The 105,703-nt window shown below is 42.4% G+C and overlaps 2 protein-coding genes and 1 pseudogene across 9 annotated transcripts; 1 reads left to right on the top strand and 2 right to left on the bottom strand.

Annotated features, from left to right (window-relative positions):
• Nucleotides 1-6,151: 6,151 nt before the first annotated feature.
• On the bottom strand, nt 6,152-41,830 carry LOC122551371 (transmembrane protein 237-like). 2 transcript variants are annotated; one of them, XM_043693135.2, is made up of 13 exons: nt 41,779-41,830; nt 38,008-38,039; nt 35,371-35,384; nt 34,186-34,239; nt 31,002-31,121; nt 30,271-30,370; nt 28,822-28,973; nt 24,225-24,348; nt 22,706-22,897; nt 18,953-19,026; nt 17,491-17,587; nt 16,066-16,187; nt 6,152-8,838 (listed from the first exon to the last, which is right to left on the bottom strand). In XM_043693135.2, the coding sequence occupies exons 1-13, from the start codon at nt 41,797-41,799 to the stop codon at nt 8,771-8,773; spliced, it is 1,170 nt and encodes a 389-aa protein (XP_043549070.1). In that variant the 5' UTR covers nt 41,800-41,830; the 3' UTR covers nt 6,152-8,770. The 2 variants fall into 2 exon arrangements, with proteins under 2 accessions (XP_043549070.1, XP_043549074.1); XM_043693139.2 differs by lacking the exons at nt 35,371-35,384; nt 38,008-38,039; nt 41,779-41,830 and adding an exon at nt 35,104-35,313.
• Nucleotides 41,798-105,127, top strand: LOC148149570 (tripartite motif-containing protein 3-like; annotated as a pseudogene). The gene is made up of 4 exons (XR_015757740.1): nt 41,798-41,866; nt 41,962-42,010; nt 100,040-101,352; nt 102,710-105,127. The product of XR_015757740.1 is annotated as a tripartite motif-containing protein 3-like (transcript).
• LOC122551370 (MAGUK p55 scaffold protein 4b) lies at nt 45,036-87,441 on the bottom strand. 6 transcript variants are annotated; one of them, XM_043693134.2, is made up of 21 exons: nt 87,355-87,441; nt 84,885-85,006; nt 83,680-83,757; nt 82,391-82,471; nt 73,801-73,932; nt 70,723-70,804; nt 68,832-68,917; nt 67,419-67,493; nt 65,895-66,091; nt 64,604-64,668; nt 63,686-63,703; nt 63,549-63,587; nt 62,014-62,034; nt 60,479-60,493; nt 59,181-59,222; nt 57,580-57,750; nt 56,569-56,649; nt 54,949-55,042; nt 51,619-51,727; nt 46,163-46,297; nt 45,036-45,527 (listed from the first exon to the last, which is right to left on the bottom strand). In XM_043693134.2, the coding sequence occupies exons 2-21, from the start codon at nt 84,936-84,938 to the stop codon at nt 45,336-45,338; spliced, it is 1,767 nt and encodes a 588-aa protein (XP_043549069.2). In that variant the 5' UTR covers nt 84,939-85,006; nt 87,355-87,441; the 3' UTR covers nt 45,036-45,335. The 6 variants fall into 6 exon arrangements, with proteins under 6 accessions (XP_043549069.2, XP_087844918.1, XP_087844919.1 ...); XM_087988792.1 differs by lacking the exon at nt 60,479-60,493; XM_087988793.1 differs by lacking the exon at nt 62,014-62,034.
• Nucleotides 105,128-105,703: the final 576 nt, after the last annotated feature.

Here is a 105,703-nt window from a genome sequence, read left to right as displayed (position 1 = left end):
AATCCCAATTCCAATCCCGGCCCTGTCCCAATCCAAATCTTAATCCTGGCTCAGATCCAATCCCAGTCCCAATCCCAATCCCAGCTCTGCCCCAATCCCAATCTGGCCATGTCCCGAAACATGGGTCTTTCAGTCCCAATCCTGGATCTCTTAGTGTCCCAATCCTAGGTTTGTCCATATTTCAATTCTAGGGTCTCAGCCCCAATCCTGAATCTGTCCATGACCTAGTCACAATCCCAGTCCTGGATCTGTCCCTGTTTCCCAATCTTAGGCTGTCAGTGTTCCAGCCTATCAGTGAAAATTGGTGAATTATCACAGATCGTGTTTTTTTTAGATTACATTTTTAGATTTTTTTTAAGATTACATTACAGTGTGGAAACAGGCCCGTTGGCCCAACAAGTCCACACCGACCCGCCGAAGTGCAACCCACCCATACCCCTACATTTTACCTCTATACCTAACACCTAACACTGCGGGCAATTTAGCATGGCCAATTCACCTGACCTGCACATCTTTGGACTCTGGGAGGAAACCGGAGCACCCGGAGGAAACCCACGCAGACACGGGGAGAACGTGCAAACTCCACACAGTCAGTCGCCTGAGGCAGGAATTGAACCCAGGTCTCTGGCGCTGTGAGGCAGCAGTGCTAACCACTGTGCCACCGTGCCGCCTGTTTTTGACAGGCAAAATGAATGGCCAGGAGGAAGAGAATGTCATTACAGGAGGGATGAGCAAATGAAGAGAAGAAATTCTCTGAAGCCATAGGATAGGGTGAAAGCTCTTCTTTTTGTCTCCATGAATTCCATTATCTTGAAGCATCTGTCCTTGGTGTATGTTTTAATTCAAGCTAAAAGCTTTACCTTTATCTTTAAGACCATTTATGGCAATCATCTCCAGCTTTAATTTGTCCTTATTCCAATAGATTTTCTTGTCAGATTCATATTGAGTAATATATTTCTCATTTTGCATCTAGGAATGCATCCTTCCACCTCACTGTCCTGGAAAATTAGGTATAGTATTTGATATTCATCCCCTTAATCACAGTCTCTCATTCAATCATATAGATTATGGTTAATACGTGTCTCAATTCTGTTGTGGTCCATGTCCCATGACCCAACAAATTGTTAATAGGTACTGAGGATTCCAATTAATGTGTTCCAGTGTCCCCTTATCCATTGGAAAAGTAATTCTTGATTTCACTCTTGATGGTTTAGTTCTGATTTTAAAATTGCTCATGATATGCCAGTGTGATTATAACAGTATGCATTTTGTTTTCATCGCCTGACAAAGGAACAGCACTCCGAAAGTTTGTGATTTCAAATAAACGTGTTACACTATAACCTGATATTGTACGACTTCTGACTTCATCCACCCCAGCCCAACACAGGCACCCCCACGTCACGGTTTTTTGAATATTGTTGTTTTTAAAATATGATCCTAAGTAAGGTATTTTGATGTTGTTTACTCTGTGTTTCTTGCCAGATCATTATAAAGAATGTGAGAAATGGACTTTTGGATAATAATGATTGGACGTAGTGAGCATGGATTTGTGAATGGGAAATTAGTTGAAACTTTATTGCTGGAACAGCACAGCAGGTCAGGCAGCATCCAGGGAACAGGAGATTCGACGTTTCGGGCACAGGCCCTTCTTCAGGAATGAGCAGAGAGTGTTCAGCAGGAGAAGATAAAAGGTAGGGAGGAGGGACTTGGAGGAGGGGCGTTGGAAATGTGATAGGTGGAAAGAGGTCAAGGTGAGGGTGATAGGTCGGAGTAGGATGGAAGCGGAGAGGTCAAGAAGAAGACTGCAGGTCAGGAAGGCGGTGCCGGGCTAGAGGGATTCGGCTGAGACAAGGTGGGGGGAGGGGGGATGAAGAAACTGGTGAAGTCCAAGTACATCCCCTGTGGTTGGAGGGTTCCCAGTCGGAAGATAAGACGCTCCTCCTCCGACCGTCGCGTTGTTGTGGTTTGGCGGTGGATGAGTCCAATGACCTGCATATCCTCGGTGGAGTGGGAGGGGGAGTTGAAATGCTGTGCTACAGGGTGGTTGGGTTGGTTCGTCCGGGTGGCCCAGAGGTGCTCTCTGAATCGCTCCACAAGTAGGCGGCCTGTCTCCCCAATATAGAGGAGGCCACACCGGCTGCAGCGGATGCAGTAGATGATGTGGGTGGAGGTGCAGGTGAATCTGTGGCGGATATGGAAGTTTCCTTTGGGGCCTTGGAGAGAAGTGAGGGGGGAGGTGTGGGCGCAAGTGTTGCACCTCCTGCGGTTGCAAGGGAAGGTGCCGGGAGTGGAGGTTGGGTCGGTGGGGGGTGTGGATCTGACAAGGGAGTCGCGGAGGGAGTGGTCTCTACGGAAAGCTGATAGGGGAGGGGAGGGAAATATATCCTTGGTGCTGGGGTCTGTTTGGAGGTGGCGGAAGTGACGGCGGATGATGCGCTGTACATGGAGATTGGTGGGGTGGTAGGTGAGGACCAGTGGGGTTCTGTCCTGGTGGCGGTTGGAGGGGCGGGGCTCAAGGGCGGAGGAGCGGGAAGTGGAGGAGATGCGGTGGAGGGCACCGTCGACCACGTCGGGGGGGAAATTGCGGTCCTTGAAGAAGGAGGCCATCTGTGTTGTACGTATTTTGAACTGGTCCTCCTGGGAGCAGATGCGGCGGAGACGAAGGAATTGGGAGAATGGGATGGCGTTTTTACAGGGGGCAGGATGGGAGGAGGTGTAGTCCAGGTAGCTGTGGGAGTCGGTTGGTTTGTAGTAGATGTCCGTGTTGATTCGGTCGCCTGAGATAGAAACAGAAAGGTCTAGGAAGGGGAGGGAGGAGTCCGAGACTGTCCAGGTGAATTTGAGGTCGGGGTGGAAGGTGTTAGTGTAGTGGATGAACTGTTCAACCTCCTCGTGGGAGCACGAGGTAGCGCCGATACAGTCATCAATGTAGCGAAGGAAAAGATGGGGGGGTGGGGCCAGTGTAGTTGCGGAAGATGGATTGTTCCACATACCCTACGAAGAGGCAGGCATAGCCGGGGCCCATGCGGGTGCCCATGGCTACTCCTTTTGTTTGGAGAAAGTGGGAGGATTGGAAAGAAAAGTTGTTCAGGGTGAGGACCAGTTCGGTCAGTCGAAGGAGGGTGTCGGTGGAAGGGTACTGGGTGGTACGGCGGGAAAGGAAGAAGCGGAGTGCTTTGAGTCCTTCGTGATGGGGGATGGAGGTGTACAGGGACTGGATGTCCATGGTGAAGATGAGGCGTTGGGGACCGGGGAAGCGGAAATCCTGGAGGAGGTGGAGGGCGTGGGTGGTGTCACGAACGTAGGTGGGGAGTTCTTGGACTAATGGGGACAGGACCGTGTCGAGGTATGCCGAGATGAGTTCAGTTGGGCAGGAGCAGGCTGAGACGATGGGTCGTCCGGGGCAGTCAGGTTTGTGGATTTTGGGCAGGAGGTAGAAACGGGCAGTGCTGGGTTGTGGGACTATGAGGTTGGAGGCGGTGGATGAGAGGTCCCCTGAGGTGATGAGGTTATGGATGGTCTGGGAGATGATGGTTTGGTGGTGGGGGGTGGGGTCATGGTCAAGGGGACAGTAGGAGGAGGTATCTGCGAGCTGGCGTTTGGCCTCAGCGGTGTAAAGGTCAGTGCGCCAAACTACTACTGCGCCTCCCTTGTCAGCTGGTTTGATGGTGAGGTTGGGGTTGGAACGGAGGGAGTGGAGGGCTGCGCGTTCCGAGGGTGAGAGGTTGGAGTGGGTGGGAGGGGTGTGGGAGTTCAGGTAGCGGTTAATATCGCGGCGGCAGTTTGCTATGAAGAGGTCGAGGGCAGGTAGGAGGCCAGCACGGGGTGAATGGGAAATTATTCTTGACAAGTCTATAAGTGGGAGTGTAACTAAGAGATTTGATGAGAGGGAGTTGGTGAACAGAGTGTAGTTGGATTCTCATATGGTTTTTGATGTAGTCCCCCACAGAAAGTTAGTCAGCAGAATTAAAAGCCATGGTTAGGAGGTAATATACTGACATGGATTAAGGATCAGCTCACAGGCAGAAAACAAACAGTAGGAATAAAACAGTCATTCTTGCATTGTGACTGATGTGGTACTACATAGATCTATCCTTGAGTCCCACTGTACACAATATATTTCATTGATTTGGAGTTGCGAACCTAATACAATATTTCCAAGTTTGGATATAACACAAAGCTAAGTGGGAATATGTGCTGTGGATAAGATACAAAGTGTATTCAAGAGGATTTGGACAAACTTAGCAAATGGGCAAGAACATAGGTGATGGAACATAATATGGAAACATAATACTCCATGGAGTAGAAAGAAGATATGCAGAATATTTCTTGAATGTTAAGAGTTTTAAAAATGTAGATATTCAATAAAGGGACCTGGGTGTCCTCCTCAATAAGTCAACGAAGACTAAATGTGCAGTTGCAGCAGAGAATTTGGAGGACTATTGCTAGCCTTTATCTCAAGAGGAATTTAGTAAAGGAGCAGAGTCTTGCTTCAGTTGTAAAGAATCTTGGCTAGACTGCACCTGGAGTAATATGCAGAGTTATGGTTCCCTTTCCTTGGGAAAGATATTATTCCCATGGAGAGAATACAACAAAAGTTTGCTAGACTTGTTCATGGGATGGAGAAACTGACCTACGAAGGGAAATTCATGCAACTGGGCCAGTATTCTCTTGCATTTCAAAGAGAATACAGATATAATGGCAATTGTTAAGAGGTATTTTGACACATATATGGATGTGGGTCAAGAGTGTGGTGCTGGAAAAGCACAGCTGGTCAGGCAGCATCCAAGGAGCAGGAGAATCATGCATAATCCTTCTCCTCGGATGCTGCCTGACCTGCTGTGCTTTTCCAGCACCACACTCTCGACTCTGATCTCCAGCATCTGCAGTCCTCACTTTCTCCTAGATATATGAATATATAGGGAATAGAGGGATATGGATTCCATAGAGTCAAAAGATTGAAACCTACAATATACTTAAATAAGCAGGGTAGATGCATGTAAGATGCTTCATCTACTAGGGAGTCTCAAACCAGGGGATACCATTACAAAATAAAGGGGAAGCCGCTTACGACTGTGATAAGAGTTGTTTTTACTCAGCAGGTTGAAAACCTTTGGAATTCTCTATTCCAGAGAGCTGTGGAAGCTTAAATCATTGGATTTTTAAAAAATTACTCGTGGGCAACACATTTATTGTCCACCTTTTATAGAGACTGACAGATTTGTAAATATAAATCGCATAAGGGGATATGGAGATAGTGTGGAGAAAAAGGTCTGAAGTAGATTTCAACCATGACCATTTTGAATGGCAGAGCAGGCTCAATAGGTTGACTGACCTACTCCTGCTTCTATGTTCCTATGAGTTGCTATCAATCCACAGACAATAAATAACTCAGAGACAACAGTACCATCATTGGTTTCAGGGTTGCAGTATGGTCAGCATTACAGATATGTTGCCCAGCTAGCAATCCAGAGACATGAGTTCACATCATACCAAAGAAAATGAGAACTTAAATTAATTGAATAAAACTAGGAATATGAAATGTTAATTTCATTAATGGTGACCTGGTGTGATTGTTGTTTAAAAATAAAGTTCTTGATCACCACTTTCTCCTCCAGAGCAATTAGGCTTGGGCAAAAAATATTGGTCTTGCCAGAGGATCATACATCTTATAAATAAATTGGTCAGACCACATTTTGAATATTGTGTTCAGTTTTGGGCTCCTTATTTAGAGAAGGATGCTAAAACCCTTGAGGGAGAGTTAAGTATCTGTAATATGCTGCCAAAGGAGGTGGTAGAAGATACAATCGCAATGTTTAAGAATCATCCTGACAGATTTATGAATCATCAAGAATAGAGGAATATGAATTGCATATGTGTCAGCACAGCTTTGGCGGGCCAAAGGGCCTGTTCTTGTGCTGCACTTTACTGGTCTTTGACCCCTTACAGATAACACGTGACCTTTGGTATCAAGATCAGAAACTGCAGGCTCAGTTGCCAGCCATGCAGGTGCAGAATGGTCTCAGGCACAGTGCAGAGGTGACCGATGGCCATAGAGCTGAACCCGGTCAAGAATTCTCTTGCTCTGGACAAAAAGGGAGAAATTTGGGGAAATGGTTTTTGTGGAGTGAAGAAATCACAAGGACTAACATTTTGATTCAAATGCTTTATTTTATCATGATTAAAAAGCTTATATTTCAAACAAAAAATTGAGATAAGAACTTGTATTTTTAATCTCAAAATTACAGAATTTTACACCAATAAAGCACTTTTGAAGTTACTGTTGTAGTGTAAGAAACACAGCAGCCAGATCGTGCACAGCAAGATTCCAGAACAGAAATGACATAAATTACCTATTTGATTTATAGATTTCAGTTGTTGAATAAAGTTTTGGCTGAGACACTGAATAGTACCGAATGAATGTTCACCTACCATACAGCAGTATTAGCATACCAGTTTCTCTTGTGGAACTTGAATCTAAGATCTTCTGATTAATAAGATCTGAGCTGTGGCTTAGGCCTGTAGATCATCTTTTCAATTCTTCCTACAAATCCACGATCTCACCAAAAATAACTCAAGGAGACAGGTTCTGATTCCACATTTGGGACTCAAACGCACTCTGGCTCACAAAGAAAGATGTAACCCAATGCATTCCAAGACCTCTCTATAAACAATTAGAAACTCTAAAGCAAACTATGTACTAACTATGGCTCTAGTTTGCCAGATCACTTAGTTGTATTTTGTCTTTATATTATTTATTGTTTTATTTCATGCAATAACTTCGTGATGAGTAAATCCTAAATCAGAACGTCAAGCTTTGTTGGTAATAGTAACCTGAATGAATAGCGACATAAGGTTTCATGGCAAGAGTGAATATTGATGCTATAAAAGGAGAATCCATCTCCGGAGTCATTTTGGATAAACATTCCTTTCATTTAAGAGACAATTCACGTTCATCAAGTGAATGAGGCTCACAGGTTGTACGTGTCCTGAAACTCTGACTGATTCTGCTGGACTTCCCCTGTAAGGGATATGCTGCACAGCAACCTTATACTTCTCTACCCTATTCAGAAATCTTAAGTTCGAACTACCACAGCTGCTTGGCTTAACTTTATACAGCTCCCTGGTAGTTTTGATAATTACTCTGTGACTAGCTGCCAACAGTTTCACTTTTGGAGGTACATATTGAAGATGGCAGTTTTACTGCTTCTGTTTTCCACTTGATTACTAAAACACAAGTTAAGCAGGCCACTTAAACTGTCACTGAGCACTGGGCTCTGCACCTCCTGACAACTTTGCTGGGGAACATGAAAAGACTTTTCCATTTGTGAAAGCTTAAATAGAATTAAGCTCCTTCTACACTATTCTAACAAATACTCTCAGGAAGGTACAGTGCAGAGTTAGTGCAAATCTCCCTGCATACTGTCCCATCAAACATCCTGAGGGCAGGTACAGATGGATATTGATATTGAGTAAAGCTTTTTGACCACTGTTCCATCAAGTATTCCCAGGGCAGGTACAACAAAATTTTGTGTCTCCATCTCAGTCTCAGAACTGCAGCTCTTAGTACATCAATGTGTTTTATTTTTAAACTGTTTTCCACACGAGGCATCTGATAACTTTGCTAAGATGGCAAAGTTGATTTAAGGAAATGCCCACATTCCACACATGAAAGAAAAGAAAAAAAGTGTGCTGATTTAGGGTTGTGAATCAGTGCTTAGCATTCAAAACAACTCTGCTGAAACTGGCAAAGCAAACTTCAGTTCCCTCGATCAGAGCAGTGTCTGAACGTGGGCGTCAGTTACAAATGACTGTATACAACGCTACTTGACACCCAATCTAATATTATAGTAAATAAGGATGTATAAGTTGACCCAGTAGAAGATTAGGACTTTCTTTTAATCAGCCCCAAATAAAAATTGATTTTGCATACACTCGGTGTATAAAATGACCCCTTTCCATACTTTTGGCGATATGTTGTAGATTAGATTAGACTACAGTGTGGAAACAGGCCCTTTGGCCCAACAAGTCCACACCGACCCGCCGAAGTGCAACCCACCCATACCCCTACATTTACCCCTTACCTAACACTACGGACAATTTAGCATGGCCAATTTACCTGGCCTGCACATCTTTGGACTGTGGGAGGAAACCACAGCACCCGGAGGAAACCCACGCAGACACGGGGAGAATGTGCAAACTCCAAACAGTCAGTCGCCTGAGGCGGGAACTGAACCCGGGTCTCTAGCACTGTGAGGCAGCAGTGCTAACCACTGTGCCACCGTGCCGCCCACTTGTCTTAGTAGTCAGCCTCAATTTTTACTCCACAAGAGAATGTTTATTCTTACTGGTATCTTACATCTGGGTGCAAGAGATTGAGCAGGCGATTCAGGCTTTTGTTGCAAAGATGCACAAAAATTTAAGACACACCTACACAAAAGAGTCACAGCAAACACAGATGGAGGCCACCCACTGTAGCATACTCAACATATATGTTGATCCAATTTTCAGAAGGAACTTTTCGTAGCTTCAAAGGTCGACTGACATCCACTGGACTATTCATACTGGAACATAAATGTGTGATGTGGACACCCTTTCAACTTCTATCCAACAGAGATGAAAATTGACTTCGGACGAAAGCATAAGCATGGACATCTGCACCATACAATCTTCATCACACAAAACCAAACAAAAAGGAATTTAAAGTCCCTTGTAGCCAGACCATTCTGATGTAATGCTCCACGCACCTTCAGTATTAAAGGCTCATATTTTATGCTTGAGCTTTAATTTTCTCATCAGGTGCACCAATGTCATTCATGTGTGATGCAAACTCTGATTCTACAAAGAAAAATGAAAATTTTAGTGAGACTCCAATTCAGTAGTAAATACTCAGTCCATGAAGATGGCTAACACCCAGATAATAACATGACATCCTGGCTATATTTTCACCAATTCATTAACTATAGCAAAAATTGGATAGATATTATACATAACTTTATATTACAGCATTCTTGCGGTACACTTTTATGAAACTCCAGTAATTCAAGATAATGTGATTTCAAGAATTGATTTTAGTTGACCTTATTCTCCAAAGAGATTTGATGAGTAACCAGATGAAAGCAATATACAAACCCTAAATAGATTACCTATGCTTCTGTCAAGCATATCCATCGAATTGTCGCAAAAGCTGACTGGTTCACTATGTCAGGTTTACATCACAGAAACAGGCAACACGGATCAATGTCAACATTTGTGCCTTATCCCACTTCATCTAATCCTTTCTGCCTCATGTGTTTATCTAGCTTCCCTTAAATGCATTTATTATACTGCCTTTTGAGGTTTCATACACTCATTCTCTCTAAATGAAGACATTCCTCCTGAATTCCTTTTTGGATTTATTAATGACTATTTTGTGTTTGACCTAGTTTAAAACTTCTTCACAAGTGGAAACAATTACTCTATAGCTATCCTAACAAGGCCTTTTTCAATATTACAAAATCTCCCAAACCTTTACTTTTTTAGAGAATAAGCCTCCGCTTGTTCAGCCTTTCCACCTTTCTCAATACATATATCTTCTCAGTTCTAGTACAATCATTGTGAATTATTTTTGCACCATTTCCAGTGCCTCAGTAAACTTTTCATAATATGGAGACCAGACAGAGAGGAGTAATCCAAGTAATCCTAATGGCCTACGGTTCAATACAAGTTTAATATAAAAGCTCTGTGTTTCAATATGAACCTCTTAATATGAACCCCAGTTCTTAGTTTGCTTTTATTAAATGGCTTTATTAGCCTACATCACAAGCGTGCATATGTAGCCCTTAATTGTACTCTTTATCTATCCAATTAATAGAGATATACTGATTTAGTCTCTTAGTTAATAGCCTTTAAGGCAGGATACCTGCTTTTTTTTTCCTGGTGTGGCATATGTGTGATCCAGTGCCTTGCCAATGTAATTGACTCTTAATTATCTTGTACCTAGCAAACTATTAAGTAATATCAAACTGCTTCACTTGCAGAAGTTAAAGAGCAAGTCCACCTTCCTTTATCAAGTTCATTTGCTCTGGGTAACTTAGAAGGATGGCGAACGGCCACATTGCAAGCACAAAAGAGAGTAAACTATGGACAGGAACTGGGAAAAATATAGTTGTGCAATATCTTCACAGTTGAGTGGATCATCACTGACCGTCTCAGTTAACACATGCTTCCCATGAGTTTTTAACAAGGCTTGTCATGCATTATCGAGCAAAAAATATTGTTTGCAACAGGGAGGACAAAAGTAACGAATGTGGTGAGGAGATCACAACCATGCTGCCTACAACTAATGTCATAAAATGTCCCAAAGTGCTTCACAGGAGTGTAATCAGATACTGACAATGTCAAGATTAGAGTGGTGCTGGAAAAGCACAGCAGGTGCTCCTGGATGCTGCCTGGCCTGCTGCGCTTTTCCAGCACCACTCTAATCTTGACTCCGATCTCCTGCTGCAGTACTCACTTTCGCCTAGATACTGACAATGACTTAAGAAATGAATCATTAGGCAATTGGCAAAAAGCTTGATCAAAAACCATAAATCTTAAAGCAGGGGAGAGAGGGGCAAATCGTCAGAGAAGAAATTCCAGAGCTTACAATCTAGACATTAAAACTACATCTGCAATAGTGGGTAAAAAAGTCAAAGCTGCACAAAAGGCACGAAAATTGGAGGAATGTCAAATTCTCAGTTTTATGCGGAAGGATGTTACAGCGACAGGGAGGGGAGAGACTATGGACCACTGTGAACACATAACACGATTTTAAATTTGAAACATTGTTGGTCTGGGAGCCAACCTATGTCAGAAAACACAGGGGTGACAAATGGACAGGATATGGTGTATGCTAAAATATGTGAAGCAGTGATTTGGGAAAGGTCAAATTTATAGAGGATGGAAAATGGGAAGCATTGGAATAACTGAATCTGAAGTTCACAAATGATGGACATAGGTTGCAGTTGCAACAGACTAATGCAGAAGCAGAAGTGGGCAATATTAGTGCTTACAATTGGCAGTCTCAGTGGTAGGAATTAAGAGAAATAGGAGCAGGAATAAACCATAATGATCCCTTGAGCCTGCTCCACCATTCAATATAATCTTGGATGATCTTCTATCTCGAAATTTTCCAGGAATTCCTCCTAACCCTTGTTTCCAAGAAACTGGCTGTCTGTCACAACCTTGAATGTACTCAATGAAGGAACACCACAAACAGCTGGGGTAGAGAATTCCAGAGATGCAAAGCCCTCAGAGTGAAGAAATTTGTCAAGTCAGTTCCTAGGAGTGATGATAACCGGCAACCTGTTCTGGACTTTCCATGTAGATACAACGGTCAAGGGGGCACAACAATGCCTCTTCTTCCCCAGGCGGCTAAGGAAATTTAGGATGTCCATAAGGATCCTCACCAACTCTGACAGGTGCATCATAGAAAGCATACTGTCCTGGTGCATAACAGACTTGTACAGCAACCACTCTGCCCTGCTATTATTAGACAGATGAATGGATTCTCTAACTTCAAAGAATATTGATCTTGCCACGCACACATGCTGTGCAGTGCAACCTGTATAGAACATAGAAAAGTACAGCACAGTACAGCCCTTTGGCCCATGATGTTGTGCTGAGGATTATTCCTAATCTAAAATAAGATAACCTAACCTACGCAACCCCTTAATTCACTGCTATCCATGTGCATGTCCTGCAGTCGCTTAAATGTCCCGAATGACTGCTTCCACTACCACCCATTGGCAACACATACCATGCATTCACAACATTCTGCATAAAGAACCTACCTCGGACGTCTCCTGTATACCTTCCTCCTAATATTTTAAAACTATGACCCCTCGTACCAGTCAATCCTGCCTTGGGATAAAGTCTCTGACTATTGACTCTATCCATGTCTCTCATTATCTTGTATGCCTCGATCAGGTCACCTCTCTTCGAGCTTAGTCAACCTCTCTTCATAAGACAAGCTCTCCAGTCCAGGCAGCATCCTGTTAAACCTTTTTTGCAACCTCTCCAAAGCCTCCGTATCTTTCCTATAATAGGGTGACCAGAACTGGACACAATATTCCAAGTGTGGCCTCACCAGGGACTTGTAGAGCTGCAGCAAAACCTCAGTTCTTAAACTCGATCCCCCTTTTAATAAAAGCCAAAACACTATATGCTTTCTTAAAACCCTATCCACTTGGGTGGCAACTTTGAGGGATCTATGCACTTGAACACCAAGATCCTTCTGTTCCTCCACACTGCCAAGAATCCTGTATTTAATCCTATATTCAGCATTCAAGTTTGACCTTCCAAAATGTATCACTTCACATTTATCCAGGTTGAACTCCATCTGTCATTTCTCAGCCCAGCTCTGCATCCTGTCTATGTCACGCTGCAGCCTACAATAGGCCTCTATACTATCAACGTCACCTCCTACCTTTGTGTCTGTGGCAAATTTATGAAACCATCCCTCAACCTCCTCATCCAAAGTCATTTATAAAAACTACAAAGAGCACAGGCCCAAGAACAGAGCCCTGCGGAACACTACTCACCACTGACCTCCAGGCAGAATATATTTCTTCTGTCAGCCAACCAATTCTGAATCCAGATAGCCAAATTTCCCTGTACCCCATATCTCCTGACTTTATGAACAAGCCTACCATTGGGAACCTTGTCAAATGCCTTGCTGAAGTCCATATACACCACATCCACTGCTCGCCATGTCTCATCACCTCCTCAAAGAACTCAATAAGATTTGTGATGCATGACCTGCCCCTCACAAAGCCATGGTGACTGCCTTTAATCAGAGATACTATCCCTCAGAATTCTTTTTAAAACCTTGCTGAGCACAGATGTAAGACTGACTGGTCTTTAATTGCCAGGGAGTCCCCTATGACCCTTCTTGAAAAGATGAACAACATTCACCTCCCTCCAATCCTCGGTACGACTCCCATGTAGAGTGAGAAAGCAAAGATCTTCACCAGTGGCTTAGCAACCTCCTTTCTCGCTTTTCAGAGCGAGATAAATCTGGCCTGGCCCTGGGGACTTATCAATCTTAATGTTTGCCAAAATTTCCAGCACATCAACCTCATCAATCTTGATCTGTTTAAGCCTGTATCCCAGCTCCTCAAAGTTCTTGTTCACAACACTGTCCCTTTCCTTAGGTGAAAACCAAAGCAAAGTACTTTTTAGGGCTTCCCCAATCTGCTCAGATTCCACGCACAAGTTCCCTACGCTATCCTTGACCAGACTTACTTTCTCCCTGATCATTCTCTTATTCCTCACGTATGAGTAAAATGTCTTTGGATTCTCCCTCATCCTTCCTGCCAAACCTTTTTCATGCCGCCTCCTGGCTCCCCTCAGCCCATTTCTGAGCTCCTTTCTAGCAAGCCTGTAATCCTCTAAAGCTGTGCTAGATCCTTGCTTCCTCCACCTTACGTAAGCTGCTTTCTTCCTTTTGACGAGAAACTCCTCCTGTTCTCGTCATCCAAAGCTCCTTAATCTTAACCCTTCTTGCCTATCTCACAGGAACAAATTTATGCATCACTTACGACAGCCGCTCCTTAAAACAGCCTCCATATGTCTGTTGTGCCCTTTCTGTGGAACAAACGGCTACCAATCTGTACTTCCCAACTCCTGTCTAATGGCGTCATTATTTCCTTTTCCCCAATTAAATATCTTCCCTTGGTAACTGCTCCTTTCCCTCTCCAAGGCTATGGTAAATGTGAGGCGGTTGTGGTCACTGTCACCAAAGTGTTCTCCTACCACGTGATCTGACACCTGTCCTGACTCATTGCTGAGCACCAAATCCAAAATGGCCTCTCCCCTCGTATGCCCCACTCTGTCCAAGTTTTTTGTCACCCTATGATCTGTATGTACTTGTTAACTATGATCCGAGTGTACTGCTCACAAACAAAGCTTTTCACTGAGGTACATGTGACAGTAAATCAAATCAATCAAATGATTGACTCCTTATCCTGCGTCCCTGCATTCTAAGTTCCCCAGTTAATGGAAAAATATATTCTGAAAATAATAAAGATTTTGACGTGATAGCGAGATTCAGAGTTCAGAGCACTTGACATTACACCACTGTAGTCCATACTAACATTTCCATTTCCAGCACCATAACTGCCCAATCCATAATTCTAGTAGATTTTCATCAAAGCAAACTAACTATCACCCAAACCAGACTTGTAGCTTTTTGAACTCATTAACTTGTGTCTTCTTTTAACCAGAACACTGCCCATGACATCACCAAGCACTGACAGAAGATATGGGATGTGAAGCTCAGTTGCACACAGATAGGATCAACATCCACAGACAATCCTTAATCTGCTGACAGTGAACCTTCCCACAGCATCACTTAACATGCTATACTTCTAATGCTCTATGATCCTTTGGCACAGTGTACCACAAACAACATAATGAGCACAGAGGAAATAAGCAACTCCAGCTGAACACACATTCACTGGTAACAGGGGAACACAACACACAGACAGAAAACATGTACAAGTGCTAAGACAGGTTTTATCTTTACAGAATTGTCAATTGTTATAGCACAGGAGGTGACCATTTGGCCCATTGCATCAGTACCAGTTTTCTGAGTGAAAACTGACAAATACTTCACCACCTTTTCCCTGCAACCAACATACATTTGTCTGTTTCAGATAACATTCAATTCTGTCTTGAATGCCTCAAATGAACATGCTTCCACCACACACTCAGGGAGCATATTCCTGATCCTAATCACTCATTGGGTGAACGAGTTTCTCTTCATGTTGCCATTGCTTCTTCTGCTAATTAGTGTCAGAGTGTCATGCAGCCCGGAAATGGACCCTTTGTTCCAACCAGTCCATAGCAAACTTAATCCCAAACTAAACTAGTCTCACCTGCCTGTTCCTGGCCCATTTCCCTCCAAATCTTTCCTGTTCACGTACTTATCTAAGTCTTCTAAAATGTTGTAACTGTGCCCGCATCCACTTCCTGAGGAAGTTTATTCCTCACATGAATCACCCTCTGTTAAAAAAAAAATCTGCCCTTCATGTCTTTTTAAATCTCTCTCCTCTTACCTTAAAAATATGCCCCCTAGTCTTGAAATCCCCTATGCGAAAGAAAAGACATCTACCATTAAACTTATCAATACCCCTCACGATTTTCTAAGCCTCTATAAGATCACACCTCAACCTCCTATGCTGCAGTGAGAAAAGTCCCTATCCATTCACAATGCTGTGATAATGTCCAGACCTTTGCGTCAGAAGGTCTGGGTTAAAGTGCCACCTACCGCATTCACATCATAAGTTAACAGGTTAATTAAAATGACGTCAAGGAGCCAGTGTTAGACTGAGGTGTACAAAGTTAAGAATCAGACAACACCAGGTTATAGTCCAACAGGTTTATTTGAAAGCACTAGCTTTCGGAGTGCTGCTCCTTCATCAGGTGGTTTGCTATAAATTCTGAGTCTTATAGACCACAACCACCTGATGAATGAGCAGCGCTCCACAAGCTAGTGCTTCCAAATAAACCTGTTGGACTATTACCTGGTATTGTGTGATTTTTAACTAGGTTAATTAAAGATATTTACAGAATGTAGGCTTGCATTTCACTAAAACGTATCATGCACTATGTCAGATATATCCTTGTAATATATAGCATGTCCATCCATATCCATAGATAAGTAACAGCATTGAGGAAAAGTGAAATTGGATTCTTTTGTGAATTGGTGTCTGTTAAGCCTGTCATTGGGCGTCTGCTGGCTCAGTGATAACTAGCCTTTTTCTCTTTTCATGTAGCATGGAAGTAGTTCCAGTGTATTGCTTTTCTTCTATATTTCCCAACTCACAACTTTCCCATACTTAGTGGTGTCCTACTTTTCCTTTGAAATAGGAATGGATACCTCCCTCCATTGTACATCCTTTTCTCCCCCCACTACACCAAAAGGCTTTCAAACCTTTACTACTCAAAACAGTAAGTGCTGATTCATACCCAGTTCCTCTTCCCTTTTATCCTGTTCACAACTGGGGTGATCATCATTAATCATAATCTTTGCTCATGTACCTTCAGTATAGTCAAGCGTAGGATGATATGACAGGAAGATCCAGGCCAGTCCAACCAAGATGCTCACTACAAGGTTCACTACAACCCAAGGGTGCAGAATCTGAAACTCTGATCCAGAAGGCCTGAAGAGAGAGAGGCAATGACTCATTTAATAACAGGTCCTATACAACAAAATGCTTAGTGCAAACTTTGCAACATACTACTGAGATGGGACATTGAATTTCACTACAAATCTAATATGCAGAAGGTCGCTACTGTCAGCTCAGTAACCAAGTGATTCTGATCCAATACTAACAACCTAGAGCTTAAGACTTCACCCAGCTTGCAGAGGTGTGATTTGCAAAATTTGAGTGTTACCACCAAAATAAAAAAGCTGTTGATTGTTGCAAATACTCAGAAGAAACTGCCACCTCTATCTAGCCTTGTCGATTAGTGAAACCAGTACCTCGTTACATAGTTGATTCTTAAATATTCTTTGGGCAACAAGCACAGATTATAGAGTCATTATATCATCAGTTGGTGGGGAATCCAATTTTATGCTTTAAAGATTAACCAAAGAAATAGGAGTGGAGGTCTGCTCCTGAGGTGGAGTGAAGTCAATGTTGCAAAGTGCTGACAACCAATTACACATAATAAGCATGGGAAACTAAAAAAAAAACTTACAGAAAATAATCAAGACTAATTATGATGTCTACATTATTCAATAACGGTTCTACACATGATCATCTTAGCTGTAATGCAACCTCACCACTTTTGGAACTAAAAACATTCTGTTTGAGGCCTAATTCTGAACTAACAACTGGTTCTCATTTTCTTCTTTAACTCTCTCCTGAAGATGCCAACAAAGGCAACACCCATAGCGAAGTACCCCTTTCATCAAAGCACACACGATGTACGTTGGTAGATTGCTAAGACTGGATCAAAACACAGACTGGACAGGTCATGAACGATTAAAAAAGAAACCTGCTAATAAACTCTTCAACATTTCTGTGGCTTTGCCTAAGTCAGGATGTGCTGGTTCACGATTTGACCTGGGCAGCATCCTGACAGAGCACAGGAAATGATTTTAGAGGCTGAGACTTCAGTGAATTACCAACCAGCCTTCATTCAATCATTTCTCTTGTCTACCACAAACTGACATTTCAACACTGTCACCTCCATATAAACATATGCCTGTATTTAAAAAAGGACTCTGAGGTGAGATGGATACAGAATAACCCCCTCACTAAAACACTTCTGCTCCTCTTTCTAAGTGCCCGAGTACAGCATATAATAAGGAATTCTCTGATGGGGCTCACACTAATTACTGATTTACGCAGTGCTGTTACAGACTGAAAAGCCATTAGCATTTGTGGTAAATTAATCTGTGCTTTATCATTCCATTAGTGCTCTGTTGGAACAGAACATGTACAAACTACAACTTACCAAAGAGTGAAATTGGATTCTTTTGTGAATCGGTGTCTGTTAAGCCTGTCACTGGGCATCTGCTGGCTCAGTGATAATACCAGAGCTATGAAGTACACTGCACAAACAAAAAAAAACTGTATAAACACAACAAAACTGTTCATCATTACAGATGCCTTATAACTTTAAAAAAAGGGAAAGAAAGACAATTTCCAGTCTGTCCTTGGTTAGCTGGCCTCCATTAGTGTACAATAGAGTCACACAGGCATAAATGACACTGAGGAAGATATTTAGCCCACCGAGTCTATGCCAGTTTTCCAGTCAGACCCATTCCCCATTCTGTCCCTAACTAACTCTGCTCACATTGTGCTATTTATATCCAGTGAGGAGCTGTGCTGTGACACCATCTCAAGGTTGCTCCAGCCTTATACAAGAATTACCATAAACATGACAAAATATTCTTCCCTACATATCCCCGGAGAGGGGACAGGGGCAGATGGGATGGAGGGTGGGGAAGAGAGAAGGTGCGGCGGGTTGCGGGGTTGGATGGGAAGTGGGGCAGTGTTGAATGGGTTTAAGTGGCGGGCGGGGTGGGGTAAGGGGGGCAATGTTGGATGGGAGCAGTGTCCGACCGGTTTGGGGGGCGGTGTTGGATGAGAGTGCAGGTGGACGGGGCCAGCATTGGACAGGTTTGGGGCATGGGTGGGGGGGGGGGGGGGTGATATTGGACTGGGGTGGTATTGGACAAGGGTGGAGGCGGGTGGTACTGGACAAGGGTTGGGGTGGATGCGGGGGGAGGGCGGTGTTGGACAGAGTTGGGAGGGCGGGTGTGCGTGGTGTGCTACTACCTAGTCTCCTGAATGGGGAACAGACTTCACAAAAAAACTCCAAGCCCCAGAGGAAATCAATTAACTGAATAATCAATTATCTGAAAGTCTCATTCGAATAATAGGAGATTCCTCCGTATTAGCTTTCGGAGCGCTGATCCTTCATCAGGACGCTATGGAGCAGGACCAAAAGACACAGAATTTAAAGCAAAAGATTAGTGCCATGCAACTGAAATGATATATCAGATATATTAAATAAACCTGTTGGACTATTACCTGATATTGTGTGATTTTTAACTTTGTCCACACAAGCCAGGTACCAGAGGAAACCAGCAACTCTTAAAAATTAGATACAAATACACTAGCACAACCAAAAGTACCATTTTGGTTTTAGTCTCCCATTGGAAATTGTATTACTCAAGCTTCTCTGTTTTGTAGGATTAGCATCCTTCAACTTGAAAGTTAACAATAAAATACTAATTGTAAACATTTGCATATCTATACAAAGTGAGATCATGACAAACAACAGATCAGTGACATTCACAGGCAATGGATCAGTGATACAATGATACGAACAGGAACAAAACATGCAAAAATATAAATATGGGTAAGCAAGAAAGTTTTTTTTTAAGATGGAGAGCAATGCAAGTACTTACAGACAGAGGCCAATGCAGCAGGATCCAGCGTCACAATTCTACGCACTGCCATTGCTGCATCAGCTAAATTAACCCTGGAGAGAACAGAACAATGAGAAAAAAGGTTTAATGTTGATGAATGAATTGCGAACTTGTGTCTAATGCTTTTGACAGTTTAAAATATCTGAAATTAAGCTGTTTTATGTTAAGTGAGGAAGAACTGCTTCATTGTGGTAGGAGGATGTTCTGCCTCATTGGAATTTACCCACTTTTGCTCAGGGAGAAGGAGTAGTAATATGGTGGTAGTGGTCAGGGGAGTGGGGTGTAAATATGCAGGCAAGAACTTTAAGTTTGGGATCAGAGATGGTCACATACAGTCCAGAGTAGAGAATCTGTTTTTCAGAAGTTACTTTGACAGTAATAGTCATCCTGCTGAGGTACTGATGGATTTGCTGATCCAAGTAAGTAGGTAGCATCATTAATCAATCAACCATATTTTGACAGCTTGATTGATTATTTTCCCTTCTGATAATCATTAGGTCCTCTCAACCCTTGTATAGGTTTTTAGGTTCTACCTGTCATTTGTCTACCCATTCTGCTAATCTAATATGGGCTATAATAACTGTTCTCAATTTTATTTTCAATCCATTGGACTAGTGAAGACTGAAACATCCTACAGGTACGATATTTCAAACTTGGTACTCTCAGGACTGAGCCTGAAACCAATATATGTTTATTTTCAGACTTTGGGGTAGGCAGTACAAGCGGTGGACAGTATTGATCAAGCTGGGTTGGGTGAGGTCAAGTGGCAGTTTGAGCACAGAATAGGGTGCAAGTAACCAATCTATAGGAACACCTTGCCAATGCAGGACCAAACTACATTGTCCAGGTAAACTTAAATAATACATATACTTTTTAAGAATTAGAATTGACACATGAAAGCCTTTATTCCTGATGAAGGGCTTTTGCCCGAAACGTCGATTTCGAAGCTCCTTGGATGCTGCCTGAACTGCTGTGCTCTTCCAGCACCACTAATCCAGAATCTGGTTTCCAGCATCTGCAGTCATTGTTTTTACCACATGAAAGATTATGACAACATCTGGATTTTGGATACTACCAGTTTTGGGGTAGCTGGATCGGAGGGACCCTAGCTGTATACGAGGGGTCTGGGAGAGAAGAAACTGCACAAGGATGGTAGGCAGGTTAGAGAGAGCAAAAGCGTGTGTAATGGTGAGTAGTGTTGTACCCAATGATGGACAGGATCCTGCTTCCAGGTCAGGTATAGATGACAGATTGGCTGGCATTAAGTAGACTTGCAACTGTCTGATGGTGTATGGATCCTTTAGTCACAGGGACTCATATGTTTTACCGTTCAATGGCTGCACGAACCATGATGCTTTTTCCTGAAAACCACTAGTTGTTGAAAAGTGTGGTGCTGGAAAAGCGCAGCAGGCCAGGCAGCATCCGAGAGGGAGAAGAATCGATGTTTCAGGCATAAGGCTGGTGTGCCAAGCGGGCTGAGATAAAAGATGGAGGGGTTGGGGGGAATTTAGGGGAGGGGCGCTGGGAATACGATAGGTGGAAGGAGGTGAGGGTGATAGGCTGGAGAGGGGGTGGGCACGGAGAGGTCGGGAAGAAGATTGCAGGTCAAGAGGGCGGTGCTGAATCCGGCGGTTGGGACGGAGATAAGGTGGGGGGAGGGGAAATGAGGAAGCTGGAGAAATCTACATTCATCCCGTGGTTGGAGGGATCCTAAGCGGAAGACGAGGCGCTCTTCATCCAGGCGTCGTGTGGCCAGGGTCTGGCAATGGAGGAGGCCAAGGATCTGCATGTCCTTGGCGGAGTGGGAGGGGGAGTTAAAGTGTTCAGCCATGGGGCAGTTGTGTTGGTTGATTGGTACGGGTGTCCCAGAGGCGTTCCCTGAAACGTTCCGCAAGTAGGCGGCCTGTCTCCCCAATGTAGAGGAGATCCACAGCATCTGCAGTCCTCACTTTCTCCTGAAAACTGCTAACCACACTTCACGAAAACATTTTACACAAACATAAATAAAACTTAACAACGTATTTATCTTTTTAAATTGATTTGAGAGGTGTGGGCATCACTGGCTGGCCAGCATTTATTGCCCATCCCTAGTTTCCCCTCGAAAGGGTGCTGGTGAGCTGCCTTCTTTAACAGCTGCAGTCCACTTGCTGTAGGTTGGCCCACAATGTCCTTAGGGTGAGAATTCCAAGATTTCAAACTAGCAACAGTGAAGGAAGAGTGAAGGTAATTGCAGGTGGTGGTGTTCCCACGTATCCTCTGGCCTTGTCCTTATAGATGGAAGTGGTCATGAGTTTGGAAGGTGATGTCTAAGGATCTTTAGAGAAATTCCGCAATGGATCTTATAGATTGTACACACTGCTGCTACTGAGCATCGGTGGAGGGCGTCGATGCTTGTGAATGTGGTGCCAATCATGCAGGCTGCTACGTTCTGGATGGTCATGCTTCTTTAGTGTTTTTGGAGCTCCAACCATCAGGTAAGTGGGGAGTATTCCAAAACACCCCTGACTCATGCCTTGTAGATGGTGGACAGGATTTGGAGGATTCAGGAGATGAGTTACTTGTTGCAGAATTCCTAGTTTCTGGCTTGCTCTTGTAGCCACTATATTTATGGGGCATGTTCAATTTTTGATCAGTGGCACCCCACAGGATGTTGATAATGGGGGATTCAGTTGAATGTCAAGGGGTGATGGTTAAGCTAATCTTAATTTTCTTGAGCTCTCAGTCCTAAACCGAAAATTAGAAAAATAATAGAAAAATAGAAATAGTGTCAACACCACCAAAAACACCAGTAAGATCTGGCATACTGATCTGAGAAATGGCAGTGGGTCCAGGTCAGCAGACAGGCAGAAGCAGATCTGTGCCACTTGTTGCAAGGTGGTCTGAAACTTGGCAACTTACAGGTGGCCTGAAAGTCGGTTTCATCTCCTTGCAAACTGTCCAGACCATAAAACGGGTGCCACCGTGTAACAACCACCTTAAGCAACATCACCTACACTGGAAATCTGTCACTTCCTGCAGACTCACACTTGCTCCATGGGTTTCTTTGTACCTAAGTCATTGCCAACTTCTTTTTTGATCAAACCTGCCACTGTTAAAGTTTAGATACCTACTGAGTTTTCCAAAAGTATCAATATGTTTTAATGCTTTTATTCCAAGATTTCCCTTTAATTGGTTACTTTTATATGGTACCAGTTTGGTTGTTACTAGCATTGCACTTCTGGCTTTCAAACTTCCGAATGAAGTGATCCATAAACTCTTCTTGGGAACCAGCATCTATTTATCTTACAGCGCTTCTGTAGGAGTTACTCCCAATATAAGGAGAAATAATTAAACATGTCATCACCGTGTGGGAGGAATCACAGACACAAAGCTCTTGTTGAGTGACCACAAACCAGTGGTCACTCAACAGGGAATCACAAACACCAAGTGGGTGAATCACAAATTGAGACCCCCAACTGGGGGAATCATAGGTAAATCCAAACTCACATTTTGCAATGCACATTCTGCAGTCATCAAGATGCCTGTCATAAAGACAATGGAGGAAATGTGCTCTTGCAAAAAAATTTAGCAAAACTCTCTCAAAACTGAACCACTCAAGGAAATGTTAACTGATGTATAATCAGTGAGTGAATTGCACATTGGAAGCCGAACCATGTAGTTGGGTACATATTTTGAGGGATATTTGGGAGCCCAGATGGCTGAAAAATATCTATCCTTCCCTCACCTTCTTACCTGTCAAATGCAGAGACAGTGCTGATGGCAAGCAGCATGTACAGGAGACACTGTCCTGGGTAGACCAACATGCTGTATTGTTGCAGTAGATTTGGGAGTTCAGAGAAATTGTTACCTGACAGTGCATAAACTACAATGATATTCCACACCATGTATCCAGACAGAAACCCTTGTGAGAAAAGCCCAATTATCCTGAGGAGAGAGGAAATAAAGTGCATTATATACCCAGTGTGACATCCATACATTTTGAAGAAAAATTTTAGAAGTAAATCAGAAACAAGAAGATCCAACGGATGCAGCCATTGTGCTCCAGGCAAATTGTGTGTTCCTTCTGATCAGGATCTTGGGATCAACATTATCTCCAGTCAATGGATCTGACATGTGGCCACAGCACAAAAACTGTACCCAACTAGCAAATGCCTGCAGTAGGAATTAAAAGGGGAATCCTTAGACTGATGGGAACATGGTAAAGGGATCCCTAATCTCTATTACGATGTACCTGCCATCCAAATGTTTATGAAGCAGTGTAGAGAGAGCTTTACTTTACAATGCAACCCATGACACTCTTTTGAAAAAAAGACTAAGTGAGTGTGCAAAATTGTGGCAGATCGATTCAATGTGAGGAAATGAGAGGTCATTCATTTGGACCAAAGATAGATAGAACAGAGTTTTTCTTTACTAAATGTTGAGAAGCTCAGAAGCAGGGAAGTGTAAAGAGCAGAGAGAGTTACAGTCCAAAATTTCAAAATCTCAAAATTAACAGACAGATTCAAATAGTAATTTTAAAGATTAATACAATGCTGGCCTTCACATCAATTGGTCTGTAATACAAAGTGAGAAAATTACGTTTCACCAGTACAGAGCTCTGGCTTGACTACATCAGTTGTAACGTCTCAGTTTTGTTGGGAAAGATCTATTAGCTTTAGAAGGGGTGCAGCCATATTCTGAACGAATCACGAAGCCATTATTTGAAAACAAAAAGGCCAGTTCTAGCCATTTATCAGATTGTTTATAAGAGTTAACTTGCAAATTGGACAGCATGTTTCCTATGTGACTACACTTCAAGAGTGGCAGTATAACATTTTCAGAAACTGGAATGTTCCAAAGAAGAGTCATTGGACTGGAAATGTTAATGGTTTCTCTCTTCACAGAGCAAGCTGCCAGGCATGCTCAGTTTTTGCATTACTTTCCTTGTTTTATTTCAGATCTGCAGCATCTACAGTATTTTGTTTTTACATTTTTATATAAAGGCAAGTCTTTTTTTAAAATGTGGTAATGTGAACAGATAGTCTAATACCCAAGAACAATTAGCAACAAGGATTTGCTATTCATTTTCTGCACACATTATCTTTGCCTTAGTAGGCTTTTGATAAGTGCTCTGAAAGAATTGGACAACTGAACTCCTAATTACTTAAGCTAATAAATAATTACCTAAAACAGTCTCAAGTGGAAAGAGTTTAAATGACAACTCTCATTTCCTGGTACAATCCGCACTGTTGCCATCACAGGTTTCCCTTACCTAAATCCACGGTGTACCTGTAAAGAGACATCTCTGGTTGTCAAGGTGGGCTTGACCTCCATGTACACATCAACCTGCTCAGCAGATTTCTGTATCTCCAACCTGTCTGTGGCCTGAAATCGACCTGTGGAAGCAATGTACAACATTTTAAAATAAGATAGCATAGCCGTTCACAACTTCAGTGGAGAACGGCTGATAGCTAAGTTTGGTACCCATAGGGAGGGCCTCAACCGGGACCTTGGTTCATGTCACATTACAGGTGATCACCATTGCACTACACACACAGATATTCCTACACACACGGGCACAGGTACACACAGGCGCACACACACCCTCCCACATGCACCCCCTCACAGACTTAAGACACTCTGCACTCACTACACACACAACCCCCACCCCAGACAGATACACACACACACAGACAGACAAAGACCCACATGCACACATATTTTGTGGGGTGAATTTGTACTTGCAGAGTGACATTGTACTTTGCTCAAAAACTGCTTGCATTCATGTAGAACTCTGAGCTCAAAAACTGCATGAAGTTATATAAAACTCTGATTCTCATCTAAAAAGTGAGATAAATCTAAACATCATGGCATAGACAGAGAACACAGGGGGCCAACACCTTCAACATATTGTCTAGCTATCACCATTATTAACAGCTAACCCGAGAATGCAACTTTAAAAAAAAGGTTTTGTGATTTACACATGAAAGAAGTGAAACTATCACTGTATTCTAACAGATGAAAGGCTTAACAGACAATCAGTTTTTCAATGTATAATTTCAGTTACATCACACAGAATTTATAGCAAAAATTTAGTGTTACGATCGAGCCCTCCACTATCACCTGATGAAGGAGTGTCGCTCCAAAAGCTAGTGTGCTTCCAATTAAACCTGTTGGACTATAACCTGGTGTTGTGTGATTTTTAACTCAGTGAAGAACTGTCAGGTCAAATCCAGTATTTGTTTCTGATCCCCAATTTCCTTTGAACAGAGTGACTTACCAGGCCACTTCGGAGAGCAATTTGAGAATCAACTACATTATTGTTGGTCTGGCGTCACATGTTGGTCAGACCAGATAGGGATTTGCTGACACATTTTCTTTCCTAAAGGACATTAAGGAACCAGTAGATTTTTATGACAAACAATGATAGTTCTGTGCCACTATAATTGAGACTGGCTTTATATTCCAAATTTTAAGAATTGAATTTAAATATCACAATCTCCAGTTGGATTTGAATCCACGTCATAGGGCATTTGCTTTAGCCTCTAGTCAGTGAAATTACAACTATGCTATCATCTCCTCTTTCTTAGGAGAGAAGAGAGAAGTGAAAAATTTATCCATTCCCACGAATGCCTGCATATCTTTGCACAGAAGCTATCAGTGCCAGATTACCCGATGACCCTTGGAAATACAAGTGAGAGGAGTTAATAATAGTTGATTGCAATTGCATAACGCCTTTAACATCCACTTTATCACAAGTATATCAATTCTAGAAATACAGAAACACTAATTCAGTTCAAAATCGATACTCACATAAACAAATTCAGATTAATTAAGGAAAACCAACATAGATTTAAGGGACAATTATGTTTAACGAACTTGGAGTTTTTTTTTTAAAAAGAAATAATACAGTGAGTTGATCAGAACCACACTGTTGATGTGGTGTACACAGACTTCCAAAAAGTAATTGATACAGTGCCATACAACAGACTTGTGAGCAAAATTAGAGTTAAAGGAAATAATGGGAGAGCAACAATATTGCAACAAACACATTGAGTCAGAAGGTCGCAGCGTAATCGAACTCGGTGAAGGTTTGTATGGAGCTTCCCAAGGGCCAGTGTTGGGACCCTTGCTTTTCCTAATATGTTCAGTGATCTAGACCTTGGCATAAAGGGCACAATTTCAAGATTTGCAGATGATACAAAAATTGGAAACATTATAAATAGCGAGGGAGATAGTGTTGAACTTTATAAGAATGTAAACAAGTTAATGGAGTGAGTGGATTGGTAGCAGATGAAGTTGAATGCAAAGAAATGCACCATCTGATAATGTGGTGGAGACAGGTTCAATTGAGGCAAACAAGAATTAGATGGTTATTTGAAAAGGAACAGCATGTAAGGTTATGGGGAGAAGGCAGGAGCATGACACTAAGTAGCCGGTACAGGCACAATGAGCCGAATAACCTCCTTCCACACTGTAACAAATCTGAAGTTCTACTTCTGAGCCAAAAATGATCAGGACACACGACCAAAGGTTTGGTAAAACTGCTAGGTTTTAAATAACACATTAAATGAGAAGAAAGATGGAGACACTTAAGAAGTAAATTCCAGAGTCTAGACAACTGAAGGCACGAAGGGGACCAATGGGGACACGAAGGAGACCAGAAATGTGTAAGAGACTGGAGGAATAAAGAAAACTGGAGAAGGTTAGAACTTCAGATAAGCCAAGAAGAGATTTAAACACAAGGATGGGATTAAACTTTCTCCCCTCAATAAGGAAACCTATGCCTCATTAGGGTAGCTTGCGGACATGAAGCCCATTATTCCTTGAGTCATAAACATTTTTAAAAAATGATCAACATACCAAAGTCCCCAACGTATCTGTCTGATAGACTCAGGTTAACAAGAAACACAGGCCAGGTTTTTATACTTAAGATTTATTACAAATAAATAGATTCAACCACAGGTAAAAAGGTGAACTGTTCACATATCATTACTAGTTAAAACTCAAATCCTCACCATCTTCTAAAAACTCTCCATATACAGACAAATACATTTGTGTTATGATAGAGCAATAATAATAAAAATACTGGGGAAACAGTTCAATAGTACAGCCTATAGGGTTTTTCTTTAGTTTCCCAATTCCTTCAATTCTTTGATTTTTCTTTCAGGTTATTTCACTTCACAGGAGGCATAGAGTAATTGGTTTATGTATGATAAGTCTCTGACATATTGGTTAAAAGCAACAGCTCACAGCAGCTGGTAGGGGAAAACAACTGGCTTTCTTTAGCTCTTGTTATTTTCGTCGGAGACTGACACACCACCGCCTTTCCCAGACGTCAGAGGGCTTTTCATTGTATTGTTTGCACCCAGGTTCAACTAAATAGAAACCAATCAGATAGTTGTTGTCAGGTTGATGACCTTTGGCATCCACAATTGGTCACAAGTGCTCAAATTAGAGCTACTTGATGCTGAATGAATCTTACTTTGTATGTGCCTCAGAGCCGTGGTAACTATTTACAACTTACCCTCACTGCTTGCAAAGTAACAGTGTAAATATGGCCCACAATGAGTTTCAGCAACATACTTTCTAAGTCCTTTACTGTAAAACAATCCTTTTCACCAATTCAGTTCACAATCAAAAATAAAGTTAAATAAAAAGATGCAGTTTTTACAATTTTGCTGCCTAATCTCTCTCCACAAGGCTACTGGTCTCCTGATTGCCCTTCTTTGGATCAGTTTTTTCCAACAATAATATTATTGCTTTGATTCCGCAGTGGAATTGTTGCCAAGTGTTGTAGTTCTTTGTTTCTGCTTCTACAGTCTTTTTCACATGATTGTTGTGAATAACAGGAATTACAAAGGGGAGGACAAATGAACACAAAGGCTCAGAAAGTCAAAAAACAATTAAAGTGAAGATAAATTTTTTCTCTGGGGTCAGGGAGTCTAGAACTAGAGGGCATAGGTTTAGGGCAAGAGGAGAAAGATATAAAAGAGACCTACGGGGCAACTTTTTCACACAGAGGGTGGTATGTGTATGGAATGAGCTGCCAGAGGAAGTGGTGGAGACTGGTACAATTGAAAAATTTAAGAGGCATTTGGATGGGTGTATAAATAGGAAGAGTCTGGAGGGATATGGGCCGGGTGCTGGTAGGTGGGACTAGATTGGGTTGGGATATCTGGTCGGCATGGACAGGTTGGACTGAAAGGTCTGTTTCCATGCTGTACATCTCTATGACTCTGACTATAAATTATGAAATTAAGTTTAGTATTTCCTAACATTATCAAGGAATACAAAGAGGAACAGCAAATTATCAAAACTACAAATTTATGCCTAACAGGAAACATAGATGATGAGTCTTGCTTCTTTTATAAAAGAGATTTTGGGATTATCTTGACTTGAGGTTTTTTTTAAAGTAAGAGTTTGAGAGAGCAAACACATGGAAAATGGTTCCACTTTTCAGTAAGACCAAAAATAGCTGTCAGAAATAGTCACTAAATAATCCAATAGGATGTTTAGAAGAGTCCTCTTTATCAGTGACTGACAAGAACAAGAATAAGGAGTGGGTGAAGTGAAGAGCACAAATGCTTTCAAGAAAACAGTACATGTGAAGAGAAAGGAATGGAAGGACCTGCTTGATGGGGTTAGGTGAAGGAGGGTCGCAAGGGTTCACCTGGAGTGTCAATACTGGCATGTATCAGTTGAGCCAAATGGTGCGTTCCTATGTTTGAATACAATAAATTCCCAATCCTTCTTACAGACTTGCTTCACACAGCATTTATGGTTTCTTAAACTCTCCCAACATCTATATGGCTAACTGCCTCCTTGAATACCAATAGTACCCATCTAGAACCAGTACAATTACTTACGGCTTCGTTCCAGAAAGACTTTGTCCACAGGCTGGCTGGAACCAGCTGATATAGCAAAAATAGGACCTTGGGGCCGGGGAACCTGCCCCTCACCGATAATGTCCTCTTCTTCCACTTCAAGTTCATTGCTGTAGCCAGCAGGCCGTGTTCTCCTGGTTGTTAATTTAATAAAGTGGTGTTAGAATTATTTTTTGAATACTGTTGAATGAAGGAAATAAGAGAGGGAAGATCACTCAATGAAAGGTTGCTAATCACTCATGAGGATAACTAAACTGGTCAACAAGGAGCTGAGCAATACCAATCTTGGGCATCGTCTCCACCATGCTCATCGCCACAACTTCAAGGGCAATTTTGGATGAGATTCTCCACCTCCCTAAATTCCAGTGCATTGCTCAAATTATTATCCAATTTCTGATTAAAAATCTTGATTAAACCTGCCTTCCTCACACTGCCAGTCAGCTTTCAGATCCCAATCACTTGCTGTGTGAAAAGGTTTCTCTTCATGTCCCTATTGCTTCACATAGAGTCAGAGACGTACAGCAGGGAAACAGACTCTTTGGTCCAACCTGTCTATGCCGACCAGATATCCCAACCCATTCAAATCCCACCTGCCAGCACTTGGCCCATATTCCTCCAAACCTTTCCATTCATACACCCATCCAAATGCCTCTTAAATGTTGCAATTGTACCAGCCTCCACCACTTCCTCTGGCAGCTCATTCCATACATGTACCACCCTCTGTGTGAAAACGTTGCCCCTTAGGTCTCTTTTATATCTTTCCCCTCTCACCCTAAACCTATGCCCTCTAGTTCTGGACTCCCCGACCCCAGGGAAAGGACTTTGTCTATTTACCCTCTCCATGCCCCTCATAATTTTGTAAACCTTTATAAGGTCACCCCTCAGCCTCTGACACTCCAGGGAAAACGGCCCCAGCCTGTTCAGCCTCTCCCTATAGCTTAAATCCTCCAACCCTGACAACATCCTTGTAAATCATTTCTGAACACTTTCAAGTTTCACAACATCTTTCCGATGTTAACTCTGTGTTCTTTTGTTCTTGAATCTTCCACCATTTTCTCCTCATCTAATCTGTCTGGATCCCTCAAGAGTTTGACTATCCCAAAGAAATTTCCACTCTTTTTCTCCAAGGAAAGCAGACCCAACTTATCCAATGAGTCTACATAACCAAAATTCTTTATCAGGGAAATGGAACCATTCTCATGACTCTTTTCTGCACCCTCTCCAATGCCTTCACATTTTTTTTTGAAAGCCTGGCATCCAGAATTGCAGACAATACTCCAGCTGAGACTGCAGGACTGTTTTGTATAAGTTTAGCATAACTTCCCTTCTCTTGTTTTCTATACCCTTCATAATTGGCAGAGGACACTTGATAAGAACAAAAAGGACAGACCCAAGACCTAAAACAGGACAGTTATTGTTAATAACACGCACTTGGTTCTCTTCTTGATTTTCCGAGAAACTTCATCATCCGGTCCAGTGTAGAAATTGCACACATCAGAAGCATTCTGCTGGGTGAAGGAGGTTTCCAATTCTATAACAAAGAATAAACGTTTATAAATAGACAGGAGCCTCATTTTCTTTTCAGAGCTTTAATCTGAAACATCCCCAACCTGAAAAGAACAAGTGGAAAAATATGCTGGCTGGTGCAACACCCATAAACACACCATGGTTGCGGGTTCATAATAGTCATCAGAACCGTACATGGCACAGGTGTGTGGGGATATGTGTATGGAATGGAAATGAGTGAGAATGTAGCAACAGGCATGGAAACCCACACCTGGCACATAGATGTGTAAGAACCAACACCTGATAAAACTGCAAAAGACAGAAAAAAAATGACAATTCTGCACTTTTTCACCATATTCTTGAACCACCCAACACATCTTCTGACCTCATCCTCTAATCCATTTCAACTCAGCTTCACACAATATCCCACAAATCAGCCCACCTACATTTATGCTTATAACAGAATCTACTTTTAGCAGGGGGAAAATTCCAGCAAGTTGCAGTTGATTGATACCCACTTAACTGAAACATGCACTTAACTGGGCAGTGGTGGGCTGACCTCCAAGAATAGCGTTGCAATTATTTCAATGCAAACTAAAATCTGCACCTCAAATACATCCACATTCCACAGGTCAGAGGAGCTTGACTGTACTCACCAGTTTCTGCTGATAGTTTTTTTTTCTTCTTTTTCTTCTTTGGAGCAGTATCCTGAAGGTCTGGGGTAAGGGGTTCTATACTTTCAGAATGGCGTCGCCCAGTTGAAGTCACCAATGTGTCTGAGGGACAAAGTGACAGACAAGTGTCAAAGAAGACAACACTATTTTACAATCCAATGACTCTGTCACTATATTGGGAGGTTTGTACCCAAGGTGACATTTGGGAAATTGCAGACAAGGTTGTGGTCTCTAATGAATTAGCAACTTTTAGCTGTGATGGCACGGAGGGCTGACAACTGTCCTCAGCTTCAAGCAAGTCAAATCAGCCAGGGCCTTGGTCCTGTGAACAGGATTGAGCTAATTTTTCTGTAACTGTATACCCATAAGCTCGCTGGTTGACAACAGGTGGGAGGATAAGAGACATGTTGGTGCCCAAGGACAGGAAGATTTCAAGACAAAAATACCAGTAAATGCAGGTAATCATCAATACACTCAATCCTATTAGGTCTACAACATTCAGTGAACATTCTGTAGAGCTACAATAGTGTATGACAACACCACAGTAGTTCAAATTGAGCTCTTCATCTGTTACCTATCAAATGTTACATGTTCTTCTGTTGCTTGTAATAGGCAGGCTTTGTTCAACTAGCCTGCACTTGCAAAACTCAAAAGAAAACGTCTACTGTTAGACTTCATTCTTCGATTGAGCATCAATTGTTGAACAATTCTGAGTTAATAGCTACACTAGCATTTATTTTGAGATATTTAGTCAAGCGTGTAACCTGGCTTATTTAGGCTTGCTAGAAGTGATATATATTTTCATATGGAAAGATTCATTATCTGCAAACAAAAGAAATATGCTCAAGCATTGCACTTCCTTTGGTACCATTAGAATAGGGAGTCCATAGCTCTCCGTGGCAACACCATAGCAAATCAGAGGCTTGCCAACCAATCAGCATATTTTTTCTCCAATTGTATAAATTGTTGTGACTGTTTGAAATTTGGCATTCTGCATTTGTCCTGATGAGTGCAAGACAAGATTCTTCAGCAATGCGTTCCTCTTTTCAGAATAATTTAAAGATGATTTAAAACTAAAACCTTTAAATTATCAACATAGAACAGGTATCAAGCTTGGAGGCCTGCTGCTCTATACAGCTTTATGCCACATCACGCATTGCATTGACTGACTGAAATCCTGAGAAATCTATATGTAGGTTATTGCAGAATCAGCACTTGGATCAAATTATTCAATGTAAAACTTAGAGAACAAGTAGTTATACTTAACTAGCATGTAATTTGTAAACATTTGCACTTCAAATAGTATCTGCGCCCAAATGGAGTCACTCTCCATTTTGATCAGGAGACCCAACTATTCCAGGCAGGAGTAGGTGCTGATTACACAAGTGCTGACAACAACATTTGTAGCTGTATTAATTAAAAATAACATAACAATAATTTTAAAAAGGTCTTAACTAAACATCAAGATTGAAATAGTACCATGGGGCATTAAAATAAATGATGAGGATAAGAAGGGATTGATCACACTCATGAGTGTATTCCAGAGCCCGCCTTATACTAACAATATGTCACCAAGAACATATAAGCAAATCAATGAAAGAAGTAAACAACGCAGACTGAATCATGGGATATTTCAATGACTCCAACTTAGTTGGACAGCATGGTGAAAGGGGAAAACACAACAGAGCTTATACAGTTGTCACGGACCAGGCCAGACCCTCTCAAAACATTTCAACAAAGTAGCCCGGACCCATCAAAGATGTTGTGACACTTGAAAGTGTTCAGAAAAGATGTACAAGGATGTTGCCAGGGTTGGAGGATTTAAGCTATAGGGAAAGGCTGAACAGACTGGAGCTGTTTTCCCTGGAGCATTGAAGGCTGAGGGGTGACCTTATAGAGGTTTACAAAATTATGAGGGGCATGTATAGGGTAAATAGGCAAAGTCTTTTCCCTGGAGTCGGGGAGTCCAGAACTAGAGGGCATAGGTTTAGGACGAGAGGGGAAAGATATAAAAAGAAACCTAAGGGGCAACTTTTTCACACAGAGGGTGGTACATGTATGGAATGAGTTGCCAGAGGAAGTGGTGGAGGCTGGTACAATTGCAACATTTAAGAGGCATTTGGATGGGTATATGAATAGGAAGAGTTTGGAGGGATATGGTCCAGGTGCTGGCAGGTGGGACTAGATTGGGTTGGGATATCTGGTCAGCATAGATGGGTTGGACCAAAGAGTCTGTTTCCGTGCTGTACATCTCTATAACTCTAACTTTGCTAGTTGTTTTAAGCAGATGTAAGTGGATATTCCTTGAGTGATGCAGCTAGCCCAACTACTTAATTTTAAACAAAACAGAAATTATTTGCAAGATACCAGATGAAACACAAATAAAAGAGAACAGAATACAGAATAACGTAACCTATCCAAAAATCCAACAGACTACCCCAACTTAATGATGCTTTTCCAACTACTTGCAACAATCCCCATAAACACCTCTTTGCAAAAAATGGAAAAATCCAACACAGGTTTGTACAGAAGAAACAGATGACAGAGAGAGGGAGGATCAGCATGGATCTACTTCTTTGAATCCAGCAGCTACACAACTGACTGCTTGCTAACACCAAACCAAATCTAAGCTTGGGAGAAATGCTAAGCTGGGAGAACTGGTCACTGCCATTCATTATACAAGTGTTTTTTAAAAACAACTTGAAAGCCTTATTCCCGAGGCAGTATCTGTTATCTATAATCAAATTGCCCCTAAAACCCTTCAAACCTAGACCGACTGAGTCTGTGTTTATGACCCCCTGTAAAAAAAAAACAAGGACAACACAACCTTGTTAAAGGAGCAGCATCGTTACAGTGTATACATAACTTGTTTCTTATCCAGGATGTGTAAAAAGCCAACAAGCTGGAAATCAATACTGATATACTAATGGGAAATTAATCTGAGCAGACAAGAAAACAAAGTTGAAGGAAACATCTAGACAACAGTGATCACAATAGGATGAAGTTCAAAGTAATGATTAAGAGAGACAGAGAGAGAGAAGTAAGAGATTGAAGACGACAAATAATGAAAGGATGCAGTTGAAATGAATTAAAAACTAGAAAACCAGTAACGTTTGCATCCATCACCAGTTGGACCAGACACTGATGCAATTTTGATGCAACTTACCTACTCCGTTGCTCGCACTGGATTTTTTCTTTCTAGTTTTGTTTATAGATACATCTGTGATAGAGGTAACACAGCAATTAAACAGCCAGTTACTAGTCACCAATATTTACATCTCCACCAATTTAAACACAAGGAAAAACATGCAATTTTCACAAGAAAAAATATTGACATTAGAATAAAGTTCTCCCTGTATACCATCACAGCATATTGGATACTTTAAAGAAATATTTTCTTAAATTTAAACTATTAAACAGCATTCAATTATACTGGCTCATAGCAGATTGTGTTCAGTGAAATACAAATACTTTTGAGCAGAAATTTAGGACAGAAAATTAGTTATGACTAATTGCACTCCAAATAGAAATTTTAGCCTTCTCATATTTTTGTTGGCTGATTCATTGCATCCTTCTTGCAAGGGAATCTCTAACTGGGGTACAGGTTCAAATACATTACTCAATTTCTCAAAAGTTCACACTTAAACTATGATAGTGTGTCAGTAAAAATTCAGCTGTCTGGCAGGAATGCTTGAGACAAAATGAAGCTAGTGAACATGTGATGGTTATCTGATAATTAAGAGATAATTGGATGAGGGGGGTTTCTTGTGGCACACTGGTAGTGTCCCTCCCTCTGAGCCAGAAGACCTGAATTAAAGTCTCACCTGCTCCAGAGGTGTGTGATAACATCTCTGAATAGGTTGATTAAAATCAGCAGACGAGAACTTGACTGGATGTATTTATATAGAGGAAACATGTAATCAGTAGTGTTGGAGTTGGCAGTGGGTGAATCAGAATAAAAATCTGACTAGAAAAGTACATGCTGGACTCATCCACTATTTTAAATGAACAAATTTAACAAAATTAGTGTCAACAACCCTGAATGAGCATTGTAACTAAAATAGAAATTGCAAAGCAAACTTACTAAATTCAAATTTAAATATCATTCTGCAGGGTAATGATGCCTCTCAGTCTGGTCCCTGTCCAAACAGCATTCAATATCTGGTGATTATTGTATGCAATTCTGTTCTTAGCTGGAGCACATTATCTACAACTTTCTGCAAAAATAGCTGGACAGCAAACAGATGCAGCAACTCCTTCGCCCACCAGCAATTAAATAACAAGAACTGTCAATACAATAACAAGTCATCATGGATATCTGTGGGAAGATTAATTGAAATTAAAGGCCTACCTTTAGCTTTGCTGCTTCAGGCGCATTATCCAAGAAAAAGAAAATAAACAAGCTAAGTATACAGATATATTTTAAAACATTGACTAACAGAAAAAAATCCCAACAAGGGACCTCCTTTATCAGAGAACAACCCAAAGCATAGGCGTTCTGTCACTATTCCTCAATCACTCAATCTCTTGTCCTTTCAGGCACTCGTCTAATTTCTTCTTGGCCCTCCAGTTCAATGTTCCTCCCCATGTGCCATTTTCTATAAGTGGATTAGGCACTGAGCAAACAGGTTCTTATGATTTTCCTCTTACCCCTCAGTTAATCATTTTCTAACCTTTCCCCTGGGACTTGAATTCTTAACAAATGGGAACAACTGCACTCTATCAACTTTCTCAATTTCCTTCACAATCTTAAAAACATGGAACATCTCAAAACGCCTCCTTTTGCGAAGGGAACACATTCAACTTCCCTGAGTTTAAATTCTGGAAAAAAATTGATCCCTGGAATTGTCTTTGCGTCCTCCTTTGAAAGAGGATAATCTCTTATTGCAGTGGATACGACACATGCGTCCAAATAGGGCCAAGACAGCAACTTTCAGAGCAACAACATTAAACTCCTTGCATTTGAACTATCTGCTAATGGAACCCATAGCCTTTTCTTTCTTCTGCAGCTAATAGGATGGTCAAACATAATTTCCATTTATCCACAAAAGGAGGCGCAGTCATTATGCTGGAGTTACAAATCTGTCATCAACAACAGCAAAACATTTTCCATTGTTGGTTAGAGTATGGATTCCTGTCTTCTTCATGAGATCTCTGCCTGGATGCAAATCCAACCGACAGCACAAGAACTGCAACACAGATAGGCTAAGGAGGCAGGTTCCAATTCTGCCTCAGTCAAAACAAGGATTAACCCCCATGCTGTTGGCACCAATCAGATCCATCTATCTTTTCCAACGTGCACTTTTACACATATGTTGCAGTTGGGAGTTATGGATAATCACTGTCGAAACTCAATTTCTTTCCATTACATGGCTTACAAGAAATATCACACACCTGTCATGGCAACTGTCAGAAGTATAAACGGATTGATACTCAACCTATTTGACCACGTTATGGAATTACCTTCTTTAGTTGTCAAGTCCTAGAGTATGATTTGAGCCTACAGCTTTTGGCCCAATGTTGCCCACTGCACCACAAGCCTTCTATGGTTGTTGCATATTGAAATTTTAACTTCCTTCCACCTTTCTCTTCTTCAATCCTGAAGACTCACATTTTTATTGTGCTAGTGTTGTCTTGCCCAAGTGGTAGTACAAGCTGATGGCACAGTCAACTGTCAACCCTTACATAGCATCCAGCTGGGATTAACGAATGGACAGTGAGAAGCAGGAATCATGCTTGATTTCTCTGCTGCCATGAAAATTAGACAAAACTACTTTAATAACACCCTCCTGTTGCACAGATGGCATTGCTTCAAGTGATCCTGCACCTACTAGAAACTGAGGTTGTGATCTTATAGGTCGGTCCACATAATTATTTCTAAAACGTATTTAAGAGATCTGGATTTTGCTGGCTGGGTATGGACAACTCTCATTGCCCTTAAGTATGGTTATCTGTCTTATTGAAACACTACAACCCATGGGGTTTAGATGCTGTTGCACAGTACTTATGAGTGTTAAGTTTCAGGATTTTTATCCAGTGACACTGAAGGAATGGCAATATATTTCCAGTTCAGGATGGTGACTCACTTGGAGGGGACTTACAGATGATGGTGCTTCCATAGATTTGCTACCTTTCTCTTGAAGTCTACACAAGGAAGCCAATTTCCCACACACATTGAGGTCAATTATCACAAAAACTTTATTAGTTTTATCCCAGTGCTTTTCATCTCTAATTGATTATAATAATGGCTCCCCCTTATCAAATTTCACCACTAGCATAAAAAATACTCAAATCAAATTGCAGGAAAGAAATAATCTACTCAATTATCTTTTAGCAAAGCAAAAAGATACCCAATCACATTGTAGGAAAAAAACACATTCAGTCGAATTTCAAATCACAGAACTGAACGTCCAACACATAACTCAATACCCAGCCTGCTACCCACCTACCTAACATAGCTCACTGCCCACTTGCCCAACACCTAGGCATTTGCCATCAAACCAACACCTGGCCCACTCCTCAGCTAACTAACATACAGCTGGCTTCCCATCTGTGCAATACACAGCATATTCCTAACCTACTTCACTATACACCGAACCAACACTAATTCAGTTCTCATGTCCCAGTACCCAGCATGTAGCAAAACCATCCAATAGTTCAGCTATTTCAACCCAGGACCACTACTTAATAGCCCTAATACGAGTCCTAACAATGCAATACAGTCCCCAATCTCACAGCCTAGCCAACTGACCACCAACCCAATGCCACCAACCATTCCAACAACCCAGGACCAGTGCTTGACATCATACTCAATGACCCAGCATTCTGTCTCACTACCCATCCTCCACTCAAATTAGCCATCGACCACAGATCTATAATTTTCCAAATGTTTACTCATCACATTGTTTGTTACCCTCTGGTGGCAGAGGACAGTAACACACAACTATGTCTTCTGACTCATGTGCAGCACCAGTTTTAGCAGTCTTACCTTGGCACAGGTGGAAGTGTACGTGGTGGGCGCTGAAAGAAAACCACAAAGTCATCAGTATCAAGGATGACACTCTTAGACAGCATGCATACCACTCTCAGTTCCTGATTCAATCAACCATCTGGAGTCTGTTGGGGACATTCTGTCACAGTTCCTTACACAATCATTATGAAACCCAGAGGCCACAATCCAATCTGATATTGTAAAGGATGTTCTTTTCTAGATGTAACACTAAACTGAAGCTCTATCTGCCCTCAGGAGAGCATAAATGATCCAATGCAACTATTTGAATAAGGGATCCCCTCATTGTTATGACCAAAATTTATTATTGAATCAACAGCTCCATAAACAGTTTCTCTGATCATATATTGCGTGTGTGTAAAGTGGACATTACCAATGTGCTTGAAAATGATAGTAGGTATCTAAAACACTTTGAGGGCCTCTGTATAAAAGGAAAGGAACTATATAAACAAAAATTTAATTTCTTCAAAATTGGTTTGATAAAAGAAAACTGCTGATAAATTGGGCTTTTAGAGTGAAAGTCAAGTCAAGTAAATACTGGATGGATTTAGGAGGTATTTACACAGGAATAGCTGGTGTTGTACAATCACCGATTTGTCTCCTCTGTACACAGAGATATTCTTGCACCTGCTAATACTGAATGTGTTATACAGAGATCATCTTTACCCGGCAATACAATGACTGACTTGTAATAATTCCCTCTTAGTGATGAGGCCACTAGCCAAATAATCCCACTAACTAGTGGTTATTGGGAACAAACAATTCCTCAGACCAGCGACTATACAATCCCTCTAACCAATTATCACAAAATGATTTTGGTTCCAGCAATGTGCTGGCAACTGTTAGTTATTCCTAATGCAAGGTTAGAGTTCTTCACACTGAACTCTAAGTTCTGCTGTAAATCTCTCACGCCAGCACTCAAAATAAAAACAGAAAAAAAAATTAAATCCACACAAACCCTGTCAGCACTTGAATAAAGGTTAGTACTTCCAGTGGGATTCAGTATGACAAATGTTAACCTGATTCCCTTTTCCAGACCAAACTTAAATTCTAGCTTCTCACCACTTGCTTCTTCTTCATGGTGGCTGCGCTCCTTGAGCCTCAGTAAATGGGTCAGCAGCAACCTTACTTCAAACTAATCCTACTTTAAATCCACCTTCAGAAAGTGGATTAGCTGATAGACCATCCACATGACAGCTGTGACAGAGGGATTTGGAAATCTTGTCACCAAATTTAAAACACAATATGTTGAATATTCTTCCTCTTTGGGCTGACAATATAGAAATGACCATTCACTGTCAGTGAAATGATATTTTTGAAGAGAGTGAGGGATTGGAGATTGCTTAACAACCATTCTCATGCCAAATAGAATCACACGAAGGTCTTCATGACACCAAATTGACCTGATTAATAAAATCAATTCTTAATTGATTCTGGTCAAATTCCACAAATGATGGAGCTATCAGCCTCATCTGACATGTTGAAAATGTTGGGCTGCTTTCCTGGTAACTCAAATAAAGACCAAAACATTGCTAGTTCAAACCCCAGGTGCGAACATTAGTCATGGTGTATGTACGGAATGTGTTGCCAGGGGAACTGGTGGAGGCTGGGACAATTACAACATTTAAAAGGCATCTGGATGAGTATATGAATAGAGGGATATGGGCTAAGCATTGGCAAATGAGACTAGATTGGGTTGGATGTCTGGTCGGCATGGACGGGTTGAACCGAAGGATCTGTTTCCGTGCTGTACATCTCTATGACCCTCTCTCTGTCAGGACAGCAATTGCTTACATTTGAGCTCTGAACCCATATCTCGGGATGAACTCAATGGCTTGGGAAGGCAGCAGGGGAATCAGCCAAGTTCCCCCCGTCTCATAGTCAGGTTTGGGATTGGGATGTTCAGGACAGACAGTTGGGGCCCAACAGGTGATGCAGGGCCACAGAATGGCAAAGCGACCAGTGCCCAAGGAAGTGAAAATGAGGAAGAAACAACTCCTTCAGGAAGCAAGTGGAGACAATTCAAGAATTCAAAATTAGTTTGGCTGATGTGAGGCAGAGTAAGATTGTCACAAAAGCACAAAATTTGCACATGAAATCCACGAGTTCAAATTCTCAGCACTCCAAAAGATGTTGTTTCTTCGACATTTTTCCATTTTCACTTGCAACTGGGATTTCATTGGCCCAGATAATCGTTGATGCAACTTGGACAGGCGTTGTATGTCATGATCATGCATAACACCCAATGTTGTTGACTCCGTGGAAACTACCCCAGAAAATTGAACTTTTCAATAGCCAATTCCCTTGGATCTGAAACTCTCAGAGTCCAATAACTGAGATTTCAATAAAGACCAAAAGAACTGCAGATGCTGTAAATCAAACAAAAGCAGAAATTGCTGGAAAAGCAATGGAGGAAAGTACAAACTGAGTATCAAGCTGACTGTAATTTGCAATCCTCGGAATAGGTGGGCAATATATCTTTCCCACCATTCATGTTAAGGTGACCGGTTCATCATCACATTTCTCTTGCAAAATAAATTTTAACTTCTGCTTTATCAATCCTCTTACATGAATCTTCCTGAAACAAATTATTAAATGCAGGTAATCTTGCCTTTTCTCTGTTTTCTTTTTAAAGCATGTGGATATTCTCCACTGGGATCAGGCATTATAATTTCCAGAGTTTAATTGTTCACAGAATTAAGAGAAAGTGAGGACTGCAGATGCTGGAGATCAGAGTTCGACCTCTCTATATTCCTTCCCACCTATCTGCTCCACCCTACCTTCTGACCTATCACTATCATCTCTGCTCCACCTACCTATCACCTTCTCAACTATCTAACCACCAGCCCCACCCCTATCCTCCCATTTATCTCTCAGGCTCCTTTCCCCCACGCCACATTCCAGATGAAGGGTTTATGCCCCAAATGTCAATTCTCCTGCTCCTTGGATGCTGCCTGACCTGCTGCGCTTTTCCAGCAACACATTTTTCAGCTGATTTACAGCATCTGCAGTCCTCACTTTCTCCTAGTTGTGTTTTTCCAACACCACACTTTTTGACTCTTATTCTGCAAAGTGCAGAAAGAAACCATTTGGTCCACTGACTCTTTGAATAAACATCATTCCCTTATGTCAATCTGCTGCTTTTTGACCATACCCCTGCACACTATTACTATCAAATAATCATCCAATGCCCATTTGAAGGTCTCAACTGAATCTGCCACCAACACATTTCCAGGTGATGTATTCCATACCCTAACTACTCACTGCATGAAACGGTTTCTTTTTTGCTCACATCATTTAAATCTATGCTCTCTCTTTCATGTTCCTTTTACAAGCTTCTCCCTATCTACTCTATCCTGCCCGCTCATACTTTTGAAAATCTTCATTGAATCTCCTCTCAGGCCTCTTCTTTCCATGGAGAACAGTCCCAACTGCTTCAATCTATCCTCAAAATAAAGTTTCTCATTTCTGCAACCATTCTTATAAATCAATTCTGCACTTTCCCCATTACGTACTTAGCATTTCTCCAGTTTTATGCAACGACACTGACACCCGTTTAGCAAGAGTCCATTAGGATGGGGTCAGTCCCAGGGTACTGAGGCCAACAGCCACCACACCCAGCCCCTCGATAAGTAGCTGTTACTCAGAGGGGGATCTGCAGGTCCGGAATGGAGCCCCAGACGACACGGGGTAGGGTGCACACCTCCTCCTTCTACCCCCACCAACCCCCAAGTAGGACGAGGTACTCACCGCCTCCCATCGTTTGTCCATGCCGCTTACCCGTTGCTGTGGCAGCCACGGCACTTGGGGGTCAGCGCTTGCAGACATCCAGTTCCGGGTAACTGCGCCGCCTGTCAATCAGTGGCGGTAGGTGGGATCAGAACCGCTGATTGGTGCAGACATCGTCAATCAATGTCAAGAGGCGGGCCTTAGCTGTGGTCAGGTCCTGCCAAATCTGTCAGCAATGGACTATTTATTGGAGGTAATGTACTGTAGTCTCGAGGATGCTGTACTAAAAAAACTGGGAATAATGTACTGCACTCTCTAGGGATTATATATTGTGATTTCTGAGCAAAATGTATTGTGATTTCGAGGGATAATATTTTATGATTTCTGGGGGCAACATAATGTAATGAATGGGATAATTTACTGAAGTAATCCTACTGTAATCCTGAGGAGAAAGTGAGGTCTGCAGATGCTGGAGATCAGAGCTGAAAATGTGTTGCTGGAAAAGCGCAGCAGGTCAGGCAGCATCCAGGGAACAGGAGAATCGACGTTTCGGGCATAAGCCCTTCTTCAGGGCTGTAATCCTGAGACTAACAAACTATAATCTGCTGTAATATAATCTCTGGGGGTAATGTACTGTAACATTTGAGATAATAATCTGTAATCTTGCAGTAAAGTCTCGTAAACTTTGTGGGCATATTACTGTTTTGAATGGGGTAATACACTGCAATATCTCGGGTTATACAGTGTAATGATTGCAGTGTATTGTGAACTTTGTGCGTAATTTACTGTAAACTGAAAAGATAATTTACTGACTGGGGATAATGTACTGTTATCTCTGGGGACGCATTCACTGTAATTAGTGGGAGATAACAAATGGGGAAGCATCAAGCAATCTCAGGATCTGTGTTTGACGTATCATTCAGGAAATGCCGCCCGACCCACTGCCTAGTGCCATTTGATAACTACCAGATGAAAGAACAAACATATATATTGATTTCCAATAGCCTTTATGGCTGCATCTATCACAGTGAAACACAATGTCATCTGAGAATGGCTGAACACTCTGCATTATGTGTCTGGCTGGTGAGTGACTATGATGTGCAGCACTGTGTAATATGCTAATGGTATAAATCTGAGAAAGACATTCATCAGTGCTGGTAATGGGTTGTACTTATTCACTATTACAGGCAATGCAGTATTCATTTCTCTTTATTGGGACGTGTACACGGTTGGCATGGTCACATTTGCTACCCATCCCTAATTTGCCCCAGGAGCATGTGATAAACCTCTTTAAGATAATAGTGCTCTGATGATGGAGTAGGGCAAGAAAATCCAGGATGTTGACACTGCGGAGGTGAGGGATCACTTTCCAAGTTGGGGTTGTGTGACTTGAAGGTGATGGTATCATAGAGTCATGAAGGTGTACAGCACGTAAAAAGACCCTTGAGTCCAACTCATCCATGCTGACCAGACATCCCATAACAATCTAGTCCCACCTGCCAGCAAGCAGCCCATATCCCTCCAAACCCTTCCAACTCATATACCCATCCAAATTCCTTTTAAATGTTGTAATTGTACCAGCCTCCACTGTTTCCTCTGGCAGCTCATTCCATACACATACCACCCTCTGTGTGAAAAAGTTGCCCCTTAGGTCCCTTTTATATCTTTCCCCTCTCACCCTAAACCTATGCCCTCTAGTTCTGGACCTCTCCCCCCAACCCAAGGAAAAGACTTTGTCTAATTATCCTATCCATGTCATCATGATTTTATACACCTCTTTAAGATTACCCCTCAGCCTCCAACACTCCAGGGAAAACAGCTCCAACCTATTCAACCTTTCCCTATAACTCAAATCCTCCAACCCTTATAAATCTTTTCTGAACCCTTTCAAGTTTCACATCATTGTTCTGATAGGAAGGAGACCAGAATTGTATACAATATTCCAAAAGTGGCCTAACCAATGTCCTGGACAGCCACCACATGACCTCCCAACACCTGTACTCAGTACTCTGACCAATAAAGGAAAGCATACCAAACGCCTTCTTCACTATCCTATCTATCTGCGACTGTACTTCCAAGGAGCTATGAACCTGCACTCCAAGGTCTCTTTGTTCAGCAACACTCCCTAGGACTTTTCCATTAAGTGTATAAGTCCTTCTAAGATTTGCATTCCCAAAATCAGCAATTTGCATTTGTCTAAATTATCTCCATCTGCCACTCCTCAGTCCATTGGCCCATCTGAGGTAACCTTCTTCGCTGTCCACTACACCTCCAATTTTGGTGTTATCTGCAAACTTACTAACTATATCTCTTATGCTCACATCCAAATCATTTATATAAATAACAAAAATTTGTGGACCCAGCACCGATTCTTGTGGCACTCCACTGGTCACAGGCCTCCAGTCTGAAAAACAATCCTCCACTACCACCCTCAGTCTTTTACCTTTGAGCCAGTTCTGTATCCAAATGGCTAGTCGTCCCTATATCCCATGCGATCTAACCTTGTTAACCAGTGTCCCATGGGGAACTTTGTTGAACACCTTACTGTAGTCCATATATATCACGTCTACCACTTTGCCCTCATCAATCCTCTTTGTCACTTTTTCAAACAACTCAATTAAGTTTGTGAGACGTGTTTTCCCATGCACAAAGCCATGTTAACTATCCCTAATCAGTCCTTGCCTTTCCAAATACATGTACATCCTATCCCTCAGGAATCCCTCTAATAACTAGCTCACCACTGACTTCAGGCTCACCGGTCTATAGTTCCCTGACTTTCCTTACCACCTTTCTTAAATAGTGGCACCACGTTAGCCAACCTCCAGTCTTCTGGCACCTCTACTGTGACTATCGATAATACAAATATCTCAGCAAGGAGCTCAGCAATCACTTCCCTAGCTTCCCACAGAGTCCTCAGTGATATTGGAATAAGTCAATTGTTTCAGTGATGGAAGTTGCAGGGGAGCTGCAGTAATCTTTTCAAATTATTGTGTTGTCTCCTGTAGATTAGATTCTGTCTAAGCTGGCGACTGAGGGATTGGATGTTGTGCTTGGGGTACTGAGAAAACAAATTGCTCAGTCCCATAGGTTGTTATGGTTTTATTGTTTTAAATCACTTATGATCGTGGTGCAGCAAGACTCTGCAACTCCAGAAGAGGAAAGAACTGAGAAAAGCATTAACATCAAAATGAGGAAGGTTATAAGAAGTCAAGAAAAGGAGGGAAGAATAATGATCATAGAGCCCTAGCTCATCATTAAGTAAAGCAGACAACCAATATGACTTTATTATTTATCATGCAACATTTATTTGGTATCTAACTCTCACCAGAGAATTTGCACTATTATATATAGCTCACTGTGTAAGAGGGTACTACATTAAAATTTCAAAGTTTTGTGTTGATCTGTATTATTTTACTTACCAATGGAAAGGCTCTCAGCTCTCAAAAATTTCAATCTCATGCCCAAGGCAGATATAGCACAGGGTTAGATGCAGATTAAATTTTCCTTGACACTGTCCTATCAAATATCCATATGGCAGTTACCATCTATTTTACACCTGACACTTAATGGAGAAGGAATTATGCATTCATGTCTGAATTGAGCCAAGCTGCTGGTACCCAGTATGGTTCAGACTGAGCTTGCTTGACAGCACAAAGTAGCTGCGTGTGGGTGTCTGGGAGCTCATCATTCACAATCACACAGTCAAACAGGTGTCCAAAATAGTCCAGCATCTTCTCAGATACATCATCCATCTCTTGTAAGTCTTCTTCCTATGAGTCAAAAATATATGTTTGAAATAAATGTTTTATATGGAGAGAGGCCATGCTGTGATACAGGAGTCAGGGGAGTGATAGAAGGAATGACAGTGATTCAGAGAAAGAGCGCAAGAAAGAGAGATATTTACAGGGAGCAATACAGATACAAGGAGTGAGAAAGTTAGGAAGGTAGAGAGATCCAAATACAGAGAGGGGATGAGAGAGAGACAGACAGACAGACAGACAATGTGATCAAGGAACAAGTGACTAATACAATGGAAGAGATAGTGGCACTGATATTTATAGGAAGACAATGTTGAGTGATGTTTTTGGTTTGTATGCGGAGAACCTGAAAGAATGGATATCCTGCAGGTCCTGCTGAATTTAATGGCAGATCACAGAGCCGTAGAGATATATAGCACAGAAACAGAGCCCTCATATTTCTAGTTTCTATTTCCTGGTCATACAGAATTTGACGCTGGTCGGCCTTGGGCATCAGTTTGATGACCCGATTCAAAGTACCAGTGACTGTGGCTAGATGTCCAGAAATAAGTTCTGTATTGGAATGTTGGTGTCAAAATCTTCCCCTAATGGCTAAGTGCCAATAATTTGGAATGGCAACAAAAAAGGTTATTAAAATGCAAACCCACCTTGAAAGATCTGTTTACATAATAATCAGTGATGATACGGCTTTTTGCTCGTGTTTGTTGCAAGCGCCTGATGCTTGGAGGTTTGATGAATATAATGAAGGGTTTTAACTCCTTTGTTCGTGCCTCTGGAATTCTCTGTAAAGGAGAAAGTCAAAGCACTTAGCAATGTAGTCATGAATCAAAGAGGAACCTTATCTTGTTTAGCAAACTACACACCAATTTACCCAGCCCATCATCCCATTTGTGTTATACATAGAAATTCATGTTAAGTCTTTGCATTGTAAAGCACCACCATCACCTCTAACATTACACAGCACTTGTTCAACCTATATAGACTCATAAAGCACAGAAATAGGCATCTAGCCAGTGCCTGTTCTGAATTCTTTCATTCAGTCATTTCCAATCCTGTTGCTGTTTTCCTACAGCCCTGCATTTTCTTTTCTTTTTGACTAGTTATCCATCTCCCTTTTGGAAGTTATGATTGAATTTGCTTCCACCTTTTGCTGGCGCTGTATTCCAATTCAAGAATTTGCTACAGAAAGAAAATCTCCTCTTATCCTGACATATTATTTGTTTTTTTCAGTAATCTTAACTTATGAGATGCATCTCAAGTAGTCCACTTACTTTTCAACAGTACTGCTTGCATTTTTCCAACAGCTGTAACATAGTAAACTATGTTTCACAGCAGCCTGAAGAGCAGGCACCAAATCGGCAGTGGTGGAAGAGATAAGGAAAATTACAGGAGACCTAGCAAAAGAGCCAGGTATCTCTGAGGCTTTAGGAAGAGGTGAGAGACATGGTGAAGTGGAGAAACTTAGGAGGAACATTCCAGAATGTGGGTTCAAGACTGAAGAAGACTCTGAAACTGTAATGCAGTCGTAAGAAGGATACAAATCCAATCAAAACAATGGAGAAGACATTTTGGAACACAAAGCCATAAGAAAGAATGAGGAGCTGATCAGTGATTTCTAAAGGACATTGGACTAGCTCTCAAGGAAAAGAATGTGCAGGGCTATAACGATAGAGCGGGGAATGGCAGAAGGTTATATGTCAGAGAACAGCTAATAAATCATATGGTATCCTCAGTATTTGAGGGTTTATTAATCAGGGCATGGAGTACAAAAGAAGGAATTTATTTGAACTTATATAAAGCACTAGTTCAGCCTTAGCTGGAGTATTATATCTGCTTCTGGACACCGTGCTTTAAGAAGGATGATAGGCTTTGGAGAGAATGAAAAGGAGAAAGTGAGGTCTGCAGATGCTGGAGATCAAAGTTGAAACTTTATTGCTGGAACAGCACAGCAGGTCAGGCAGCATCCAGGGAACAGGAGATTCGACGTTTCGGGCACAGGCCCTTCTTCAGGAATGAGCAGAGAGTGTTCAGCAGGAGAAGATAAAAGGTAGGGAGGAGGGACTTGGAGGAGGGGAGTTGGAAATGTGATAGGTGGAAAGAGGTCAAGGTGAGGGTGATAGGTCGGAGTAGGGTGGAGGCGGAGAGGTCAAGAAGAAGACTGCAGGTCAGGAAGGCGGTGCCGGGCTGGAAGGATCCGGCTGAGACAAGGTGGGGGGAGGGGGGATGAAGAAACTGGTGAAGTCCAAGTTCATCCCCTGCGGTTGGAGGGTTCCCAGTCGGAAGATAAGACGCTCCTCCTCCGACCGTCCGGTTGTTGTGGTTTGGCGGTGGATGAGTCCAATGACCTGCATATCCTCGGTGGAGTGGGAGGGGGAGTTGAAATGCTGTGCCACAGGTTGGTTGGGTTGGTTCGTCCGGGTGGCCCAGAGGTGCTCCCTGAATCGCTCCGCAAGTAGGCGGCCTGTCTCCCCAATATAGAGGAGGCCACACCGGCTGCAGCGGATGCAGTAGATGATGTGGGTGGAGGTGCAGGTGAATCTGTGGCGGATATGGAAGTTTCCCTTGGGGCCTTGGAGAGAAGTGAGGGGGGAGGTGTGGGCGCAAGTGTTGCACCTCCTGCGGTTGCAAGGGAAGGTGCCGGGAGTGGTGGTTGGGTCGGTGGGGGGTGTGGATCTGACAAGGGAGTCGCGGAGGGAGTGGTCTCTACGGAAAGCTGATAGGGGAGGGGAGGGAAATATATCCTTGGTGCTGGGGTCTATTTGGAGGTGGCGGAAGTGACGGCGGATGATGCGCTGTACATGGAGATTGGTGGGGTGGTAGGTGAGGACCAGTGGGGTTCTGTCCTGGTGGCGGTTGGAGGGGCGGGGCTCAAGGGCGGAGGAGCGGGAAGTGGAGGAGATGCGGTGGAGGGCACCGTCGACCACGTCGGGGGGGAAATTGCGGTCCTTGAAGAAGGAGGCCATCTGTGTTGTACGTATTTTGAACTGGTCCTCCTGGGAGCAGATGCGGCGGAGACGAAGGAATTGGGAGAATGGGATGGCGTTTTTACAGGGGGCAGGATGGGAGGAGGTGTAGTCCAGGTAGCTGTGGGAGTCGGTAGGTTTGAGAATGAAAAGGGCAAAGGATGTAGAGATTTTAATGGGAGCCTGATAGGATCTCTCGAGTCTTGCCAGAGTTAACTTGTCGATGAGTGGCATTTGTGGGCGGCACGATAGCACAATCTAATCTAATGACTTTTTGTGAAACTGCACAGAAGTGGTCCAAGATATTGGTGAAGTCTTGGAATGGTAAAGTGGGATGTTGTCATCAATAGAATGAAAGTTGGCAAATGCTTTGGCAGGAACAAAGGAATGAGATAGTGCAGGCACATCTGAGGTGACCATGCAGTGTGTCAAGAAAATCCATTCAGTCTTGTTGAAAAGAGATACATATTGGCAAAAAATTTTTGTTTTGTTCTCATCAAGCAAATCCAAGAATGCCAAATATCAAACAGTCACAACAATTTGTACCTGAGAGAAAGGTTGCCAATTAGTTGGCCGGACAACTCAATTGTGGAATGGTATGAGTGAGACCAGATATGTAGGATGGTAAGGGAAGATTAAGTGGGTGAGGCACCAGAGCACCAGAAGAAGTGGAGAAAGAGGCAAATAATAGTCAAAAGCACCCAGCAGTTTTTGCACTGAACCATCATGTCAGTCGAATGCAACAAAAATAAAAATTGCTGGGAAAACTCAGCAGGTCTGGCAGCATCATGGAGCGAAAGCAGCATTAGTGTTTCAGGTCCAGTGACCGTTCGTCAGAACTGTTTTTGTTTCTGATTTTCAGTTTGTGCAGTTGTTTCTTTGTTTTCTCCATTTCAGGCGTTGTCTGATTTACATGTTGATCCTTGGATTTAGGACTGTAAAAGTGGAAATTAAAGTAGGGGAAGAGTGAATGTGGAGCAACTTTGAGGAGATGAGGAGTGAAACTGAAAGGATTGTTGAGCAGGACAGTGATGACTATGGACTTGTGATAGGTGGGAAGGACAGTCTGGAACAAGTTGAATGAGAGGGAGTAGATTTATTCCTGAGTGAAGCAGATTCAGACAAGCAGAGATTGAGTGAGGACAGGATTCCAGAGAAAATGGAAGAGCTCAGTGAAGGGAACTTGGGTGGAGCTTGACCGCATAGCGGATGAGGAGCTGACTAAGTGAGAAAAGGAGAAGAGCATTTCAGTGCCAAGAAGGTTTGGAGTGTGACAGATAATAAATTTGAAGGACGGTGGCAGATAGTCCTCACATATGGTGTCAGGAGATCATTAGTAACATGGATAGCAAGTTGGCTGCAAAAAGTAGGAAACAAAGATCAGGGTTAGGATGAGAGGGGTTTACCACAAGATCAGAGATGAGACTGTTTTTGTTCACCATTTCCATAAACAATTTGGAATCAGGAATCAGAAGCACAATTGCTAAACTTGTAAACAATACGAAGCATTGGACAACAGTTAACAAAAATGTAGGAACAAAAATGTACTGCAATATAACATACGGATAAAGATGCAGAGTGAACACATTATTGGCAAATGAATTAAAAATTAAAGAAACAAAAGACTCACATTTCTATGGCATGTTTCACAAGATAAGGATGGCTGAAGTAGCAAAAGAATCAATAACGTACGCTGAAAAGTGATGGTACATTTTGGTAGGAAGCATTACGAGGTCATAACGTTTTGGAGTATGGGAGCATAACATTAAAAATAGCAGTAATAATAAATGACAAAAGCACTGGCATTCAATTTTTGAGGGATAACATTGAAAAATAGATAAAATGGTTAACTTGGAGCAGTGTGAATATTTTTGGTGTCTGTGCTATAAAAACGATGCAGAGACAATGGACAAGGTATTAAAAAGATTTACTGAAATGAAACTAGCACTGTGAGGTGATAACTATGAGGAAAGTCTGGACCTTTTCTTTTATGAAAATAAAATTGAAAGGTGACTTGAAAGAGGTCTGTAGCTTTATGAAAGGATTAGATACAGCAGCTATAGAAAAGAGATTTTCACTTCCCAACCAGATTCCATGCAGGGTAATGAGAGAAAAAAACATTTTCACGAAGCAATTTGTTAAACTATGGCATGCACTGCCCAGAAATGCGATGTAGGCAGATTCAATTGAGGCACTTAAAAGGGCATTGGATTTTGTTTTTTGGAAAGTATTGATGCATAGGAATATGGAGAAAGGGCAGGAAATGGGCACTAGATAATGTAACAGGTGAAAGCCCAAGGGGCTGAATAGCCTCCTTCTGCACTGTAATAATTCTATGATCTACTAGGGATCATTAATATAAGACAGTTTCCAATAAATCTAATATAGGAAGTCAGGAGAGTAACAAATGTAGAATTTGCTACCACAGAGAGTAATTGAGGCAAGTAGCATAGATTCATTTAATATAGATAAGCAGGTGAGAGAGAAAGGAACAAAACAACATATTCATAGAGTCAAAAACCTTATGGCACAGAAGTAGGGCATTTGGCTCATTATGCTTGTAATGACTCTTTGAAAAATTAATTGTGCTTAGTCTCCCTCCCCATCTTTTGTCCATAACCTTAGAAATTCATCATCCTCAAGTGTTTGTTTGACTTCCCCTTAAAGTTATTTTTATAATCAGCTCCTACCACCTGTTCCAGAAGAGTCCCAGATCTTGACAACACTGAGTGAGGTTGATGGAGTTAGATAGTGATGAATGGGAGGAGGTCCATGTGGAGAATAAAGTTGGGCCAAATGACTTGTTTTTGTGCTGTGAACACAATACAGTATTATATGATGGTAAGCTTTTCAATGTAGATGCCAACTAAAGGGTAAGGTGATAGATTGAAGTGAGACCCAATGTTAGAAAATAAAGCCACCCCTCTAAGTAAAGGAAGGATGTGTGGAATGTGAATTTGGCAGTAATTATAGCCATTCCATTAAACTGTGCTGTGAAGTATCCATGATTTCCAATCTAGTGCTTCACAGAGTGGGCTTCTATTGCCAAGGTTTGACCTTAACAATATTAATTGATCAAGATGACCATTGCAGAACAGTCCAGTTGTTCTTTACCCTTCAATGTGTACATGAACACTTACTTGTGGCTCCAGGTCAATGACACAAATTAACCCCAAGTCCAGAATAAAGCGCACAGCCTCCCTGCTCGTGCCATATAGATGCCCTTTGTACTGTCCATACTCCAGGAACCTGAAGTGAGAAGAAGACCCTTCACAAACAGAATGATATTAGTTTCAACTTTCAATCGTATGTCACAGTCAATGTCTACCTGGCAGAATGGAGGAGATCAGAGGCTCTTCACTTTCATAACATCTTGGTTGTACAGTTTCTATAATCCTGTCTTCACTCTTTATTGTCCTAAATGAACTATTGAACCCCATAAGTATACTACATGAACTGTTATGTCAAAACTCTCCCCATTGATACATTAAATCTCCCATTGAAACTCGACATTTAATACATTATCTTTCCAACAGAAGCCTGTAACTCTGGTATATTAACTCCATGAACTCAAATTAGGAAATTGGCCTTTCCCTGTTCCTTTCAGCCCCTTAAGCCTGTTCTGGAATTTAATATAATTCTCCCTCCATTTGTCTATGTTGGTTCCATAATTGCTATATATCTTTGGCCATCAAAAATCTATCCATCTTAGATTTTAAGTTGAAAATTGAGTTGGTATGTACTGCTTCTTAGGGACTGTATTCCATGTTTCAACCACTGTATGTTTCATGACTTTATTCCTGATCTTAAAGTTATGTTCCTTTGTCCTAGACTCTTTCACCATCAGAAATTGTTTGTCCTTATCTAATCAATAGATTCCTTTCAAAATTCTAAAAACCTGAGACAACTTAGGGACATGTAATCTCTCATCATTATCTAATCCTTGGAACCTTGATAATATTTGGGTGAATCTATGCTAGTCTTTTTTTACAGATAATACATCCTTTCCAAGTTGTGATCCCAAGAACTATGCAGTTTTCCAGATGTAAACAAGTCAGGGCTTTGTAGCTGCAGCTAAACTTCCTTCTCTTTATATTCAAGCCCTCTAGCTACAAAACTGGAAGGAAGGGTGAACTGTGAAGAGGATACAGAGATGCTTCAGTATGATTTGGACAAGTTGAGTGGGCGGGCAAATGTGTGACAGATGAAGTATAATGTGGATTAGTGTGAGGTTATCCAATTTGGTTGCAAAAGCAGGAAGGCAGATTGTTACGTGAATGGTGATAGATTGGGAAAGGGCGAGGTGCAATGATACCCGTACACCAGTTGTTGAAAGTAAGCATGCAGTCACAGCACATGGTGAAGAAGACAAATGGTATGTTGGTCTTCAGAATGAGATGATTTGAGTACAAGAGCAGGGATATCTTGCTGTAATTGTACAGGGCCTTGGTGAGCCCACACCTGGAATATTGTACATAGTTTTGGTCTCCTTATCTGAGGAAGGATGTTCTGGCTACAGAGGCCATGCAACAAAGGTTGACCAGACTGATTCCTGGGATGACAGACTGAGGTATGCAGAGAGACTGGATTGGTTAGGACTATATTCATTGGAGTTTATAAGAATGAAGAGGACCTCATAGAAACCCATCACATTCTAACAGGACAAGGCAGGGATGTTCCCAATGACTATGGAGTCCAGAACCAGGGAGTCACATTTTAAGATACAGGGTAGGCTATTTAGGACTGAGATGAGAAGAAATTTCTTCACCCCGAGAGTGGTGAGGCTGTGGAATTATCTGTCACAGAAAATAGTTCATGCCAAAACATTGAATATTTTCAAAAAGGAGATAGGTATCGTTATTAGGGCTAATGGGAGCAAAGGATATGGGGAGAAAGTGGGACCAGGAAACTGAGTTGGTTGATCAGATGTGATCATATTGAATGGTGGGGTTAAGTTCAAAGGACTGAATGGTCTATTCCTGCTATTACTTTCTATGTCTCTAGGTAAATAGGCTAAAATTTCATAAACCTTTTTGATTTCTTTTTGTACTAAATCACTACATTTAATCATCTGAGCATTCGAACCCTTAATACTTCCTTGAACTTGCACATTTACAAGCTTTTCACCATTTAAAAAATACCTCAGCCCCTTTATTTTTTGATCTACTTGGGGTGACTTCTCATATACTTGCATCAAAATTCATCTGCCACACTGCTGTCCATTAATTTAATCTATTTATTTATAATTTATGCTCCTTTCTACATTGCTTAATATGCTACTAATCTTTGTATGGTCAGTTAATCTAGATTTACATGTGTATATATATATATATATATATATATATAAACATTTTAAAACACTCATGGATATAGTGAATACTTGAGATCCCAAAATAGGCCCTGTTGGAACACTTCCAGTTATATTTGAGTGCATATCCATTACATCTCTTTTCTGTCCTAAATGTCTAACTATTCATCTAGCCAAGTTAATAATTTGTCTTCAATTTTGTACACTGTAGTTCAATCAAATTTGTTTGATATGACCAGCCCTTTTACAAATCCATGTTGACTCTCTGTAATAAACTCAAAATTCTCTCTAAGTTCTCTGTCACTGTGTCATTAATTATAGATTCAAACAAGTTTCCCGCAACAGATGTTAGACTAAAAGGTCTGTAATTTCCTGACTTTGCTTCCTCATATTTCTTAAATAACAAGCTATCTTTATAATTTTACAATAGAGAAGCGATCATTCCTGCATTAAGCAAACTTTAGAGATATGACCAAAGCATTTGCAATTTCCTCAGAAACCTCTTTAAACCCTCAGGTGAAAAGCATTCGATCCAGAACTTTATCATGATGCTCCCCATGTGGTGAAACTACAGAATTATCTAGTCTTTGGCAGACTACTGTTCAGACCCATGTGTTGCTGTAACATATGTATTCCGACACAATGTTACCCACAACAGCTAGAATCTTGGTAGTAGTTGCCTTACTGTACTACCCCTTCTTTTAAAATCTGAGGCTGCTTATTGGTGGTGGGGAGTTTGGTGGGGTGCTGTTTGAAACTCATCCTTCTGTGACTGAGTCAAACCATTTCCCTCCCACCCCTATCAGCATAACTGAAGAGTGATCACTGCATCCACTTCATCTGCTTTCTCCCCACTCCCAAACTTATGTTTAGATGAAGTTTCTGCTGCTCTGTTATTCATATCAACTTCCAGACAGGTGGATGAGCTGAGACTCCCATTGTTATTGATGCTCTGTGACCACTAGACTGCATGAGAACACACCCTGAAGGCGATGTTGCTCCATTTGCAACAGACAGCTTAGAAAGAGTTTCCAGTAGCAGTGTCATTGCAATGGATTTCATATTATTCCAGTGCCTTGTTACCCAATGGGACTGTTGTTTCAGCTAACATAGTCCCCATCAACCATTAGCCATTTTTGATATCAACCCAGTGGGTCCTCACCTGTGACTCAATGCCATGGCTTCAAATGTTTCTTTGGAAACAAAGTAATATTCCCGTCCATCTTCCTCATAGCTGTTTGGTGGCCGAGTGGTATCTGCAAGGGCAAGAGGGAGGAGAACCAGGCTGAACCAAAGGAGGGTTGAAGTTATACACGTTGAACGTGGTTTGGTAAATGCAGAATGTACCATGAGGAATCTAGCTTAGACACTCGTCCTCCGGCTTCCACTCAAACTCATCCTTCATCTGAACCTGGAGTACTGTGGACCATTTTGTTCTCCTTATCTAAAGCAGGATATATATTTGCCTTTGAAAATAATTGCCTCAGTTAATTCCTGGTATGAGAGGAGTGTCCTTTGAGAAGATATAGAGCAGAATGGGCTAATATTCTCTGGAATGTAGAAGAATGGGAAGTGATCTCATTGAAAAGTGTCAAACTTTGAGATGGTTTTAGGGGGTCAATGCTGAGAGACTGTTTCTATCTGACTGGAATGTTGAGAATAGGGATCATTGTCTCAGGTTGACCATTTCGGACTGAGATGAGAAGACATTTCTTCATCCAGAAGATCATGAGTCTTTAGACTTCTCTACCCTTAATCCTGTAGATTGAATGAATATATTCCAACCTGAGATTGTTCAACTTTTGGGAACTAAGAGAATCAAGGGGAGGGTATGGAAATGATTTCATGTAGATGATCAGCCATGATCTTACAAATACCTGAGCAACTGGACGAGCTGACTGACCAATCACCCCCTCGATAAGATAATAGATAAAATCTGAGATAGTCAACAAGCCTGGATCAGAGACAGGAGTCATTTAGGAATGTCTATAGAATCACAGGAGACTAGGAATCCTGATGGCTGTGTTAAATGGCTGAATGGCTGGCAGGAAAACAACAAATTAGCTAATCCATATTAAAAAGTGAGTAACCAATTAAGACTGTTAAGCAGGTAATTAAGAGACATTTAGCTTTAAATGTGCCTGTTATAGACTCTTGTGGTGCAGATGTGGTGACCCTACCTCTCAGCTATAAGGCCCAGCTCCAGAGGTGTGTCTTGAATACGTTGCCATGATGTGGAGGAACCAGTGTTAAAAATCACACAACACCAGGTTATAGTCCAACAGATTTATTTGGAAGTACTAGATTTCAGAGCACTGCTCCTTCATCAGCTACCTGACATATTAAATACAGAGGCAGCAGCTTGTGAAAGGACTAAAATTAGTCCGATGGAGATCACACAGACCCCAGTTGGATTAATGAGTCATGGGACTGCAGGGCCAAGAGGGTGAAACCGGGGTAAAGAGGCGTCAGTATCGGAGAGGCGGAGCAGCTTGCCGCTGTTAACTAATAGGAAGGGCCGTCGCCACCTTTTGTCCTAATTGATCAGACACCTTGTGTTCACAGTGGACTAGCCACTCCTGATCTACCGCACTCAGCAGAATCCAGGTCACCTAAGTGAATTCCTTGTACCTATGTTTCTGAAAACAGAGTCTCAAGAGCCTGCACAACAGATGGTGGTCTGTCTCTCCCATTAAAGGATCTCACGGTTTGCTGCCAATCAGATAGTTGTGTGCAAACTCATTGATGCTGTGGGTGATGCTACGCAGATATCTAGACTTACGTGGTACAGGACTTTGGAAGAGATGTGGATCCGACTCAATCAACCTTCTTCTCAGTTCATTCACTCCCACTCCTGAGGGACCTAATGTGTCAGGAAAATAAGAAAACCAAATTTGCCTCTGGTATCGATGTGCCCAATTATCACAAGACATTTCCCATTCAGAAAGTGTTCAAATTCCAACTAGTCATCATAATGTTAGTGGTGGGGTGTGGGTCACCAAAGCTCTGAAAAACAACTGTCTCCCTTGTTGTCCTGCTCAGTGGGGCTACCCTGACTTGTTTCAACTCTGTCCTATTGAATTGTAGCCGTAGCAACTCTTGCATTGGAGTAAGGTTTCACATTATACATTGTCAGCAGCATCACTCCACCACTTTTCTCCAGCACATCACTGCCTCTCCACTGTTTGTGAGTCACAATCTCCTCCACTTAAATATCAGGAAGCAGAAAATTGTCATCAGACCCCACATCTGCTTCAGGAAGTGCACCCCGGCTACTGCCTCAGACTGAATCAGACTGTTCACTACCTCAACATCACAGTCAATTTGGAGCTGAGCCTGTGATCCCATAACATCTCCATTAGAATGACCACTGACCTCACTGTAACGTTGCCCATCTCCACGCTTGCTTCAGTCCCATAACTACTGAAACCCTCATCCATTTCTTTGTCTTCTCCAGATTTGACTATTGCAACTCTCCTGGCACGTTTCCTGTGGGATTTCAGCTCAACTAAAACTCTGCTGCCTGTGTCCTAACTGACATTGTGTATCATCGACCATATATTTTTGTCCTGAGGGTCCGTGATTGTGGGACAGTGTTGTCCCCTGTGGGACAGGGGGTCTACCCCTAGTGCCCTGCTGGAGAACTGCACCCTACACACACACACACACTGTGCAGTGTCAGGGTGTCACCTGGTGTCAGTGAGGAAATAGCTACCCTTCAGCCACATGAGGTTGTGGACCATCCACCTGAGATGGTTTAATCTGCTTCTAAACTGGATGATTAGTTACTCACCCACCAGGACAATCAACCTGTGTCGGTCAGTGGGGCTGCGTTGGTATCTCATAACCTCCTCATATGGTGACACTGTGCTGGTATAACAACTGCTCGGACAGCGAGTGGAGCTCCGTAACTGACTGCTCTTCGATTTCCTGCGGCACAGTCGCATGCTCCTTCTGAATCCCGCTGTAAGGGAGGGACAACAGTGTTAATTGGCAGGGATGAGTCAAACTGAAAGTTATGAAAGATACCAAAGAAATGCAAGTTCAGTCTATTTGTCTTTAATGATAACTGCAGGTCATGGGTGAGTTCCAAACATATATTTCCCCCACTGCCTTTCCCCCTTCACACATCCTGGCAAAGAAATGACAACTAGCTGCTTCATTTCCCCAAACAGTTTGGCAGATCAAAATCACGATGGATCCAGGCAAAGCAGACGGGGAGAAATTGTTCCAGCTTGTAAAAGGAGGGCACAGATTTCAAGTGTTTTGCAGAAGAAGCAAATGCAAGACGAGAGAAAACCTTTCTTAAACAGCAAATAGTTGGAGTCTGGAATGCACTACCCGCAAGTGTGATGGAGACAGGTTGAATTGAGATATTCAAGAGGGCATAAGATGATTACTCTGGTGCGGCCGCACTTGGAGTATTGCATGCAGTTCTGGTCATTGCATTATAGGAAGGATGTGGAAGCTTTGGAAAGAGGTCAGAGGAGATTTACTAGGATGTTGCCTGGTATGGAGGGAGTGTCTTATGAGGAAAGACTGAGGTACTTGAGGCTGTTTTCATTAGAAGGAAGAAGGTTGAGAGGTGACTTAATTGACACATATAAGATAATCAGAGGGTTAGATAAGTTGGACAGTGAGACCCTTTTTCCTCGGATGATGATGGCAAGCACAAGGGGACATGGCTTTAAATTGAGAGGTGATAGATATAGGACAGATGTCAGAAGTAGTTTCTTTACTCAGAGTAGTAGGGGCGTGGAACACACTGCCCTCAACAGTAGTAGACTCCCAACTTTAAGGGCATTTAAATTGTCATTGGATAGGCATATGGACTAGAATGGAATAGTTTATGTTTGATGGGCTTCAGATAGATTTCATAGGTCGGCGCAACACCGAGGGCTGAAGAGCCTATACTGCGCTGGAATGTTCTATGTTCTACGATTACTTAAATAGAAACAATATTGAAGGTTATGGTAAAAAGGCAGGAGATGAGTAATGAGTCAAAATGATCAGAGAGCTGGAGCAGACATGACAGGCTGAATGGCCTCCATCTGCACCATAACATTTCTGTGATTCTGAGAGATGGGAATTTTGGAAGAGATTAGAAAATGATCTAATTTCACTGACCAATATATTAGAGGGACTAAATTCCATCTTTCCATGACAGTATTTGGGTGGGGGGAGGAGGGTTTGTGGAATCTTCCCACATTTTCCTAACAGTGTTTGGTTACTGATGTTGAACAGGTACATTTTGGTGCCAGAGTTAGTGGTCAGGGTGAATATCTGATCCATCTGCCAAGGAGAGCAACAGAAAGGCAGAACTGAGGTACAGGAGGTAGAATGGGAAACAAACATAAAGCAGCTGCAGAGAAGAGTGAGCAAGTTATAACTCACGAATGTACAGTCCTTGGTTATATCCATTGAATTCAGCATCTTCTGTACACCAGGGAGATATCACCAGGAAAGAGAGCACAGAACAAGGCAGATGTTAAATCACATCTTAATTCTCACACATTAGATGGCAAATTATGTACACTAGAACCTAAGTTATAGCAGTTAGATCTTGGTAACTCAGCCAGTACTGGCGTTACCAGGAGTTTTTGGATGAGTTGCTCCTATGTTAATACTTACGCATTCCTCTAAAAAAAGCCAAAGATTTTATTCTTAGCCAATTCCCCAAACCTACTCCAGACTGGTCAGTGAGCACAAGCAGAGCTGAGACTAATCCTTGTGTTTCTTTTGTCTTTATTCCCTTTTGACTATTTCAGTACTTTGCTGGCTGGACACCTTGCTTCCACTCTCCATCAATTTAAAGTCATCTAATCCACTGCATCTGTATCCTAATTCACATTAAGCCCCATTCTGTTAATGTGGCTCAGTGAACTACATTGGCTTCTTGTTCAGCAACAAATCAATTATAAAATTTTCTTCTTTGTTTTCAAATTCCTCTCTGACCGAGCTCCTCTCTCCCTCTGTAATCCTCTCCAGCCTAATTGTCCCAGGTATCTAAGCTTCTCTTATTCTGGCTTCTTGCACGTCCCCAATTTTAATAGTTCTATCATTGGCAATTGGACCTTAAGCCATCAAAACTCTGAGCTTTGAAACTCCCCTTCCAAACTTTTCTATCTAACTTGCCTTTTTTACAATCTTTCTTTAAACCTATCCTCTTTGACAGATCTTTTGGTTATGTGCTTGATTATCTCTTTAAGCACTAAGTGTCAAATTTCTTTTGGTAATACAACTGTGAAATGTCTCAAAGTTTTACTGTGTTAAAGGTGCAAGGTAAATTCAAATTTTTGTTTTTTTGGAGATAGTAGGGGGTGATCATAAGCAAAATCCTAGCCCATTCCCAAACAAGGGCAACTGAGCTTGGTTTAAGGGATAGACAAACATTGCTTTACTCTGGCTCAGAAGATCATGAATTTAAATCTCACTAACAGACATAGACAGATGCCAACAGTGTGGGTTCAATTCCTGTACCAGCTGAGGTTACCAATGAAGGCCCCAACTTCTGAACCTCACCCGTTCCCTGAGGTGTGGTGACCCTCAGCACAAACTGATCACCTGTTGTCTATCGCTAAAGAGAGAGTAGCCCTATGGGATTATAGTGACTTTACATTACTGTTTTGGTGAGTATTGGCCAGCAATGACTGTGATTCTAATCAGGATACACTTATGATCTGCAGACTTACCTTCTCTCAGCTCCTCTTTAGAAAGCAAACAAGAGGAAAGAATTTTGTAAAATAATACATTAAGTACAGATATCTCTTCTGGTTTCTTGCCACCAATCAACTGCAATTTGTAACTAAAATTAGTCCTCAGCTTTCAACGGCCCAACCAACAGCCAAACTGCAACTAAAATTAGTCCTCAGCATTAACAGTGGCCCCATGATTTTAATAACACATTTATTGATAGCAGCAACATGTGAAAAAAACGTCCAATTTAGTTTGGTCACCACAAAAATAAGTTAGATATCCTCCTGTTTGCACAAAATTCATTTCTGTAGCAGTTGTTATATCACCATTTCTGATGGAATCTTGCAATTGAAATATTTACATGGGCGAGTCATTGTGCAAGCATTTAATCACAGAAAGATCATATGCAAGCTTTTCACTGTCACAGTTTCACTGTTGTGATCACAAGCTGAATCATTCAAAACATTTCAGGGGAATTTGGAATATCTGTGGAGATAAAAGTCAGGCCATTCCAACAATGAAGGACTGATCCATAATGCATGTTTTACACTATATTACAAGTCGATCATAGTCTTCTACAGCCATCCCCTGAGCTATCTGGATACTGTTGGTTGCAGCTTTACATGTAGTAAACAACATTCTGTTCCACTGGCTCCACTTTTACATTCCTTCACTGAGAGAAAAAAAATTCTCCCCTCAGATACAATCAGTGTGGCCTGGAATTCTTTAGACAGGGCAGGAGGTAATATATTTTGTACAACCTTTTACAAATGCTGTCACTTTCCTCTTTCCTCTCTCCACTTTACACTCTCTCTCTTCCATTTCCTGACAATCTTACAGCCTGCCATACAGAAGGAGGTTTAATTCTCTCCAGGCTGACCCTCAGCTGCAGAAGTTCTCCTGTAAATCACTTTTTGAAAAGCTCCTTGAGATTGCAGGCTCTAATTTGAAGTGTTTCCACCTGCATAGATTGGCACTTATTCCAGGTACTTCTCCTAATTCACTGCCAGTTTTCCTTGGTGCATTGAGAGGTCTAATTCGGGTATATAGGGACTCTTAAGCCACTCCAGCAGCTATGCACTGTAGGAGAGCTGCTGCATCAATTGGAAGTGGTAATAAAGCATTACATAGTATGTACAGCACAAAAGCAAGCCATTCAATCCAATCAGCCAATGTTGGCATTTACTTTCCACACACACCTCCTGCCATCATCAACGTTTTGACCTCAACTGTAGAACCGTATCATTGCTTACTGGTGGGATCTTGAACGCATAACACAGATCAGGGAGATCTCATGTTTACCAAGATTTCTGTTAAAGATTTCATGATCTGTGCCAATAGCCTAGGAGATCCATGAAGAGGAGTGAAAGGATGGAGTGGAGAGAGAAGAGGGGAGCCTGCTACGATCCCTGGTCCCAATCTCCTACCCCAAATATGAACCACGTTGGGGAATGCTGATCATTTGAGATGTTTGCAGTTCATATAGGAACCATTGCTAGCATTGTACATTAAATACACAAGGTTCTATTACCTGATTCAAAGATTTCTTCATCTGTGGAGATAGGAAAGAAAACCTCAGCACAACATTTTGGAAATGCAGATATTAAGGGTGATGTCCAGCTAGGTGCTGCCAACAAGATGACTGACCTCAGAAACTTGGAAGTTTATATTTCTCCAGGGCAGTCATCTCTGGGTAATGCAATGCTGAAAATCATCCTTAAAAAAGACCACGCAAATCACACCTTCCCATGATTGGTTGGTAACTCTTAACTGTTAATCATTCAATAATTGATTCACAGCCTGACACCTCCCCCGCACCTGCTCCCCCCACCCACCCACCCACCCCTCCAAGGTAAACTGGCACATTGGATCCAAAATTGGCCGACAGTCAGGAAGCCAGAGGGATGCTTCTGTGACTGGAAGTCTGTTTCCTTGGGGTTTCACGTGGTTCAGTGCTGGTGTCCTTGCTGTTTGTACATTAATGGTTTGTAGGGAATATGATCAAGAAGTTCACAGTTGACACAAAAATTGGAAGGGCAATAAATAGTGAGGAATAGTTGTAAACAGCAGAAGGATATAAATGGACTGGTCAGATGGACAGAACAGTGGCAAATGGAATTCAAACCACAAAAATGTGAGGTGATGTGAGGGCTAACAAAGCAAGGAATTACACTATGAATAATAGGACCCTAGAAAGTTCTTAAGATTAGAGGGCCCTTGGTGTGCATAGTCACAGATCTTTAAAGTTAGCAGAACTTGTATATAAGGTAGTTAACAAGGCAGGTGGGATATTTGCCTTTATTAGACAAGGCATAGAGGTTTATTAGAGCAAGAGGTTATGCAGGAACTGTATAAAGTGCTGCTTAGGCCACAAAAGAAGTTCTGCATGCAATACTGGTCACCACAATATAGGGAGGATATGATTGCACGAGAGAGAAGTTTTACCAGGATGCTGCCTGGCTGGAGGGTTTGAGGAAAGATTGGATAGAATGGAGTTGTTTTACTTGGAACAGGAAGGTTGAGAGGGAACTTGATAGATGTGTATAAGATTATGACGGACATAGATAGGGTCGTTAAAAAAGCACTTCTTTCAACAGGAGAAAGGACAGTAACCGTAGTGGTAATGTCACTGAACCAGTAATTTGAAAACTCAGGAGACTGCTTTGGGGTCACAGGCTCAAATTCCACCTCATCAGCTGTTGGGATGTAAATCTGGCAAATGATTTTTTCATATGCGATTAGTCTTGTTGATGGTGACTATGTAACTTACATTAATTGTTGTAAAAACCCAGCCCCAGCTGATTCACTTATGTGCTTTATGGAGGAGAACCTGCAGACTCTATCTGTGACTCCAGATCCACAGCAATGTGGTTGATTCTTAACTACCCTCTGCAATCACCTGGCAATTCATTTAGTTCAAGGGCAACGAATGCTGGCCATGCCAGTGTTGCTCACATCAGTATTTAGAAAAAATAAAGAGAAAAAATCCCCATATTATCCCCATGTTCCTCAACCCCACGCTCTCTCCATAATATCCCTCAACCCACTGAATGACAATTTTATTACCTGTTTCAACAAGCTTCTCAGCAATTGTCATGTCCTCTTCTGTAAACCACACAAATGAGACATAAGTGAGGTGTGAGCTTCAGGGAGTGAAATGTAATGAGCATGTAGCAGTTCAATGTGTGGTTGAACATATTCACCTTCTTCCACAGGGCTCACTGTATCAATCCCACAGCAGCAGAAAGTTAAACAGATCACATTCAGTGCTCAAGAACTTACAGACAGTTAAAAGCGACAAGGCACAGAGTCAATCTCTAGCCTAAGCATCTTTAGAGGAAATGGAGATACTATAGACCCACTCCTTTTAAAGGACTTAAAGCACTGAAAGGAAAGATATGGTCCATGTGAGGTCTGTGGAGGGATCAAATCATTTAAAATCAGGAAAGTCAGAGCAGGAAACAAAATATTAGAGCAGGTACAATAAGAATGTGCAGCAGAAAGCAGCGCCCAGAGAAAGGATCAGAGTTGTAACATCCCCACACAGACTGTAAAATCACCTTATAGACTGTAACATCCCCACATGGATGGTACTGACAGTTAAACCCTTGTTCAGACAATCATACTGTCGTACTGACAGTAACATTCCCATTTTGACTTAGGATCCCCACACTAATCATAAAACCATTTGCTGATTGTAACATCCTCACACTAATGCTAACATCTCCACACTGACTGCAAAATCCCCACAATGATTGCAGCATACACACACAGACAAAAAGAAGCCCACATTGACTATTTCAACCCCATAATGACTGTTATAAAACCATACTGATCGAAATAACCCCACACTGACAGTCACAACCCCATACTGACTGAGGCAATCTTACACTAACTGTTCCAACCCCATACAGAGCGAAACAGACCCACATTGATTGAAAAACCTCACACTGATTGAAACAATTCCATACTGACTGAAACAGTCAGACATTGACAGAAAAATTCCCAGTGACTGAAACAACCTCTCACTGATTGAAACAATTCCAAACTGACTGTAATAACCCCACACTGACCTAATCATCCCCACAGTGATTGAAACAATCCACACTGGTACTACTCACAGAGTGTTGATTTGTTACAAGTGTGCAATGGGAAGGAGTGAGACCACCAGAATTCTCTCTGCTTCCTGGAAATACAGAAAGGAGATTAAAGTACTGAAGCAAATGTAAATGAGGAGCATTTTAACGTATACAGGGAAGAGCAGTGAAAGTTCTAGAAAATGAAAAAGCCATTCAATCTAAGCAAGCTGAAATATTTTCAGAAAATAACTCTATCAGTTCCCTAGGTGCATGCAACAGTGGGAAAGTGAATTTCAGAGGATAAGCTTCAGCGGGAGAGCTAATATATCAGCTAATATATAATATCTTGTGATTGATGTGGAGTTCATGTAATGGAGAGCTGCATTTTAAAAGGCTGAAATAGCTTTTCTTTAATGATTTCTTTCTCTGTCTAACTTTTGCTGTATCTGCCAGGGTGTTTGATGGAACCTGCAGAGGGAGGTTTATTTTGATACCCAGCCCAGTGTTGGGTCTGCTCTGTAAGAGTTTGATGGGACAATATAAAGTGTACCTTTACTCTGCATGTCCTTCCATGCTGTATCTTGCATTGACAGTATTTGATAGGCCAGTATAGAAGGAGCTTTACTCTGTATCTAACCCCGTGCTGTCCCAGATTGTAATCTTAGAGGATGAACCAATGATTCCTCTTTTGTCTGACTGAGTGAATGCTAAGAATATCGTAGCCCCATGTGATGAAGAGTAGCATGTGATCAGGGCACCAGGAGGACCAGGAGAAGCATTACCAGACAATACATTAACTGGCCCTTTATCACCCAGCTAACCCCAATATCTCACTAATTGTTTCCAAGGTTCCAATGGTAGGCTAATAAATTGTAACTACGCTTCAAAGAAATACATTGTATTTCAAGGACTTCTGGAAATTTTTGAGAATATGAGCAGCTATATAAATGTAATAAAAGCAAAATCTGCAAGTGCTGAATATCTGAAGTAAAATTGAAAGTATTGGAGAAAGTCAACAGTTCTGTGAAGAGAAAAACAAAGTTAATGTTTCAAGTCCAACACGATTCTGCTTCACAACTCCTCTTCAACTCCTGATCCTATTTTCTATGTTTCTATGAGTGGCCTCCTTCTGCACTGTTAAACATCTGTGATTTCTGTGAAGTGGACTTGAACCTATAGCTTCTGTCTTAGAGGCTGGGACAATGCTGTACCACAAGATCTCCATCTCTGCTTCTATATAGCAGTTAATCACGAAAGGACTTGGCCATCAAACTGCACTACTTCTGCCTTCACATTAGGTCTGTAATTGTGCATTCAAAGTCAGTTGGCTTACCTCTTTAGCTGGTTATTGGAGGGAATCAGGCCTGCGCACTTCGAGGAAGTTGTGATATTCTTGGCCTGCCACCACAGGGTATCATTCTGGTCGACAATCTGCAGGATATCTCCTCTCCTGAAGGTCAGGCCAGCTTCCACACAAGGAATGGCAGGATCGTACTGCGGGCAGTAGTCTATCAGTGGTCTCACATAAAGCTACAGAGGAGGAGAAGTTGTGAGAAACTGCATACCGTGTGTGATCGACAGTTTAAAATATATAACACGAAGAACAAAATGGAAGAAACGGATAAATCTGATCAAGAAGTACATGATGCTGAAAATGCACAGCAGATAAGCCAGGTTCTGAAAAAGACAGTGCAGGTTAGCATTTCGTTATCTTATGTGGAAAAGTTGAACAGGTTGAGTCTTTACTCACTGGAGTTTAGAGGAATGAGAGGTGAAACATTTAAGACTCAGAAGGGGTTTGACAATGTAGATGCTAAGATGCTGTTTTTCCTTTTTGGGAATCTAAAATGAGGAGGGAACAATTTCAAAACATCAGCCATTTAAGGCAGAGGTGAGAAGCAATTTCTTCTATCAAGAGATTGTTAGCCTTTAGAATTCTGTTCCCCAGCAGAGATCAAGTCACTGAATATATTCAAGCCTGACTTTGGCAGATTTTTGATCAACAAAGGAGTCAAGGCTTATGGGAGACAGACAGGAAAGTAGAGGTAAGGCCACGTCAGATTAGCCATGATTTGTTGAAAAATGACATAGGAGCAGGAGTAGACTCTGCAGCACACTGAGTCTGCTGTAACACTCACAATGATTACTGCTGATCTTGATCTTTAACCCCACTTCCCTGCCCAGTCCCCATATACTTTGATTCCCTGAGAACTCAAAAAAAGGTCTATCTCAGCTTTAAATATCTTCACTGAAGGAGCACTCACAACACTCTGAGGCAGAGAATTTAAAAGATTCTCAACTTTTTAAATGAGGAAACTTCTCCTCATCCCAGTCCTAAATAATTAGCCTCCTATCCTGAGATTATGCCTCTTCAAAAATCCACCTCAGTCCATTGTAACTGAAACCTTCAAAGTTGCCTTTGTCACCTCCAGAATCAAATATTCTAATACTCTCCTAGGTGGTTTCTCAGCATTCACTCTCTGTCAAATCCAATTCATCCACAGCTTTGCTACTTATTTCATGGCCTGCACTAGGCTCCATTTACCCATTCTTATCCTTGCTGACCTGACCTGACTTCCAGTTCTTCATACCATCTATTCTCCAGCATCTAGATTATCTGAAATGTTGCTCCTGAAGCATATTCTGCAATATCCTACTGGGGAATAATGGGACAAGGTGAAGGAGGGAGTAAGAATGGGAATAATGATGGGAAAGAGAGATAACACCGGAGAGGAAATATTCTGAGAGAGTAAGATGCAAGGAGTGTGAGAAATATGTGAGCAAAGAGATGCCAGACAGTTGTAGTAAAATAAACCTGGGTAGAGTCATGTGGATATCACTATGACACAGGCCTTACTGTGTTTTGAGAAGAGCTTCTTGGTCGATGTGACACTGGAATAAGCTTGAACATGACACTGGCTTCAGACTTGCCCTGTGTGAAGTAACAATGGATTAATTGTCAGTTTTATTAAACACATGTCACAAAAGATACTATTTAATAGGAGTAAAATAGTTCCTCAGTAAGGTTTTAGCCAGGAGACCTTTGTCCGACTGTACGTTGAGTGACCTTGTTAGCTGAGGATCAGTGAGTAGCACTCTTGCCTCTGTGTCAGGAACAATGTGTTCAAGTCTCTCTCCAGAGATATCAGCCCAAGAATTACTCCAGTGCAATACTGAGGGAGTGCTGCACTGTCAGGGTGAGAACTGTAAACCTCTATCTGCTCTTTCAGATGGGTATGTAAAAGATCCTGTTGCACATAAGAGTTATCCCCAATGTCTTGAACAATATTCATCTCTCAATGAACCTCACAAAAATAGATACCTGATCATTGTCACATTGCAGTCTGTGGGAGCTGCTCGATGTAAATTGGTAGCAATGTTACCTACTTTACAATGGTGACCAAATTTTAGAAGGTATCTTGCTGGCTGCACAGTATTTAGGAACATCCAGTGGATATGAAAGGTGCTATATAAATACAAATATTTCTTTCTGTCCATGTTCAATGGCATTATTGTTGCTTAGTTAGATCATTATGGCTCTCAATTTGACTCCAGGCAATTTAAGCCAGATAGTGAGGTCTGTCTGAAGCTCCCCAGTTGGCCTTCAATTCACAGATTACATCCTAATGATACCTATATATTTAAAGAAAGGAGCCTGATTTCTCCCAGTTGGCACCCTGATCACCTCTCTCACAGTGACTCAACATGAGGAGGATGTAACAACTCTGACAGCAGCCATGAAATTTGTGGAGATTTTTTAAGATGGAGGAGCTGCTTTGCTGCAGATTTTGAATGGTTCTCAATGACCAGGAGACACTCCTGGCTGTAGGTGTGTTGGAAAGATTTGCAGGTTGACTATCAACCTTCTTGGCCACACAGTGCGGCCACCTTCTATCGCCATCATGTCCTGGAAACTTGAACCTGGACTTCCGGCTCAGAAGCTTACTTTGAGCACCTGTTCAAGATATTAAGACAAGGAGTTGGAATGTGTACAGGGTTGATTCAATTTGATGACAAGTAAAAATGTAATTTCATAACATTCTTTCTCTATAGTTGATAGGTATTAAGGACATTGCCCTAAAAACAAAATTAAGATTCTGTTATTCCCTCCATCATCCCTAAAGATTCTGACTTTCACTGGGAATAGGCCTCTCCTGTCCTGAAGATACTGACTCTTATTGTGATAACAGTCCCCTCCTCTCCTGAAAGTACTGACTCTCACTAGGCACAGGTCTCATGAAAGAAACAGCTGTTACACTTGTCTTGTTACCATGAGCTGAATGATTTGTTCAGGCTCCAGCCCAGTGACAGGTATTCCATTAACTTCGACCAACTGATCGCCAGCAAACAGCAATCCTGAAATAAAAGACCATGAACGTCTATTAGAGTGTGTCAGTGCATGAAGTATTTTTGTTGCACTGTACCCAGAGTCCACAGTTAATGTAATGACTCAGACAGCAGCCTGCAACTCAAACTATTTCCTGATTCTGTATTCGTCCACAGAGCCATAGCAGAATAATCGGTGACAGCCAATTTAAGGTCCATGTAAATATCACACAAATATATTGTTTGGCATGCTAACACCTTTCAGCAAGTGGAAGAATCTGGATAAAGTCTAAGGGAGTAGAGCTGGGCCTGAGGATTTGGTTGGATTCCAGGATCACGAATGTCTTTGACACAAACGTTGCCCTCCTCACCACGACATGGGTTTTTGCATCATCAAGTGTGCAGTTAGTATGTGACGACCTGATCATGGATTTCCCTGCCTGCTTTCTCAGCAAGAGTAATAATGACACCTTCATCGAATGCAAGCACCTGCGCCCTATCTGTCAGAGCATTCACAAAATATCAATGACCAGCACACCCAGTGAGGTGAGAAGGAGTGGGTCCCACTGAGAATCCTGAGATGCACTTCTCCAAACCCCAGCGAATGTTTTTAGGCATGAAACTGTTGTTCTACAGTGGTTCCATCAGGATTTAGAATATGGATGACGATTGTAAATGGAAATCCTGCCAGAGGATGTATCTAATCCACCTGCTATTTGTCCTCTCAGTCTATCTGGAGAACCTTAGTCCAGGCCATTACCCACTCACAGCTGGCCGCTGTGTAGAGCCAGCCCACCCCACAGCCATGTTGGCAACGTTCTCGGTGATAGAGGTTATGGATTTAGAAGATGTTAATTGAAGGAGATATTTCTGATTTGTTGCAGTGCATTCTTGTACATCATACACACTACTGCCACTGTGTGCTGCTACTTATGGAGCAGCACTGTGTGCTGCTACTCATCTGTAGGACAGACTTTGAGGAATTAGGAGGTGATTTACTCAAGGCAGACATCTGACCTTCTCTTATAGCAATTTTATGGCTGATCCAGTTCACTATCTGGTCAATGGTAACCTTTAGGATGTTGATGTTGAGGGAACATAGCATCATCAATGCCATTGAATATCAAAGGGAGATGGTTAAATTATTTCTTGGACAAGACTATTGCCTGGCACTTGTGTGGCATGAATATTACATGACACTTATCAGCTGAAATCGGAATGTTGTGTAAGTTTTGCTGCATTTGTACACAGAATGCTTCATTATCTGAGGAGCTACCAATAGGACTGAAGATTGCTTTATCATGAAACATCCTCACTCTTGACCTTCTGAATGAATGGGACTAAAAAGTGTGGGGAGTGAACCTCCAAGTCTTAGAAAGGAAGTTTAGGCCTTCCCTTTTTTGTTCATTCCTTTGCCATCCCTACTGTGTCCTGGGAGTTCATCCCAACCCATTCCCCATGACTTATCTTCCTGCCGATAGCATCTTCCTCTGCCCCAAGCTCCAATACCTGCCAATCAAGCCAGCTGGTGGTTCCCACCCTATCCTTGTATGAAGCAGGAGCAACAGGCTGAAGTTGAAAGGTGTCTGACAACTGCCCCTTCTCCTTCCTGAACCCTGCTCTGAGTTAAAATCTTGACCACCGCCTGTTCCTCGGATGGAAATCCCTGGGACTCAACTCCATGCTGGCTGCAGTTAAACCCATTATGTGGGGGCCAATATTCTGAGCATGCACAGATAGCAAGGATCTTCACCTGTTGAATGGTGTTGACAGCACAGCCTTACACTCTTGAACAATTATCCTGCCTCCACCAAATTGCCTTTGGAGTTACTCACCACTGCGATCTGCGAGACCACCACGGATCACCCGAGCTATCACTATGGACCCTGTCACTTCATGACGTTTAATAGTAGCACCCTGCATTGAGAAATAGGGGAGGTTAGAGATTTTGAGTCTGTTGCTGATCTCTCCCAAATTTCATTGTAGCTGATGATCACTATATGTCATGTACGATCTTATGCATAGGATGAGAAAACAGCTTCACACGCCATGCAGTACAATTGTTGAGAGCTCCATAATTACTTTAACAGTCAGTTCTCCCTGACATAACTGAAAGTTCATGGATAATGTTTGGGATGGGGCCAATTCTCAACCTGGCTGGTCAAGGTGTAATTAGTGCTGAAAATGTGTTGCTGGAAAAGCGCAGCAGGTCAGGCAGCATCCAAGGAGCAGGAGAATCAACGTTTCAGGCATGAGCCCTTCTTCAGGAATAAGAAGGGCTCATGCCCGAAACGTCGATTCTCCTGCTCCTTGGATGCTGCCTGACCTGCTGCGCTTTTCCAGCAACACATTTTCAGCTCTGATCTCCAGCATCTGCAGTCCTCACTTTCTCCTCGAAGGTGTAATCAGTGGCTAGTTAACTCTGCTGTCTTCCTGACTTGCCTTTGATGTACTCTAGAGTAAGATTAGGACCAATCAAGGACAGTAGTGGGAGGTTGTGTGTGGATTCAGAGGAGATGGGCAGCTCTAAATGAATATTTTTCGTCAGTATTCACACTGGAAAAAGTCAATGTTGTCAAGGAGAACACTGAGATACAGGCTACGAGACTAGATGGGATTGAGGTTCACAAGGAGGAGGTGTTAGAGGTTCTGGAAAGTGTGAAAATAGATAACTCCCCTGGACCAGATGAGATTTATCCTAGGATTCTCTGGGAAGCCAGGGAGGAGATTGCCAAGCCTTTGGTTTTGATCTTTATGTTGTCATTGTCTAAATGAATAGTACCAGAAGACTAGAGGACAGCAAATGTTGTTCCCTTGTTCAAGAAGGGGAATAGAGACAACTCTGGTAATTGTAGACCAGTGAGCTTCACTTCAGTTGTAGATAAAGTGTTGGAAAAGGTTATAAAAGATAGGATTTATAATCATCTGATAAGAATAATTTGATTAGGGATAGCCAACGTGGTTTTGTAAAGGGTAGGTCATGCCTCACAAACCTTATTGAGTTCTTTGAGAATATGACCAAACAGGTGGATGAGGGTAAAACCATTGATGTGGTGTATTTGGATTTCAGTAAGTTGTTTGATAAGTTTCCCTGTGGTAGGCTACTGCACAAAATACAGAGGCATGGGACTGAGAGCAATTTAGCGGTTTGGATCAGAAATCGGCTAGCTGAAAGAAGACAGAGGGTGGTGGTTGATGGGAAATGTTCATCCTGGAGTTCAGTTACTAGTGGTGTACCACAAGGATCTGTTTTGCTGTTTGTCATTTTTATAAATGACCTGGATGAGGGCATAGAGGGGTGGGTTAGTAAATTTGTGGATGACACTAAGATTGGTACAGTTGTGGATAGTGAAGAAGGATGTTGTAGGTTACAGACGGACAAAGGTAAGCTGCAGAGCTGGGCTGAGAGGTGGCAAATGGAGTTTAATGCAGAAAAGCGTGAAGTGATTCACTTTGGAAGGAGTAACAGGAATGCAGAGTACTGGGTGAATGGTAAGATTCTTGGTCGTGTAGATGAGCAGAGAGATCTTGGTGTCCATGTACATATATCCCTTAAAGTTGTCATCCAGGTTGATAGGGTTGTTAAGAAGGCATACGATGTGTTAGCTTTTATTAGTAGAGGGATCGAGTTTTGGAACCATGAGGTCATGCTGCAGCTGTACAAAACTCTGGTGCGGCTGCACTTGGAGTATTGCGTGCAGTTCTGGTCTTTGCATTATAGGAAAGATGTGGAAGCTTTGGGAAGGGTTCAGAGGAGATTTATAGCATGTTGCCTGGTAAGAGGGAAGGTCTCATGAGGAAAGATTGAGGGATTTGAGACCGTTTTTGTTTGAGAGAAGATGGTTAAGAGGTGACTTAATTGAGACTTAAGATAATCAGAGTGTTAGATTGGGTGGACAGTGAGAGTCTTTTTCCTCTGATGGTGATGGCTAGCACGATGGGGCATAGCTTCAAATTGAGGGGTGGTGGATATAGGACAGATGTCAGAGGTAGTTTCTTTACTCAGACAGTAGTAGGGGCATGGAACGCACTGCCTACAACAGTTGAAGATTTGCCAATTTTACAGGCATTTAAATGAATATTGGCTAGACATATGGACAAGAATGGAATAGTGTAGGTTAGATGGGCTTCAGATTGGTTTCACAGGTCGGTGCAACATCGAGGGCCGAAAGGCCTGTCCTGCACTGTAATGTTCTATGTTCTACTTATCACTTTTATTGTTGCACTGGGGATTGCTTATGTATCAAGGTACACTCTGTTCTGATATAATGCGATAGTTCTGTTCTCGTGCGATCTCGCGTTATAAGAAAATCATGCAATAGATGCGCCATTTAAACTAATGGGACCGGAATCGCATTGTAGCCAATACAGGTCAGGAAAGTTCACATTCTACAAATGACGGTCTAAATTATTCAATTGTATTGAAGAAATACGCGTTATAGCAGAACTGACTGTATCAAGAGACAGTCTTTGCTTAGGATCTATCCAACAACTCTGAAGCCCTCATGAGGTTATTTTTAGAAAGGTGCAATGACTGAGGCTTAAGCCTACTTTCCTTCTCAATATGTTTCTCCAAACAATCTGCCTCAAATAAACTCAGGTAGATCGTAACCATGTCACCGAACCCAAATTCCAGACAGTTAGCAGTTCTAAAGTTAACCACCCATGTATGTGACTAATCCACACATGTGACTTAACACTTACATAACAAGCCCACACACATAATTAACACAAAGACTGAAAGGCTGAGAGTGAAACTGTAAGACTGAGAGTGAGAGGCAGAAAGAGAGAGACTCCAAGTGAGAGGAGAAGAGAAATTAGATTGGAGCACTTTTTAGAACAACCTATTGACACAGAACAGCAAACAAGTGCAGTACATTCCTCTGTATCTTCCTTGTATCATCTGTCCTTACCAGGGGGTGCTTGTTTTTCACCAGGCACACTATCCTCAAGGCTTCCTCATCTTCAGGGATGTCATCTGGCAGTGGAGGCAGTATGGGATCATAGTCTTTCTGAGCCACAGTGTCATGAGCAGAAAGCAGGGCCTGTCAATCAATTCAGCCATTAACTGTTAAATGTTTGCAGGAAATTGAAGGGTTTGATGACTAGTATCAATTCTATTCCTCAGGACCTCTGCGAGTTGTAAACACATCTTTAGACAAGTTTTCACACGTACATACACATGCAGATATTCATATGCCAATATATGTATTGTACATGTTCTTGGATGATTAATTATCTACATTAGGGTTTTTACATGATTCTGAATACATTTTCAAATATGTATATTTATATTTCTGTAAACATTCATGGAATTGTGTGTGCAGGTGTAATTGTGTGCATGTATGTCCTTATCTATGTTAACATGAGCCCTTTTAGGTAGAGATATCCTTGTATGCATGTTGACACAATGCTTCTGTGTCTGTTGACATGCATTATTGTACATTTTCTTGTGATAATCTTTAATTTCAACAATGTTCCTGGCCAGAGTGTTTCATAGTGGTGTAAATACTTTTGGGTTCAAATTCAGCTCTGTTCAAGTCATAGAGTCATAGAGGATGTACAGCATGGAAACAGACCCTTCAGTCAAACTTGTCCATGCCGACCAGATATCCCAACCCAATCTAGTCCCATTTGCCAACACTTGGCCCATATCCCTCCAAATCCTTCCTATTCATACACCCATCCAGATGCCTTTTAAATGTTGGATTTCGTACCAGCCTCCACCACATCCTCTGGCAGCTCATTCCATACATGTACCACCCTCTGTGTGAAAATGTCGGCCCTTAGGTTCCTTTATATCTTTCCCCTCTTACCCTAAACCTATGCCGTCTAGTTGTGGACTCCCCCACCCCAGGGAAAAGACTTTGTCTATTCATCCTATTCATGTATACGTATTTGGAAAGGCAAGGACTGATTCGGGATAGTCAACATGGCTTCGTGCTTGGGAAACTATGTCTCACAAACCTTGATTTAGCTGTTTGAAGAAGTAACAAAGAGGAATAATGAGGGCAGAGTAGTAGATGTGATCCATATGGACTTCAGTAAGGTATTTTGACAAGGTTCCCCATGAGAGACTGGTCAGCAAGGTTAGATCTCATGGAATACCGGGTGAACTAGTCATTTGGATACAGAACTGGCTCAAAAATAGAAGACAGAGGGTGGTGGTAGTGGGTTGTTTTTCAGACTGGAGGCCTGTGACCAGTGGAGTGCCACAAGGATTGTTTGGGGTCCACTACTTTTTGTCATTTATATAAATGATTTGCATGTGAACAAAGAGGTATACTTAGTATATTTGCAGATGATACCAAAATTGGAGATGTAGTGGACAGCAAAGAAGGTTACCTCAGATTACAACGGGATCTTGATCAGATGGGCCAATGGGCTGAGAAGTGGCAGATGGAGTTTAATTTGGATAAATGCGAGGTGCTGCATTTTGGGAAAGCAAATCTTAGCAGGACTTATACACTTAATGGTAAGGTCCTAGGGAGTGTTCCTGAACAAGGGAGACCTTGGAGTGCAGGTTCATAGCTTCATGAAAGTAGAGTCACAAGTAGATAGGATAGTGAAGAAGGTGTTTGGTATGCTTTCCTTTATTGGCCAGAGTATTGACTACAGGAGTTGGGAGGTCATGTTGTGGTTGTACAGGACATTGGTTAGGCCACTTTTGGAATGTTGTATGCAGTTCTGGTCTCCTTCCTATCAGAACAATGTTGTGAAACTTGAAAGGGTTCAGAAAAGATTTACAAGGATTTTGCCAGGGTTGGAGGATTTGAGCTATAGGGAGAGGTTGAATAGGCTGGGGCTGGAGTGTCGGAGGCTGAGGGGTGACATTATAGAGGTTTATAAAATCATGAAAGGCATGGTTATAAATAGACAAAGTCTTTTCCCTGGGGGTTGGAGAGTCCAGAACTAGAGGACATAGATTTAGAGTGGGAGGGGAAAGGTATTAAAGAGACCTAAGGAGCAACGTTTTCACGCAGAGGGTGGTATTTGTATGGAATGAGCTACCACAGGAAGGCAACTGCATAGGGTTTGGAGGGATATGGGCTGGGTGCTGGCAGGGGGGGACTATATTGGGTTGGGATATCTGATCGGCTTGGATGAATTGGACCGAAGAGTCTGTTTCCCTGCTGTACATCTCTATGACTCTATGCCCCTCATGATTTTATATGAGATCACTCCTCAGTCTTCGACGCTCCAGAGAAAATAGGCCCAGCCTATTCAACCTCTCCCTATAGGTCAAATCCTCCAACCCTGGCAACATCCTTGTAAATCTTTTCTGAACCATTTCAAGTTTCACAACATCCTTCGGATAGGAAGGAGACCAGAATTGCACACAATATTCTAAAAGTGGCCTAATCAACGTCCTGTACAGCCGCAACATGACCTCCCAATCCCTATACTCAATGCTCTGACCAATAAAGGAAAGCATACCAAATGCCTTCTTCACTGTCCTATCTACTGCGACACTACTTTCAAGGAGCTATGAACCTGCACTCCAAGGTCTCTTTGTTCAGCAACCGAGGACCTTCCCATTAAGTGTATAAGTTCTGCTCTGATTTACTTTACCAAAATGCAGCACCTCACATTTCTCTAAATTAAACTCCATCTGCCACTCCTCAGCCCGTTGGCCAATCTGATAAAAATTCCATTGTAATCTGAGGTAACCTTCTTTGCTGTCCACTACACCTCCAATTTTGGTGTCATCTGCAATCTCCTATGTTCATATCCAAATCATTTATATAAATGACGAAAAGTAGTGGACCCAGTACTGATCCTTGTGGCACTCCACTGGTCACAGGCCTCCATTCTGAAAAATAACCCTCCACCACCACCCTCTGTCTTCTACCTTTGAGCCAGTTCTGTCTCCAAATGGCTAGTTCTCCCTGTATTCCATGAGATCTAACCTTGCTCACCAGTCTCCCATGGCCAACCTGGTTGAACGCCTTATTGAAGTCCTTATAAATCACGTCCAATGCTTTGCCCTCATCAGTCTTCTTTTTTACTTTTTCAAAAAACTCAATCAAGTTCGTGAGACATGATTTCTCATGCACAAAGCCTTGCTGACTATCCCTAATCAGTCTTTGCCTTTCCAAATATGTGTAAATCCTGTCCTTCACGATTCCCTCCAACAACTTGGCCACTGCTGATTTCAGGCTCACCGGTCTATAGTTCCCTGGCTTGTCTTTACCACCTTAAATAATGGTATCACGTTAGCCAACCTCCAGTCTTCTGGCACTTCACCTGTGACTATCGATGATACAAATATCTCAGCAAGATGCCCAGCAATCACTTCCCAGCTTCCCACAGAGTTCAAAGGTACACCTGATCAGGTCCTGGGGATTTATCCACCTTTATGCGTTTCAAGACATCCAGCACTTCCTCCTCTGTAAGCTGGACATTTTTTAAGATGTCACTATCTATTTCCCCACGTTCTATATCTTCCATGTCCTTCTCCACAGTAAACACTGATGCAAAATACTCATTTAGTATCTCCCCCATCTCCTGCGGCTCCACACAAAGGCCGCCTTGCTGATCTTTGCAGGGCCCAATTCACTCCCTAGTTACCCTTTTGTCCTTAATGTATTTGTAAAAACCCTTTGGATTCTCTTTAACCCTATTTGCCAAAGGTATTCATGTCCCCTTTTTGCCCTCCTGATTTCCCTCTTAAGTATATTCCTATTGCCTTTATATTCTTCTAATGATTCTCTCACTCTCTCCTGTCTATACCTGACATATGCTTCCTTCTTTTTCTAACCAAACCCTCAATTTCTCTCGTTGTCCAGCATTCCCTTCACCTATCAGCCTTTCCTTTCACCCTAACAGGAATATACTTTTTCTGGACTCTCGTTTTCTCATTTATGAAGGCATCCCATTTTCCAGTCATTCCTTTACCTGTGAACATTTGACCCCCAATCAGCTTTTGAACGTTCCTGCCTAATACCGTTAAAATTAGCCTTCCTCCAATTTAGAACTTCCACTGTTAGATATGGCCTATCCTTTTCCATCGCTATTTTAAAACAAGTTGAAATTCAATGAACATCGACCCTTAACAAGCAAAGAATATGTCAGTCAGTCTTCCGTGGAATACCGTGATCCTTGAAGACATCTCACCACTACTTTCTCAAGGCAAAAACAATGACTGCAGATGCTGGAAACCAAATTCTGGATCAGTGGTGCTGGAAGAGCACAGCAGTTCAGGCAACATCCAACGAGCAGCGAAATCGACGTTTCGGGCAAAAGCCCTTCATCCTGAAACGTCAATTTTGCTGCTCGTTGGATGTTGCCTGAACTGCTGTGCTCTTCCAGCACCACTGATCCAGAAACTACTTTCTCAAGGTCAATTAAGAAAGGGAAACAAATATTTGCCTAATCTAGTGACACGTATATCCTGTGGAAGAACAAAAACTGGAAAATCAGAAATGCAGAGTGTCAGTAAATAGAATGGACTATCTCAGAGTCAGGTTAAGAGTTCATCTAATTCGCTGTGGGGCTGGAGTCAAATATTGACCAGACCAGATAAGGATGTCAGGTTACATCCTTGAAGGAGAACAGGAATTCAGTTTGTTTTATACAGCAATCCAATAGTCATTTTTACTAACAGCAGCTTTACTATTTCCAAATGTTTTAATGACTGATATATTCAATTTCTCAAACTAATGTCGGAGTAGGTTTAGAACTCATGGTGTATGGATTAGAACCAGACCAAGATAACTCATGTGTTTCTGTGCCCAACATAAGAGTTCTGGTCATCATATTATAGAAAAAGATTTAATGCAATGGAAGAGGGTGCGGGGAGGAGGATATCAAACCTGTGAGATTATACCAATTAGAAAGTGATGACTAGATGAGGTTCTTTTTTTTCTTAAAAAGAAAAGACTAAAAGGCAACCTAATAGAGATTCTTAAAATTGTGAAAGGTTTTGATAGCGTGAATACAGAAGTCTGGATTTTCATGGTGTCAGGCTGAATTGGGTGCCTTTAAAAATAGATTTACTTCCAGAACACCCACCTCTTTTCCAGCAATTTTAGCCAGTTTTTTATAAAGGAGCATGTGGCAAGCCCACACCCAGTACTCCCAACCTTGCCTATTCTGTTGCAAGGATGGACATTTCAACCATATCTCACAATTTTGACGTAGCTATAAGCCACAATCTATAAGTCTCAAATCTGGGTGTGTGATGGAATGAGTGCTGATCCAATAACATGTAAGAAGCTTACACCATCAAGGACAAAGTAGCCTGTTTGATTGGCACCATTCGCACAAACATCTATTCCCCTCCACCACCAATACTCAGTAGCAGCAGATGCACAGCAGAAATTCACCAAGGCTCTCTCGATAGTATCTTCCAAATCCACAAGCACCACCATCCAAAACAGCAAGTGCAGCAAATACATGGGAACACCACCACTTGCAAATTACCCTCCAAGATGCACGCTATCCTGATTTGGAAACGTATTGCTGTTCTTTCAGTGATTTAAAATCCTGGAACTTACCATTGTGAATGTACATACTCTAAATGGACTGCGACGATAAAGAAAGCAGCTCATCTCACTTTCTCAAGGGCAGCATGTCAGATTGGGTAATAAATGCTGACCTAGCCAGTGGTACCCACGTTCCATTAATGAATAAAACCAAATTTAAGTTCGCATAAAGCTGTTAATTACCCACAGACATTAAAACATTTGGTTGACTTCCCACCTCTTAATCTTGTCCAAATAAATACACTGGTATAGAACAAACTCTTCAAAGAAAGATTAGTCAAGTATCATGCTGAGGCCACATGGAAAACTGTATCTGTCCAACTATTCAGCTGCTTCTATTGATAAAGCTGCCAAATGGCTAAACTCCAAGAATTGTTAACAGATATAACCCTGTAGATTTTGTCACAGCTTGCAGGGGAGTACTAGCTCTTTTTGATTGACACCTTTACTACCTTTTAATAACCTGATCTTTCCTTGATGAGTTTTCTTCAATGTCTGTGTGTTCATTTGCGCAGGACGGAGAGGAAATGAATTCCAGCCTTTTGCCACTGCGATGACAGCAGGTGCGGGAGAGCAGCTTCAGCATCAGCGACAGGGAGAGAGTTGAACTAAGTCAGTTAGTGTAGTGAAGGGGAAGGGAGACCCAAAGCCCAGAGCTTGAAATGTGACATTAGGATCTGAAAGTGGCATCAGTGCAGGGGGAGGATCTGGTTGGCCTTTTGAGAAGCATGCAAGTAATGGGGCTGATGGACATCGAGTGTCCTGTCTACCCTGATGCAAATCTATAGGCAAGCACGGCTGCAGGCTCCTAGGATGGCAGGAGTTGTGTGCCTATGCATCTGCGTGTGTGTGTTTCAGTTCCCATCCAACCTTTAGCGATACCTTCAGGTTCCCAACCTTCAGCGATCCCTGAATATAGCTATAAGGATCATGTGTAAGTCAGTGAATAATGGTCACCCCATACACACACAAGCATCTTCCATCTCTTTAAAATGCAGTTTGGGACCTGGAGCATCACAACCCTCAAGAACAACCTCAGCAGTGACAGAACTGAACATCAAACCCCTACCACAGCTCAGGAACCCCAGTTCTAAGTCATTGACATCGGTGCCCTGAGTGAGATGCCACAGGCAGAAGGTCAGTTCAAAGAACAAAGTGGTGGATACACCTTCTTCAGGAAAGGTACATCTGAGAAAGAATGCCAGTTCCATGGGATTGGTTTCACCATAAAAGAAAATAAAGTAATTGATCATTTCAGTGAGCACCCTCCCATGGGATAAGCAAATTCCTCACAAACATTCAGCTCACCCTAACTCAGAGGCAGTACCCCACAGTTATTAGTGTATACACCCAACATTATAAGTAACAAATGAGGCTAAAGAGAAAATCTATTCCAGCCTTGATCAGTCATTCTCCTGTTTTTCAAAGCTGGTTCTCCTTGGAGATTTCAATTCCTGAGTTGGAAGGTACTTAAATCTCTGGAAAGGTGTGATTGGCAAGTAAGGCATAGGGAAGACAAGCACTAACGCAGTCCTTCTCCTGATGAAATGCTTAAAGCATGGTCTGATCATAGTGAACATAACATTTCATCAGAGAAGCAAGTAGAAGATCTCATGGCAACATACTCACCCCAGGCATTGGCACCTTTGTCCAAGCAAGAGACAGCAAGAATGTTTACATCACCCACACCATGTCAGGAGCTGATGACTGTTGGACCAATCATCCCCTAATCCAATCTGCTATCTTTATAATCTAGTTCAAAAACTGCAGTAGCAGCAGAATCAATGGCAATGGACGCAAGACTGACTCAGTCAGTGTGTCACAGTTGATGATGCTCAATGAATAGGAATCTCGGAATGTCCCCCGTCTGCCTGAAATCTATCATAAGCAGCACTTGCAAGGAGACTATAGGTTTCTCAACCAGAAACATCAAGACTGATTTAATGAGAATCACTAGAATAAGGAATTCGTGAACACGCAGCCCCACTGGAATTTGAAGGCAAGAAAGCAGGTCTATGAACAAATGAAAGCCAACATCCAATAAAAACCTGTGACCTAAGGAACAGATGGTGAGCCGAAAGAATGGAGAAAATCCAAAAAATCAGCGACAGCCATAATGTGTGTCGAAACTCAATGCAGTCAAAACCATCCACGGCCCAAGAATCGACCCACTGAGAGCTAAGAAAAGATTGAAACCTGTCAAGGACAGGCAAACAGTCACTTAGTCATGCAGTCATTGAGGAACTCCTCAGTCCTTAATATGGGTGTTCTGGACAACATTCCACAGCATGCTATCCATCACCATCTTGCATAACCCCAGCCCAACATGAGGTTAAAAAAGCCAATTCAAGAGAGAGAAAAATTGCTTTCTCCACCAACATTTGATAATCTCTTGACCAAATGTACCCAGACTGGAAAAGGTACCAACCATCTCGGGCAATTCTGAAAAGTCCAGGCAGAGACCAGGCACACACAATAGAAGGAATGTGCACAAACCCACACATCCCCCCACCCCCAGCCACTTCTTCAGTCGCTGCCTGCCCTGACTGTGGCAGGGTGTGTGGATCCACCATTGTGCAGTCTGGTCACCTCAGGACCAAAAATATCAGAGTAGAAGAGTGTCATCCTCGGTGGAGAGGGACAGCTGAAGAAGGAGGAGAATGGGCAAACGGTGTGTGAAAATCACATTTTTATGAGATTGTCAGATATGCAGTTTTCTTTTCAATGTTGTCAATTTCAGGAGTATATCAAAGATTTGACAAACTTGCCAATGGCTTATTGACTTAATGCCCTATTGTTTCTGTGCGTAGAGGATTGGAAAAGTGGATATGGAGAATGTAGGGAGTGCATGGAGTGACATAGGGGTAATGGAAGGAGTATGGAAAGGATATGAAGGGGTTATGAAGGGCCATGGAAAGCATGGATGATCCAAGAGGTGGGTGAACAGTGCCTAACAGTTATGATTACTGTTATGCAGATAATTCAGGGACAGCTGCTCAATGCTGAATATTCCTACCTGGAAATCAGGTTTTCCAAGGAGCCAGCGCAGTTCTCGAAAGTCCATAGACCGAGTAGTTTCTCTAAGCATTTCTGTTACCTACAAAGGTCAAGACACACACGTACACTAACGCATGTAGAAACCCAAACACATCAACCTGAACAAACATTACACTAAACTGGACACACAAACTTGACAAAGACGCAAAACCACAAACACAGCACACACACAAATCCATACACACACTATACACATACTAACACACAGAACAATACATGCAGTGAATCATACATATACTTAGAATCCTCTACATACACACAAAACACAGACCCATACACAGGACACACATATACATAGTACATGCACGCAAGTACACACCGACCCAAAACTCATTCTGACACATGTATACACACAGGTCCGTGCACCCACAGTTCAAATGGAAAGTGTATCTTTAATTCCAACCACAAAAGTAGAATACAGAGTGAGAAGAACAGAATGAGAACTCACACTGTTAATGAAGAGCAACAAAGAGAGGCAGACCTGATGATGGGAACTCGAAACTAAGTAATTCGCCTGATCGGACCATTTGGTCCACCACCATGAAAGATGGGTCAATTTTGGGCATGGGTCCTGGAATGTAGACTGATGTATCCCAATCCATCCATTGGTCCTAATCAAGCAGTGTATACTTCCCAGTACTCCCTGCTCCTGATCAGACTTAGCTCTGTGAACCTGAGCTAAAGTCAACTTCACCGGGTGATATGCACCCTACCTAGTGAGGGAGAATGTAACCTTACAGTAAAGCTCTCTCAAAACTATCTTATCCAACACTCCCAGAGCAGAAGCTGCATAGGTTAGATACTAAGTAAAGCTTTTTCCAGACTGTCACATCAAATGCTGCAAGGGCAATTACCGTCAATGGTTAATATAACTCCCTGCACACAAACTCTCCAAGCCAAGTACAATATGGGATTAGATACATCATAAAGCTTCATGTATACAATCCCAAGAAGGTGCCTCAGTGTCAACCTACTGACAATTTACCATCTCACTCCACCATCCATGGCCCTCAGAGTGATTTCTGTCAATTGTGCTAAATCAGAGAGTTTCTCATTTTGGGCCAACTCACCGGAAGTAGAGTGTGACTGTTCCAAATGCTGTCTCATAAAACTATTATTCAGTAATACCTTCTCATAGTTTCATTGTTGGAAATGTAATGGCCTTTCTTTTGTTCCATAGGATGTGTGAGATGGGATGAAGACCTTTGAATTTAAGGCCTTTTGTGAAGTAAGAAAGGTTTCCCTCACCTCTCGGCAAAGTATAGATGCCTGTGGCAGGACAGGCTGTGGCCTCTTCCTCAGGTACTGATGAAGACTCTCATAGACCTGGACAAACAAGGCAGAAATGTTTAAATACCTGGGGAGTTCCAAAGGTTCATCAGTAGACTAATAATCTAGGCCAGGCTTATACTCTCGAGACAGAGGTTCCAATTCCACACTGACAGCAGGTGGAATTTAAATTCAATGACTGAATACATTTAATTTTCAAAAAAACAATTCTGAAATGAAAGCGAGTCCTGTAATAGTGAACACAAAACCATCATCATTTATCATAAAACCCATTCAGTTCACTCATGATCTTAAGGGAAGGAAATCTGCCATCCCCTCATCTGGTCTTGCCAACATTTCACTCCAGACCCATGAAAATGTGGTTGACTCTTAACTCCCCTCAAAGGACAATTAGGGATGGGCAACAAATGGGAGGTGGGCCTTGTCAACAAAGTCCACATCCCGCAAAAGAATAAATTTTAAAATACCTTTCCTTTATCTGTCTCTTGTTTTGCTCCTTTAATTTGTACCATATAGCAGATATTGTAATTTTTCTCCTTGTTCCTCCTACCAAAGTGTATCACTTCACAGATTTCTGCATTAATTTCAGTTGCCATGTGCCTGTCCATTACACCACTCTGTCTATGTCATCTTGAAATTTATCAATGTCTTCCTCATGGTCTGTTACACTTTGTTTCAATTTCAATTTTGAAATCGTGCCCTGTGCCTCAGTTTTAAAGTATCTCAGAAACAGCAGTGGTCCCAGCACTGAACCTTGGGTAACTCCATTGTGTACCTCCATCCAGTCTGACAAACAGCCAATCTTCACACTCTATGATCTCTGTCCCTTAGCCAGTTGTATGTGTCATTCAGGGTCAATACTGAGTTTGCTCAGTTTGTGTTTCCATTCATTGTTAAACTAAAATTATTTTAAGAATTATTTCTCCATTATCTTTATCAGCCAACCAAACTTCCTGATGCCTAAAATGCATGTTTAAACAGGAGTCAAAAATAAAAGCAATAGCATGTTTCATAGTTCAGTTAAAATATCTGCTGGTTCAGGTAAGAAGCTGGATTGTTAAACCTGTAATGGAGTGCTCATTGCAAGTACTAGGAGGGCAGGCTGACAGCGTTAGTGGGGAAGCCCAGAGGAGTTATTAGGATTTTTTTGGTATGTTTGTTACCTTCAGGAGTGACTGCAGCCACCGTGCGTTTAACAATCCATGCAAGACATCCATTATAATCCTGTTACCATCCAAAGAGAAGGCTAATTTCTCAACTTCAATTTCCAGGCACGTAGAAAGATCTGAAAGGGAACAGCTCAGTTTTTATGGTATGCATTTTAATAAGATGCTCCTGTTATGCTTTGTGGCTGCCTATGAATATTGTGAATATTTATGCACAAGACCTCTCATTGTAACTCTGTCAGGAGACTGATTCCAAAAATCTAAATAAGTTTCTCTTCACCTCAGTCTGAAATGGACGATCCTGTGTCCTGAGATTATGACGCCTGGTTCCAGACTCTCCAGCTGGAGAAACAGTTCCTGAACTGTAAAGGGCTTTGGTGACACTGCACAAGTGTATTGTGTATAGTTTTGAACTCCATACTTAAAAGGAAGGATATACCCAAACTAGAAGCAATTCAGTGTAGGTTTACAATTGAAGTGAAGGTTGACTCCCGAGTAGAAGGGATTGATTTAGGTATATCAGCTGTGTTTTGAATAATGAGAAATGACCTTAGTGAAAGGTATGATATTCTGAGGGGGCTTGAACGGGTAGATACTGAGACCATGTTTCTTCTTGTGGCGGAATCTAGAACTACAGGGTACAATTTCAGAATAAGGGGTCTCCCATTAAAGATGGAGATGAGTTGGAGTTTCTTCTATGTCTTCTTAATTACTTCCGCCAAGAGCAGCAAAGACTGGGGTATTGAATACATTCAAGGCTGAGTTAGACAGATATTTGATTTATAAGGTTATAAGGAGTAGGCAGAAAAGTGAAGTTAAGGCTATGATCTATTGGATGGGATAGAATTCAGGTGGAAGATCATCCAAGATCTTATTGAATGATGAAGCAGCCTTGATAGGCAGAATGGCTACCTATTTCTTATGTCCTTATTTTCTTAAAAGGTAAATGAATTTGAGGTACAAATCAACATGATCTAATTTTCTCAAGCCCAATCCTGTTCCTTCTGCTCTTTACATGCAAAATGTATAATTTGTATCATCCTCTGATTTTGCGATTGTTCTCCATAGGTGCTAGTCTAAATCATTTCTATAGACTGAAACTGCAATCCCAGACCAGGGATCAAATCTGGGGCAAATATATTCCTAATGGCTCATAATGTACCAGCAAGATTCTTTAACACAAAGCCAACTAAGTACATAAGAAGGGCCAAGCAATCCACTGAGCAACCTATAGTGACAGGATGAGTCTCAGACTTGGAAGGGGTCAGCCAAGTGTACATCCTTGAGGGTCAGTCAGTTCTTTTGCCATAATTTGGTGACATTACAGCTGCAACCTCTTCAGACTAACTCCTGCCAAACAAGCTGGTGAAATCCAGCTGCCATGGCAACCATGTGCGGTCGCTGCTTGACTGTGGATCTGCTGTAATCCGTTGAGTAATTAAGCCTGACACATCCTCTGCTTCACGTTAGTTAATCAACTCAGCCTCATAGGGTCCTAATCAATGAGTAAATCCTGTTGAGTGTTAAAATGGTTTTCAGGGAGCCCACATTCAAAACCGTGACAAATGAGACAAGGAACAAACATCAACAAACAGTGAGAGATGAATACATGACATGGGAAAGAAAAACACTTTCTGATTTAGTAGTTAGTGTAGGGTAGTTGTTATGTTACTGGAGAAATACAAAAGTTCAGATGTCACTCCAGAAATTTGAAATTTTAACTTAGTTTAAAACAATGAAAATAAAATGTTGGGTTAGATTGAATGAAGCATATGACTTGAAGTAATGGACACAATTTGAGATATTTGCGTCAACACACTGCTGGAATGCTGCATGTTTCCATCCTGCATCTAGATACACTTGTTTTTGCCTCCACAGAATGCACTCCACTTTGTTCCTTTAAGGATTTTCTTTTTAATCTTGCCTTCTCTCTCTGGCCAACTCCCTTTCTTTCACTGAGGGCTTAGTCTTCCATTGAAGGAAGCCATCCAACAGGCACCGTAAAATGAGAGACTAATCAAACTGGAAAATCAGTTTTGGAAATTTTTAGATTGCAGTTCAGAGACAACTACCAATTGCAGCCACAGAGCTAGTGCTGTCTGCTGGGCTTTCTGTCACCTGGTGCAGGAGTTAAATAGAAACAGCACAACTCAGTGCCAAGAATAAGCTCAGTCCAACTCAGTTTCTGCCTTTGGAACATTAAATTGTGCATCAAATCTCTGTTACATTCGCAACAGGCCAGAGCCCAACCTGCACTGACTGAATAGAGAAAGGGCAGCCTGTGGATGGAATTTCCTTCAAAGTTCCAGATCTGTTGATCTGCCTCTGATTAAATTGTTCTTAAAATGTTGAGCCTAATTGTCTCTTAAACAGACAATCAGATTATTAAGGTCCTTTCTCCATACTCCCTCCATTTACCATTTATCACACACCAAGGATTTTCAATTGCAAGTTATGGCCTACTTACCAATTGACAGACCCCTTGTTAAATGAACCCGATTGAATCCGTGCTGAGATATGAAGCACTCTGTATTTGCTGTTGCTCTCTTGCAGGTCCTGCACAATGTTTTCACCACAGCTGTTAGTTACTGCAGGGACACTGTAATCTCTTAATGCTCTCAGGATCCTCAGCAATCCTTTCTCAAATAGACATCCAACATTGGCTGACAGCAAGTTATCCCCACTTAAAGCCAACAGGCTCCTCTCCTTCCATTGTACAAGAAAGGTCAGCATGCTTAGTATAAATTTACTGTAAATTTACTGAGCAATATGGTCCACAGCTTAAGGTTTAACCTTCATCATTGATGCCAAACATCCAAACTATGCCGTACCTGCCCTGGGAGTATTTGATAGGACGGTGTAGAGAGTGCTTTACTCTATATCCAAGAATAGCTGTACCTGCTTTTGGCATCTCTAGTTGAAGATGGTTACAAATTAGATTACTTACAGTGTGGAAACAGGCCCTTCAGCCCAACAAGTCCACACCGACCCGCCGAAGCGTAACCCACCCATACCCCTACATTTACCCCTTACCTAACACTATGGGCAATTTAGCATGGCCAATTCACCTGACCTGCACATCTTTGGACTGTGGGAGGAAACCGGAGCACCCGGAGGAAACCCACACAGACACGGGGAGAACGTGCAAACGTTTTAGTCTTTTGCACTCGTTTGGTTTTCTGCATTGCATGTGGCACAAGTGAAGTCCGCAGATGTGATCAGTTGGTTGAGGTATTGGTTAGCTCTATCTGGAGTGTGCTGCTTCTGCTGTTTAGTCTGCAAGTAGCCCTGTGTTAACACCTTGTTTTGAGGTGAGCTCAGTGCTGCACTTGAGATGCTGTCCTGTGCTTCTCATTGCCCTGGGTTGAGTCCTTGGTTGTACGAGTAGGGTGGGGGTTATGCTGGGCCATGAGGTTGCAGACTGTGTGGAATACCTGTTTGGTTCCTTTGTAATTATTTGGTTCTGTCTTTTTATCTGTTACCCAGAGTACTATTTGTTTCCATAGGATTGTTTGGTTCTGAGGATATTGCTTGGTACCAGTGATGTGAAGTTTGCAAATATTGCAGCTCTGTTCAAAGAAAAAGTGAAGTAACGATCTGGTAATTGCAGACCGGTCAGGTAGTGGGGAGTCTTACAGAGTCAACAATCCAAAGCATTTTCTCGGCCTTAGACTTTAATGAATGATTTTAGGATTAATGAATAATTTCATTGTCACATGTATTTTACAGTAAGAACAAAGTATTTAATAGGACGGTGCCTATCAAAATAAAATAAAAAGGTTTTCATCTGTTGCCACGATTCGGTGCCATTTTGAATAACTTACGAATTAGGAAAAATAAAAGATACAGAATAACTTCAGAATAAGGGAAAAAAAGCTTAAAGAGAGTCCATCAGTCCTGACCAAGCTTAACACCATCAATGATGCCTGTATCTCCATCCCTCCTCCACCGCATCACTACTGTTTACACCGGACCCAACTAGCGTAATGTTGATAATCCCAGGTGTCATCTTTCACCGCTGGGCCGATATTCCTCCATTGCCTGCACTGGACCAACTAATGTCAGAGTCACATCTCTTGCTGCTGGGCCCATCTTGGTGCTGCTATGTTGCCTTTTCACCACTGCTTCGCTGCTGCCAGTTCTGGATCCATCCAATGACGAAGTCCCCAATCCTCAGATGCCATCTGTCACTGATAGGCTGACCTCACCGATGTCACCTCTGTTGATGTGGCAGCCAACAATTCTGGTGTCATGTCTTGCTCTCGCCCCGGAAAAGTAAGGGCATGCTCGCGGTCCATGTGCTGGCATGCTCATGGTCCGTGTGCTGGGCCCACTCAAGGTCCATGTGCTGGCCATGCTCATGGTCCGTGTGCTGGGCCCACTCGCGGTCCGTGTGCTGGGCCCACTCGCGGTCCGTGTGCTGGGCCCACTCGCGGTTCGTGTGCTGGGCCCACTCGCGGTCCGTGTGCTGGGCCCACTCGCGGTCCGTGTCCTGGACCCACTCGCGGTCCATGTGCTGGGCACGCTCAAGGTCTGTGTGCTGGGCCCACTCACAGTCTGTGTGCTGGGCCCAATCACGATCTGTGTGCTGGGCACGCTCAAGGTCCGTGTGCTGGGCCCACTCACGGTCCGTGTGCTGCGCCCACTCGCGGTCCGTGTGCTGGGCCCACTCACGGTCCGTGTGCTGCGCCCACTCGCGGTCCGTGTGCTGGGCCCACTCACGGTCCGTGTGCTGCGCCCACTCGCGGTCCGTGTGCTGGGCACGCTCAAGGTCCGTGTGCTGCGCCCACTCGTGGTCCATGTGCTGGGCACGCTGAAGGTCCGTGTGCTGGGCCCGCTCATGGTCCGTGTGCTGGGCCCACTTGTGGTCCGTGTGCTGGGCCCGCTCAAAGTCCGTGTGCTGGGCCTGCTCGAGGTCCATGTGCTGGCCCACTTGAGATCCATGTGCTGGGCATGTTCGAGGTCTGTGTGCTGGGCCCACTCAAGGTCCTTGTGCTGGGCATGTTCGAGGTCCGTGTGCTGGGCCCACTCAAGGTCCGTGTGCTGGGCATGTTCGAGGTCCGTGTGCTGGACACGCTCGATGTCCATGTGCTGGGCCCATTCATGGTCCGTGTGCTGGGCCCACTCACGGTCCATGTGCTGGGCCCGCTCGAGGTCCGTGTGCTGGGCCCACTCACGGTCCGTGTGCTGGGCCCACTCATGGTCCGTGTGCTGGGACCACTCGAGGTCCGTGTGCTGGGCCCGCTTGAGGTCCGTGTGCTGGGCCCACTCATGGTCCGTGTGGTAGGCCCACTCGAGGTCCATGTGCTGGGCCCACTCACAGTCCGTGCGCTGGGCCCACTCATGGTCCGTGTGCTGGGCCCGCTCGAGGTCCGTTTGCTGGGCCAACTCGAGGTCCGTGTGCTGGGCCCACTCACAGTTCGTGCGCTGAGCCCACTCACGATCCGTGTGCTGGGCCCGCTCGAGGTCCATGTGCTGGGCCCACTCGAGGTCCGTGTGCTGGGCCCACTCGAGGTCCACACCGGCTCATGCCACCACTGATGCCATCCGAACCCAAAGGAAAAGGTAAGTAAAAGTATAGAGAGACAAAAAGCAAAAAAATGAGTGAACAAGAAAGAAAATAAAAGAAAAAAATGGTTGGAGTGAATGAGCTCTGGCTCAGCAGCCCTATTTCGACACTAACTTGTTCAGGAGTCGGTGCTGGCAGAAGTAGGTCAAGTTGTTGAAGAATGAAGATTTGCTGGATTGGTTTCTTGGATGGAGGACTTCAGTTACACAGAGAGACTTGAGTAGCTGAGCTGTTCTTCCTAGAGCAGTGAAAATAAAGGGATTTTTAATTCTCACATTCAAAATCATGAGTGGTTTTGATACATTAAATATGGAGATACTGTTTCCAGTGGTTGGAAGGTCAATCACAGACCTGGTATGATGCTGCACTTCTGTTTTGGTTGTGTCGATATCACAGACGAACATTCATATTCCACCAAGATTTATGTGGTTAGCACCATCTCAATCAGATACAATTGGTAGTCATGATAGTGAGAAATTTATAAATGGTAATCATGCATTGCCTGAAAGGCTGGCAGAAGCAGGTACAGGAATATCTTGCAAAAGGGAATTAGATAAATACTCGAAGGTGGATAAATGATGGGACAATAAAAGAATGGGAGTGGGATGAGAGTAAATAGATAGAACTTCCAGTTTTATTTTGTTGTGGCATTCTATAATTATACACAACACTCCTCTGGCTGGGCTGTTGTGCCAGAGTTGGAGTCTTTCCTGTATTTCTGGTAGGCTCCTTGACTTTTGCCAAGAATTAAGAGGAAACAGAGTTTCGCCACCAGCTTGTAAGGTTCTGGTCAAATGACCAAATGTCATATTCAATATTAAAACCAATTGCAGTGGCCTGTGCAACCCATCACTCAATATCCATTTGTTAGGGATGAAAATTGGTCCAGCACATTTTGTTCCTATAACATCAATAGGAACCCACAGGTTCAGCTTTGAATTTTATGAAGTACCTCAGAAGATGTAGTTGTGACATTTAGATCTGGTTGGTATATGCCTCCCATAAATGGGCAACAGCCTGCCCAATAGGATGCAATTGGCATGAACAAAGAGACGGAATATTGACTGATGTAACCCAATTTTGCATAGTTGCCTACTAAGATGCAAGAAAGAGAATTAGGAGTAGGAGTAGGCCATTCAGCTCCCTACTCAATAAGATAACGGCTGATCAGCTTGAGGCTTTCAAGTCCACTTGGCAATCTGCCCCCTATAACTGTTGATTCCATTATTTCTCACGAAGCCTTGAAAATATTCAATGACCCAGCCTCCACTGTTCTCCGAGTCCACAGACTCATGACCCTCTGGGAGAAAGAAAATCTCCTCATCTCAGTCTTAAATGGAAGACTCCTACTTTTTAAACTGTATTCGTGAGACTCTCTCACACAGGGAAGCCTGCTCTCAGCATACACCCTGTCAAGTCCCTGTCAGGATCATAAAGGTTTCAATGGTATTGTCTCTCATACTTCTAAACTCAAAACAGATACTGAACCAAATTTTTCAACCCTTCCTCATAATATAATCTCATTCACCTCAGGAATCAGTTGAGTGAATCTTCTCAGAATTGCTTTTAATTAAATTATATTCTTTCTTCAGTAAGAAGGCCAACATTTTACCCAGTACTGGAGGTGCATTGCTTCATCTTTATTTATCATCTATGTTCTACCATCTATTTAAGTCCAGTTCCATAAAACTTTACCTTGTGTGATGTAAATTTTTAATTTAGTTAGTTGCTGTGGGTTTGGATTTCTGTGGTTGAGATAGTAACTGATAGGATTTTCTATGTGTCGATAGTTAATAATTACCTTTGTAGGTATTTCTGTAACTATAATGACTTTTTAAAAATGTTTTAGAAGCTTGGCTGTAGCGTGACTGTGTTTTGGTGCACAGTGGAATGGACTTCTATTTTATGTTGTTTGCAACTCAGCATGTAGAAATGGGGCCTCAAAGGCTTGTTAGAGAATCTATTTCTTTTAAGCTTGGGGAGATATTCTTGGCTGATTAGAGAGAAAATTTAAATTTAGTTTCACTTTTAACCTTGGTCACTTGTTTAGTTCTGTGAAGACCTTGGAACAAGATGGCTGTATAGAGCAGTCTTCCAGTGAAGCGGAGAGAAGAGAGGGAGACGGTGAGTTAGATTCTTGGACCAGATGTGGTTTTTTAAGCTGAGTGTAGTGAACCTGAAGTGTGTGATAGCTCCCAGGTAAAGCTATTCCAGTTCCAGCTTAAAAGTTGAAGTGCCAGCAACTTAAACATACCAAGATGTTAAATACAGGGATTCTGAGGTGAGTATTATACATGTGATGTTTTGGATACTGTACTATAAGTGTTTTTGGGTACGATACAAGAGCTGTTTTGTTTTGTTTTGTTTTTAATTTATAAAGGAGTATTTTAAGATTAATGGTATTGTACTGTTAACCCTGTGTTTAAAATACTTGAGTTTATTAAAAGCAGGTAATTCAGATTATTCTATTTTATCTTTACTTTTTGTAATAATCTTCTGTATGTTTGGTAAGCAAAATCTTGTGTGCTTGTGTTTCAGTGAGAGATCACATCATTAACACCAAAACAAAATAAAATATGATCTGTCAAGACAGGTTCCTGACTGTGATCTGACTGGACCAGTAAGAACATTTACTGAGATCATAACGCTTGTAATTGGCATTATGGTGTAATCTGGCCTTCTCTCAGCATGTTAGATACCTTGTGCAGTATCTTGTAACGTGGGAATGCTGTTGTACGTATTCACACATACGGTCCTTGACAGAAGGTAGATCCAGTTCCAATGGCAAAGAAACCTCAATGACTGGGGATTTCCCCCTTACTGCAGCCTTCATCCACTGTCACAGCTGTTGATGTCACATAAATATCTTCTGCCTGGATCATCATTAATGATTTGTTTTGCAATGTGCCTTGTCTATTTCCTCCCCTCTGACTTTACCTTTTGCACGTTCCCTCTCTCTCTCTCTCCCTGAGTTTTTTCCTATTGTATCCCTTCCCATAGGAGAGAAGCTTTACACCTTATACAAACGATACTAGATCTGCCCCTTCCAAGGATCAGCTCCCCCAGAGAATGGGGCAGACACTCAGCTCCACAGCAGAGAGAAACAGGGAGAGGCACGCGTAGAGAAAGAAAGATAGTGACAGGCACAGAAGACAGCATGGGAAGAAGATGCTCTCTGATATCAATTGGATCCCTCCTCCATCTCAAGGATCCTATTTCTGAGCCTCTGATGCTCCAAAATTTTCTATCTCTCTCGGGATTTTCTCTCTTTCCTATAGGGAGAAAAAGGGAGTAAAATTAAGAACTTATATGACTGGCACTAAACTCAGTGGACATTGGGGAATGACAGGGACTTTTCTGCAGCAAGATTGATTTCTGTAAAGGGTTATTTATACTTTACAGGAATTATATTCTCTTGGAGTGGGAACTGTAACCTGTCCCTAGCTGTGTGGGTCTGTATCTCTCTGTCTTGTGTGATTTCTCTATTACCATTTGGCTGTCTTCCTCTGTGTCTGGGTCTCTTTGTCTTTCTGTGCGTTTGTGTCCACCTTTATGTCTTTCTCCTTGTGTGTCTTTGTCTTTCTGCATATGTGTATGTGTGCATCTTCTTCCCATGCTGTCTTCTGTGCCTGTCACTATCTTTCTTTCTCTACGTGTGCCTCTCCCTCTCCCTGTTTCTCTCTGCTGTGGAGCTGAGTGTCTGCCCCACTCTCTGGGGGAGCTGATCTGTGGAAGGGCCAGATCTAGTGTCGTTTGTATCGGGTGTAAAGCTTCTCTCCTTACAGAGCAGGCTCTGTATTGTCACTTGGATATCATAACAAGGTAAACAGCTGCAACAAGCAGGAAACAGAGGATCAGAACAATTTAGACCCCAGTTACTAGAGGGAATAGGCTTGGAGGAAGAACAAGCACTAGGGTGGCAGCAAGAGGTATTTATATTTCAATTTGAACAAAAGATTTTTCTTTCAGTTGGTGACTATATTATTCATTCCTTAGTCAGTTTTTTGCTCATGCTGGTGCGAGTGTATGTCTGTATGTGGGAGGTAGAGTGCTGCTGGATTCCACACTATTTTATTTTAGAGCTTGGTGTTATGTCTGCTTTTTTTGGAGCTGCTCATTGCATTACTTTACTTCCTTACTTTGCCCTTAAAGGCAACACAATCCTTGCTCAGGCCCCTGATGTTTTTCAGATTGACTTTTGCCCTGTTCGTCAGTAAGCCCCCAGCATTGTGTTTTCGAACTTAATTCTCAGGATGTGTGTATCACTGGCAATACTGGCATCTATTGCCCATTCTCTGGCTGCCCTGAGAAAGTGGTGGCCATCCTCTCTCTTGAATTACTGTTAACAGAATTGATCCAATTGAATGGCTTGTGGGTCCTCTTTAAAGAGCAGGGAGGAGTCAACCATGTTGTTGTGGAACAAGAGACATGTTAGGGCTCAGTCTGGAAAAAATGGCACATTTTAGTGAACCAGAGTGAATTCATAAAACTACCTGAAGGATGCCTGGTCATTTTTATTAAGAACAGGTTTACTGTCCTGAATTCAGAATTTGATCTCTTTGTCTTTATGTGCATTTATGTCCATCTTCATGTCTTTCTCTCCTGTGTGTCTCTGTCTCTTTGCATGTGTTCATGTGTGAAAAACACTGAATTCAGATTTGATCTCACATTCTTTGGATTTGGTTCAGATCTCTGAATAACTTGCCCTGCAACAAAACCAATGTGCCACTGTACCCCAATGGTGTGCAGTACAACATGACAAAACTCAAGACTGTATTTGAATGCAAACAGCACTCATAACAAATTAAAATAATTGATAAAGTATATTGAAGAAATTAAATAATGAGAGGAAGCTAGCTAGAAATATAGAAATGGATAGCAAGCATTTCTTCAGGTATTTTATAAAGGAAAAGAATAAGTAAAGTGAGTATTGATCCTCTAGTGAGTCAGACTGGGGAGTTAATAGTAGATAATAAAAAAGGCAGATGAAATGAACAAATATTTTGTTTCTGTCTTTACTATAGAGGATACAAAACTATCCCAGTAATAGCTATAAATCAGGAGCAGGAAACAAGAGAGGAACTTGGTGAAATTACAATTAACAAGGAAGTGATACTGAGTAAATTGATGGAGTTACAGGGTGGTAAGTCTCTGGTAAACCTCATCCTAGGGTCATAATCAAGTGGCTAATCAGGTAATAGATTTCCTCATATTAATTTTCCAAAATTCGCTAGATTCTAGAAAGGTTCAAAGAACTGGAAAGTAGCAAAAGAAAAACTCTCTATTCAAGAAGGTTGGAAGTCAGACATCAGAAAACTATAGGCCAGTTAGCTTGATTTCTGCTGTGTGGAAGGTGTGAGAAACATCACTAAAGAGGTTATAGATGAACAGTTAGAAAATGCAAGATAATTGTGAAGAGTCATGTGGGTTAGATTACACTCAGTGACTTGGCCTCCACAGCCCTCTGCAGCAATGATTTCATAGAATATAGAACCTTACAGCACAGTACAGGCCCTTCGGCCCTCAATGTTGCGCTGACCTGTGAAACCAATCTGAAGCCCATCTAACCTACACTATTCCATTATCATCTATATGTTTATCCAATGACCATTTAAATGCCCTTAATGGTGGGCATTTGTTGCAGGCAGGGCATTCCACGCCCTTACTACTTTCTGAGTAAAGAAACTACCTCTGACATCTGTCCTATATCTATCACCCCTCAATTTAAAGCTATGTCCCCTCATACAAGCCATCACCATTTGGGGAAAAAGGCTCTTACCGTTCGCCCTATCCAATCCTCTAATCACCTTGTATGTCTCTATTAAGTCACCTCTCAACCTTCTTCTCTCTAACAAAAACAGCCTCAAGTTCCTCAGCCTTTCCTCATAAGACCTTCCCTCCATACCAGGCAACATCCTAGTACATCTCCTCTGCACCCTTTCCAATGCTTCCACATCCTTCCTATAATGCGGTGACCAGAACTGTACGCAATACTCCAAGTGTGGCTGCACCAGAGTTTTGTACAGCTGCAACATGACCTCATGGCTCCAAAATTCAATCCCTCTGCCAATAATACCTAATACACCGTATGCCTTCTTAACAGCTCTATCAACCCGGGTGGCAACTTTCAAGGATCTGTGCACTTAGACACCGAGATCTCTCTGCTCATCTACGCTGCCAAGAATCTTACCATTAGCCCAGTACTCTGTATTCCTGTTGCTCCTTCCAAAGTGAATCACTTTACTTTTGTACATTAAATTCCATTTGCCTCCTCTCAGCCCAGCTCTGCAGCTTATCTATGTCTTTCTGAAACATCCTTCTGCACTGTTCAGAACTCCACCAACTTTAGTGTCATCCACAAATTTACTACCCCATCCTTCTATGCCTTCATCCAGGTCATTTATAAAAATGACAAAGACCAGTGGCCCCAAAACAGATCCTTGCAGTACACCACTAGTAACTGAACTCCAGGATGAACAATTCCCATCAACCACTGCCCTCTGTCTTCTTTCAGCTAGCCGATTTCTGATCCAAACCGTTAAATCACCCTCAATCCCATGCATCCACATTTTCTGCAATAGCTTACTATGGGGAATATTATCAAATGCCTTACTGAAATCCATATACCCCACATCAACCACTTTATCCTCAGCCACATGTTCGGTCACCTTCTCAAAGAACTCAATAAGGTTTGTGAGGCACGATCTACCCTTTACGAAACTGAGTTGACTATCCCTAATCAAATTATTCCTTTCTAGATGTTTATAAAATCTCTCACTTGTAATCCTTTCCCAAAACTTTGCCCACAGCAGAAGTAAGGCTCACTGGTGTATAATTACCAGGATTGTCTCTACTCCCCTTCTTGAACAAGAGGACAACATTTGCTATCCTTCAGTCTTCTGACACTATTCCTGTAGACAGTGACAACGTAAGATGAAAGCCAAAGGCTCTGCAATCTCCTCCCTAGCTTACCAGAGAATCCTAGGATAAATCCCATCTGGCCCAGAGGACTTATCTATTTTCACACTTTCCATAATTGCTAACACCTTCTCCTTACGAACCTCAATCCCGTCTAGTCTAATAGCCTGTATCTCAGTATTCTCCTCGACAACATTGTCTTTTTCCTGTGTGAATAGTGACGAAAAATATTAATTTAGCGCCTCTCCTTTCTCTTCGGACTCTACGCACAACTCCTGTCCTTGACTGGTCCTAATCTTACACATTTCATCTGTACATAAGCCTCCTTCTTCCTCTTGACAAGAGATTCAAATCCTTTAGTAACCACGGTTCCCTCGCTCAACCACTTCTTCCCTGCGGGGTAAAAACAATGACTGCAGATGCTGGAAACCAGATTCTGGATCAGTGGTGCTGGAAGAGCACAGCAGTTCAGGCAGCATCCGAGGACAGGCAAAATCCGAGGACAGGCAAAATCGACGTTTCGGGCAAAAGCCGGCTTTTGCCCGAAACGTCGATTTTGCCTGTCCTCGGATTTTGCCTGTCCTCGGATGCTGCCTGAACTGCTGTGCTCTTCCAGCACCACTGATCCAGACACTTCTTCCCTGCTGACAAGTACATACTTATCAAGCAAATGCAGTAGCTGTTTCTTGAACAAGCTCCACATTTCAATTGTGCCCAACCCCTGCAGTTTCCTTCCTATCCTATTGCATCCTAAATCTCACCTAATCGCATCGTAATTGCCTTTCCCCCAGCTATAACTCTTGCCCTGCGGTATAAACCTACCCCTTTCCATCGCTAAAGTAAATGTAACCGAATTGTGGTCACCACCACCAAAGTGCTCACCTATTTTCAAATCTAATACCTGGCCTGGTTCATTACCCAGTTCCAAATCCAATGTGGCCTTGCCTCTTTTTGGCCGATCCAGAAACTGTCAGGAAACCCCCCTGCACACCCTGGACAAAAACTGACCCATATAAAGTACACAAACTATAGCGTTTCCAGTCAATATTTGGAAAGTTAAAGACCCCATAACGACTACTCTGTTACTTTCACTCCTATCCAGAATCAACTTTGCAATTCTTTCCTCTACATCTCTGAAACTTTTCAGAAGTCTATAGAAAATTCCCAACATGATGATCTCTCCTTTCCTGTTTCTAACCTCAGTCCATACTACTTCAGTAGATGAATCCTCATCAAACGTCCCTTCTACCACCGTAATACTATGCTTGACTAACAATGCCACACTTCCCACTCTTTTACCACCTTCCCTGATCTTACTGAAACACCTGAACCCTGGAACCTGCAATCACCATTCCTGTCCCTGCTCTATCCATGTCTCCGAAATGGCCATAACGTTGAACTCCCAGGTGTGAACCCATGCTGCAAGTTCACCCACCTTATTCCAGATGTTGAACTAAATCCATTTGGCTGTCACACCCATCTCTGTAGAATTCCATGGATTTTATCAGCAGTTGAAGAATAATGCTATGGCAGGAGAAAGAACTCAGAAATAAAAAAACTCACTCACGGTAAAATTTAGAATGTCTGGCCACTAACCAGTTCTGTTTCTTTTTCATTTCTTGCTTCGTATTTTCCCAATGTCTCCAGACAGTGTTTCCCTGAAAAGTGGACAATATGAACCCAAGAGACCGGAGCATAAGAATATTCCCTTTAGCTTTTACACAGTTTTTTTCTCTCCTTTACTGAAGCAGGATTAAAATAAATAAAATTTTATTTGTACCATTTCGGACAAGTCCCCAAATGCCAATGACACCATGGGTTTCTAACTTTTATATCTTCAACCTAAAATATTTCTTCATTTTGTTTTCATCCATTCCCCATTGTCTCATACCACCACATTCAGCAATTCCTCAGTTTAACGTAATCCAGAGAAAACATATCCCTCTGTCCTCCTCCTAAAGTCTAACCAAGACTTGAATCTCCTCCCTTTTCTGACATGTCCCACATGAACCTCCTTACCCATAGGCATGGATAGAAGACTGGCTGACCATAAGGAGATAGAGACTAGGCATAAATAAGTCTTTTTCAGATTGGCAAGGTGTAATAAGTAGTTTGCCACAGTGATTGTTGCTGGCAGCTCAACTGTGCCCAATTTATGGAAATGACTGAGGTGCAGAGACGGAAAGTATAGTTGCCAATTTGTTGATGACACTGAACTTTTGTAGGAAAGTAAGTTGTGAAGAGGACGTAAGGAGACAACAGAAAGATATAGAAAGATAAAGTCAATTTGAAGTAACATCAGGTCAGCCATGATCTTATTGAATGGTTGACAAGGCTTGAGGGGCTAGCATTGCCTATTCCTGCTCCTAATTCAAGTGTTAATACATTTGTAGCACAGTTGACCCAATTCAGATCTCAGCTGTCAGGGTGGTCGGGAGCAGTCATATGTGTGAAGGCCTGAGGAGGTTCCCTACCTTGGCCTGAGGAGGTTCCCTACCTTGCTGAGGTCAGGAATAGCCCCAAAGTTGTAGACATGGAAAGGATGAGCTCCTTAGGGACTATTTCCTGTGTAACTCCTCACCCGTCAATTCAATTGGACAATGGATGGTGGAGTCATAATGTGGGTTAAGGGAAGCTGCTGTAACTGTGCTTCTGTCGTCAACAGGCTTCGAAGAACAGGAAATGAACCGTCACCTGGTTGAGGAGCAGCTGACCTGCTCAGTTTGCCTTGAGCGTTATAATAGGCCCAAGCTCCTGCCTTGCCAGCATACTTTCTGGCAAGATCCCTGCCTGAGCAGCCTGGTGGACCAAGATGGGAGAGAGGTGAAATGCCCTGAATGTCGGAGCGTCCATGCCATCCCCCGAGAAGGAGTTATCGGGTTCCCAAGCAACAGGACAATCCTTGGTTTTCTGGACATCCCCCTGGGACAAATGGCCTGCCAGGCCGATAATGGCAGGGCTCTGACCTGTGGCTCGTGCGGCCTGAAGGAAGAGTTGGCTACGTGCCACCACTGCCAGAAACAGCTTTGCCAGTCCTGCCACCTCTTGCATATGGAGCAGCTGCAGTGGGACCTCAGAAGCTTGGTGTCCCAGTTGAGAAGGTCCATTCCTAAACTTTCCGATGCCCTCGGGGACCTGGAGTGGAGGTCCGTGTCTCTCAAGGAGAACAGAGAAGCAGTGCAAGCTGAAATCCACTGCAGTGCGGAATAGTACCTGGCTGAGTTAAAGGAGCAGGAGCAGGCATTAATTCTAGAGGTGGAGAGCCTGGTACGAAGCTCAAGCAGGATTCTGCGGAGAAAGCAGGAGGATCTTGAGCTTGGTTTTGCCACTGTATGCAGCCACTGTGACAGCGTTGACAGCAGGCTGGCTGACAACAGAAACCTCCCAAGTACTGAGCTCTGGCAGCTACACCAACAATCTAAAGAGCTGATCGACTACATCAGGCAGTTGGAGACACCTGACCAGGATCAGCCACAAAGTCTCATGTTTGTGCTCAATACTGCTTTCTACCCTAACACCATCTGCTTTGGAAAAGTAACCTGGGTTACAAAAGACTCTACAGCATTGTCCCCTTTATTCAACGGTCAGGAATTTCAGAGGTCATACCCAAGCCTCACTTCTACTGCAGACAGCATTGAAATGTATCCCCCACTGTTTCTAACCAACCCATCCAACCTACTGCCCAATGCATCGACTAACAATTTAACCAAAAGGATGCGGGCAGGGCAAGGAGCAAACATTTTAAGCTCTGCGGACCCCCAGACTCTTGTGATCAAGTTGCAGGGCATTGGCAGCCACTTTTTGGACTTCCAACTGTCTGATCGTAACCTCCAGCTTCACTATCAAGAAAAAGACCGCATGAAATGCAAGATAAGATCAAAAGGAAGTGACTTGGGTCATTTCACATGGCCATGAGGGGTGGCTGTGACTCTAGAAGGTGACCTGGTGGTGGCAGACAGCAGTAACCACAGAGTGTAGGTAAAATGTCAGTAAAATCTGCTATCTAGCAGACCGGACACTGAAATCAGGCAGGTAGAGCAACCGGGTGGGTGGGTAGAGGCGATGCAGAATATCAGACATAATCTCAATGAATGTTACAGCTCACTCAGGGATTGACTTCTTACCCTAATTGTTGGGTTTTTAAGTATGTATAGAATAGAGAATCCAGCTACAAATAACGACCACATAACCTAATATCTGAAATTTGGAACTAACTGAACATTGACAATACACAGTAAATCTGTATCTGGAATGCACAGAATGATTTCAGTATCTAATGCGCACACAGAATCAAGTACCTGTGCAAGACGGGTTTCATCCAGTTACTATAATACAGGACGCCCTGAGTTTAATGATGTGGAGGTGCTGGTGTTGGACTGGGGTGGACAAAGTTAAAAATCACACACAACCAGGTTATAGTCCAACAGGTTTATTTGGAAGCACTAGCTTTCGGAGCACAGCATCTGATGAAGGAGCAATGCTCCGAAAGCGAGTACTTCCAAATAAACCTGTTGGATGATGACTTGGTGTTGTGTGAGTTTTAACTTTGTTCACCCCAGTCCAACACCGGCACCTCCACATCAGAAATTACAGGGAGTCCTGTATTTACCGTACATGAGATACATCCTGTTACGACAGTGAACATGATGAGTTCAGTATCTATATTACACAGAATAATTCAGTTTCTACAGGACATATAATTAGCCCTATGTAACACACCATGAATTCAGTTTCTATAGTACTCACAGTGAGTACTGTATCTAAAATACACACATTAAGTCCAATTATCTAGTGTACAAATAATAGATCAAGTATCCTTCATACTAACTGTGAATCTGGTATCTACGCCACAATAGGTCCTGTACCTATAGTACACATAGTGAATCCAATATCTATAGTACACAGTGGCTGCGGTGTACATACGGTGAGTCCTGTATCTGTAGTATACACAATTAATTTAGTTCTGCAAAGTATTACCTAAGATATATGCACAGAAATTAGCCTTTGACATAACCAGTCCATTCCAGTGCTTATGCACAATCGAGCCCCATTCCACATTTTTACATTCAAATCAGTCATTGTAAATATCTGTTCCCTTCTCCCTGGTCTGCTTGTGCAGTCTCCTCTGAAATATATTTATTGTTTCCCATGTAGCTTCAGCCTACAGATGGAAATTTGATTTCAGTGTGTGGTTTTCAAAAGTAGAAGTTTTGTACTAACGTTTGAGATTGTTGGTTATAGTTTTCATTCCCCTTCCCCCCCCAACCACCCTCTGTCACCTCTCTGCTAACAAATGGTTACAGTGTCTGTCCCTCCTGTGACTTCTCCCAAACAGGTATTTGACAGGAGCGGTCGTTTCCTCCGCAGCTTTGGGTCATACGGCAGTGGTGAGGGGGAATTCGATTGCCTGGCTGGTGTGGCCGTCAGTAACCAGGGTTGGATTGTCACTGCTGACTGCTACAACCACAGGCTGCAGCTCTTCGATCACTTGGGCCACTTCATCCGGGCCTTTGGTCACGAAGGAGCCAGAGACGGGCAGTTAAGTTACCCCTGGGGGGTAGCTGTTGATCGCACAGGCCGCATCTATGTCTGTGACAAGGACAACCATCGGCTGCAACTCTTCACCTCAGACGGCAGGTTTGTTCTTAACCTGCCATGGGATGGGTGATGGTCAGCTAGATCAGCCCCATTATGTAGCCATTGGACCACAGCACAGGACCAGGTGGTGGTCAGTGACAGCGGCAATCACCGCATCCAGATCTTCGATAAGTCCGGGAAGTTCCTTAGCAGGTTCGACTGCGAGGGTACCGCTCTGGGACAGTTCAAGTACCCCCGTGGTGTGGCGGTGGACCACCAGGGAAATATCCTGGTGGGAGACAGTGGGAACAATCGGGTCCAGCTCTTCCGGCAAGATGGAACATTCTTGCAGGCGTTTGGGAGCTGGGGGACTGGGGATGGACAGGTCAAAGGACTTGAGGGTGTAGCCTTCTGTAGAGGGGACATCATCGTCAGTGACCGTGAGAATCACAGGATCCAGACATTTTAAACTTGTAAGGACTGTGTATTTTAACTTTTATGTTGTTAACACCGGGGCCCAAAATGAGAAAGAACTGATTGCAAAACTAGTGTTTGAAAGAGTGGCTGCAATTTTGAAAAGCAAGTAACCTAATACCCATGAAATGCTGAAGATCATAGCAGGTCAGGCAGCATCCATGGAGAAAGCGAGGACTGCAGATGCTGGAGAGTTAGAGTCATGAAGTGTGGCGTTAGAAAGCACAGCAAGTCGGGCAGCATCCAAAGAGGAAAGTCAACATTTTGGACATCAGCCTTTCATCAGGAAGGGCTGATGAAGGGGTTATGCCGGAAATATCAACTCTCCTGCTCCTCGGATGATGCCTGACCCTTTGTGCTTTTCCAGTGCCACACTTTTTGACTCAACATCCATGGAGAGAGAACCAGCTGTTTCCGAGTTTAGAAGACTTTTCATCAGAGTTGAAGTGAAGTGTGGAGGGGACAGCATTCCCAGCATTTGTTGTTTTCAGTACTGATTCCAACATCAGTATTAATTTGTTCCAAATTAATACCCATGGTAGGTATTGTAAACAATTGTGTGAACAAGCAGTATTGAAGTTTGACTTGTAGACAATTTGGAACTGAGGGTGTGTTCTAATGCCATACTTACTGGCAACAAAAAGTTGATTGGTCTATGGACTAGTGACTAGCCTTATCAATGATAGAGATCATTTGCTTGCTAACAACTGTGAGATTAGTTCTTTGATGGCTTGGATCAGCTTGGAACTGGAAGAAAATTACAGAGACCTGTGAGACAGAGGTAAGAAAAGAAGTATGCAAATCTTCTCCCAGCCCAGAAGTTGCCTATTCTCTGCAGTCACAATCTTAATTTAAGCCTGAAGAAAATCAGTTATCTTTCCTGCAGCAGTTGCTATGACTTGCGACTTTTGAATTGATAAATCAGAGGCATTTTACAAGTGAATTAGTCACACTGTATTACTCACAGACCGGTGCTTATGGTCAAAGAAAAAATATCTGAATGACAAACAGTCAAAGGAGGATCATCTCAAAAGTCAGAACTGAGAAGCAAAGATCACTAAGGTGACTTTTGGGTTTTTCTACTTTGGCCAATAATCCTTTTCCATAATTGTGTGTTTGCAGGGGAGCTTATAAAGGGATTGGAGTTTTAATAATTATATGCCAATGGTTTATATCTGTTTTAATGTAGCTATAGTCTAATTACTTCTAATAAATAATAAGTCTTGTTCAACACAGAAATCAGGTCCATGATTTCAATTACTTTGGTCTGAAAGTCAGGTACTTTTAAAATGAAAATGTTAACATTTGGTACAACTCCAGGAATGGCAGGGCTTGAATTCTGCGGTGCTGCCCAGTGGGACAAAACAGACTGAATGTTAGGAACTTGTGGGACCTCAGTTGGGAGGAATGTCTGGCAGGGACAGGGTGGAGATCACATCTAGTCAACTATCCAGGATTGTAACTGTCCAGGCTGTGACTCCTAATATTGCAGCCATTGTTACTGATTAGTCTCAAACAGGGCTGAAGAACAGCTTTGGGGTTGGGTTGATGGACCCATAATGCATCATGAGCATACCTTTAGGAGAACAGAGGATTAGAGATGGGAGAGGCTTGGCTTTGGAAAACAATTGTCTCCAACTTCAGTTAATCCAGTTTGAACAGAACAAAGGGTGACAATGGGAAGTCCCATATCCATCCTTGGTTCCCATCTCTAGTCAACCAGAATACAGTCATGGCATGTACTAAGAAAGCAGTGATTCTTACAGCAGCTCAGAGATTGTGGTACATATCAGTGGAGCTGAGTATGAGGGAGGACAGGATGGGGAGAATGGTTGTGTCGGGTAGGAGTGGGGAATTTGGGATTTGGGTGGGTGTGTGGTTAGGACTGTTGAGGGAGGCTAGACCTCTGGAGGAAAGGCATGGAAAGTGGTCAGAGCCAATGGAAGGAAGGCATTGGGGGAGTTTCTGCTCCTCTGGTCTACATGCATGCCTTAGAAAAGTTACACTGCAAGAATAATCAAGGCTTTTTTTTGCCACATCATGATTCCAGCTGAAGATCTATACCACTTCCTTTACGAACAAAGCCACCCCACCGCCTTTTCATTTTCCTGTTCTTCCAAGATATGAAATATGCTTGAACATTCAGATCCCAACCATGGTCACTTTGTGTCCACATCTCAATCATGGCTAACAGATAATACCTCTTTATTTTCATTGGTGCAATTAGTTTATCCATCTTGTTATGAATGCTGCATACATTCAGATAAAGAGCCTTCAA

This window comes from Chiloscyllium plagiosum, unplaced genomic scaffold, assembly GCF_037043375.1.
Source record: "Chiloscyllium plagiosum isolate Xiang-an unplaced genomic scaffold, Cpla_swu_hap1 HiC_scaffold_7, whole genome shotgun sequence".
Taxonomy (NCBI): domain Eukaryota; kingdom Metazoa; phylum Chordata; class Chondrichthyes; order Orectolobiformes; family Hemiscylliidae; genus Chiloscyllium; species Chiloscyllium plagiosum.
The sequence above is the reverse complement of the archived record's forward strand: the minus strand, read 5'-3'. Positions and strand labels throughout refer to the sequence as shown.

What these genes read in the sequence shown, in the direction of transcription:
- LOC122551371 (XM_043693135.2), bottom strand. Translation starts at nt 41,799, where the DNA reads ATGGACAAACGATGGGAGGCG. An exon ending in TGGACAAACGATGGGAGGCG is followed by an intron (nt 38,040 to 41,778) that starts GTGAGTACCTCG and finishes GTTTTCTTTCAG; the next exon opens with CGCCCACCACGTACACTTCC. An exon ending in ACTGTCTCTGCATTTGACAG is followed by an intron (nt 19,027 to 22,705) that starts GTAAGAAGGTGA and finishes TGTTCTCTCCAG; the next exon opens with GGTTAATTTAGCTGATGCAG.
- LOC122551370 (XM_043693134.2), bottom strand. Translation starts at nt 84,938, where the DNA reads ATGGATGTCTTGCATGGATTGTTAAACGCACGGTGGCTGCAGTCACTC. An exon ending in TGAAAAACAAGCACCCCCTG is followed by an intron (nt 70,805 to 73,800) that starts GTAAGGACAGAT and finishes TTCTCAATGCAG; the next exon opens with GGTGCTACTATTAAACGTCA. An exon ending in ATGTAAACAGATCTTTCAAG is followed by an intron (nt 45,528 to 46,162) that starts GTGGGTTTGCAT and finishes TTTGACTCATAG; the next exon opens with GAAGAAGACTTACAAGAGAT.